The sequence below is a fragment of the Microtus oregoni genome, unplaced genomic scaffold, assembly GCF_018167655.1.
Source record: "Microtus oregoni isolate MIOR12 unplaced genomic scaffold, Mior012 000092F_000, whole genome shotgun sequence".
Lineage (NCBI taxonomy): Eukaryota > Metazoa > Chordata > Mammalia > Rodentia > Cricetidae > Microtus > Microtus oregoni.
In genome coordinates this window covers 597264-741442 of record NW_024544601.1, presented here as the reverse complement: position 1 = coordinate 741442, position 144179 = coordinate 597264, and the positions used below count along the sequence as shown (strand labels likewise).

Genomic DNA, 144179 nt, shown 5'->3' with positions numbered 1-144179 from the left:
AAAAATCTACAGGAGCAGGTACAGGGGAGCAACTGCTGAGGGAGTGGGTCAGAGCCAGAGACTACTGTGGGTCCAGGCATGAATCTGGGACCTTCGCAGGAGTAGACCTGAGCCAGGACCCCTGTGGGTCTGGGATAAGTCTGGGAACTCCAATGAACTAGGTAGGCCTGAGTCAGGACCTCTGTGAGTCTCGGTGTGAGTCTGGGACCTCTGAGGGAATGGGCCTGAGCCAGGACCTCTGTGGGTCCAGGCATTGGTCGGGGACCTCCGAAGGTGTAGGCAGGAACCAGAAACCTCTTTGGGTCTGGGCATGAGTCTGGTACCACTGAGGGAGTAGGCCTGAGCCAGGTCCTCACCCAAGTCTGAGATCTCCAAGGGAGAAGATCAGAGCCAGAGACCTTTACAGGAACAAGCCCAAGGCAAGGACCTCCTCAGGAGCAGATCCAGACCAGGGATATTTACAGAAACAGATCTGAGCCAAAAATATGCCTGCCAGAGTAGGCTTGAGACAACAAATTTCACATAAGCAGAGCAAACCTTGGGAGCTTTGAGGGACTTCCAGGAATGTGGAACAAACAATGGGGTAACTACAACCGTGGCACTGACTGTACCACAAGGAACAGCCATCTGAGCCTTGGATTCACTGGCACTTATAAGATTAATCACCAGAGTCACAGACAGCCCCAACCACACCAATTAGAGGAAAAGATGAATAGACAAGTGAAGGCGTAAGTCACAAACAATGCCACACCAATTCGGGGTTATGATTATTAGGGTGGTATTTATTTAAAGGGGAAAAAACTTACAGATCACTGTCCCAGGCAACAGCCCTCTACGCAACCAGGAAAGGAGTCTAGTCGCCAGCGGAGCAGGAAGTGAAGAGAGAGAGGAGAGGGAAGTGGCCGCTTTTTTAAAGGGAGAGAAACCACACCCCAATGGGCTGGTACCTCAGCGGTGATAGGCTGGAGGAGTGGGAGGACCTCCCGCAACACCTCCCCCTTTTGTTTAAATAAGAGAGTTCTAAACCTACTATGAAATTATATACAATAAGTACAAATATCCTATTCTAACTAGCTTAGGTCTTGTATAATAAATAACTTGGCCAAGTCATGAGAGAAAGTAACTACATTTATATAGTCTTCAACCCCATCAAAGATCTGAGAAGGGAAATAATGTTACCTGGGTAATTAGGAAGTTTAGTAAAACAACTTCCAAAACATGCAACAAATCACAGAGACAACTGGCTACCTGGGCAATCACCCAAAATCACGTTAGCAGCGTTGAAGCAACCAACTTTGGCTAAGGCCTAACATAACTGACATACCATTTTCAAAGGCAAGCAACTTTTCAAAACTATCTTAACCTGTCTTGGCAGGATATGACAGCCCTGTTTTATCCATTGATGCACGCTCTGTATCTTTGTCAGTCGTTGAGGTATGGGCATTTCTTTGCCCCAAGGCCAGTTCTGCCAAAAAGAAGGCTCCAGGTGGAGTGTCTTTGGTGCTCAACATTCTCTTGGGAATAGAGTGGTGTTGCCAGGAGCAATTGTGTCTCACTACCACAAAACTCTGAGTTAGATTAAAGGCCATTTTCTACAGCTCTTTGAAGAAGTTGAAGATTATCTATCTATACTGAGTATAATCTCTATATATCTAAAGAACCTGATTAGTCTATTATAAATGACAAAGTTAGATGACTATTAGTCTATATAATTCTCAATATCTATCTAACTTAAAGACTAAGACAATAAACGACTGTGAAACAAATGAGGACAATGACCTCCAAATATAAACAATGTACAAATATACATTGCAGTAGATAAATATATATCAATACACAATCATTATATAAGTATCTTAATCAGAGGTAGAAATGTACACTGCAATATGGTAAATATATACTATATATATATATATATCAATACAATATATGTCAATACATAAAAATGTTTTAAACAGAGGTAGAAACATACATGCGAACAATAGTCAATATAATTTAACTTTGTATCAATATACAAGAATCTATACCAATGTATTTGTCTAAAAACAGTAACTCACAATTACAAATCTATTATCCCATCATCCCACTTTTTTTTTTTCCAAAATGATCCCTGAGCGTATAAAATTCCTCCCCCAACCCTCAATCGTATACTAATTATAATCAACCCCTAAATGATGTCCCTAAACCCAAGGGCAAACTTTACTGGGAGAGGGGACGTCGTCCTCTAGAATTACTTCCAGCTGTCATGGGGGCGACGTTCTTTCTGGGGGATCCTGTGAAAGTAAAATGATGGTTAAATTTCCAGATCAATGTCTTTTAAAATTGCCAATAGTCTCTGAGTATTTTGTGCAGGTCTGGCCAAAATGTTGTATAAGATGTGCACCATTTCAGCTAACCAAGTTGGAACTGTCTTGTGCAGCTGGTACCAAAAGCAGGTCTTGTAGTAGCGCTATCAGTATCATGACGTCATATCAACCAGGTGGAGTTGTTGTTATGGGGCCCCATCTTCTTCCTGGAAACTTCAAATGTCACTTCAGCAAAAACTCATTGTTCATTGTGAAAAACTTAAACATTAATCATATAGACATATATATATATATATATATATATATATATATATACACATATACACATATACACATATATATGTATATACATATATATATATACATATATATATGTATATATACATATATACATATATATATACACATATATACACATATATACATATTCACTGAAAGGCATGATAGATATGTTCAATGAAAAGTATGATAGATATGAAGAAAAACAAAGATGTTTTCTAAACTCATATTTCTTTCTGTCCCATATCATGGCTCTTGACATGAGACAGAAACTCCAGAAACTCTGGGTTTTTCTCTTACTAACAGGCTTAGAATTGGAGAGGGACTGAGCCAGAGTCCAACTTCAAAACCAGTTTTATAAATTTAGAAATATGGTTTAATATTACTTACACAACCCATTCAGTTGTCTTGATATTTCCTATTGGGCAGGTATTTTTCCATCTGTCAGTATCCAAACATCCAGGGTCCCTTGAATTTCTCAAAGATGAGTGTTTTCCTGTGGAGATAAGAACAGAACCCTGCCCCCATTCTATATGTTTTTCTTACCACCTGTATGAATATCATCCTTGTGGATGAGTTGTCATTTCTCCTTTCCAAGAGGTTTCTCCTCTTCAAATCGAAACTTTATTAATTTTGATGGTATCCACAATTTGTCTTCTCCTGTGGAAACAAGAGCAAAACCCCTTCCCCAACGTAGCACATCTCCTGGCTTCCACTGAGAGGTCAGCACATCTTTGAAATAAATCGGTTGATTTAGTTCAGCAGATTTTTCCATTATCCAATGTCTTTCTGCTGCTGTCGTTCCTTTCTCATTAGCGTTAAGAAAATTCAAGGTTAATAAAGCATTATGTAATCTATTTCTGGGGGTATTTTCAGTCCCTTTCTGTTTGTTCAGCATATCCTTTATAGTACGATTTGATCTTTCTATAACTGCCTGACCTGTAGGATTATTTGGTATACCTGTAATGTGTTTTATATTATAATAATCAAAAAAGCATTTCATTTTCTTAGATACATATGCTGGACCATTATCTGTCTTTATTTGCGCAGGTATACCCATGATGGCCATAACTTCCAATAAATGTGTGATTACTGAATCAGCCTTTTCTGAGCTCAGGGCAGTAGCCCATTGAAAACCTGAATACGTGTCTATGGTGTGGTGTACATATTTTAATTTACCAAATTCCATAAAGTGGAACACATCCATCTGCCAGATTTCATTTCTCTTAGTACCCTTTGGGTTACCCCCTGCAGGCAACGGTGTTTGATTATAGAAAGAACAAATAGGACATCTCTTTATAATGTCCTTAGCTTGTTGCCAAGTAATGGAAAATTCTTTCTTTAGGCCTTTACTATTGACATGATGCTTCTTATGAAATTCCGAGGCCTGCAACACACTTCCAATCAATAATTGATCAATCTCAGCATTGCCTTGGGCTAGAGGACCAGGCAGACCTGTATGGGACCGGATGTGTGTTATGTACATCGGACAAAGCCTGTTCCTGATTATGTCTTGTACCTGGATAAACAATGAAGTCAACTCTGTGTCATCTGGTATAAATTCAGCGGTTTCAATATGCAAGATAACTCTTTCTGCATATTGTGAATCTGTAACTATATTAAGAGGTTCTTTAAAATCCCTTAGCACCATAAGAATGGCATATAATTCTGCCTTCTGGACAGAATTATAAGGGCTTTGTTCCACCTTACTCAATTCATCTGACTTGTAACCTGCTTTCCCTGATTTATTTGCATCAGTATAGAACGTACGGGCTCCAGTTATTGGAGCATCACATACAATTCTAGGAAGAATCCAAGAAGTTCTTTTTATGAGATTAAGTCTATCACTTTTGGGATAGTTGCTATTAATTTCTCCCAAAAAGTTAGCACAAGCTCTTTGCCACGGTTCATTGTCTTCCCATAACTTTTTTATTTCTTCAGTAGTAAAAGGCACTATAATTTCTGCTGGGTCTATACCTGCTAGTTGACCAAGTCTCAGCTTACCTTTTATAATTAATTCAGAGACTTTTTCCACATAAGTTTTTAATTTTTTACTTGGTTTATTAGGTATAAATATCCACTCTAAAATAATATCTTCCCTCTGCATTAGAATCCCTGTAGGAGAAATTCTGGAAGGCAATATGACTAGGATGCAGCTAAGATTTGGGTTCACCCTATCCACATGTGCCTCCTGTAATTTTTCCTCAATCATTGTCAGTTCCTTTTCTGCTTCAGCTGTCAGTTCTCTTGGACTATTCAAATCTTTATCACCATCTAAGGTTTTGTTTAAATGAACTATTAGATCAGGTGTTATCCCAACAGCTGGTCGTAGACTGGAAATGTCTCCTAACAATCTTTGGAAGTCATTAAGAGTCTTTAAGCGGTCTCTCCTATTTTGTGCCTTTTGCGTTTTAATTTTCTCTAACCCTATTCTGTAACCTAGGTAATTAATAGAATTTCCTCTTTGAATCTTTTCAGGGGCAATTTGTAATCCCCACCTAGGCAAGACTTTCTTTACTTCTTCAAACATCCTTTCTAAAGTATCTTTATTTGAATCAGATAACAAGATGTCATCCATGTAATGATAAATGATGGACTTGGGGAATTGTTTACGAATTATTTCCAATGGCTTACTTACAAAATATTGGCACAGTGTAGGACTATTGAGCATACCCTGTGGGAGGACAGTCCATTGATATCTCCTATTAGGCTGAGAATTATTATAAGTAGGCACTGTGAAGGCAAATTTTTCTCTATCCTTTTCTTGTAACGGTATAGTGAAAAAACAATCTTTCAAATCAATAACTATAAGAGGCCATCCTTTTGGTAACAGAGAAGGCAAAGGAATTCCAGATTGTAGTGGGCCCATAGGTTGAATTACTTTGTTGACAGCTCTTAGATCTGTCACCATTCTCCATTTACCAGATTTCTTTTTTACAACAAACACAGGAGAATTCCAAGGGCTGGTTGATTCTTCAATATGGTGAGCATCTAGTTGCTCTTGCACCAGCTGTTCCAATGCCTGTAGTTTATCTTCAGCTAGAGGCCATTGTTTGATCCATATTGGCTTCTCAGTTACCCATTTTAAAGGTAGGGCTGTTGGTACCTCTAAAGGTTTGGTATTTGCTGTATGTTCTTGTACAGCCTGAATGGCTGGTGACCTTTTTCCATAATACCTCATCATATCCTTCCCAGAATTATGAGTTCCTGGAAATACAGGAATGTTAATCTGGGTATCCCATTGCTGTAGCAGGTCACGGCCCCATAAATTTATGGCAATATTGGCTATATATGGCCTTAGTCTTCCTATTTGCCCTTCGGGCCCTATGCATTAAACCCATCTTGTGCTTTGTTTTACACGAGATAGGGTTCCAATTCCCAGGAACTGAACATCTACTTCTTGAAGAGGCCAATTCGGATGCCAAGATTCTGGGGTAATGATACTTACATCCGCACCTGTGTCTAATAAGCCTTCAATAAAAGTGCCATTTATACAGACTCTTAGCTTTGGTCTTTGATCATTAATAGAAGTCTGCCAAAATATACGTTTACTCTGTCCTATTGGGTTTTTTGACTCATCCTCCACACGTAATTCATCATTTAGACCAGTATTACTTTTTACAGCAGAAATTGGAGCTTTTAATTTTCTTGGTGAGGCACGTTCTCCACTGTGACTGGGAATGACTGGGCCACTGTTGGCTTGGGGGCCTGCGAGAGGCCCCCCAAGGAGTTTCCCGATGATATCGGATTGCCCCGTCTGTCTGTTGTTGACCTACATTCGTTGGACCAATGTCGGCCTTTACCACATCTCCTACATATACCTGAAGGCCGAGGTCTCCTATTTTTGTCATTCCCAGAAGAGACATTATTCCTAGAAATTCTTTGCCTGCAATCCCTTTGCAAATGTCCTAATTTACCACAATTAAAACACCTGGCAGTTTGATGTCTCCTCATTGCTTTGGAAATCGCTTCTCCTACCCAAGATTCATCATTATAGCTAAACGTCTCAACATTCATCGTATGCTGAATCCATTCATCCATAGGTGCTGATCTAGACTTTAAAGGCCCAATTATCTTTTTGCATTCTATGTTTGCATTCTCAAAAGCTAGAGATTCAAGAAGTATTCGTCTAGCTTCTGGGTCTGTTACCCCTATGTCCAGAGCCTTAATTAATCTTTGCAAAAAGTCAATAAAGGGTTCTCTCTGTCCCTGCCTAATTCTGGTATATGATTCAACCCTTTTTGCTGGATCTTGTATCCTATTCCAAGCATTTAAAGCTGCTTGGTGACATAGACACAGTACTTCATCGTCATAAAGAGCTTGGACCTGTGGATCAGCATATTCTCCTGCACCAAGAATTTGATCTTGGGAAACCTCAATACCTTTTGCTCTTCCTTGCTGTTCCATATGTTTGGATTCTTCTCTGAAATAAATTCCAAACATCAAGGAAGGTCCATTATCTAAAACTGCAGACACTAACTGATGGAAATCATGGGGAGTAGCTCTAGCATTAGAAGCCCAAGTCCTTATCATTTCCTTTACATATGCATTGTGCAATCCAAAATTAACAGCAGCTTGCTTAATTTCTTTCAGATCATTCATTGCTATTGGCGTCCATCTAGCTTCTCTGACTCCCTTTGAGCCTTTAGAAGTTGATGCTTTTTCAGAATTAAGTATAGGGTATGTCGCTAGAACCCTGGGTAAGCCAGTTCTAATAGCTGGTGGAGGCATTGTATCCTGTCCTTGTGCCTCCTTACTCTGTTCACCAGCTGCAATAATTTCCCCAATCTTTTCAAATCTTTTTATCATTGTCTCTCTTAAATCCTGAATCTCCTGACCTGTATATATTTCCAGTGATTTCACTAAGGTATCAATTTTTTGGTCCCCATTCTGCACCTGTGATTCCAAAAGCTTTAATTTTTTCCTTCAAAGATAACATGTCCTCCTTAAACTTTTCTTGTATATCATGTAGATTCCCATCTTGGAGGTACATTCTGTCTGTTACCTTATCAAAACTTTTTGATAAAGTCTGAAGGTCAAATTCAACAGCCTGAACCCTTTCAGGTAACTTTCTAATACCCTTGGATATGGAATCAATTTTGTCTGTCATAGTATCCACTTGTTCAGATAACCTCTGATTTTCAATTATTTTAATCCTGTCAATTAGTTGTTCATTATTAGTTCGTAAAGATTCTATCATTCTTAGGAGTGCCATATTCTTCTGTTCATTATTAGTTTGTAAAGATTCTATCGTTTTTAGGAGTGCCATATTCTTCTGTTCATTATTAGTACGTAAAGATTCAATCGTTCTTAGGAGTGCCATATTCTTCTGTTCATTATTAGTACGTAAAGATTCAATCGTTCTTAGGAGTGCCATATTCTTCCTTAATGATAGAATATGGAAAAGAAAACTGAGGCCTAGTAACAAGCAAATTAAGGTATCCCCATAATCATATAAACCTTGTATGATGTAATTCATTGTATTAGTAAATATAAGTTTACTAATCCATTGTATTAGTGAAAACAAAGCAGTAAAATTTGCGTTAGAAACGAAAACTGCCATATTACCTATTATCCAGCAGGTGGCGCTGTTGCAGAGTCGCGGTGAAAACATGGTCCTGTTTCAGTGCCTTAGTAGATGTTAAAAACTGGAAAATGCAAGTTTCTCAACAAAGTAAATGTAATTAAATCAATTCCTGAGACGGAACCAGAAACCCAGAATCCAGGGGTAGAGAAGAGCAATCTGGAAGCCGCTTATGCCTCCACGTGACAGAGTCACCCTGAGGGGTTGCAGCTTTCAGCAACCACGTGCTCTGGTTCGTGCCACTTAAGAGCTGTACTTGCAAGGGAGATTTAAAGATGACTCAGAAAAGAGCAAACCACGTGGGCAGAGACTATGCGGGCCTGTGGAGTTTAAATCCACGTGGGGAGTCCAAGGCCGCCGCTGCAAGGCACAGGCGGCGGCTGAGGAAGGGAGGGCTCCCGCCTAGCCAAACTCGCGGCTGCCAAGCTGGACTCGCGGCCGCCAAGCCGAACTCGTGGCTGTGAGCAGGGACAGGAGAGGTTCTGAAACCAAACGTTGGGTGCCAAAATGAAGGCGTAAGTCACAAACAATGCCACACCAATTCGGGGTTATGATTATTAGGGTGGTATTTATTTAAAGGGGAAAAAACTTACAGATCACTGTCCCAGGCAACAGCCCTCTACGCAACCAGGAAAGGAGTCTAGTCGCCGGTGGAGCAGGAAGTGAAGAGAGAGAGGAGAGGGAAGTGGCCGCTTTTTTAAAGGGAGAGAAACCACGCCCCAATGAGCTGGTACCTCAGCGGTGATAGGCTGGAGGAGTGGGAGGACCTCCCGCAACAGACAAGGTAAGAACAGATTCAACAGCACAAAGAGCAACAAGACACCAGTAATATCTAGAGACCCTACAAGAGCAATACTTGAACAAACAAATATAGATGAAGCAGAAGAAAATGACCTAAAAATAACTTCAGGAGAATGTTTGAGACTCTTAAAGAGGAAATAAGAAATTCCCCCAAAGAAACGGAGGGAAAGACAAACAAAAAATTGGAAGATATCAGCAAATCCCTTAAAGAAAACCAAGAAAAAGCAATCAAACATATGAAAGAAACAATTCAAGACTTGAAAACTGAAATAGAGACAATAAAGTAAACACAAGCTGAGGGAATTATAGGAACAGAAAACATGAGAAAAAGATCAGGAACCACAAATGCAAACATAAACAGCAGAATACAGGAGATGGAAGAGAGAATCTCAAGTGCTGAAGATACAATAGAGGAAATAGACTCACCAGTCAAAGATGTTACATTAAATGTAACAAAAGCTTAACACAAAATATCCATAAAACATGGGATGCCATGAAAAGGCCAAACCTAAGAATAATAGCTATAGAAGAAAGAGAAGTTCAACTCAAAAGCACAGAAAATTTATTTACCATAATCATAGAAGAAAAGTTTCCCAACCTAAAGAAAGATATGCCTATGAAGATACAAGAAGTTTACAGAACACCAAATAGGCTAGATCAAAAAAATAGTCCTCTCACCACATAATGATGAAAACACTAGTCGGCGTTCCCCGGAATGAGAATATTAATGAGGTATCCACCTCGGTTGAACTGGGGATTAAGAAATGTTTGATAATAAATGTGAGTAGATCTTCAGGGGAGAGAGAAGCCTGAGATGCCCTTCTGTGAAAAAAAAGAAAGAATATTAAGAGCTGCAAAGGAAACAGGCCAAGTAACATATAAAGCAGATGTATCAGAATTAAACCTGACTTCTCATTGGAGACAATGAAAGCCAGAACATCCTTGTCAAGTGTTATGCAGACATTAAGAGACAAAGGTTACAAGCCCTGACTACTATACCCAGCTAAACTTTCAATCACCATAGATAGACACAACAAGATGAGACTGGGAAGGGCAGGAGCAGGTGTGGTGGGTCCTCCCCAGGGCCAGCTGGCAATCTGCAGCCATATTCCTTGTTCTGTGAGCTCCCATGTGGTCCCTGCTACTCTCTGAACCTAAGCACAGTCCTCTGGATAACTTTGCTCTGTGGGCTGCACCTGTGCAGAGCATTGGGAACAGGGAGCTGTGTGTGGAAGCTTATGTTTTTGGTGCAGCCCTGGAAGGCAGGTTGCCTAACTTGGAAAGGCCTAGTTTCTCAAGTATCTTCTAGACATTCAGCAATTTGCATTTAATCTTAACTGTAATGTCCATTTACACTTAATTATGTGGTGGTTTTAAAAGGCATCTCATGTGTTGGGTAGCATTCCACATTTACCTGTAATGTAGAAGAATAGAATTGATAACTTACAGGAATTATTAATGCTTTGTAGATAGTAACTCCAACAAAATAGAATTTCGCTGAGGGAAGACTGTAATGATCTGTCCTGTCCCTTTAAGAGACAAGCCCTGTACACTCTCTCCACCATCCACTAAGGCGGAAAGATCTTTCTTCCTGCTTGCATCCTGTGTCTGTCTTCTTTTCAGTCTCTCCTCCTAAGAGGCAGCTTCTGCCTCTCTCCATTCTACCCACTTCTCCCCATCTCCCTTCTCTCTCTCTCCCTCTCTCTGTCTCTCTGTTTCTCTCTGCTCTTCCCCCTTCTCCCCTTACACACTCTCCCTTTCCCTTCCATAACCCATTAAATAAGTATCCAACCTCACTCTGCATGGTGTGCCTATCTATGTCTCTGTCTCTCGCCCCCCATGAGGCTCCCTGCCCGAAACCAGCCACATTTGGAGACCTACCGCATGTTCACATGGCATGCCCATCTGTTTGTTTCTTCTCGTGGCCTACTACAGCCACTTTGGAAACTGCACCATCTCTGCCAGGGACAGTAATAATGTAAAAAGAGGAATTTTCTCAAATAAATACCGAAGTTCATTGTTGTAACTTTTTTAAAAAGTAGTGGATGAAAAAAGATACCATGTGACAGAGCTCAGGTGGAGGTGCTTTTTATTGGGGGAAAATGAATGGGAAAGTTGGAGGGGAGAGGGGAGACCAGTCTCTGGAGTTAGGAGAGGTAAAAGAGAAGAGAGAGAGAGAGAAGGGGAGAGAGAAGGGGAGAGAGAGAGGGAAGGAAGGAGGGAAGAGGAAGGAGGGAGGGAGGGAAAGATGAAAGAAGGAAGGAAGGAAGGAAGGAAAAGGAAAGGAAAGGAAAGAAAAGAAAAGAAAAGAAAAAGAAAAGACAGTAGGTGGTCAAGGCCAACCTTTTAAAAAAGAACATAGCTAACATTCTGAGGAGGTGCTCTTAGTTGCTGCAGCTGAGGACTTACCCTGTCAGGAGGATCTCAAGTGCATGTCAGTGCAGATGTCTGAATTCATCCCTTACAAGTTTTGTTTTATATTCAGTATAACAGAGTTCAGCTAAGTTGACTATCATTTTGTAATAAGTACCATTTTGAACAGTTTCCAATAGCATGTTTCTCATTTTGTGTGAGATTTCATGAAAATCACCTTTAATATGCATTTTAAATAACTGTCTGTACAAAGACGTATAGACTTGTTCTACCAAGAGTTTCAAAATCCATCTGACATTTTTCCAGTTCCAAAGCTTCGTATTTTTAGTGTGTATCATAGCTTGTTACAGTATAGCCAAGTACCAAAATATTTATCAATTCTAAGATATACCATAATGCTCTTCTTTTATGATTTCATGATTGCCAGAATGGTACAGTTACAGGGTTATAAGAAGAAATCTATAGGCCTATATATTTAATGGCTATAGATGGAAATACTACTATATATTAGAAAACTAACTTCAGCAGTATTTTTTAAAAGATGATGCACAGTGATCAAGAGGGATTTATATGAGAGCTTCAAACAGGGTGCCATATGTGTAATTGTTTAAGTGTAAAAACACAAAGTACAAAATAATATGGACATATAACATTAAAATTATGATAAAATTTAGCATACTTTCGAGTTGAAAACTCTCAATAAATTTGAAGTAGAAAGAAGTGCTACAGTACAAAAAAAGACAATGTAAAACAAATAGAGCTATCATCAATACACTGAAAGCCACATATGAAACTATGGCTAAAATCATATTTAACCAACATAAGTTAAAAACCTTTCCTCTAAGATCCAGAAGAATGTAATGCTACCCACATTTACAACATGTCTTCAATATAGTATTGAAGGGACTGACTGAAACAATTAGGCAGATATAAAAGAAAGATATAAAAACATCCTAATGAAAAATAATGAAGTCAAACCCTGACTTTTTGCTAGTAGCACGATCTTATATAAAAATCTTAAGGGTTTCATCAAAACTACTAGAACTAATCATTAAATACAGTAAAGTAGCAGAATACAAGCTCAGCAGTAAAAAAATGAGTGGTATTTACATACTATATAATAAAATTTCTGAAAATATCAAGACAACAATCTCATTTGCAATAGTTTCACAAGTATTTAAAATATATATAACCACAAAGATGAAATATTTATATATTGAAAACTATATAAAATGTTCATAAATTAAGTTGAAGGAAGCAAAGGTACTATTGAAATATTCATATTTTCCTATGTAAGTCAATGGAATCACTATCAGCATATCAATGTTATTTTTTATAGACCAAGGAAAAAGTATTCTAATGTTCCAGACAACCACAAACATGCTGAGGAAGTCATGAGCAAAAACAACGAAGCTGAAAGCACCAATCACTACCACATTTTAAGCTGTAGCACAAGTCAATAGTATTTAAACATGTGACAGTGGCATGCAAAATGACTCACCAACAACTGGAACAGAAAAAGAGCATATGTAGCCAAGCGATTTTAGCAAAGGTGCCAAAAATGAAGTCTGCTTGTCCAAATGCACAATGAAATTGGGAATTATCTGGCACCATATACTAAAATAAATTCCACATGGATTAAAGATAAATAACCTGAAGCTGTAAAGCTACTAAGAAAAAACATTTGGAAAATTACATAATATTTGTCTAAGCAATGGTTTTCTTAGATTCTACTCTCAATAATAAAAAATACAAGTGCCATTATCCTTGGCTTCTCATCAGCCCTCATTGTCCACCATTGTTGTAGTAGGAGTGGTGGGCTGCGTCCCCGGCACCTGGCCGCCCACATGGCTAGGAGCTGTGTTGGGCTGCGTTCCCACCCAGCTCCGCATGGCTAGCTTTACCTGAAATAATTATACGGAAACTGTATTCTTTTAAACATCGCTTGGCCCATTATATCTAGCCTTTTCTCGGCTAACTCTCGCACCTGGACTAGCCCATTCTTATAATCTATGTAGCCCACGAGCTGGCTTAACAGGAATGATCTTAACCTGCATCTTCCTGGAGTGGGAGAATCATGGTGACTCCTGACTCAGCTTCTTTCTCCCAGCCTTCTGTTCTGTTTACTCCTCCCACCTATGTTTTAACCTATGAGGACCAAGCAGTTTCTTTATTGCTTAACCAATGAAATCAACAGATTGATATATGACACTCCCACATCACTTACCCTTTTTCTGTTTAAACAAAAAAAGGAAGGCTTTAACTTTAACATAGCAAAATTACATATAGCAAAACAGTTATCAAGCAAGAATTACAGTTACAATATTTATATCTATTTTATCTTTTATCATAACTAAGGAAAACTATAACTATCTATTCATTCTTCAACTCCATCAAAGACTCCAGAAGGATATAATACTACCTAAGTAAACAAGAAATAAGAAAACTCTAGAAATGACAGAGACATCTCACTGCCTGGACAGTCACCCAAAGTTCTTTTGTACCATTGGGGCATCCATCTTCAGCCTTCAGGCCCAAAATATCCAGCAGACATTTCCATGAAGCAGGACATTTCAAAGACAGTTCAGTCACTATCTGCTGTGTCCTGCAGAATGTCTCGCAGACTCTTTCATGAGTCATGAACCCTGAAAGACCATCTCACCTTTAAGCAAGTTCAGCAATCCTCTCTCTGCAGGTTCTCTGTGTCCATTTTATGCAACAGTCCAGGCAAGAGCAGTTTCTTGCCCAAATGGCTATCAAACTCCATAAGGATCCTCTTCGATGCCCATCTTCCTCTCGAAGTAGATTGGTGCCACCAGGAGCAGATATGTCTCATTGTCATGAAAAGTCCTAAGTTATTAAAATATTTTAAATGCCATATTCTGTAGCCTTTGAGAGATATGAAGAATGCCTATCTGAAATATATCTCTATATATCTAGAAAATCTAAGTAACATGACTACAAACTTTACTATTATCGATGATTATCCATTAGCAACCTCTATTTCCTATTATACATTTTAAAAATGAACTACACAATCACAACACCTTATTCAAGATCATAAATACATATACATATAACAATATTGACAGTAAAATCCATACCAATGCAAATTATTCATACCTATATCATATCCCCCTTTAAATGTAAAAGAACATTTATAAACAATATTTTGGGAACACGGGCGCAGTTTTTTCACTCCAAAATGCTTCCTGCTGAATGGGGGCGTCGTTAATTAGGTCTTTCATGGTATAACCTGTGTGCCAGGGTCATCTCAGTTGGCAGTTGAGTGATGTAATTTTTTTAGGGTGTTACAGCAACCTTTCAGGAGGGCGTGGTCTATCATACCAAATTGGAATAGAAGAAATCCGCAGGGTCTGGTCCTCTGTGAAAACAAAAGAAGACCCTTTCCAAAGCATCATATCCTTAGACCCAAATTTTAAAATCATAATACCCTTATATCCATTATGGTTTAACTTGGCAGCCCATGTAATGAAATGTCTCTCTGTACTTAGCTCCTTTACAGTCAAAAATTTTAAAGAAAACACAATGTACATAATCCAGACTCTCTGTGAATTTTCCATTTTTACATGGCTTGTTTTTCTTTATTTCTTTTAATCTCTTAACTATCTGTACTCTGTCTCTTTAAAGACTTTACCCTTTTTTTTAAAACCATTAACTTTATTCTCTATATTTTTTTTTCTTCTCTCTCTCAAGCCTACGTACATTCATCCAACAGTGTGGTCTTTTATGTCTGAATCTGTTTTATTGTGAATCTGTAACATTTTTTTACTATCCAGGAGCATTTCTTAAAATGTTAAGTAGTTCTTAAAAACTTAAGTTGCACCATGTAGGGGTAATACGGTACTGCCTGTTTACTGCCAAGTCTAAACCTTAACTGCGCTATTATTATGGTAATTACAGCAGTTCCTGCCTGAGGTTAGCACAGTTCAGCATGGAGCAGCCACTCCTGCCTCAGATCCATTTGGTGCCCCTGAGCTGAGCACAGTTCCAGGCACACAGCAGTCCACATTGCCATCAACCAAGCCGTAGCACATTACTCCAAATGCTCCATTCAAAAGCTCTGTCTCCACAGGATCCAGACAGAGATCACAATGGCGGCACAGCCCAGAAAGCCGGCATTTTAAAACAGCCAGTTTTTTCCTGCTGCTGAGTCAGGAAAATTTCAAAATGGAGGACATACCATTTTGTGCTAGCTCTGGGCCGCCAGGTAGGAGCAGCACTCAGCACTTTAATTCTGAGACTGAGCGTGCAGCACAGAAATTCTTTTCATCCAAGTTACAGCCAAATCTGACACGCAGAGCACTGCGCAGTCTGAAAACATGCCATGCCCTTCTGCCTGCCTAAGCCTGATTCAGCCGTCTGCTCAGGTGTAGGCGGGGAGCGCTGAGCCATCAGCCCAGTCTCAGAGTACTCTCCTTCCGATCCCAAGTGGGAACACAAACATCCAGTCCCATAAAATCCATTGAAATGCTTTAAAGCCAGAGTTTGCACTGGCAGCACAGCCCCAGGAAGCCGCGCTTTAAAATGACGCAGCCTTTTTTTCTGCTGCTGTTGCCGAATCAGGAAATCTCTCTACAGCACGCCACCAACAAACAGCAAAAATCTGTATTAAACTCTGTTTTCCTTATTTTTAAGCCTTCTCAGGTTTTTAAGTGGATTTAGTCCATCACGTCTGGGCGCCATCTGTTGTAATAAGGAGTGGCGGGGCTGCTTCCCGCCACCCGGCTAGCTTTATACCAGAAATAATTACTGAAGGCGTAAGTCACAAACAATGCCACACCAGTTTTGAATTATGATTAATAGGGTGGTATTCATTTAAAGGGGAAAAAACTTACAGATCACTGTCCCAGGCAACAGACCTCTTCGCAGGCGGAGCAGGAAGTGAAGAGAGAGAGGAGAAGGAAGTGGCCGCTTTTTTAAAGGGAGAGAGACCACGCCCCAATGGACTGGTATCTCAGCAGCTATAGGCTGGAGGAGCGGGAGGACCTCCCGCAACACCTCCCCCTTTTGTTTAAATAAGAGAGTTCTAAACCTACTATGAAATTATATACAATAAGTACAAATATCCTATTCTAACGAGCTTAGGTCTTGTATAATAAATAACTTGGCCAAGTTATGAGAGAAAGTAACTACATTTATATAGTCTTCAACCCCATCGAAGATCTGAGAAAGGAAATAATGTTACCTGGGTAATTAGGAAGTTCAGTAAAACAACTTCCAAAACATGCAACAAATCACAGAGACAACTAGCTACCTGGGCAATCACCCAAAGTCACGTTAGCAGCGTTGAAGTTCAGAGAGTCCGGTTTTATCCCATGCTTATTCAGTCACAGTCCAGCTGGCCTTCGTGAACTCCCAATAGATCAGTTCCACTGTCACAGTGAGTGGGTGCACCCCTCGCAGTCCTGACTTCCTTGCTCATGTTCTCCCTCCTTCTGCTCCTCATTTGGATCTTAGGAGCTCAGTCCGGATCCTACTGCATGAGCTGGCTTTGTGGGAGCCTAGCCTGTTTGAATGTTCACCTTCCTGGACATGGATAGAAGTGGGAGGACCTTGGACTTCCCGCAGGGCAGGGAATCTGGACTGCTCTTCAGTCTCGAGTGGGAGGGGGAATGGAGTGAGGAGAGGGGGAGAGGAGTGGGGAGAGGGGGGGTAGTGGGGGGAGGAGGAGAGGTGTGGAAGGAGGGGGAAGGAAATGGGAAATGGGGAGGAGGCGGAAATTTTTTTCAACAAATAAAAAAATAGATAAAAAATTTAAAAAAAAAAAGGTGTGACCAGCTCACAGCTTTCAGGCACTCTGGAGGTCATCAGTAATATGGCTAGTAATACACTAGTAGAGGCGTTTTCTTGGTCAGTTCCAATGTTCATATCATTGCTCTTTTGTTCTGAAATTAATTGGTATTTTGTTTTGTTTTGATTTGATATAGAGTTGTATAAGAAAAGCAGAACCCCATTGAAAAATCTATTTCAAGAATTTTTATTTAAATATATATCTTAACTTTTAAAAAAATAAAAAATATTAAAAAACAAGTATAATCACATTAACTAAAACTGTTTCTGCACAACAAAATAAACTAAAAAAATCAAGAGAGTTAAAGGACAACATATAAAGTAAGAAAAATATTGACATTCATCTGATAATGGGTTAGTATTCAAACTATATCAAGAACTCAACTTTATAGAAAGAAATCAAATGAACTAATTAAAAATTGGGCAAAGGATATGAGTAGACATTTCTCCCAAGAAGACACACAAATGACCAACCAATAAATGTTTGGGAAAAAAGGTCCACTATCACTAATCAATAGAAAAATGCAAATACAGAAAGAGATATAATTTCTTAATATTTTAGAAAACAAACAAAATCAGAAACTATAATTCATAAGCAAATGATCAATATGGTAAAAAATGTCCAACAAAGTATAAGACAAAAATTAATCTCCAAAAATACTCTTGAGTTTGTATTTGGGTTAGCCATCTATTTGCTGGGCATGAGGCCAGCCCTTAAGTGTGGTTTGTATACCATTGAAAAACAAGTTTTCCTTTGAGAGTGATTGACACTTGGAGATAGCTTCTGGGTTAAGGATGAGGCTCTGTCCACTCATTCTCTTAGCTCTGGGATCCCATCTCTCTTGGACATGTGCAGGCTCTGTGCATGCTGCTATGGTACATTGTTTCCTTGTTATCTTCCATCCCCATAGACTCTTACAATCTCTCTGTCTCCTCTTTCACAGGGTTCCCTGACCCCTATGGGGAGGGATGTGATGCAGATATCTTATTTAGGACTGAGTGTTCCAAGGTCTCTCACCATTAGAATTCAGTTATAGGTCTTTGTAGAGTTCTCATCTCCTGCAGGAGAAACTTCTTTGCTGATGACTGAGATACTGATCTTTGTGACTAGCAGAATATCATTAGGAGTCATTTTATTGCCATGTTCCTTTAGAAGAAAAATAGTATTTGATTTTCTCCTGGATGCATGGTCTATCTCAGGTTTTTGGCTGTCTATGCAATGCTGGGCATGGGTTCCATCTCATGGAGTGAAACAAACCTAATTACAGAGTGTTTGGTTACTTCTACTACATCAGTCCCATTATTGTACTATATGAACTACATGCCATGCAGGTAGTTCACTCTTGTTGGTCACAGGGTTGTTTGCTAGGATAGTGTTTACCTTTCTCCTCTGGGAGCCTGCAGAGGACCTTCCAGTACAATGAACATTAGTCAGTAGGCATGAAGGCTCTAGAGGGGCACCAACATGATTTCTGCATGTTCAATGAGATCTGTAGATGTAGTCTTCAGCAATAAAGCCATGGGGAAGATTAAATTGAGGGTAATCTCCAAAAATACTCTTGAGTTTGTATTTGGGTTAGCCATCTATTTGCTGGGCATGAGGCCAGCCCTTAAGTGTGGTTTGTATACCATTGAAAAACAAGTTTTCCTTTGAGAGTGATTGACACTTGGAGATAGCTTCTGGTAAGAGGTAGGTAAGGAGAGAGTATAGGGAGTGACATATAACACTAAGGGCCATTTTAGGGGTCATAATGAAACTTATTGCAGTAGAAATTTCTTAAAATATTTACACCTATGACAGAAATCTAAAAGGAATCACCACATAACAGGGAAATCAAAGCCTCAACAATCTATCTCTAGCCACACCAAGTGAAAGCTCGAGTACCAAAAATGGGTTATATAGGACTGGAGAGATGGCTCAGAGGTTAAGAGCAGTGTCTGCTCTTCCAGAGGTCCTGAGTTCAAGACCGAGCAACCACATGGTGGCTCACAACCACCTAGGAGATCTGGTGCCCTCTTCTGACCTGCAGGTGTACATGCAGACAGAACACTGTATATATAATAAAGAAAATCTTTTTTAAAAAATGGGTTTTATCTAATTAGGGTGTTGGACAAAGGGACTCCTTGGGCTATGGATTGCTCTCCATGGACAGATGGAGCACTTGAAGGGAAAGAAGTCTTTAGAAAAGACATTTCTGATGAAGTGCTGCTAATCTCACATTTAATGACAAAAGTCTGATGACTCCCCCCTTCATGTCAAAAAGAAAACAAAGATGTCTGTTCTTGACATTTTAATATTGTACTATTAGAACAAATGGTGTGACAAACTGGTTGCCAAATGCAAAAACAATGAAGTTGGAATCTTACCTCCACAGTAGATGACAATGAACTCAAAATGTAGTGAAGACTTAAATGTAAGGGTTTGAAAAAGTAAAACACTTTTTTAAACAGATAAATGTAAATCTCCATCACTCTGGGTTGGCAATATCTATTTAGATATGACAGCAAAAATAACAAATGAAATACTATTGTGTTGTATTATGTCACAAATGAGGTATTTTTGTATTTTTCTAAAATGAAGGTTTTAAGTTTCAAAGCATACTAACAAGAAACTGAAAGGACAAATCACACAATAAGATAAAGTATTTCTTTGTCATGTATCTTAGGAGAGATTTATATTTAGATATTTTACAACTCAACAATAAAAGACAACCAAATAAAAAATAGAAATTATCTGAATATTTATTTATCTAAAAAATAGTAATAAAGTGCTTGACATCACAAGGAAATGCAAATCATTACACAATGAGATAATACATCACACATAGTAGAATGGCAATGCTGAAAATCCAAGCAATACTTGTTGAGGACTTCTAAGAAAATGGTATTCTTATCTATTTGTGCCTATAAACTCTCACAACCATTTTGGAAAACACTGGTGGTTCCTCAAATAATTAATTATAGAACTACTATATGGCCAAACAATCCTTCCCTTAATATAGATCTAACAGGAATAAAAACATATCTAAATAAAATATGTACAAAATGTACACAAATATATACAGCAGCATTCTTCATATTGGTTCAATATAGAACAGCACAACTACCCATCAAAAGGTAAATAAATAAAAATATGGTTTGTCCACTGCCTTAGTCATATTTTCACTATAACACAAGTCAACTTAAAAAGAATATATAGTTTTGGAGGTTTCAACACATGATAAATTGGTTCCACTGCTTTGTACCCATGACGGCCAAATGCATCACTGTGTGTGTTCATCATGGTGGAAGACAATTTGTCCCATAGCTAGACATGAAATAAAGAAAAGGCAGGTACTGGAGTCATACTATCTCTTCTGAGTACATATACCCAAAGACATAAGATCCTACTTGGTTTCACTTCTTAAGGATAGATTTCAGATTAATGGATTATGGAATATTATGCTAAGGGACATAAACCAGACACAAAAAGACCAAAGAGACCAAAAGGTAGGGTCCAACTGCTGAGAAGGAAACTGGCTAAGAGCCCTTGTCTTAAATAAGATTTCTACTGCTTTGAGGAGACATGACCATGGTCTGTCCTATCACAGCAATACCTGTGTTCCTGGTAGCAGCATGTATATTACATAGGATTTCTATGGCTGTTAAGAGACACCATGACCACAGCAACTCTTATAAAGGAAATATTTGAGGTGGTAGCTTACAATTAAGAGGTTTAGTCCATCATCATCATCATGGAACAAAACATGGTAGCATTCAGACAGATATGGTGCTAGGGATGGAATTGAGAGTCCAACATCTTGATCCACAGGCAGCAGAAGGAGAATGCTACACTGGGCCTAGCTTTAGCATCTGAGACCTCAAAGCCTGGCCCCAGTGACATACTTCCTCCAACAAAGCCACACTTACTTTCACAAAGCAATATCTCCTAATAGTAACACTCCCAATGAGCCTATGGGAGCCATTTTCTTTCAAACCACCAAATTGCCCTGGCCCACACAGGCTAGCAGTTCCCATAGCCTATAACAGTCTCAGATTTGTTTAAAAGTCAGTAAGTTCAAAGTCTCTTCTGAGATAACTGTAATCCCCTGTAAAATCAAAGTGATACAGCAGAACACATAAAAAGGGGACATAGTGAGAAAATACTGGACCAAAGCAAAACTAAAAAACAGCTGAGCAAACTCCAAACTCTGCACGTCCATATCTGATGTCAAAACACTTTTCAGATCTCCAATTCTTTCAGCTTTGTTGACTGCAACACACTTCTTTCTCTTGGCCTGGTCCCCTTCCCCATTAGCAGCTTCCTTTAGCAGGTATCTCATGACTCTGGCATCTCCAGCACCTTGGGGTCTCCAAGGTAACCCAGGCTTCAACTTTATAACTTCACGCGGTGTCCTCTCTAGGTCTCCATGCACAGACACCCTGGACACATGCCTTGCCTCAGCAGCTTTCCTTAGTCATTAAGGGCGATTCCATAATGACCTTCTTCTACCCTTCATTTTAAAGCCAGTGAGCGCCACATGGCTGAAGCTGCCAAGTTCTTCTGCTTGCTGAGGGTGGAACATGGTCCACATGTTCAATTACATCTTCACCATCTTAAAGCGTTCAACAGTTTTTCTAATCCATATTCCTCCAAACAAAAATATGGTCTGTCCTGTCATCATGACTGGAAGCATGGAGGCATGCAGGCAGACATGTACCTGGAGAAGTAGCTGAAAGTTCTACATCTGGATCCACAGGCAGCAGAGAGAGACAGAATCACTAGGCCTGGCTTGAGACACTGAAACCTCAAAGCCTGTCCCCAGTGACCCACTTCCTTCAACAAAGCCACAGTTGCTCCAACAAAGCCACACCTCCTGATAGTGCCACTTCCTAAGGACCTATGGGGATCATTTTGTTTTCAAACCACCACAGTTAGGATTCCAATCTCAGGTGTGAGTTTTGGCTGTGACCTTAGAGAAACTATGGCCTATCTGCTGATTGCTGTCTCTAAAAACAGAATGAACATTCTCTTACATTGCCATTGAGTATAGATCTCTTTGAAAAAATCAATAGTAGCTTAATATACTTTAAATATTGAATCAAAATTATTGTTCTTTTACCATTTAGTCATTCTTTCTTTAAAAGCAGCTGTGCTGTTAACGTAAATATCTTGTTTCATATTCATGATTTATTATTATTTATGGTGTTGGATGTGTTTATTTGGTTTTTTGTTGTGTTTGATTTTGCTATAATTTATAGTTTTAATGAATCAAATAGCAACTCAAGAATGGATTTGATGATACACAATTTTATAAAAATATTAGGCTGGAGCTGGGCATTGGAGGTGCACACCTTTATTCCCACCACTCCGGAGGTAGAGGTAGGTGAACCTCTGTGAGCTCGAGGCAAGCCTGATCTACAAGAGCTAGTTCCAGGACAGGCTCCAAAGCTACAGAGAAACCCTGTCTCAAAAACAAAATGAAAACAAACAAACAAACAAAAACAGAGAAAAACAAAACAAAAAATATTAGGCCAGGTGGTGGTGGTGCATGCCCTTAATCCCAGCTCTTGGAAGTCAGAGGTAGCTGGATTTCAATGAGTTCAATGCCAGCCTGGTCTACAGAGCAAGTTCTAAAACAGACAGGAGTGTTACACAAAGAAACCCTATCTCAAAAAACCAAGAAGAAAAAATTTAAACTATTACTCCCGTATTTGTTAAAGAGACCAAGTCTTAATTCACAGATTAGAAATTGGTTATTTTTCTCCTAAGAACTTAAGATGTTCAACAAAGATATACCTTCTGATGAATAAATTTCATTCCCAGTTATTGTGGAACTATTCTTCCAAAACTCAGAGATTACAAGAAAGCTACAGATGATTGCAAAATCAACTTTTACACATCAGCGAAGAAATAATTATATATTAAATAATAAAGAAAACTAATTTTAAACATATGTAATGTCCTTAGAAAGCACTAATAGGAAAAGGAAATAATATTTTTGCTGTGAGGCCTTGAAATGGAAGATAGAATTGAAATCATGTCCTTCATGTCAGTTTCAAGAAATTTACATAGCGCTCAAGCTATAAACATGATTACCTTTCCATAGACTAAAGCAGAAAAGAGGGGGGAAACAACAAGAAAAAACCTGCCCAAATGAAAGATAGTGAAAGTCAGTAAAAATTAGGGAGAGACTAGATCAAAATGGCAGTCTAATGTGCTAGCACACATCCCCCTTCCAAGTTTTTCCAGTGAAAACGAAGGGATATTCATGTTCACTAAGAATTTCACGAGGGCATTAGTGGGGAGAAAAAGCAAGTTCCTGGAGGAATGCTCAGGACACTGAGGTGAAGGATAAGGTGGAGGGAGGAGAGGAGCATTGCCATGCTTCTCCTCTCTGCTTCCAAACAGGTTTGCTCAGGCCATGTGGGGGGGGGCGAAGCACGGGGAGGGGACAGTTGAGCTTAAGAGTCATTGATTCCAGCATTTCGGAGGTCCAAATACTGTTTCACATCTTCTGCCCCATTGCAGCTCTCCAGCCCTTCCCAACAACACCAGAGAATCCAGGAGAGCTCAGCACAGCAGAAGGCACCCACCCAGGTATCCAGCATTGCCCTCAGGCTCCTGGGGTGGGGTGAGGGCCGGTTAGGGACCAGATTCCTGGAGTGGAGGCATCTAACAAGGGGTGGGTGTGAGTAAGTTGGCCCTTTATCCACTCAGCTAACTGTCTCTTCCCTCTTCTCCAATGCAGCCATGGACCCAGGCACCAGCACCCAGTATTTCCAGACCACTGAGACCCAAGGGGAACCCACAGATGCAGCTGCTGGACATGAGTTCTGTGACAACTACACCAACAAAACTGCAGCCTTAACCAAGGAAAAACCGAAGCAGAAGAGGCAGAGGAGCAGATGTTTGTCTCTGGCCGAAAGGAACATCGTGGGCTGCAGGATTTCCCACAACTGGAAGGAAGAGGATGGTTCCATCACCCATTGGAGAGGAATAGTTCTGAATCAAGTGGCCATAAATCCATCTCTCTATCTGGTAAAATACGATGGGATCGCTTGTGTCTATGGATTAGAACTTCATCAAGATGAAAGAGTGTTGTCCCTTAAAGTGCTCTCTGATATAGTAAAATCATCCCCAGTCCCCGATCCCGACATTGCTGATACAATAATTGGCAAGGTGGTGGATCACATATTTGAGGGTGAGCATGGCTCCAAAGATCTCTGGAGGGGGATGGTTCTGGCAAAAGCGCCTCTACTTAATAACTTCTTTTATATTACCTATACAAATTATCCCATCTTATACATGTATGAGCTTCTGGATGATTACAAAGAGGGCGATCTCCGAATCCTGCCAATTTATAATGACATTCCTCCACTAGATGTGGGTCTTAAATTTGTGAATGGTCTCATAGGAAAAGAGGTTGAATATGCCAATGATGATGGCAGCAAAAGAATGGGCAAGTTCATTGGCAAAATAGAAGCCCTACCATCGGTGTATCTTATCAAATTTGATGATGATTTTCATATCTATGTCTATGATTTTGTGGAAAATATCTAATTGGCAAAGTTACACCACCACAACTGTTGAAATAAAGTTGTCATTTCTAGATGTTCAGAGGCTGCTGCTTTTAAGTGTGTGGGGAACTCGCCGGGGGTGTAAGTTTGTCCGGACAAATACACTTTTCCGTGGGTATGGCATGCTGTCTGTAAGCACTTTGCCTTGTGGAAAACACTGGGTGTGTTTGGTGGGTGGAGCAGGGAAGGAGGGAACAGCTGTCAGTTCAGCCTGTGAGACAAGGGAGCTAGTATCATCTAAAAATGGAATAAGACTTAGCAGGTCTGGTCCTTGGGGGGGGGGAGGAGAAGGAACTGGAGTTGGGCTGTGGAGGAGGGGACTGCCTAGGTAGAAGTGGAGGGGAGCCAGAGTGAGAGAGAGGCTCCCTGGGGGTGGGACAGAGGGAAGCAAGAAACATGGATTGGGAAGGGCAGGAGGGGTAACAGAGTGAAGCCTTCTGGCACCTTCTGGCTTTCAGAAAACCATAGGAACTCCTGTAGGAGAATACACACAGCAGGGACACAGGAAGGGTAGGAAAGGTCTGCTGTGCAGGGAGGTCCCTGAGGAGAGCCTCTGGGACTTCAGAGGTCAGGAGGATCCACCCAGAGGACATAATACACTTTAAGCTTAACTGGGAGGAGCATTCCAAGAATGGCCTAATGCATCCACCTTCTTCTTTCTGGCTGTTCATAGTGGCAATGGTCAGCTGTCGAGCAAAACACCTGTGTTAGATGATCACTGAATGGCCTTTCTAAGGGCCTACTGGGAGAATGGAAGCCAATGTCAAGTTTATATCTATTTATCAAGCTTGTGTGTTTTCAGAGAGTCTGACACAGCCTGAAGCCTAAGCAGCTAACAAGAGTTCACGGCTAGCTCTGGGCAAAGGGCAAGTGCTTTCTTTGGGAAAATGGATACTTGGTGAATCCAGGAATAGCAGTCCTGACACTGTTCTGCTGGCTGGAATAATCCTTGCCTTCCTGGAGGGATGGGGCATCTGATGGCTGTGCCTCATGTCTCCATGGTATAGAGAGAACTTGGCTGTCCATGCTCTGTCACAGCTGCCTGGAGCCACAGGTGGTTCCATTCAGTGCCCAGGCAAAGGGAAACTGCCCTTCCTTAGGCATCCCATTCTGGTAAGACTCCCTGAAAAGCCTTTAGCAACTGACACCTTCTAGGTATGTCCTTCCCAAACCAGATTCCCCTTCCTTTTTAAACTCACAGCTACCCCTGATGCAGATGTGTGCACCTCTCTTTTGCAAGAGGGTGGTATAACCTGGAAATGGGGGAAGGGCTGGGGATTGTGGCTTTGGCTAAGTAATTCCTTTGCTGGAAACTTCCCTTGAGAGGACTGGGCCCTGTGGGAAGAGGAATTGGGAATCCCAGGAAAGTGTCTCACAACTGTAGAGTTCAGGACATGGGTCTCTGTCCTCCTCTTCTGATCTCTGTTGTCATTCTCCAACCTTCCAAAGTCCCTCTGAGAACACTGTGTGTGCTCTGCCTCCTCCTTCCCCTGTTGTCTCCAAAGAGAACTGTGTTTCTGGTTCTTACTGTGGGGGACACACTTGGAGCAAGCAAGGATCTGCCAGACACTGAAAGAAGGTGCTAAACCTCATCGATGCTCACCACCGGGCAAGCGTTGACTTTATAGACAGTCTCAAGAATGTCACACGACAAGCACACCTCACAAGGGCAGCCTTAGTTGTCTTTCCTACATCATGTGGTTTTGTTCAGACAACACCAACAGGTCCTCTGGGGAGCACTTCCGCCAGTTTCCATGTTTTGTTGGTTGGTTGTGGTTCTGCTGTGTTCTGCATCCAGGTAGACTTGTGGTAAGTTCATACCATGTAAACGCCCTGAGATAGGACCCATCTCCCAACAGGGATACAAGGAAGGGTGGGTTGACCTCATTTTTACCTTGGAAAGGTTTTAGTTGGCCACGCCTTGGTAAAATCTGAGTCCATGTCCTGGAAGGAGGTTTATTTGCAGCTTTATGACTAGAAGCATGGATACTTGCCTGATTTCATATGATCAATCCTGTGGATTCTTCATTCATTTGTTTTATCTTCATCCCATAAACACTTTGGGTGGGCTATACCAGACAATGTTCGGGACACAGAGGTGAGGTCAGTGGATACAGCAGATGAATGGATTTTATCCTCATGGAAATTCCTTTGTAATGTGTCATATGTGTAGTTAGCCATGTAGTTCGTAAATCTAGAGAAATATTTTCATATTGATATGTGATTAAAAAAAAAGGACATACATAGGCCAGGATTGGGAAAATGAAGTTTGAAGATAATTTTTCATTTCCTCATTAAGGTTCTCTATCATCTTCAGAAAGTTATATTTAAGGACATTTTCTTTGCTTCTTCTGGGTTAGGATGTTCATGTCTTCTTTTTGTAGGACCACTAGGTTCAGGTGTTGCCATATTGTTCTTTAGGTTGTTAAATGTATTCTTGCATTGGTGCCTAACCATCTCTTCCTCCAATTGGTGCAGGTAGGGCCTGTGGCTTAGGTGTTCTCTCTTCCTCCTGTTGCAGACTGGACCCTGTATCTGGTAGTTGCTGATGAGGCACTGGGAGCTCCTCTCCAGGTGCAGTCATGGCCAAGGCTCCAGATGTCATAGGTGCAGTGGAGAATGGTTGCTCCGGAATCTCTGGGGTTTGGTGGTTGTGGTGGGGCATAGGATGTTTCTCAGTGGGTTAGGACCTGAAGAGGAGGGCCATCCAGATGGGAACACAGACACTCACCTCTTCAGGGGCAGCCAGGATCAAGGCTCTGGTGGTCTGAGATGCGGTGGGGGTTGGCTGTGGGTGTGGGGGCACTCCTTCCAGGTCCCTGGGGCCTAGCTTGGTTGGGGTGGGGCACGGGATGTGCCTCCTGGGCTACAGTCCAGAGACCTGCTGGGCCCTCCAGTCGTGAACACAGACACTCACCTCTTTAACCCAGATACTCACCTATCCAGGAGCAACCAGTGTCAAGGCTCTGGTGATCAGAGATGTGGTGGGGATCAGCTGTGGGTATGGGGAGAGTGTTCCCAGGTTTCTAGTGACCCAGGGGGCTAGACGGGTGGGGCTGGGGTGCAGGATATACATATACCTCTCAAGACTAGGGTCCCGAGAGCTGCACCTTGACATTATTTTATATTTCAGTAATGGACTTACTTTTTATACACACATTTCTAAAATTTAAAGAGTATTTATTTATTTATTTATTTAATGTGTATGTACATAAGTATGTACGAGTTTATGTGCACCAAATATGTGTGGGGGCTTGCGGAGTCTAGACTAAGGCTTTGAAATCCCCAGAGTTTGAGTTGCAAGAGGCTATGAACAGCCTTGTGGCCTAAACCTCTCGGAAAAGTGATGTGTTAAAAAAGATGGGTGACCATTTTGAACCAGAAACAAGAGAGGAGTAGATGAGGGACAGAGGGGAGGCAGAGGGAGAGAATAGGAGGACAGGAGGGTGGGGGAACTGCAGTTGGGATATAAAATAAATGAAAAAATTTAATTTAAAAGACACATGGTGACATTGTTCCCTACAAAAGCAGTCCAAGCCAGCCAATCCAACAGCCAATTAACATTGATGGAACCCATACCCAGGATCCTTGTCTTCTCTGGTGGGTAGGACTTTACTGAGTGCCTCAAAATTAAAAAAAAAAATAGATGCCAGTGTTCATCTAACATGAATAATTGATATATATACTTGTTCCTCTGGCTCAGAAATTCTGATTTTCCCATTTGTTTTTAGTAAATCAAGTTGTATTTGTCCCCTTTCCTCCTCACTTCTTCTCCTAATTGCTCCCTCCAGTTTCCCCTCCCAGATTCTCCAATCTGATCCCCTTTATAACAGTTTTCTGATTTGTTTTCTGAGCTGAGGCGCTATGGATTCCACGGCAGGAAGACAGCACAGGAGACTGAGGGCCGCGAGGTTCTCTCACGGATGCCCGTCATTAGAGTCTTAATCCTCCAGGACCAGTTTCACTGTTCCAGTAGAGAATGGTGTTTCTGAGGGCTGAGATGCAGGTACCAATTGGCTCCACTTAGCTGGGTTTCTGCTTCTTGTCCAGTTTGTCTCTGGGGCACCTCTGGAGATCGTGCCTGGCTCCATTCATCCCCTAGAGGGCAGAGCTGAGTCCCTGACCTTGTGCTGTGCATTGTCCTGAGCCTCTTTGTCTGCTGTTTGTGAGGTGACTGCAGAGAAGAATATGTCCAGCAGGGGTCGCGGTGCACACAGATGTTCGCTGGGAGCACAGCCTTGTCTGGGAAGGAGAGATAGACTCTGGGTTCTCAAAACACTGTTTTCCCGAGCATTCTAAGTACTCTTTGTTTTGAAAAGCAAAGATTAAAGGTGTTTTTTTTTAATCCATAACTAAGTAAATTTTGTTTAGGGGAAAAAAATTGGGAGATGGGTTTTGTTCTGCTGTTCAGGCTTGCCTCAGCCTCCTGAGCATGGGACTAGATACAGAAGCACACAAAAGAGCCTGGCTCCCAACAAGGTTTCACCTTTCCGGAAGCAAAACAATTTCTTACAACCTTTCATTTCCTCCTCTTGCAGCATTAACTGTAGAGATAATGCCATAGTGGGTGCACTACACAACTGCTTAAAAAATTGTGTGTGTGTGTGTGTGTGTGTGTGTGTGTGTCTGTCTGTCTGTCTGTCTGTCTGTCTGTCTGTCTGTATTGGGTGTCTGCATGTGAGTGCATGTGCCCCAGGAGTTCAGAGGGTATAGGTTCTCTGAAGACTGAGATAAAGTCAGTTGTGAGCCACCTGATGTGGTTACAGAGAGCTTAACTCTGGTCCTTTGGAAGAGTAGATGCCCTTGAGCACTGAGTCATCTCTCTATAAACACACAGGTTCTTAAACTCTGGCTTTTCACCCCACAGGGAACCTTACAAGTGAATGTGATTATCCTAATTCTTGTTAAACCCTACAACCGAAATGTCAAGGAATGGTACTGGGAGAGAGATGGCTTGGTGGAAAGTACCTGCCATGCAATGGTAAGGACTTGAGTTTTAATTCACAGAACCCATGTAAATGCTGGACACAGCAGAAGTATATGCACTCTCAGGGTTCCTATGGGGAGATGGCATGCAGAGACAGTAGAATCTCCAGAAATACCAGGGCCAAGGAGACTGATCTACAATGGAAAAAACAATAAAGAAAGGCTGTCTCAAAGAAGGTGAAGTGGAAAGACTGCCACCTGAGGTTGTCCACTCGCCGTGGCACACACACACAGTTACACATGGCCTCTATTCTCCCTGCCTGCCTCCCACACTGAGATCAGAAAAACCCCACTGCCTTCAACATACTAGAGAATTCCAAAGGCAGGAAACTTATGTCAGGATTTCAGAGACGTTTATGGGAGAAGGGAACTGGAACAGTGAGTCACAGGTTCCCTCCAAAGTCCTGCACTTCTGCTTTAGCTCTGCATCCTCACATGGTGCAGACAGAGCTCTCTGCTCTGTCCCCCATGAGGTCCCCAGTTCAGCTCTTCATTGACATGTCCTTGTGAACTCAGCCGAGTCATGTAGATTGTTACAGCTCCACCTGTGAATGGTGTGAGATGTGTGTGTGACACAACACACTCCACCCTGTCTTCTAGGTGGCATTAACAAAGCCCAGAACTGAGTGTGTCTTTTGTAAGAGCAGCAAAGAGAGTTGTATGTGCCATGTCAATAATGGACCTGGGCCCTAGTTCATGTTGTTCATATCTAAACCTTGGTTCTGATATTCCATGAACAAAAAAGAAGGGGCTCATAAAATTCCAAACAGCTGCTTTACTTGGAGAAATACAGACCTAAGATGCGATTATGCTTCAGAGATATCAGTGGGCATTGCTGTGCTCAGTAGAAGTAGAGGAAGGCTGACTGGATCCTGGCTTTAGAGGGAACTCTTGGTACATGGAAATGTGAATCTGGAATCTCACCTGTGCCATCAAAGTAGTGATGGATTCAATACTCCTCAACTCCTAAGGATTGAGAAGAAAGCAAACGATAAAGAAATCCCTCTATAACACTAATAAAATGTTTAAGAAAAGAGAAAAGAAAGGAAAAGGGATTAATTTAGTGAAAGATGATTTTGCTCCTCTTTTGGGGTTTTGATTTCTACCAGGATTGAATTATTTCAAAATCTCCTGTGTTTTTCAAACTTTGTTCAAAATAGATGTCTGAGGGAAACCAGCAGATTATTAACCAGTGTTAGCCAGATGTTGGGGAGCACATACTTCCATTATGCTTGGCACATAGGTCGCCTTGTGGGATTTGGGAAGGTGCATTTTCCACATCTTCTCTCTTCCTTCCTGCCCCCTCCCACTTCTTCCACCTCCTGATACATGTACATGGAATAGAAGAAGCCTTGTTGCTGTGGATGTGCGTGTGTCTGGCAGCCTTGAGCCCACCTGGGCACTTTTAGGAAAGTGAAAAAAAAAAAACCCTCTCCAGAAAAATAAGTGAGCAATGAAAAAGCAGTATGAGTATTTTATACAATCTAAGAGTTTTTGGTGGGGTGGTCATCTAAGTTTCTTGTTCTCATGACCCTGACCTGACATTAGGGATGAAAGTTGGCCAGGAGCCCTTTTTGGTAAATGGGGCAGAAATGACATCTTAAAGAGGAGTCTGTCCCCTGGAACTCAGCTGAGAGTAGAGTCCTTTTTCCCAACAGTGGAAGGAGTGTGCATTCCAGAAACTTTACTGAAGTCAACCCCAGCATCGCTAGCATGTTCAGGAAAGTTAGGATGCCTCTAACGGTGGAGCTGTGGGCTGTGGATTTGCTCTCCAACAGTGTCATGGGAAAGCAATACTTAAAACTCCAGAGCTGATTTCAGAAAAGAGGAGCAACAGAACATTCACAGTATTTTGCTCTTGAGAAATGTCTGGTGGTGGTTTTCCAAATTATTCTCTTTAGGCATAGTTAGTGCAACCACCTTGTTACTACTACATTCTTCTGAGATTAAAGGGAAGAATCACTGTCAAAGCCATTAATGTGTAGAGAGTGTGTGTCCACAGGCTGTCACAGGCAGTGACGTGCTATGGCATCAGGCGGTAGCATTTTCCGTGTTCTCTGTCAAATGGGCTGACACAGAAAAGCTGCTTTTCCCTGTTTGCAGAAGACAGTTGGCCAGGCTGCAGTAACAATGCAAGTGGAGGGGCATCACCAGGGACTCTGGACCTCTTCCCCTAAATGCAAGTGGAGGGGCATCACCAGGGACTCTGGACCTCTTCCCCTAAATGCAAGAGGAGGGGCATCACCAGGGACTCTGGACCTCTTCCCCTAAATGCAAGTGGAGGGGCATCACCAGGGACTCTGGACCTCTTCTCCTAAATGTTCCTTACTGCCCAAGCCTTAGCAGGCCTAGCATCATCTTGTCCCAGTGGAAATTTATTATGCAGACCCATAAACTTCCCGTTTTGTTCGTATCTGCATTTCATTTGGTCCCTCAGCTTTGTGTGCTGCTTCTTTTCCGTTGCTGGAATTGTTTCTGCTTTTAACTCAACTTATATCTGTGGAATCCTTCCTGCCTACCAGAAAATGAAAAATCATGCTTTTTGAGATTGTGTCTAGAATTTAAAGTAGAAAATGATTATGCAATCCAAATTTTCTTATTGCTTTAACATACACTCAAGATCAGAATATCTTGCCCTCTACGTGTAGATTGACTGTTGACTCCATGGGTTTTGACCAATACCAGCAAAGCCTTTTCCACTAGGCATGCTCAGAACGTTGGTGTGTGTATTTGTGCATGTGCACGTGTGTTCCTGTGAGGGTGTGTGCATGCAGGTGCCCGTAAGTGTCAGTTCCCGCCTGAGACAGAATTACATTCCTTGTTCTGTGTGAGGAGAAGGGTGGATAAAACAGTATAAAACAGCCCTCATTTTGTCTTAAGTAAGACTAATGTTAATTGTTCTCAGAACTGGACTTTTTTTTATTTAAATTTATTTATTTATTAAGGATTTCTGCCTCGTCCCCGCAACCGCTTCCCATTTCCCTCCCCCTCCCCCGATCAAGTCCCCCTCCCTCATCTGCTTGAAGAGCAATCAGGGTTCCCTGACCTGTGGGAAGCCCAAGGACTGCCCACCTCTATCCAGGTCTCGTAAGGTGAGCATCCAAACTGCCTAGACTAGCTGAACATAGCGGACAATGAGGAATACTGAGAATTCAAGAACAATTGCAGTGGGTTTTTGATCCTACTGCACGTACTGGTTTTGTGGGAGCCTAGGCAGTTTAGAACTGGACTTTTATAATTAAAAGTTTTTTTTCTTTTGGATTTAGTGAAGTATTGCCCGCGGAAACCAGTTTGGGATGATGAGAGATGTCAGACTTTTGTAAGATGTTCAGCCTGATTTAAAAACAAACCCTGAACCCTTTGAAAGAATAATAAAACAAATTATACGTGCAAAAAAAGTCAATCAATCAGCACCTAATCTGCTATATTGGAAGCCATGAGAACAGGATTATCTTCTCTGGAGGCAAATCTTTCATTAAGATTGTGAAAACTGCTTTCCTATTTTAGTGAAGAAAAATTGTATGTTTTCATTATAAATTCTATAAAGAGAACCATAGAAAATGTGTTTTTACTAATATCTGCATAAGATATTTCTGCTTTCTTATGTGAAAATATTTACGATATGATTTCTATAATTGATGGGGTATTCAATTCTGTGGTAGAATGTTATTTACACATAATATAATCTCTATGTATCTAAAGAACCTGATTAGTCTAACTATAAATATGACAAACATAAATGACTATAGATCTACAATTCTTAATACCTATCTAACTTAAAAACTAAGAAAATAAACAACTGTGCAATAAATGAGGACAATGACCTCCAAATGTAAACAATGTACACGTATACATTGCAATATGGTAAATATATATCAAAACATAAACAATATATAAGTATCTTAATCAGAGGTAGAAATGTACACTGCAATATGGTAAATATATATATATATATCAACACATAAAAAAATCTTTTAAACAGAGGTAGAAACATGCATGCATACAATATTTAATATAATTTAATTTTGTATCATATACAAAAATCTATGCCAATGTAATTATCTATAAACAATAACTCACAAATACCAATCTATTATCCCATCATCCAATTTTCCTTTTTTTTTTCAAAAATATCCATGAGCTTATAAAATTCCTACCCAAACCCTCAACCGTGTACTAATAATAATCAACCCCTAAATAATGTCCCGAAAACCAAGGAAAAATTTTACTGGGAGAGAGGACATCATCCTCTAGAATTACTACCAGCTGTAGCTTGCCGGCAGGAAGAAACAAGGGGCCCGCCCTCTATACAACATCTAATGTTGATGTACACATCATATAAACAAGGGTGGCTTTACTTAATTTCAACATACAATGATAGGATCCAATATAGAGTCCTCTCCCTCTTCTTGCACAGAGCTGACTGCTTCATGTATACAAACATGTATACTGGAAGAGGACTGCCCAAACCCTAGTGACCATTTAAAAGCCTGTCCTCAAGCTCTTGGTTGTGAAATACCTGATGATCTGCATCATACCTGGGCCCAGAGGAAATTCCCACTACTGGTTCCGACAACTTTTTCTGAATGCTTTTGTTCCTCTCAGCCACATGGCCCCTTCTTTCATGTCCTTTCAGATTCCATCACATTACAAGGTGATGGCTTTCTCTATGGCTCCACAAATGCCAAAGGACCTCTTTCACTTCCTGAACCAGAACATCATTCTGACAACAAAGGTCAAGGAGGAGACCACCTGCTGCCAAATCCTGCTAAAACTATGATGTCTACCAACATACAAGATGAAAACTTCCTCAATCTCAACAGCTCTACACTGGCAGGAATATTTGTCAACTTTTCTCCTGGCTAATACAACCCTACCACTTCAAAACCTAGGACCTTGCTCAAACACAAATCATGTCCACTTGCTTTTGCTTTGTTAAATACATAACAGCTTTCATGAATCAAGTTAGTTTCTAAAAAATCGACAAAAGTAATATTCTCACAAACAAATCTCTATGCTCAGAATAAAAGAAAGTATTTTAATTGGGGTTTCTATTGCTGTGTTTAAAAAAATCAAAACACCAAAGCAGCTTGGAGAGGAAAGGGTTTATTTCATCTTAAAGCTTGTAGTCTGTCATTCACGAAAGTCAGGGCAGAAACTTAAGGGAGGAACCTGGTGGTGGGAACTGATGAAGAGGTCGTTGAGGAGTGCAGCTTATCAGCTTGCTCTTCATCACGTGTTCAGTATGATTTCTTACAACATTCAGGACCAGTGCACAAGGGTAGCACTGCCCCTAGTATGCTGGACTCTCCTACATCAGTCATCAACTAATAGAAAGATCTACAGACATGCCTAAAGGCCAATCCCAAACAAATATTTTTTTCAACTAGGATTCCTTTTTCCAAAATGACCCTAGCTTGTGTCAAGTTGATATACAAGAAGCAATAATCAGGGGAACTTTTACAACTTTTGCAAACATTTTATACGTGCCAGTGGCTGATGCAGGGTCAGGGAAGAATGGGGGTTTCTCCTGCACAGCGCGTGCTGACTAGTAAACACAGCGAGAGGGGCTAACCCAGACTCCTTTCTAGTGGAGGAAGACTGGCGATACCTGCAGGAAGTGGATCTCTCTCTCTCTCTCTGTCTCTCTCTCTCACTCCCTTTCTCTCGCTCTGTGTCTCTCTCTTTCTCTCGCTCGCTCTCTCTCTGTCTCTCTCTGTCTCTCTCTCTCTGTCTCTCTCTCTCTGTCTCTGTCTCTGTCTCTCTCTCTCTCTCTCTCTCTCTCTCTCTCTCTCTCTCTCTGACTCTCTCTCTCTCGCTCGCTCTCTCTCTGTGTGTGTGCATGCAAGTGCATATAAAATAATCCGAAATTACAAAATAACAATGCCCACATTTCGACAAGAGAAGAGTAATGAACTTCAATACAGAAAATGAGTCATAGTATATGAGTTCTAAGATAAACTCAAGAAAACAGACAGCAACATGCATTATACGTATGCCTGGTTCAAGGAACTATGGATGATTAACATCATTGTCACACGGTAAGGATAAAAAACCGAGAGGCTCCTTACCACAGAGAAAGCATAATGCTGAGAGAGTTCAAGGCAGAAGGGCAATTGCACAGTCTGGCCCACACTAATGATTGTTTAGGGAGCGCATGACGCAGAGTTAGAGCAGTAGGAACAGAGTGTTTCAAAGCAAGCATGAAAAGAAATGTCAATAGGGCGCTCGGCATTCAGTAGAGTGTTCTGCAAACGGTGAGAGCAACGCCTACGATGTAGGACACAGAACAATTCTGATGTATTTGCGATGAGAACAAACAGCACTAACACAATTTTTTTACATGGTCAGAGCAAGGTTTGGAGAGCTGCAGAGATGACTCAGCAATGCAAAGTGCTTTCTGCCCTTTTAGAGGACTTGATGGGAACCCATCATTTTCACCAGACAGCTCCCAACCAGCTGAAAGCCCATCATCTCTGAGGACCCCAGGGCCATCTTCTGGCTTCTGTATGTCCTCACCTGACCCCACATGCAATTACACATGGCTTAAACATGTGCAGGCCAACAAACATATCGCTAAGAGAAAATTAAATGAGTCCAAAGAGAACAGAGAAGCAGGTTTGAGAGTGTGCTTGGCACACAGGAAGAACACTAACCCTTAATGCCTTACTGTGGGAAATATTCATTTCATTTATTATAACATTTATATTAAAGATTCCAGGGCTTTGCTTGTGATTGTGAATGACAGCTACATTCTTCTCATCATCAACTTCCTTTCTGTCTGAGGCTGAGGAAACGAGAGAAAGACAAGAAATGCCAATGAATTCGCACTGCTACTCACACAGTCTTCAACTCTTCCTCCTGCCATACCAAGGCTTCACATTCTCCTTCTGCCCCATAGCAGAGCCAGCATCCTAAGAAAACCCTCTGCTCAGATCACAGAGGCAGCCTCACTGGGCCTCTATACAGCCTACACATTGAGAGCTGACCTTGGGTTTGGGAGCCCAGATCATCCTGAGTAAAGACAATTCCTTTTATCCACAACATAATCCTATTATCCAGAGAAAGCTTCCATGTTGCACTTCAAAGGATTAGAATAATCACTGATTTGGGGGAACCAATCATCACAACATAGAATTAAAGTATGTTTTTAAGGGTGAGGGAGAGATGTTGAGGGTTCATGTATAGATGTAGTCATTATTCTTCATGGTTTCTGTCCTCTTAAAATGTTAGGAGAGCTTTCTGTTTTGCAACCTGTGGTTTGTGGTGCTCTCACGTCTCCTCTTGGGTCCTGATGTGGAGAAAGGTTGCCAAATGAGGGCTGGTTCAGGAAAGAAGTGTTCACCCCATTTCATCAGACAAGCAGAGAGCTGGTTCCAAGCTCATGGCCATAGGCCTTCTCTGTGCTGTCTGATAGCTCTTGCTCAGAGAGGATAACAGATTTAGAATAGCAGCAATACTGTTCAAAGGTCATTCCAGCTATGAGCTTCTGCCCCACCCCTACTATTATGTGTAGATTTGCCACCTCCTCCCACTAGAACATACTTCCATCCATATTTCATTTAGTGTGATATTGTGAAGGCAATGGTGTATAAATGACACCGAGTAGAACATGACATATTGCAGGTTATCCTGCTTTCCATCAGAAGTGCAGGCACCCCTGAGCCCTTCCTGAGCCATGTGGACCTGTCTCCTCCCCATGCTGCTTCCTTCCACATCCTTTACATATTAAGGGTATGTATCAGTTGTATTTCTACAGTGCTTTACAAGTTACAAAGCATCTTCTCATGCATTTTCTGTTTCTAAGGTTTTCCAGCATATATTGTTTATATTTGAGAGTTTCTTATAACACTTTCACATATGAATATAATGTATTTTATGTCATTCACTCCACATTATGCTGTCTTCACTGCCTCCCACTCATAATGATGCGCTTTTAGATCCCACTCATTTCTACTTTCTACTTTCCTGTTGGTTTCTTTAAGGGGAACCAATATTTTGATCAGGGTTTCTTAGGGGAGCCTAGGTGAAGGGTTATTTGTATTGTTTGCAGCTATCCAGTGGCTACAACACTAAAGAAAATCTTCCCCACTCCTTGGGTAAAGGGTCCTTAGAGAAGGATTAGACATTTTTGTCCCTTACCAAGAAACTATTAACTGCTATACGCTCCCTGAGAACAATAGAGCCTGTTGAGGCCCTCCCACCCAGACAAAGTGTGGAGTGATCTATAGGTCTTGTTTGTGCATCTTTAATGTGCATCCTCACATCTGAGGTATCATAGCCTTTCATTTCTACTAAATAAAGAGGACCCCAGAAGTGTGGAGTAATAAGGAGTGCAGTAAATGAATCATGTTTCCTGAACTGAAACTTCTGATTATATCCTTTTTCCAGTGTGAGATTCACAAAAAGTGAAAGTATTCACATAACTAGGGGTGTGAATCCAAGAAGATTTGGGGAAGAAAAGCAATAAAGGAATCCACAGGGTCTGTGAAGGGCAGAGATGCTATGAAATATAAATCTTTGCACATAAGCATGTGTGGAGAGTAAATAAAAGAACAAACAGAGGGGAGAAGACGCTGCTAGACCAGGATGGTGTGCAGAAATGATGTCAAGGAATAAGAAGGCATGACTGTGCAACACGGATGTAGGTACCAAAGAATGTGGTGCCAGGTACAGCATCACACCTTCCCCCACTGAGAGAATACTGCATGCGGTATTAGAAAAGGTGTCACTTTACCAATACTGCGGAGATCAAGAGGTTTCATGAGCTACTAGTGTCGAGGTAACTTTCACTCTTCTTGTTCATTCGTAGCATAGGGAAACCATGCACAATCTGCGGGAAAGAAGACACATGTGAGCTTAGAAGCACTCTATTCCTGTTGTTTCTAAATCAGGTTATTATTATTATTCTGCCTTCTACCCTGATATATTTTTATTTTAAATAAGATACTTTCCTTTTCATCAAATGAAGCATTTTGCTGTCCCAAAATGTATTGTTTTAAATTAACTTGCTAGAGTTATCATCCAAAAGGCTTACATTCACTATGATGTATTCATAAGAGCACATCATTATACTTTCTCACATTGCTCCTGCCGTTATCCTTTGCTGTGGCCTCCTCCCATTGTGTACTCCCTAAAATAGAGTTGATTCATTGTGTGAAAGACAATCTGAGATATTTATCTCACCTTTCATCTCATTACAGACACTGCTTCAGTCAACCCCCACCAATTTTGTTCTATATCAGTAAAATTTTAATGTGCTATGTAAAAAATTAATCAACACTAGAAATTGCATGGAACTCTGGGTGTATATTGAAACTTCTATCCATCTGCAAGAGTTGTGTAATTTGATTTTTTTCTGTTGAGAGGGAGAGCAAGAGAGAGAGAGAGCACGCGCAAAAGAACAAGAGCGAGGCGGAACAGAGATCTATGATGGTAAGTGAACAGGGAAATGCTGGGCTAAAGGATTCTCCTAAGCCAGGCTTAGTAGTGGATAACGCACACTACAGTGTTGTGCTACAGAGTCTCACTCCATGTGTAGTGTGTGTATGTCTTGTGTGTGTGTGTGTGTGTGTGTGTGTGTGTGTGTGTGTCTGTGTGTCTGTGTGTGTGTGTATACTCCTGTTTTAAGGGAAAAGGGTTGGGATGATGGCTGCAAATTCAAAGGGAGGTTGGTCTTTCTCAGTTCTCTGTGTCCACTAGAAAGAAGAAAAGTAGATCAATTAATTGAAATGTATTTCAAGACTGCTACTTGGCTGTGTGCAAAAGAATTGTGGCATGGAGAGTTATGATTTCTGATTCTGCCAGGCCAGACTCATGCCAGAGGATTGTGGAGTGTTTCAAAATCCATTAGTCTGATGCCTCCCAAAACTTTGGGAACATTTTTGATAATACACTTTGGGGGTCTCTGGGAGCTTGAAGATTGTAGCTTTATCACAGAGATTGTGGCAAAATTAGTTCCTCACACAGAGGGTATTTGGTGTTACCCTAGAATGAGAAAACCTCAGGACATTTGGTTGATATTGAAATTTCTTAAGCTAAGAAGAGTAGTGTTTCCCTCAGAAATAGGCAAACCTGGAAGTCTTTTAGACATCAGATGGTTATAGTTTTGGGGTTCCATGGCAGAATGCCAAGAAAAAATTTTACCTAAAAGTCCAATACTAAGGTTTGAGGATAACTGAAGCCACAAGAAAGGCAAAAGGCACTTGGATGGTCTATCCAGGTATAAAAGGAGGCAGTGCTTTTGTTTCTAGGCTGCCCAGTTCCAAATTAATCACACAGAAGCTTAATATTAGTTACAAACTGCTTGGCCTATTAGCTAAGGCTTCTTACTAACTACTTCTTACAACTTAAACTAACCCATCTATTTTTATCTGTGTGTTCCCACATGACTTGGGGCTTTACCTGTGGTCTTGTATATCTTCCTGCTCTATAGCACACTGGTTTCTGCCCAGACTCTCCCCTTTTCTTTTCTTGTATTTTCAGTTTAGCTTTTCTGCTTGGTTCCATCCTTCTTTGCTATAGGCCAAATCAGCTATTTTTAACCAATGAGAATAAAACATATTCACCTCATACAAAAGGGTTTTCCCACAGCATTTCCCCCTCATCTAAAACAGCTGTAGGACTGCTGAGATAATCCAGTTTCCCAGACTACCCCAGTCAAGACTGACAATTATCTAAAATTTTCTCTAGGTGCCTCAAAGATTGATGGCCATCTATCAACAGGAACTACTCTAGAGAACTATGCCCAAATTTCCAATTGATTGTTCACAAATGTTTGTTTTCATTTCAAGAGGGCTGGCTAGAAATTTGTATTGATCTTAGTCAATCCCTTTCTAAAAGTAGAAAGGGTGATTTGTGGATTAATATTCGGGTCTTCGATTCGATTCCATTGGTCAACGTCTCTGTTTCTATGCCAATACCAAGCTGTTTTCATTACTGTGGCTCTGTAATAGAGTTTGAAGTCAGGGATGGTAATGCTCCCGGAAGTTCCTTTATTGTATAGGATTGTTCTGACTATCCTAGATTTTTTGTTTTTCCATACAAATTTGATTATTTTTCTCTCAAGGTCTGTGAACAATTTTTGGGGGATTTTAATAGGGATTGCGTTGAATTTATAGATTTTCTTTGGTAAAACTGCCATTTTTACTATGTTGATCCTACCCATCCAAGAGCATGGGAGATCCTTCCATTTTCTGGCATCCTCTTCAATTTCTTTCTTCAAAGCCTTAAAGTACTTGTCAAATAGATCTTTCACTTCCTTGGTTAGTTTAAACCCAGAATACTTTATGCTATTTGTGGCTATCACAAAAGGAGAAGTTTCTCTGATTTCCCTCTCTGCTTTTCTATCCTTTGTGTATAGAAGGACTACTGATTTTTTTTTTAGTTGATCTTGTATCCTGCCACATCACTGAAGGTATTTATCAGCTGTAGGAGTACTTTGGAAGAGTTTTTGGGGTCACTGATGTACACAATCATATCATCTGCAAATAACAAAAGTTTGCTTTCGACAAGGGAGCTAAAAATATACAATGGAAGAAAGAAAGCATCTTTAACAAATGGTGCTGGCATAACTGGATGTCAACCTGTAGAAGAATGAAAATAGTTCCATATCGATCACCATGCACAAAACTCAAGTCCAAATGGATTAAAGACCTCAATACAAATCCAAACACACTGAACCTGATAGAAGAGAAGTGGGAAGTACTCTACAACACATAGGCACAGGAGACTACTTCCAATGTATAACCCCAGTAGCACAGACATTAAGGGCAACAGTGAATAAATGGGACCTACTGAAACTGAGAAGATTCTGTAAAGCAAAGGACACTGTCATTAAGACAAAAAGGCAACCTACTGACTGGGAGAAGATCTTCACCAACCCCGCATCAGACAAAGGTCTGATCTCCAAAATATATAAAGGACTCAATAAACTGGACATGAAAATTCTAATTAACACAATTAAAAAATGGGGTACTGAACTGAAAAGAAAATTCTCAGCAGACGAAGTTCAAATGGCCAAAAGACACTTAAGATCATGCTCAACCTCCTTAGCAATCAGGGAAATGAAAATCAAAACAACACTGAGATACCATCTTACACCTGTCAGAATGGCTAAAAACAAAAACACCAATAATAGCCTATGCTGGAGAGGATGTGCAGTAACAGGAACACTCATCCATTGCTGGTGGTAATGCAAACTTGTGCAACCACTCTGGAAATCAGTGTGACGGTTTCTCAGGAAATTGGGAATCAATCTCCCTCAGGATCCAGGAATACCATTTTTGGGAATATACCCAAGAGATGCCCAATCATACTACAAAAGCATTTGTTCAACTATGTTCATAGCAGCATTATTTGTAATAGCCAGAACCTGGAAACAACCTAGATGCCCCTCAATGGAAGAATGGATAAAGAAAGTGTGGACTATATACACATTAGAGTACTACTCAGCGGTAAAAAAACAATGATATCTTGGATTGTGCATGCAAATGGATGGAAATAGAAAACACTATCCTGAGTGAGGTAACCCAGACCCAAAAAGATGAATATGGTATGGACTCATTCATTAGTGGACTCTAGCCATAAACAAAGGACATTAAGCCTATAGTTCACAAGCCTAGAGAAGCCAAATAGCAAGGTGAACGCAAAGAAAAACATATATAGACCCTCCTGAAAATTGGAAGCAAACAAGACTGCAGGGCAAAAGTTGGGAACATAAGGGTGGGGGTAAAGGTGGGGGTGGCAGTGGGAGAAGGGGAGAGGGGAGAGAGGAAGAGAGAAGGGAAAAGGGAAAGACTGGAGAGTGCTTGGGGGAGTGAGAGGGTAGAGATGGAGGAAGGGCGGATATAGGAGCAGGGAAGAAGATATCCACATTAAGGGAGCCATTTTAGTGATGGCAAGAGACTTGGCTCAAGGGGGGATTCCAGGTATCCACGGGGATGTCTTCAGCTAGGTCCTTGGGCAGCAGAGTAGTGGGTGCCTGAACTGGCCTTGCCCTACCATCACACTGATTATTATCTCGAATATCACCATAGAACCTTCTTCCTGCAACGGATGGAGATAGAGACAGAGACCCTCATCAGAGCAACGAACTGAGCCCCCAAGGTCCAGTTGAAGAGCAGAAGGAGGAAGAAGATGAGCAAGGAAACCTGCACCGCGAGGGGTTTGTCCACCCACTGAGACAGTGTGCCTGTTCTAATGGGAGTTCAGCAAGGCCAGCTGGATTGGGACTGAATGAGCATGCAATCAAACACAGACTCTCTGAATGTGGCTGACAATGGGGGCTGACTGAGAAGCCATTGATAAAGTCACTGGGACTTGTTTCTACTGCATGTACTGGCTTTTTGGAACCCTAGTCTATTTGGATGCAAAGCTTCTAGGTCTGGATGTGGGGGGAGGGCCTTGGACATCCCACAGGGCAGGGTTCCCTGCCATCTCTTAATGAAGGAGGAGGAGGGAGGAGAACAGGACAGGAATGGGAGGAGGGGAGTAAGTGTAAATTTTTGGATGGAAAAATAAATAAATTTTAAAAAAGAAAGGGTGATGTGGTATGGAAATGGGGGAAAGAGTAGATAATTAAATATACCTTAATCTAAAGAGCAATTGTTAATCTCAAAATATTTTATATTGGCCTGGATTTTACTTCATGGAATAAATTTAAGACTAATTTTGTTAGTCTATATGTATATTTCTACTCTTTCTTAGGATATTGTGTTTATACAGCTCAATTAAAAATGTAATATATAATTAAATAGAAATTTGCAGACTTAGTCATCTGTAAGAATCAAACTTAAAGTCATATCAGTTAGTTTTTCTAGTTATAAAAATGATGGAACAAGGTCATTGGCTAATAAAGAAACTGCCTCGGCCCATTTGATAGGCCAGCCTTTAGGTGGGTGGAGTAACAAAACAGAATTCTGGGAGGAAGAGTAAGTGAGCTCAGACTCGATAGCTCTCCTCTCTGGGGCAGACGCGATGAAGCTCCGACCCAGGATGGACATAGGCTAGAATCTTCCTGGTAAGCGCACCTTGGTGCTACACACATTAATAGAAATGGGCCAGGCAGTGTTTAAATGAATACAATTTGTGTGTTGTTATTTTGGGTAAAGCTAGCCGGTAGCTGGGAGCTGGGTGGCAGGAATGCAGCCCGCAGCTCCTTCAACATACAAAGATACATATCAGATAGGTATTCTTCAAACATTTCAAAGACCTACAAAATATGGCATTTAAGAAGTTTTAGTAACATACTTTTCATGACAGTGAGACACATCTACTCTTGGCAGCACCAATGTATTCCAGTGAAGATGATGGACAACAAAGAAACTCTGTGTAGAGTCTGATCTCTTAGTGACAAAAGCTAACCATGTGTGCAAAGAAACTGACATTGCCTCAATTGCTGACAGTTACTCTCTAAACTGGACCAGGAGGACCCGTGAAAGGTGACTGCTGACCTTCACAGACAAGTCTGTCAGATATGCTAGGCCTATAGGCCAAAAATGGATGCCCCCATGTTACAGAGGAAGCGTGGGTGACTGCCCAGGCAGCCAGCTGTTTCTGTCATTTCTCACACGTTTTGGAAGTTGCTTGTTCGCACTTCCTGCTTACTCAGGTAATATTTCCTTCCCGGGCCTCCAATGGAGTTGAAGACGTTATAGCTACAATTATAGTTATTTTTTAGTTATGATAAAAAGAAGATTAGAAAAAAAACCCAGGATAGCCAAAACAATCCTATACAATAAAGGATTGTCTGGAGGCATTACCATCCCTGTCTTCAAACGCTATTACAGAGCTACAGTGATGAAAACAGTGTGGTACTGGCATAAAAACAGAGAAGTCGACCAATGGAACCGTATAGAAGACCCGAATTTTAACCCACAAACCTATGAACACCTCATTTTTGATAAAGGAGCCAAAAGTATACAATGGAAGAAAGAAAGCATCTTTAACAAATGGTGCTGGCATAACTGGATGTCAACCTGTAGAAGAATGAAAATAGACCCATATCTATCACCATGCACAAAACTCAAGTCCAAATGGATTAAAGACCTCACTATCAGTCAGAACACATTGAACCTGATAGAAGAGAAAGTGGGAAGTACCCTACAGGAGATGGGCACAGGAGATCGCTTCCTATGTGTAACCCCAACAGCACAGACTTTAAGGGCAACATTGAATAAATGGGACCTACTAAAACTGAGAAGCTTCTGTAAAGCAAAGGACACTGTCACCAAGACAAAAAGGCAACCTACTGACTGGGAGAAGATCTTCACCAACCCCGCAACAGACAAAGGTCTGATCTCCAAAATATATAGAGAACTCAGGAAACTAGACTTTAAAATGCTAATTAACCCAATTAAAAAATGGGGCACTGAACTGAACAGAGAATTCTCAGCAGAGGAAGTTCAAATGGCCAAAAGACACTTAAGGTCATGCTCAACCTCCTTAGCGATCAGGGAAATGCAAATCAAAACAACTTTGAGATATCATCTTACACCTGTCAGAATGGCTAAAATAAAAAACTCCAATGATAGCCTTTGCTGGAGAGGCTGTGGAAGAAGGGGTACCCTCATCCATTGCTGGTGGGAATGCAATCTTGTGCAACCACTTTGGAAATCGGTGTTTCGGTTTCTCAGGAAATTCGGGATCAACCTACCCCTGGACCCAGCAATACCACTCCTGGGAATATACCCAAGAGATGCCCGATCATATGACAAGAGCATTTGTTCAACTATGTTCATAGCAGTATTATTTGTAATAGCCAGAACCTGGAAACAACCTAGATGCCCTTCAAAGGTAGAATGGATAAAGAAAGTATGGAATATATACACACTAGAGTACTACGCTGCGGTAAAAAACAATGACTTCTCCAATTTTGCATGCAAATGGATGGAAATAGAAAACACTATCCTGAGTGAGGTAACCCAGACCCAAAAAGATGAACATGGGATGTACTCACTCATAATTGGTTTCTAGCCATAAACAAGGGTCACGGAGTCTACAATTGGTGATCCCAAAGAAGCTAAGTAAGAAGGTGAACCAAAGGAAAAACATATAGTTGTCCTCTTGGCTATGGGAAATAGACAAAATGGCCGGGGAGAAAATTGAGATCTTGGGGGTGCGGTGGGATGGTGGTAAGGGGAGATGGGGAGAGTAAAGGGAGAAGAGGAGAATGGGGGGAAATTGGGGAAAAGGGAGAATTGGGATAAAGGAAGGTTGGATAGGGGAGCACGGAAGCACAATTCTTAGTTAAGGGAGCCACCTTAGAGTTGGCAAGAGACTTGAACCTAGAGTGGCTCCCAGATGCCCAAGCCAAGGTCCCCAGTCAGTTCCTTGGGCAGCTGAGGATAGGGAACCTGAAATGACCCTATCCTATAGCAATACTGACGAATATCTTGCATATCATCATAGAACCTTCATCTAGTGATGGATGAAGATAGAGACAGAGACCCACACTGGAGCACTGGACTGAGCTCCCAAGGTCCAAATGAGGAGCAGAAGGAGAGAGAACATGAGCAAAGAAGTCGGGACCACGAGGGGTGCACCCACCCACTGAGACAGTGGAACTGATCTATTGGGAGCTCACCAAGGCCAGCTGGACTGTGACTGAAAAAGCATGGGATAAAACTGGACTCTCTGAGCATGGCGAACAATGAGGGCTGATGAGAAGCCAAGGACAATGGCACGGGGTTTTGAACCTACATAATGTGCTGGCTTTGTGGGAGCCTAGCCAGTTTGGATGTTCACCTTCCTAGAAATGGATGGAGAGGGGAGGACCTAGGACTTACCACAGGGCAGGGAACCCTGACTGCTCTTTGGACTGGAGAGGGATGGGGAGAGGAGTGGGGGGAGGGGGAGAAGGGTGGGAGGAGGGGGAGAAGGGTGGGAGGAGGGGGAGGGAAATGGGAGGCTGGGAGGAGGTGGAAACTTGTTTTTTTTTCTCCTTTTCTCAATAAAAAAATGGAAAAAAAAGAAGATTAGATATAAAAAATTAAACTCACAAAGACAGGATAATTAAATATTTTCTTTAATTTTGTCAAATACAAATAGACTAAATACAAATTACTAGGAACTGTGATTCCTAATTAATAGTATTTATTGTCTGTAATTTTCTATGTTAAAGTTGAAATCTTCCTTTTTAATTAGACAGAAAAGGGTAAGTGTTGTAGGATAACCCTTCTAAATGCTGTAAATATTTATTCTTCTCATTGTTTAATAGAGAAGCTATTTTGACCTATGGCAAGGCAGGATAGAGCCAGGTGAGAATTCCAAGCAGAGATATGGGAGAAGAAAGGTAAAGATAGAGAGATGCCAGCAGCTGCCCAAGAAACAACATGCCAAGAGACCAATAAAAGAGAGAGCCACATGGCAATATATAAATTAATAAATGAGTTAATTTAAATGTAAGAACTAGTTAGTAATAAGCCTGAACTGTCAGGATCTAGGTTAAATACTGCTGAAGTCCTAGCCATGGTGGGTTTGTATGTTCTAGGGTAGGGTCATGAGACTTAGAAAAGTTAGGTAGGAGGAACAGACCTAAGAAGGAATCACAGACACATAGGATAGTACTGAGAGGGAACTCCTGAATGCTGAATTCTGACTTCTGAGTCCGCCCATGCTTAATTTTCCATACACTATTATACGCCAATACAACAGGAAGAAGAACACAAAAGACTGCTTTAACGTGATACAAAGAACAACTGGAGCACGTACTTGCTTCAATACTTTGAGACATCAAGTCATTAATTCTTGAGAAATGCATTCTGTTGTTTAGGCAATGAGCCCACCCTAGACCAAGTATCCTAAAGGCAACCACTTTCTAGGTCAAACCTCCTAACTCCAAAGAAGGAGCAGAAGTGTGCTTGAATTCTCTGACATTTGGTCAGGATGGAGTGGATCTATCTGTATGGACCATCTTAATGTTCAAAACACCTAGTAACCACACCCTACATCAGGGCGTGTAGCCACACTTGTTGCAAACAACTTTGAGCAAGACAAAACTCTCTGACCTTCAGGCAAGGTGGAAATAGGCTCACAGTTTTGGGCCTCCACACTGAATTATTGGTCAAACAGTTTACAATTAATATTAAGCTTCTGAGTGATTTGGAAGTAGCTGTGGCACAGGACAAGGACAGCGAAACCTCCATTTATACACAGGCTGGTTGGAGATCTAACTGCTCAATTTTAACTTGTTATATATCTCAGAGTGCAGTGGCATTTCATTTATATTTTAATAAATAAAGTTTACCTTAAGATCAGAAAAATAAAACAGCTATACTGGCCAGCCTTACACATCAGACAATGGTGACACATACCTTTAATATCAGTAGCCACAATGACACACTTTTAATCCCAGGAACCATGCTAGTTTGCCATAGAATCCAGGGCTAGTGGTGCATGCCCTTAATCCCAGTACTAGACAGGATTATTAAACTGGGGTTGGGGAAAGAAAGCTTTCACACATAGTCACTTTCTGAGATTCCTGGGGGCAGGATTGCCATTTTGGACTGAGTTAGAGGGAAGAGCCAGTACCTGGCTCTTTCTCTTGTCTGAACTTCAGGTTGGACCCAAATTTCTGTCTCTGGGTTTTTACTAACTGTACTGCATCAGAGAGAACCTACCTCAGATAAGAAGGGATCAGGAAGTGTTTCTCCAGGAAGAAACCAAATGGCTTGATTCAACCAACTCTGAAGGATCAACCAACTAGAGTGCCCTTGAATTCTCAAGGAAAGTGGGTGAAGCAAGCAAGGTAAGAATGGGAAGTACTACCCCAGGGTTGTATTCCAAGAAGTACTTCACAAAGGAGAGGTGGTTCTTGAATGATCCTGCCTAAATTAGCATCTTTGATCTTCCTGACACTGGCTACCCCAGGATCTGTTGACCTGTTGAAATACACGTGCCTATGAACACCCAGCATTTCCCTTAAGTCTAGATTGCATTATTCCAACCGGGTGTGGAATTCTTCCTCTAAAGAGATGATCTGTGTGCTGACACTCCTCACCTCAATCCCTCACCTCAGTTTCTTTCTACTATAGCTCGTCTATCTTCCCATTTCTCTGTAATAATATCACAAATACTCAATACTTTATGAAGGTAATAATAGAATTTAGAATCACAGCATTGTGTGCCTTTTTCCTTAAAGATTTGAAAGATATTTACTGTTTGATTTCCAATCAATAGTAGGAAAGAATTGATCTGTAGTAGGAAAATCCATGCATTTGATTAGAATTTGTGTGTTCTCCACTTGATTTATAAGTAACTGTGGTAAGATATTTTCTGTTATGTTGGTAACATATGAAAGCAATGACCACCCACTCCAAGTCCCTAGGATTTACTTCTAGAGATCAGAACTCCCAACTTTGACTTTCACAGAGTGACAATGTCCAATTTTCTGAGAGAGACCCATTTGCCCCATAATTAATCTTTCTCTCCTTTTGATTTTACTTTAACAAGGGGATTACTTGTTTCCTTCTTATAAATTAATTTTAGGTTTAAATTGAGAGTTATGAGAGTCCTCATAATATCTTCATACACATGTCTGCTTGTCATGTTTGTGTGTAGAAGTGAGCTATCCATTATTGCTACATGTGCACACAAAGACTGGCATGGCACTGCCCTCCTATGTAGTTTCTCTATTTCATTTTCTCCCTCTGAACCTGTGGTTCACAGTTCAGGCTACCTTGAATACCAAGATTAGATGGGCTGTGTGTCCCCCTCCTTTCAGTTCTGAGGTTACAAGCATGTTGGGTCATGCCTGACTTTTACAACCATAATGAGGATACAAGCATAGTATCTGTGCTAGATCAGTAAACCTCATGTGCCACTATCTTACTTAGTGTTCTATTGCTGTGAAGAGACACCATGAACACAACAACTTCTATAAAGAAAAACATTTATTAGGGGTTGGCTTAAGTTTAGAGTCCATTATCATCATGGCAGGATCATAATGGTATGCAGGCAGAAATGGTGCTGATGTGGGAGTGTCATATATCAATCTGTTGATTTCATTGGTTAAGCAATAAAGAAACTGCTTGGCCCTCATAGGTTAAAACATAGGTGGGAGGATTAAACAGAACAGAATGCTGGGAGAGAGAAGCTGAGTCGGTGAGTCGCCATGATTCTCCCACTCCAGGCAGACGCAGGTTAAGATCATTCCTGGTAAGCCAGCTCTTGGGCTACACAGATTATAAGAAATGGGCTAGTCCAGGTGCGAGAGTTAGCCGATAAAAGGCTAGATATAATGGGCCAAGCAGTGTTTAAAAGAATACAGTTTCCATGTAATTATTTCGGGGCATAATCTAGAGCTAGCCATGTGGGCGGCCGGGTGCCAGGGATGCAGCCCCGCCGCTCCTACTACTACATGGTGCTGGGGAAGAAGCTACGAGTTCTGCATCTAAATCAGTGGGTAGCAGGAACAGACAGTGATACTGGGCCTGGCTTGGGTATTTGAAACACAAAATTCTACCCCCAGTTGTTGTGGGAGCTGCGGGTTGCATTCCACCACCCAGCTCCCGTCACCGGCTAGCTTTACCTGAAATAACAACACACAAATTGTATTCTTTTAAACACTGCTTGGCCCATTATATCTAGCCTCTTCTCGGCTAACTCTCGCACCTGGACTAGCCCATTTCTAATAAAGTGTGTAGCACCGAGGTGCGCTTACCGGGAAGATTCTAGCCTACATCAATCCTGGGTCGGAGCTTCATTGCATCTGCCCGGGAGAGGGGAGCATGGCATCTGAGCTCACTTCCTCTTCCTCCCAGCATTCTGTTCTGTTTACTCTACCCACCTATGTTCTAACCTATCAGGGCCAAGCAGTTTCTTTATTATTTAACCAATGACCTTCCTCCATCACCCAGTGACACATGTTCTCCACCAAAGCCACACTATTGCCACTATTCCCACCTGCACCCAAAATCTACCAAACTACCCCCATGCAGACTAAACAAATAGAGTATACATTCATCAACAAGCAACTTTGCCTACAAGGTCACACATATGATAAGCTTTACAATAACTATGAACAGTTTTTTGGCTTGGAAAGGACAAATGTAATCAGCAGAGGAAAAGGTGAAGCCTACATGTTATAGAAAGCAATTCTGACTACTCAGTATGAGCTGAAAGGAAGAACACATCATGCATTAGGGTTAACTGTTTTCTGTACTCAGGTTGCCTTCCCACTCTTCCAAGGTGGAGGATAACTTATGTCACTGTAAACCGAGAATCTACTTTTGTTTCCTGGCCACCCAGACCCGAAGAATCACACAAAAACTATATTAATTACAACACTGTTAACTCAATGGCTCAGGCATATTCCTAGCTAGTTCTTATATCTTAAAATAACCCACTCATATTAATCTCTGCATCACCACAATGCTGTGGCTTACTTGTAAGATTCTAGCATTTTTCTCCTTCAGCATCTATGTGGCATCTCCCAGACCCACCTTCTTTCCTCCTCTATCTCTGCTTAGATTTCCTGCCTTTTTATATTCTGCCATGCCATAGGCCAAAGTAGTTTCTTTATTAAGCAATGGTAATAAAACATATTCACAGCATACAGAGGGGAATCGCACATCATCTCCATGTTTCTGTCTAAATAAAAAGGAAGGTTTTAACTTTAACATTATAAAATTGCATATAACAAAATAGGAATCAAGCAAGAATTATAATTATAATATTTCTTTGTAAGTCTAAAGCTTCATATCTAATTTATCTTTTATCATAACTAAGGAAAACAACTATAACTATTGTCTTCAACCCCATCAAAGACCTCAGAAGGCTATAATACTACCTAAGTAAACAGGAAGTGCATTGCAAGCAACTTCTAAAACTCTAGAATTGACAGAGACATCTCACTGTCGAGAAAGTCATCCAAAGTTCTTCTGTCACATTGGGGCATCCATCTTCATCCTTCGGGTCCATAGTATGAAAGACTGTTTCTGTATCCTCAAGAATGACTGGAAGACTCTTTCAGGAAACAGGAACCCTGAAGAACTGTCTGCATCTTATTTGGCAAGTTCAGCAGTCATTTGGTGGGGGGTGCTGCTTGTTTAGTTCATACAGTATAACATCAAGCAGTCCGGGCAAGGTTAGCAAATTCAATAAGGAGCCTCTTTAATGCCCATCATCCTTTTGAAGTAGATTGGTTCTGCCACAATCAGATATATCTCACTGTTGAGAAAAGTCTAAGTTCTTTTTTTCTCTTTTTTTATTATTTTATAAATAATACCAATCAAAAATCTCACTTCCTCCCCTCCTCCCACTACCCTCATGCTCCCCTACACACTCCCCACCCCCTCCAGTCCTAAGAGAGGGCAAGGAACCCTGCCCTGTGGGAAGTCCAAGGCTGTAGTAAAGAGGATATGATATAGGACTTTTCATGGCAATGAGACACTCTGCTCCTGGCAGCACCAATCTACTTCAAGAAGAAGATGGGCATCGAAGAGGATCCTTATGGAGTTTGATAACCATTTGGGCAAGAAACTGTTCTTGCCTGGACTGTTGCATAAACTGGACAAAGAGAACCCTCAGAGAGAGGACTGCTGAACTTTCCTAAAGGTGAGATGGTCTTTCGAGGTTCCTGACTCATGAAAGAGTCTGCGAGACATTCTGCAGGATACAGCAGATAGTGACTGAACTGTCTTTGGAATTTCCTGCTTGATGAAAATGTCTGCTGGATACTTTGGGACTGAAGGCTGAAGATGGATGCCCCAACAGTACAAAAGAACTTTGCGTGACTGTCCAGGCAGCGAGATGTCTCTGTCATTTCTAGAGTTTTCTCATTTCTTGTTAGGTAGTATTATATCCTTCTGGAGTCTTTGATGGAGTTGAAGAATGAATAGATAGTTATAGTTTTCCTTAGTTATGATAAAAGATAAAATAGATATAAATATTGTAACTGTAATTCTTGCTTGATAACTTTTTGTTATATGTAATTTTACTATGTTAAAGTTAAAGCCTTTCTTTTTTGTTTAAACAGAAAAGGGGGAAGTGATGTGGGAGTGTCATATATCAATCTGTTGATTTCATTGGTTAAGCAATAAAGAAACTGCTAGGCCCATTTGATAGGCCCACCCTTAGGTGGGTGGAGTAAACAGAACAGAAGGCTGGGAGAAAGAAGCTGAGTCAGTGAGTCACCATGATTCTCACACTCCAGACAGACGGAGGTTAAGATCATTCCTGGTAAGCCAGCTCGTGGGCTACAGCAGATTATTAGAAATGGGCTAGTCCAGGTGCGAGAGCTAGCCTAGAAGAGGCTAGATAGAAATGGGCCAAGCAGTGTTTTAATGAATACAGTTTCTGTGTAATTATTTCGGGTAAAGCTAGCCCGGTGGCGGGACAAAGCCCACTGCTCCTATTTCAACAACCACCAGAATCAAATTTTTTTCTTTGGTTAAGTCATTAATAGTCAAAAATCCAAAGAAAACACAATAATACACATAATCAAGATTCTCTGTGTATATTATATCTTTACATGACTTTTTTCTCTATTACTTTTTAAGATTTATTTTATGACCTGTCTCTTTAAAGACTTTGTTTTATTTTTAATACTATTTCTTTCTATAACTGCCTATACCTATTTTCTATTTTTCTCAAGCCTACGTACATTTGTTAAAGACACTGTGACCCGTTCAGAGGTTTATTTCTGTCTGAATCTGTCTTTATTGTATATCCCTAATCCTTTTTTGATCACTGTTGTAAACTGTCAAGCAGGCATGCCTAGGACCGGAGCTTCTGCTTTGGCTGTTGGTTCCAGTCTGCTCGGCTTTCCAACATGGCAGAGGTAAACTTACCACCAGCTTTGGGAGTCATGTTTACCATCCAAACTCTGGGAAGCAGTTGGCCCACGCCAGCACCAAGTAACTTGCAGCAAGCATACTGCCCACAAACCTCGTTCAAGTGCCTGTAACAGGACCTCCCAAAAGAGACAGAGCCATTTGTGCTACCAGCACAAACCAAGAAGCTGTTTCTTAAAGGAGCCACAGAATTTTTGCTGCTCATGCTGAGTCAGGAAGCCTTCTCTTAAAGGAGCCACACATCTGCTCGCTTCCAACAAACAGAGCCTACCTTTAAGCTTTCTTAGGCTTTATGTGGATATTCTTACCAAACGTTTTGGCACCATTTGTAAGCAGTCCAGGCAAGAGCAGCAGAAGGGAGTCCCACATCATTGCACCTGTCCTCTCCCACCACCAAGAACAAAGCCCAAAGTTTACTGGGCCTATTTGGATTCTGATCACAGCACATTCACCCTTAGGTGCATTACTCCAGCCCATATACCAAGTGACTCAGAAAGCTGCTACCTTTGTGTGGGCCTGAAACAGGAAAGGCTCTTCAACAGGTCCATCTGCTGTGCAGGCTGCTTGAACATTTGGAACATAGGACCAAGCAAACCCCGTGAGACTGGAGGTGTCGGTGTCAGATAGAGATGCCTTTTGGATTTTGGCCAAGGCCCTATAGGTGAATCACAGAAGAGATCTTTGGGCTTTTGGAGCAAGGCTCTGCCATCATCTGCTGACAACTCTTCTTTATTTGAGAGACAGCTTTTGCCCTGCTAATGTACCTTAGTGGAAACTGAATGTTTGACAGTGGAAAACCAGACTACCATGTGACCTGAACTCATCATGTGCTGTTATCTGACCCACCAAGTTACAAAATAGGATGTGCACAGCAGCAGTCTATCATCAAATGGAAGTGGTACCTATGTGATCAGGACTGAGCAGGTCCTGAAAGCACAAGCAAGTTACACAAAGACACTGCCCAAATGCCTATAGTTTCTACTCCTGTTACAATGCTGCCTGTTGACAAGTATGCACCTACAATATCATGGGGTGTGTCCTATGACTGGTTGAGTGAGGGAAAGAAGACTGGGGTCTGATACATTGGTGGTTCTTCACTTGATGCAGGCACAACTTACAAGTGGACAGCTGCAGCATTGCAACCCCTTTCTGGGACAACACTAAAAGATACTGGTGAAGGGAAACCCTAACAGTAGGCAGAGCCTTGGGTGGTGTACATGGTCATACAGCTTGTTTGGAAGGAGAAATGGCCAGATGTACAGTTGTCCACTAATTCATGAGCTGTAGACAATGAGTTGTCTGGATGGTCAAGGATTTAGAAAATTAGCAAGAAAGACATCTGAGGAAGAAGTATGTGGAAAGATCTCTCTGAATGGGCAAAGGTTGGGAAGATAATTGGATCCCATGTAAATGCTTATCCAAAGGTGACTTCAGCTGAGCAGGAGTTCAGTAATCAAGTAGACAGGACAACCCATTCTGTGGACAGTCAGCCTCTGTCCCCAGCCATTCCTCTCATTGCCTGATGGGCCCATGAACAAAGTGGCTATGGTGGCAGAGATGATGCTTATGCATGGGCTAAACAACATGGATTTCTACTCACCGAGGCTAACCTGGTTACAGCTGCTGCTGATGCCAAATCTACTAACAGCAGAGACCCAGATATGACACCATTCCCTGGGGTGACAAGTCAGTGACTTGATGGCAGGTTGACCACATTGAACCACTTCTTCCATGGAAATGACAAAGCACTGTCCTTACTGGAGCAAATACTTATTCTGGTTATAGACATGCCTTTCTTGCACATATAGCTTCTGCTAAAACGACCATCTGTCGACTTACAGAATGCCTGATCAACCATTTGGCATTCCACACAGTGATCCTTCTGACCAAGGAACTCATTTCACAACAGAAAACTGTGACAATAGGCACACAATCATGGAATCCATTGACCTTACCATGTTCCCCACCATCCTGAGCAACTGGTCTGATAGAAAGATGGAGTGACCTTTTGAAGACACAGTTACAGTGCCAATAATGTGGCAGCAGCCTGGAGGCCTGGGGCAGGGATCTCAAGAATGTGGTATATGCTTTGAATCAACGTCTAATAGATGCCAAAGTTTCTCCCATAGCCTAGATCTGTAGTAGGAGCTGCAGGCCTCTTCCCACAGCCTAGCTCCCGCACGGCTAGCTTTACACCAGAAATAACAACACACAAATTGTATTCATTAAAACACTGCTTGGCCCATTAGCTCTAGCCCTTACTGGCTAATTCTGATATCCTGATCAACCCGTCTCTAATAAACTGTGTAGCACCGATCTTACTGGGAAAGATTCAGCATGTCTGACCTGGTGGCTTGCTTCATCACGTGCGTCTGCCCGGGAGAGGGGAGCATGGCCTCTGAGCTCACTTCCTCTTCCTCCCAGCATTCTGTTCTGTTTACTCCTCCCACCTATGTTTTAACCTATGAGGCCAAGCAGTTTCTTTATTACTTAACCAATGACCTTCCTCCATCATTTCCCCTTTTTATGTTTAAACAAAAAGGAAAGGCTTTAACTTTAACATAGCAAAATTACATATAACAAAACAGTTATCAAGTAAAAATTGTAATATTTACATCTATTTTATCTTTTTTAATAGCTAAGGAAAACTATAACTATCTATATATTCTTTAACTCTATCAAAGACTCCAGAAGGATATAATATTACCTAAGTAAATGAGAAGTAAGCAACTTACAAAACTCTAGAAATCACAGAGACATCTCGCTGCCTGGACAGTCACCCAAAGTTCCTCTGCACTGTTGGGGCATCTATCTTCGGCCTACAGTCCCATAGTTTCCAGCAGACATTTCCATGAAGCAGGAAATTTCAGAGTCAGTTCAGTCACTATCTGCTGTGTCCTGCAGAATGTCTCACAGACTCTTTCATAAATCAGGAACCCCGAAAGATCATCTCACATTTAGGCAAGTTCAGCAGTCCTCTTTCTGTGGGTTCTTTGTGTCCAGTTTATGCAACAGTCCAGGCAAGAGCAGTTTCTTGCCCAAATGGCTATCAAACTCCATAAAGTGCCTCTTCGATGCCCATCTTCTTCTTGAAGTAGATTGGTGCTGCCAGGAGCAGAGTATCTCATTGTCATGAAAAACCCTAAGTTATTAAAACATTTAAAATGCCATATTCTCTAGCCTTTGAAAGATATGAAGAATGCCTATCTGAAATATATCCATGCACATCTAGAAAATCTAACTAACATGACTACAAACTTGACTATTATAGATGATTATCTATTAACAACCTATATACATTACATTTTTAAGTGAACTATATAATCTCAATACCTTAATCAAGATCAGAAATACATATACATATAACAAAATTGACCTTAAATCTCTATCAATAAAGCAAAATCTATACTAATGCAAATTATTCATATCTATATCATATCCCCCTTTAAATGTAAAAGAACATTTATAAACAATATTTGGGAATATGGGAGCAGTTTTTGCTCTCCAAACTGCCTCCTGCTGAATGGGGGCGTCATTAATTAGGTCTTTTATGGTATTACCTGTGTGCTAGTTTCATCTCAGTTGGCAGATGAGTGAAGTAATTTTCTGAAGGTGTTCACAGCAACCCTTCAGGAGGGCGTGGTCCATCATACCATATTGGGATAGAAGAAATCCACAGACTCTCACCCTCTGTGAAAGCAAAATAAGAAACTCCTTTCCAAAGCATCATGTCCTTATATCCAAATTTCAAAGTCAAGACATTTTCAAAATATCTATGTTGGATTAGTTCAGCAGCATTTATAAACAAATATCTTTTAGCAGCTGTTGCTCTTTTCTCAGCATTCAAACAATTCAAACAGAGCATAATAGCATATAGTATCAAGATTCTCATTGTATTTTCCATCTTTGTGCAGCTTTATTTTAACCTCTATTTCATATATTTTTACTTTTATTTTATATTCTCTGTATATCTTTGTCCTGGAATAACTCTGTAGACAAGGCTGTCCTTGAACTCTCAGAGATCGGCCTGTCTCTGCCTCCCAGGCATTGGGATTAAAGCTGTACACTACTACACCTTGAAATCACAGAGATCTGTTTGTCACTGCCTTCTAGGCACTGGGATTAAAGGCGTATGCTACCACACCTTGAAGTCACAGAGGTCAATCTACCTCTGCCTCCTACGTGTTGGGATTAAAGGTGTGTACTACCACACCCAACTACTCTATTTCTTCCATTTTTTCTTTTAAGAACTTTAACTTTTAGCTTGCATATATTTTTAACACACTGTAAATCATTTAAACATATTCTTTGACTTTGAATCTTTCTTTTACTGTATATGTATCTTTTTTGACCACATGAGTCTTTAATTTACTGAGCAATATGGGTAGGATTAAAGCCGTGGCTTTGGCAGCTAGATCTAGACTGTTCCTTAGCTTTTCAGCCTCATGGCGGAAGTACTGGTTGTAGCCATGTTTACCACCACAACTCTATGGCGTTTTAAGGTCCCTGCCAGCAAGGAAACTGCAGCATTCTGCTCACAGACCACATTCAGTCAGAATACCTGCTTGCATCAGAATTTTCCCTGGCAGGATGGCCCAGAAAACCGGCAGTTTAAAACAGCACAACATTTTTCCTGCTACGGCTGAAAACAAACAAGCATTCAGTCAGCTTTTATCAACACCATTTAAGTGTTTTGTGAACGGACCTCTTAAGAGCTGCAGGGTTTTGCAGCTAAAGCTGAGTCTGGAAGCCTCTCTTAGATGAGTGCGCTTAGCAAGCAAAGCAGACCTGAGTAATTGCTTCTACCAAGAAAACATGCTTTATTCTTTCCCAAGCTTTCTCAGGCTTTCAGTGGATTCAGTTGTCCACACATCTGGGTGCCATTCTGTAGTAGGAGCTGCGGGCCTCTTCCCATAGCCTGGCTCCCGCACGGCTAGCTTTACACCAGAAATAACAACACACAAATTGTATTCATTAAAACACTGCTTGGCCCATTAGCTCTAGCCCTTACTGGATAATTCTGACATCCCGATCAACCCATCTCTAATAAACTGTGTAGCATCGGTCTTACTGGGAAAGATTCAGCATGTCTGTCCTGGTGGCTTGCTTCATCACGTGCGTCTGCCCGGGAGAGGGGAGCATGGCCTCTGAGCTCACTTCCTCTTCTTCCCAGCATTCTGTTCTGTTTACTTCTCCCACCTATGTTTTAACCTATGAGGCCAAGCAGTTTCTTTATTACTTAACCAATGACCTTCCTCCATCCTAGATCCATGGGTTCAGGAATCAAGGTGTGGCAAAGGGAATAGTTCCACTCACTATCACCCCTACAGACCAGTTAGGAAAATGTTTGCTGCCTGTTTCTGCAGTTTTAAGTTCTGTTGGCCTAGAAGTTTTGGTTCCATATGGGGAGCACTTCTGCCAGGAGCTACAATAAACATTCCATTGATCTGGAAGCTCAGACCCCCCCCCCGGGCACTTTGGGCTTCTGATGCCCTTAAAACAACAGGCTAAGAAAGGAATAACAGTGTTAGGAGGGGTGATTGATGCAGATTACCCTGGGAAAATTGAATTGCTTCTCCACAATGGAGGTAAGAAGGATTATGTCTGGAGTGCAGGAGATCCTTTAGGGCATCTCTTGGTGCTACCGTGTCCTGTCATTAAGGTCAATGGCAAACTAGAGTGGCCTCATCCAGGCAGGATGACAAATGGCACAGACCTTTCAAAACTGAAGGTATGGGTCACTCCTCCAGGAAAAGAGCCAAGGCCTACTGAGGTTCTTGCTGAGGGTGGAGAAATTACAGAATGGGTAGCATAGAAAGGCCTTTATAAATTCCAGCTAAGGTCATGTGACCAATTACAGAAATGAGGAATATAATTGACATGACTATTTTCTGTCGTATTTTGTTAAGAATGTGTTCTTACAGATAGTTGCAGGGTTTTTCTCAATGTCTTTATCATGTGATGTATCACCAATTAAGAGAATATCAATGGTTATCAATTTGTCACTGAAGAGACATTGCCACCTATTCTAAATTTATTATGCGTTTATGGCTGTAAGATAGATAGTTATCTAATGTTAGTTGTAATTATGACCTGGTTAAATACACAACACATTTGATATTATACATGAGATAACTCTACCATGTTGAGGCATTATTATGACCTGGTTATCATTTTCATTTGGAGACTAAACATGACATAAGGAGATATGATTAGGTGTCAGTTGAAGAGGGGTGGATTGTGATGGCTATTTTGGTTGTCAACCTGACTCCATCTCGAATTAACTAAAATCCCAAAATGGAGGGAACACATGGGAGGGAATTTTGCTTAATTTGATGTAGGAAGATCTACTTTTATTCCAGATCTAAGATGTAGGAAGATACACCTTTAATTCAGATCCTATGAGGTAGAAAGATACAGCTTTAATATGGGCCACATCTTCTCTGGAAGCTTATAAAAGGACATGGATGGAGAAAGCTTGCTCTCTTTGCCTGCTTTCTCTCCCCTAGCGTGCAACTACTATTCCCCATCTACTATTACAGCCTATGTCTTTGGTAATGTGTCATGACCTACTGTATATATGCTGCTTTTATTGGTCCATGAATAACACTGTTTTGGCCAATGAATTAGCAGAGTAAAGCCATGTGGGAAATCTGAACAGAGATATAGAGAGAAAGTAGGTGGAATGAAGGACGTGCCTGTAGCTGCTGAAGGAGGGAGACAACAGAAACTTACCAGTAAGCCACAGCATCATGATGATATACAGATTAACAGAAGTGGGTCAATTTAAGATAAAAGAGCTAGATAGGAATAAGCTGAGGTGTTGGTCAAACCATACTGTAATTACTATACTATTGTGTGATTACTTATATCTGGGTGACCAGAAATGTAAGTGCAGTCTCTGATTGCAAAATGGTGCCCAACATGGGGTGGCAAAATGGAAGCATATTAAAGAAGTCCACAATAGCCCAGAATGAAGTATAACAAAGGTTGATTTTGGGGGGGATAAAACTCACAGTAAGGATAAAGTTCCAGTTCATTGGTGTGTGCTGGAAGCTGGGACCTGAATCCAGCATTAAAGGGACCATACACACTTTTCATCTGTGCTTAGCGTATCTCACATCATACCCAAAATGGGCCAGTATCTAAAAGGCTATTGGCTGAAGGAGTTCCCACAACACTTTGGGATTTTAGTTGATACTACAGAGCAGCTGAGATATCCAGCCTCATGCACTGAACAAATACTGGATTCCAAGACCTTTTCTATAGGTAGGCAGTCATTGTTAGAATAGCTAGACCACCAGCCTGTAAGTTGCTCTAATAATGCCCTTTTCTATTTATTTAGAGAGATTTATTATGTAAGATCTGTTCCTGTAGAAAACCTTGACCAATACATTTCTACACAAATGAAAAGAAACCTAGCAACGTACAAGGAATGACCTAAATAAAGCATGTTTCCAGGACAACGATGCTTGTCTTTATATTCTGCTAGACTGACATTTGTGCAAGCACAAAAGATGTGCATGTAATTAGGGGTGCAGTTTAAGGTCAGTTTGAAGAAGAAAAGCAATGGATGGATCCGCAAGTCCTGTGAAAGGCATAAATTCTATGAAATATGAGGCCCCACACAGAAGCTTGTGCACTAGGTGGATGGTAAATTTATGACTAGAGGGGAGACAGTACTGTGCCATGATGGTGTGTGCTGATGAATTTTGGGGATGGAGAAGAAAGAAAAGAGACACAGTGATCTTTATCAGAGAATGTGGTGCCAGGTGTGGTATGACAGGGAGTGCTGGTGAGAAGACTCACATGGCATTGGGCAAGGGAGCACATGAACCAACTCTGCTTGCAACAGGAGTTGTTGCTGGTCACTAACCCTGGGCTACCATTCACTCAGCTTCCCCAGGTTTACTGGAGAGAGTCTATGTGCAATTAGCTGAGAGAAAACATTCCTGATGTTGGGAACACTACGCTTTAACTTTTTAATGTATATTTAAATCTATTCATGTGTAGTATGTATATACTTATGTCATATTCATGTGCACGCCTGGGGGAGGGCAGAGGATTTTGTCAGATTCCCTACAGCTGGAGCTACAGGTGTCAGTGAGCACTCCAATATGGATGCTGGGAACCGAACTCAGGTCCTCTGAAACAACAGCAAGTTCCATTAAATATCAAAAGGTCTCTCCAGACCCCTCTTTTCCCCCTGTTATTTCTTATTTGGCTTCTCGTTCTGAGACTGTCTCTTTCTATCTTGTGTAAAGGTCTAAGTGTCGTGACCATGGAGACCTGAGAGCATATGCGTGTGTCAACACACTCAGAAGTAAACCCTGATTAAATGGTGCAATCACGATATTGAGTACTTTCCCAGGGATCCGCTCACTGCATTTGATCTTCAGTTGTACTGTCACTGCCCTCCACCTCACCCTTAACCCTCTAAACCTCTGAACGTGCATCACAGGAAGCTCCCAGTTCGTAGAGTCAGTTGCTTCTGAGGGATCCTCTGGGCTGGCATTGAGGAGCAGGCAGTTCCCACGTAAAGACACCATCCTGAAGGAGACCACAGTGGCAGGGGTCAGCAGAGAAAGCCCTGTCATTTCCTGAAGGAGACCACAGTGGCAGGGGTCAGCAGAGAAAGCCCTGTCATTTCCTGAAGGAGACCACAGTGGCAGGGGTCAGCAGAGAAAGCCCTGTCATTTCCAGTCAGGGGTGACTATTTCACAGAGCAGAGACTTTCTGGTCTATCCTGCACGGAGAATGGTTGTCAGAATGCAAGTGTTGGGAGGCCTTGTGGGAGAATGCCCAGGGCAGGCGTGATGCTGAGCAGCTCTGAAGGGAAAGGTGCCCCAATAGCAGTGTTACAGCTCTGTTATGGGGGGGGGGGTCTCCACAATGTAAGTGTTACAGCTCTGAAGGGAAATTTTCCTGGCCATGAGGAGCCAAGGAATACCACAAAGTCACACTAACAACAAACCTCACAGATGAGATTTCCTGGCAGGGAGAAAAAACAGGAGGGTGGCTGCCTCTGGTCAGGTGAGAAGCAACAAGGAACTAAAGAGAAGGCAGCTTTTATATAGAGTATCTTGGAGTGTGGGGAGAGGGGTGGAGCTTTCTAGGGTAGCCTGGAATTGGTGGGATTTTTTGTGGCCTTAACTTGGGTCAAACTTAGTGACTGTGGGATTCTGTTGCTTGGCCCTGATCTGGGTTTGAGGTCAAATCAGGGTCAGAGAGTTTTTTCCTTGGCCCTGGTATCAGTGTCAATTCAAGGTCAGAGCGATTTTCCTTTGGTTCTGGTCTTGGAGTCAAGAGGGGGTTGAGGTATTCTTTCTTTGGCCCTTTTACCCTACACTGTGAGTGTGGTCTAATTGTTATAGTGCTTGCCTAGTATTGAGAAAACCCTGGAATGCATCCCAACCATAGCAATAAACTAGGATAGTGATACACACCAGAAATCAGCACCATACAGATGGAGGCAGGAATTTCAAATGTTGAATGTCACCCTCTGCTTTACAGGAAGATAGAGGCCCTCTGAGCCACTGTTTTATAAAAGAAAAGAAATACTTTCATGTTGAAAAAAAATGAATGTGGATCTCATGAATTTTTAAAATTGATGTTTAGATGTCAGATGATAGTGGCACAGGCCTTTACCCCCAGCACATGGGAGGAAGAGGTAGGCATATCTCTGTGAGTTCAAGGCCAGCCTGCTCTACAGAGTGAGTTCCAGGACACCTAGAGCTGTTATACAGAGGAACTCTGGTTCAAAAAACAAAACAAAAAAAATGATATCCAGAATTGTTAGGCTCTGAGAGAATCCCCTAAAGTAGACCAACAGCCATGTGTGCAATAAAAATATTTCTTTATTATTTTCAACATGAGGGTGGGTCTTGGTGACACCCAAGGAAGGCCACAAGCTTCTTTTAAGTGGAGTTAGGGGAATTTGAGAGAGGAAGAATTAATCTGGGGTTGATTGGTGGAGAAAAGATTAGTCTGGGAGCTGATAGGTGAAAGCTGATTGGTGGGAGGCCTAGTGGAGAGGTTATGTGGAAAAGGGAACACTCCTGCATTGCTGGTGGGAAAGCAAGCTGGTACAACTCCTTCAGATGTCAGTGTGGCGATTTCTCAACAAATTTGGAAACAACCTTCCTCAAGACCCAATAAAACCACTTTGGGTATATATCTAAAGGATGCTCCATCGTGCCACAAGGACATGTGCTCAACTATGTTCACAGCAGCTTTGTCATAGCCAGAACCTGGAAACAACCTAAATGCCCCTTGACCAAAAAATGGATAAGAAAAATGTGGTACATTTACACAATGGAGTACTACACAGCAGAAAAAAATAATGACAGCTTGAATTTTGCAGGAAAACCGATAGAGCTATAAAACATTATTTTGAGTGAGGTAACCCAGACACAGAAAGACAATTATCACATGTACTCACTCATAGGTGGTTTTTAAACATAAAGCAAAGAAAGCCAGCCTAAAAACCACAATTCCAGAGAAAATAGACAACAAAACAGACACACTAAGAGAGACTTACATAGATCTAATCTACATGGGAAGTAGAAAATAGAAAAAGACAAGATCTCCTGAGTAAATTGGGAACAGGGCAACCTTGGAGAGGATTGAAGGGGAAAGGGGAGAGGCAGGCAAGGGAGCAGAGAAAAATGTAGAGCTCAATAAATATCAATAAAAATGTATAAAAATATTTAAATGTCATATTCCCTAAAATTCTGAGTAGTTGAGGGCTGTTTATCAGGTACAGCTACAGTATAGAAAGCTGGCTCTGAGCTTGACTATACTGGCTCTTAACAGGTAAGATTTACATTAGTAAAAAGACAGAAAGAAGAAAATACTGCTTGCAATAGAAGCTTAACGGCAGAACTGACAATAGTAGACAACATCTTAATATATTTGAAATGAGGGTTGGATTAAATGTAAAGTATTTTTGTGAGAGACTTATAAGCACATACCATTTTAAAACATGAGACTTGTTTTTGTAGTATGAAGTGAGATGCAATGAACAGACAATTATAACATTTAACAGTAAACATAGGTACATTTACATTTTATGTATGAACACACACACAGAGTGAACAGGAATTGGGTTAAGTGGACGATTTGGTGGGCCCTACCAAAGGCATGCCATCGCACAAAACACACATACAACAGAGTCAACAGGAGGAATTTAGAGACAAAAACATAAGTAAACTGGGGGACCAGGAAGAGTATAAAGATGGCAGGATTTGGATACCTGCCCTGTCTCTCATTTAAGATGGTGGTGAAGTCACCTGACCTCAGTCAAAATGGCAGCAGTAGCATGTTGTATGGAAAAGTCACTCAGTTAAGATGGTGGTGAAGTCACTTAGCCTCAGTTAAGATGATGATAAAGTCACCTGACCTCAGTCAAAATGGCAGCGGTCACATGTTGTATGGAAAAGCCACAAATTTGAGCTGCAGGGAATTTAAGGTTAATAATAAGAGAGACGTAGAGGCATGATCTGTCCTGTGGCTGAGCCTCCATGCTACAAGCTGTTGTGCCCAGATTACAACCCCCAGATAGAGACCACCAGAGAGGCCCAGACTGTAATAAGCAAGGTTTAATCAGCATAATACAAACATGTTTGGAACTCATCTCCATGCCTATTACAGCGAGGTAGAGAGAGGAGTTGTATCTCTTCTGTGGGGTAAGCTTTAAAGGCATAACTACAAAGAGAATCTTTGAAGCTGCTTTAGCATGGGTACAAGCACTTTTGCTCCCTCCCATTCTGTTAAGTCAGCATTTTCCTTATTCTTAGAGCAAGGCCACTGTTCTTGAGTTAGGCCATCTTTATCAGCCTGTACCAGGTGGCTGGCTGGGCTGAGCTAAGTGATCTTGTGTTCGGAATCTCCCTGGTGGGAGAGGGGAAGACCACTATCTTCCTGGGAAAACATTCTGCTAGGAAATTTCTTCTCACCCCTTTGAGAATAAGGGGTGAGGGATCCACAAAGCTGCAGAGGGGAACAAAAGCTGGAATTGAAAAAGCCGCCTCATGAATCCGACCAATCTTGTTGGCAGCAGTAGTGGTGGCAGGGTCCATTTGCCTGTGTGTTGACAGTAGTTAGAAAGCTCCCATAAAAGGGGAGCTGGTAAACACAGCTGGAGTAAGGGTACAAGCTGAAGAAGAAAGACATTAAGGCCTGTGGTTACAAGGAAGACAGACATGGATTGCTTGCTACCCATAGCTAAAACTGTGAAAACTCACGAAATTGGCCACGAGGCGCACAGTGAGACAACTCTCGGCTGTGGGCAGGGTGTGAATCAGCATGTGACCATCACAAGACTGAAGATGGATGCCCCAGCATTGCAGAGGAAATTTGGGTGACTGTCCAGGCAGCCAGCTGTTTCTATCATCACGCATATTTTTTGGAAGTTACTTGCTTGCACTTCATGCCTAGTCAATTAACATTATTTCCTTTTTGGGCCTCTGAGGTAATCAAAGACTAGATAGTTATAGTTCTAGTTTTCCTTGTTCATCAAACACAGAAAAGCAACTCACTAAAGAGGTGTAATGTGTAAATGTTTGGGAGACATTAAAAGATAATTTGATAATGCAAATTAGAATAGAAAGTGGATTAGGTACAACCTTTTGGAATTCCCAAGATAGGATAGATATGGAATATTTTCTCTGAATTTGTCAAATGCAAATGGAATAGATATTGTTGATGTATTTTTGTCTGTATGTATTGTATATGGTTATTGTACTTATTGTATATGTTTTTCTTATATTAGTTATAGCCTTCTTTTTAGTTTAGACAAAATGGGAAATATAGTGGTATATTATTTTTGTTTTAATAAATAAAGCTTGCCCAAACATCAGAGGGCAAACCAGCCATGCTAGTCAGCCATTCAAGCCAGGCAGTGGTGGCACAGACCTTCAATCTGAGCAGCCATACTAGCTAGCCATAGAGGCCAGGCAGTGGTGGTGCATGTCTTTAATACCAGCACTGGAGAGTAATATAAGGTGAGATGAGACAGGAACTCACTCTCTTTTCAGTCTGAGGATTTCACAGAGATAAGAGCTGTCTAGTGGCTTGGCTGCTTTGCTTCTCTGATCTTTTATCTTAAACCCCAATACGTGTTCTGAGTTTTTATTATTTTTGCTACAATATAGTGCTCCTACCTCTGTGAAATGCATCAGATATAACTCTCACTCTACTTTAGGACCCACCATTGGCACAGTAAAACAAAATGTTCCTGTATTTAGTCAGTTACCAATTGAATACTGAAACCAACATTGCACACAAACATCAGTATAATGGTATACACATGTAACAAATAATGAAAAGGACATGTGCAATAAAAGTAAAATGAAGTAAGATATTGGGAAATTGAGAGATACGATTTGTTTGAAGCTTAGCACACGTGAGGTTGTTAAAGATGTTGACTTCGCCCAAATTTATCCACAGATTCAATGGAAAATCATTGAGAATACTAACAAGATGCTTGGTAGAAACTGAGAAGCTGATTCTAAAGTTCATATTTAAATTCAAAACATGTAGAATAGTCAAAGCAATATGAATCAGAAACATAGGGTGGAGCATGAAATAAAGCCCAACACATTAATCTAATACTTTAGGCACTAACACCATGTGGTCCCCGTAAAAAGATTAAATAGAGGTAGCATGAGACGGTGTTCACCTGTAATTCACAGCATTACAGAGGCAGATGCAAGGGGGTCAGCATCAATTTGAGGCCAACCTGGTCTGCATAGCAAATTTCAGGCCAGGCAGCCTCACATACAAGGACTCTTACTTTAAAACTCAAAACCAAAGAGCAGCGAGTGTGGTAGCTCCTTAATGAAATCTCAACGACTCAGGATCAATCCTCTTTGCTCAGCTTCAAAGGGGCAACTGACAAAGATCTGATAGAGTTTGAGAGTGTCACTCACTAGTAAATCAGTTCCCCAGAAAGCATAAGACCCTGATCTTGGCTTCTAAAACTCAAAAAAAGAACAAAATTTTAAAAAAGGAATAAAAACATTCCAAGAGCTTATTAAAGATACTCATATGACAAAATAAGCCCATGAAAACATGCTTAGCTTCATCACTGTCATTAGAGAAGCATACATAAAACACATTGATAAATCACCACATAGCTCTAAAATGACAAATATTCCAGTGATAAAGCAAGCATTCGTTGTTTGCTCGCATGTTTTGAGTAATGTTCATCAAGAAGGAGGGAATGGTAATTGCTCAGCTGGCTTTCTGCTTCTTCTCTCTGTCCAGGCCACATGCATGCAGGCCATGCAGTGGTGCAGCTCACAGTAGGCAGACTTCCCATATCTAGTAACTTCATCTGAATAATCCCTCGCAGACATGCTCAGGGACTGATTGAACGTAAAGGATCAGACATAGACAAGCCTAGAGTCTTGGATCCTAGATTATTCTAGATTCTGATATTCTGGCAATCTAGATGAACTCTCCCACAGACCATAGCAAGAATCAACATGTATCTTGAGAAGTTGGAAAATTCAATTATTGCTTCAAGGAATTTAAAATTGATGAAAATAATACACAGTGTGTTATAATGTGGCACTTGTGCCAGAGGATTGGAAGGCTGATGCAGAGATAACAGGGAGGCTGGAGAGACAGCTCAGTTAGTGAAAGGATTTCTGTTCAATGATGAAGACCTCATTATGGATTTCCAGGAGACACATGGAAAAAAAGCTGCCATGGTTGCAAACCTCTTTAATGCTAGCATGTAGGAAAGCTGTGGGAGAGAGGCTGATTCCCAGCATTCTTGGGCCAGCCAGTCCATGTAGGATGTGAGTGTAAGATTCAGTGAGAGACTCTGTCTCAACATATAAGAAAAACAGCCAAAGTAGGTCTCTGGTCTCCATATGCAGGTGAACATACATTCATGCACATATGCACACACATCAACATATCAATTGCACATGTGCAATATGGGAACATGTATTTCAAAAGATCAGCAGATTCTGGAGTAGTCAATGCCAGGGAAATCAAAGATGCTACTTATGGAGGAACCTTGAGTAACTACATGTGCTTTGCAAAGTACCTCCTGTCATGTAACTTTGTATTAGTACACACACATTTTCCCTCCATTGCAGCACCCACTTTCCTGAGCAATTGGAGGAGACTGACTGCTCTGGTTGGTCGATCCTTCAGCGGGGTAGCAAATCAAGGCACTTGGTCATGTTCTAGTAAAAATAAATACTCTCTCATCCTTTCAAGTCTAATGCGTGTTCTTTCTGAGGGACAATCTGAGCAACTTAAATGTGGGCATTTGGAAGGACCAGAGTCTCTATGGACCACATTCTTAGATGTAAGAGACTTCTCTATCACTACTTCTAATGTAAACAATACTTCTCTCATCTTCACATGCTTCAAAATCTTCCAGATGCCTTGAGATTTCTTCAATCAGAGGTAATTCCAAATAGCTTTTCTTAACTATCTGCTCTTGGGTAAAGCTACAATCTTCAGAGGAAGGGCTAGGCTATACCTGGCTTCTCCAGAGACCCCTTAATGTCAGTTTCCTCAAAACTTCCCAATGAATTAAGTTTGGAGAGCCCCAGATTCACACATATTAAGGCATCCACACTCCTCCACCTGAGTCCTATAGACTTGTAGACTCCATCTCTCCTCTTTCTGGCACTTTTTAAATTAGACCACTAACAGCCCAACAATTTACTAAACTTAGAAAAGTCACCCCCCTCCAGTGCAGGCAAGCCATCTATCCTGTACCTTAACACTGAAATCGAGGAGACCATTTCACCTGTGAGAATCACCACATCCACTTTGCCTAAGAACACATCTCAAAAATACACACATAGAGCAGGACACTATAGAATTACACTGTAGCCCAGGACTACTAAGAGCTTGGAGTAGGAGTAACCTTTCTGATCAAGGTTTTTCTGTCCGCTTCACATAATAGCTACACTATATCTCAGAGGAAAAGAATCAAGAACTATTGGGGGCACAGAGACACTTCTGCTCACACATAAGCACAGGGGAAAGTTGAAATGTTAAATGTGCTGTGATGTCTCTTTTTTAAAATAAAAAAATCAAAGACTTTATTGGATAACATTACACAAGATTCTTTAACATTTAACTCTGAGCAGACTGAAGGTGAGAACAAATGTGTCATTCAAGTCTACAAATGAAATAGGCCTGTGAGGATTTGAAATACAGACAAGGTAGCATGGAGAAGAGCTTAAATATTAAGCAACTAAAGCAATAAAAATGAAGTTGTAACATGGTAGGTCCAGATTTTAAGTACCACCAAGTGTTTGTTTGTTTGTTTTATAATCTAGTTTGTAATAAAATGCCTTTAAGGATGTGTCATGAGGGAAGAATATGTAGGTTAAAACCAGATCTCTCCAAGTGCTTTTGCCTTCTTAATATTACTTTTTGGTCAATTCCATCAGTCTACAAATAAAGATTTCTAAAGCGTAAAGGTTTCCTGATACAATCCATGCATATTTCACATGGCTTGGGAGACACATGGTTCCTGAGTGAGCATAAAAGTTACTGCTGGTGTTGGGGGTCTAAGACAAGACTGACCCCAGAGCCTGGAGCTGTGCTTCAAGTCTTCTCCACAGCTCCCTGCTGTTATAGTTCCTGAGCAAATGTGATAGGATGATGTCATGATGTAGATCCAAAGAGATCATTTGTAAAATGCAGTCAGAACTTGCCAGCACTTGCAGTGTGTTAGGATCTGAATTAAGCTCACTAGACCCCAGACTACCCGGTTTTTCTTCTTGAGTTATATAGCAAATCACAGTCGGGTATATTAAACAATCTAAAAATCCCACCCAGAGCAATAATCCTGAGCAATGGGCTGTTGGGTAATCTCACCCACACAGAAAGTGAACTCTAGAGCCAAGTGCTTGCTCATCTGTTGTGTTTCTTTGAATGAGTTTTTGGAGTTAGTTTCTTTTCTTTTGGCTTTTTTTTTCTTTTTGTGGTAAGTAATCAATATGGTGTTATCTTTCTGGTTTAAAAAATAAATTAGTATTGCCACTAAAAATCTTCAGTTTTATTATTAAAATTACAGCACCATCAAATATAAAATGCTTTAAAATGTAGTACTAAAAGGTCCATCTGATTTTCTCATGTGTTCTCAATTTTTTTGTTTGTTTGTTTGTTGGATTTTCGAGACAGGGTTTCTCTGTAGCTTTTGGAGCCTGTCCTGGAACTAGCTCTTGTAGACCAGGCTGGCCTCGAACTCACAGAGATCAGCCTGCCTCTGTCTCCCGGGTGCTGGGATTAAAGGCATGTATGTACGTAAGCAAAGACAAGGAAAATCTGTGGTCTTTATTAAGAATTCATTTTCCATGCACCAAACGTTTAGGCTGTTTTCAAGGATCTGTTTCTGCCACTTGTTCCTCAGGGCCAAATCTTCCCTGACACCTGCGAGAACTTCCTGCACTGAGAAGTAGGGGCTTCCTGCTGTGGAAAGAGGTCCAGATCAACACTGATGCTGTCACCCTTTCTGAACAACACACTCAGTAGGGGAGAGGCGATGATCAAAGCCTGTCCAGCTCAGGAGAATTATGAGCTAGTTCTTGGGAGTGTACGATTTCATTCCAAGGTCCACACTAGCCTATCCACTTGGGAGTCAAAATATGAAAAGGTAAGAATGTAGTTATGAAAATGTGCACAAAACGTTAAATACTAGTGGCAAATAAATACATCTTAAAATGCTCTAACGAGAAAACATATATTCAAGATAATACAGCCCTGTTTTATTAAAAGAAAGAGAAGATCCACATTTTATTTGTGGGTGGGACGGGGCACTTAGCCATCCTTTCAGCAGGATGTCAGATCATCTTCCTCTTGTTTCTACGGGCACCTGAAGGAAACAGCGGCCTTAGCACTTGTGACCATTGCTGTTTCACAGGAGCGCCATTTAAACACACCTCTGCTCACTTCGGAACTGAGAAACACAATCCTTGGAGAAAGCACAAAGGTTAAGTCTGCAAACCAAACCATCCCATGCCTGGTAGGCCTGTTCAAACCACTGTTCACATTCAAAAGAAGCTACTGTCAGTGGTTCTTCCGCATCACACTGAGTGCATCCTGCACGTGTTCACACCACTTTTCTTCTCACCTCATGCATAAGTTATTGCAGCAGTTTGTTTCTTTTATACATATAAAAATTCCCTAATACCTTTTCTTCCATTCAGTCTACTCTGCCAGTGCCCTGTACAGACGACTGGTTTAGCCACTGCTTTAACATTTCCTTCTTAGTGCAGCTTCAAACTCCCATCTTAGCCAGTCCTGACGCTCTTGCTCTGTCAAAGTGGCACACATCCAGGAAACCAGCAGTCTGTTAATGTCTTTGTGCTGCTGAGCGGTTGGAAGTACAGCGAGACTGTGGCTTAGGGGCCAGCTTGCCACTCGGAATTTACTCCAGTCCTGTCTTCAGAGAAGAGTCATTTTCTTCATTCCTGTACCTTTGTGGTTTTAAACGCACTCGAGGTGGGAGGGAACCTGAGCTAGGATTCTGATAGCGCCGTGTGAAATGGACTTTCGGGTGGCTGTTTTTTGGAAGTAGAGGTTTCACTCTGCTTCTTCTGAGCCTTTTCTTGGCAATTTTCAATACTTCCCGAGCTTTTGCGTGATCCATGTTCTTGCTCTGGAGCACTTTCTTGGTACTTAACTGAGCTTTTGACGTGTTTGCCTGAGCTGTGAGCAATACTGGAAACCCTCACCACAGCGTTTCTTCTCTGGCTTTCATTTTGGTTTTTCCCATCCACTTTATGGTCAGTTTTCAGTTTCCTGTTCACGGTAGCTACACTGTCATTTCTCCATTTTTTATCTTCATACCTAGAAGAGTCACTGCTACCTTTCCTAATTTCCTTTTCTGCAACAACACTGGTTTTACACTTATCACACAGGACTTGCCTGGGCTGTAGGTTAATCACATACATTATTGAAATGGGTTCTTCCCTGTACATTTTACATTTGAGTCGCTTAATTTTCTGAGGAGGTGGCTGAGGTATTAATTGGTTATATGTGTCCCTGAAAAACAAGGTGGGCGGATAAGGTGCTCCTTCGTGGAAGAGAGGAGGTGGCTTAGAAGTCCACAGGCGCTCAGGAGGAAGGACTGGAGGAAGGTTATCAGGAACAGCACAGTTCACTTCCTGATAGACTTCTATCCATTCTTGGAATGGGTTACTTTGGAGCTGCTTGGCGTTCGGTTTATCCTTACATTCCCTTTGGGAAATACTGTCACAGGGATCCCATGGGGCCCAAACTGCTCCACCAGAATGGCTGTATATTTTTCCCACCAAAAGTAGAGCTATTGCACCATGCGTTCATGGTCTCTTTTTAGACAGGTCCATGAAGACCCCGGAGAAGAGCACAGGAGGCAGTGCCGGGGCTGCCAGGGGCTCCGGAGTCTTTGCCTGGGCCTCAGGGCCACCGACCAGCTCCCCTGGAAAACACTGTGGTCTCCACCTCAGCAGCCAAGGCCTTCATTTTCTCACTGATCTCTCCCTCCTCTGACTCGGGATGCGGTGGCATCTGTGATGTCTCTTAAAAGAAAGAGATGTACAACCTTTTTATGCCCAGAAGACTCTGGGAATGGATCTGGTTTATGGTTCTGGTGCCATGTGTAAGACCAGGCCATACCTGGCTTCCCCAGACTCTTTTGTGTATCTCGCTCATGCTATCGTTTCTCTGTCAATCTTTTTGGAGGAGGTCACACGCACTTAGAAAAGTGTTTCAATATAATCGTGTCCTAAACACGAGATCAAGTTAAGTAACACCAGAAAACTTTTTCCAAATTTGTGCAGTGTTTGAATATGTTTAAAGTACACTGCCCAGGGTCAGACTCTCAAAGTTTGAACCAGCACTGGCTGATGAGTCCTGTTGAACCAGACTTCCTTCTTACCTCACTGCTGGCCATGGTGGTCACAGAGGACCTCCTCACACATAGAACACAGCAAAAGAAGTATATGCATAGATTAAAATTCTACTGTTTTACCAGAAATATGCACAATTTCTTATGTCAATTATATTTTTTATTTAGTTAAAAATACCAATCCAAATTCCCACTCTCTCCCATCCTCCCATTCCTTCCCCACACCTCCCTACCCCACCCCCCTCTAATCCTAAAATAGATTAAGGCACTTTGTTTTGTGGAAGGTCCAAGGCTTTCCCTACTACATCTAGGCTGAACAAGGTACACATCCAAAGAGAATAGGATCCCAAAAAGCCGGTACATGTAGTAAAGACAAATCCCAGTGCCGCTGTCAGTGGCCCCTCAGTCTGCTCCAACTGTCAACCATATTCAGAGGGACTAGTTTGGTCCTATGCTTGTGCTTCCCATCCAACTGAAGTTGGTGAGTTCCCATTAGCTTAGGTAAACTGTTTCAGTGGATGAAGTCTTTGTGGTCTTGACCTCTTTGCTCATATTCTCATTCCTTCTACTCTTCCACTGGACCTTAGAAGCTCAGTCCAGTGCTCTGATGTGGGTCTCTGCCTCTAGTGCCAACTGCTGTTGGACAAAGGTTCTGCAGTGATATTTAAGATAATCATCAGTCTGATTACCTGGCAAGGCCAGTTCAGGCACCCTCGCCTCTACTCCTTAGGGTCATAGCTGGGGTCATCCTTAGGAATTCATGGGAATTTTTTTAGAGCCAGGTTTCTTGCTAACCCAATAATGGCTCCCTCAATCAAAATATCCCTTTCCTTGCTCTCATATCTGTCCTTCCCCCATCTCGACTATCCCGTTCCCTCAAGTTCTCCTCAACCCCCCGCTTCTTCCCTCCTCTTTCCCTACTCCCCTTCCTTCTACACCCCATCCCGATGCTATCAAATTTTGTCAGGTGATCTAGTCTGTTTCCAATTTCCAGGTGGATCTACATATGTATTTCTTTGGGTTCACCTTATTACTCAGCTTTTCTAGGATCATAAACTATAGGCTCAATGTCCTCTGTTTATGGCTAATATCCACTTTTGAGTAAGGACATACCATATTCAGTTGTGCCTAGCTCTATTGCCTCTTTCCTGGCTGCCACCTTTCATCCTGCTATCTCTTCACCCTACTCCCCACATTCTGAGGGTCCCCCTCTTTGGAAATAATCTCACATCCTGTGTACAGATATGTGAATCAGATCCTACTAAATTCAGTTATGTCCAGACACACACACACACACACACACACACACACACACACACACACACACAGGGTATGGCCTCTTCAACATTCCTGACTGACATCAGAATGAATTCTAAATTCCTTGATTCCTATGGGTGATAAGTCCTGGAGACCGGCAACATGCCTCACATCTACAAGGGTCTCCAACTCCCATGAATACAAGGGGGAGAAAGACAAGTTTCTACCTTCCAAGGCTGGGTGACCTAGGAGTGCAAGTCCAGTCTGCTCCTCTAGTGACTCCAGCTGAGTATGTTCTCTCAAGACTATTGGTAATGTTTCTTTGTTCAGTGATAGAGATCAAAAGCAAGGCTTAAAACATAAAAGGGGGTCCTTTAATGATGATGTACACATCATCTAAACAAGGCTGGCTTTACTTTACTTCAACATACAATGGTATGATCCAAAATAGAGTCCGATCCCTCTTCTTACTTGCTCAGAGCTGACTGCTTCATGTCTACACCTTGCACATGTATACAAGAAGAGGACTGTCCCAAACCTAGTGATCATCCAGAAGCCTGTCCTCAAGCTCTTGGTTGTGAAATACCTGATGATCTGCGTCATACCTGGGCCCAGAGGAAATTCCCACTACTGGTTCCGACACTTTTTTCTGAATGCTTTTGTTCCTCTCAGCCACATGGCCCCTTCTCTCATGTCCTTTCAGATTCCATCACATTACAAGGTGATGGCTTTCTCTATGGTTCCACAAATGACAAAGGACCTCTTTCACTTCCTGAACCAAAACATCATTCTGACAACAAAGGTCAAGGAGAAGACCACCTGCTGCCAAATCCTGCTAAAACTATGATGTCTACCAACATACAAGCTGAAAACTTCCTCAATCTCAACAGCTCTACACTGGCAGTAACATTTATCAACTTTGCTCCTTGCTAAAACAATCCTACCACTTCAGAACCTAGGACCTTGCACAGAACACAATTCATGTCCACTTGCTTTTGCTTTGTTAAATACATAACAGCTTTCATGAATCAAGTCAGTTTCTAAAAAATCGCCAAAAGTAAAATTCTCACAAACAAATCTCTATGCTCAGAATAAAAGAAAGTGTTTTATTGGGGTTTTTATTGCTGTGTTTAAAAAAATCAAAACACCAAAGCAGCTTGGAGAGGAAAGGGTTTATTTCATCTTAAAGCTTGTAGTCTGTCATTCATGAAAGTCAGGGCAGAAACTTAAGGTAGGAACCTGGTGGTGGGAACTGATGAAGAGGTCGTTGAGGAGTGCAGCTTATCAGCTTGCTCTTGATCACATGCTCAGGGTGATTTCTTACAGCATTCAGGACCAGTGCACAAGGGTAGCACTGCCCCTAGTATGCTGGACTCTCCTACATCAGTCATCAATTAACAGAAAGATCTACAGACATGCCTAAAGGCCAATCCCAAACAGAAATATTTTTTCAACTAGGATTCCTTTTTCCAAAATGACCCTAGCTTGTGTCAAGTTGATATACAAGAAGCAATAACCAGGGGGACTTTTACAACTTTTGCAAATAGTTTTTATGTGCCAGTGGCTGATGCAGGGTCAGGGAAGAATAGCACGTGCTGACTAGTAAACACAGCAAGACGGGCCTAACGCAGATGCCTTTCTAGTGGAGGAAGACTGGCGATACCTGCAGAAAGTGGATCTCTCTCTCTCTCTCTCTCTCTCTCTCTCTCTCTCTCTCTCTCTCTCTCTCTCTCTCTCTCTCTCCCTTGCTCTCTCTCTCTCTTTTTCTCGCTCTGTCTCTCTCTCTGTCTCTCTCTTCTCTCTCTCTCTGTCTCTCTCTGTCTGTGTGTGTGTGTGTGCATGCAAGTGCATATAAAATAATCCGAAATTACAAAATAACAATGCCCACATTTCGACAAGAGAAGAGTAATGAACTTCAATACAGAAAATGAGTCATAGTATATGAGTTCTAAGATAAACTCAAGAAAACAGACAGCAACATGCATTATACGTATGCCTGGTTCAAGGAACTATGGATGATTAACATCATTGTCACACGGTAAGGATAAAAAACCGAGAGGCTCCTTACCACAGAGAAAGCATAATGCTGAGAGAGTTCAAGGCAGAAGGGCAATTGCACAGTCTGGCCCACACTAATGATTGTTTAGGGAGCGCATGACGCAGAGTTAGAGCAGTAGGAACAGAGTGTTTCAAAGCAAGCATGAAAAGAAATGTCAATAGGGCGCTCGGCATTCAGTAGAGTGTTCTGCAAACGGTGAGAGCAACGCCTACGATGTAGGACACAGAACAATTCTGATGTATTTGCGATGAGAACAAACAGCACTAACACAATTTTTTTACATGGTCAGAGCAAGGTTTGGAGAGCTGCAGAGATGACTCAGCAATGCAAAGTGCTTTCTGCCCTTTTAGAGGACTTGATGGGAACCCATCATTTTCACCAGACAGCTCCCAACCAGCTGAAAGCCCATCATCTCTGAGGACCCCAGGGCCATCTTCTGGCTTCTGTATGTCCTCACCTGACCCCACATGCAATTACACATGGCTTAAACATGTGCAGGCCAACAAACATATCGCTAAGAGAAAATTAAATGAGTCCAAAGAGAACAGAGAAGCAGGTTTGAGAGTGTGCTTGGCACACAGGAAGAACACTAACCCTTAATGCCTTACTGTGGGAAATATTCATTTCATTTATTATAACATTTATATTAAAGATTCCAGGGCTTTGCTTGTGATTGTGAATGACAGCTACATTCTTCTCATCATCAACTTCCTTTCTGTCTGAGGCTGAGGAAACGAGAGAAAGACAAGAAATGCCAATGAATTCGCACTGCTACTCACACAGTCTTCAACTCTTCCTCCTGCCATACCAAGGCTTCACATTCTCCTTCTGCCCCATAGCAGAGCCAGCATCCTAAGAAAACCCTCTGCTCAGATCACAGAGGCAGCCTCACTGGGCCTCTATACAGCCTACACATTGAGAGCTGACCTTGGGTTTGGGAGCCCAGATCATCCTGAGTAAAGACAATTCCTTTTATCCACAACATAATCCTATTATCCAGAGAAAGCTTCCATGTTGCACTTCAAAGGATTAGAATAATCACTGATTTGGGGGAACCAATCATCACAACATAGAATTAAAGTATGTTTTTAAGGGTGAGGGAGAGATGTTGAGGGTTCATGTATAGATGTAGTCATTATTCTTCATGGTTTCTGTCCTCTTAAAATGTTAGGAGAGCTTTCTGTTTTGCAACCTGTGGTTTGTGGTGCTCTCACGTCTCCTCTTGGGTCCTGATGTGGAGAAAGGTTGCCAAATGAGGGCTGGTTCAGGAAAGAAGTGTTCACCCCATTTCATCAGACAAGCAGAGAGCTGGTTCCAAGCTCATGGCCATAGGCCTTCTCTGTGCTGTCTGATAGCTCTTGCTCAGAGAGGATAACAGATTTAGAATAGCAGCAATACTGTTCAAAGGTCATTCCAGCTATGAGCTTCTGCCCCACCCCTACTATTATGTGTAGATTTGCCACCTCCTCCCACTAGAACATACTTCCATCCATATTTCATTTAGTGTGATATTGTGAAGGCAATGGTGTATAAATGACACCGAGTAGAACATGACATATTGCAGGTTATCCTGCTTTCCATCAGAAGTGCAGGCACCCCTGAGCCCTTCCTGAGCCATGTGGACCTGTCTCCTCCCCATGCTGCTTCCTTCCACATCCTTTACATATTAAGGGTATGTATCAGTTGTATTTCTACAGTGCTTTACAAGTTACAAAGCATCTTCTCATGCATTTTCTGTTTCTAAGGTTTTCCAGCATATATTGTTTATATTTGAGAGTTTCTTATAACACTTTCACATATGAATATAATGTATTTTATGTCATTCACTCCACATTATGCTGTCTTCACTGCCTCCCACTCATAATGATGCGCTTTTAGATCCCACTCATTTCTACTTTCTACTTTCCTGTTGGTTTCTTTAAGGGGAACCAATATTTTGATCAGGGTTTCTTAGGGGAGCCTAGGTGAAGGGTTATTTGTATTGTTTGCAGCTATCCAGTGGCTACAACACTAAAGAAAATCTTCCCCACTCCTTGGGTAAAGGGTCCTTAGAGAAGGATTAGACATTTTTGTCCCTTACCAAGAAACTATTAACTGCTATACGCTCCCTGAGAACAATAGAGCCTGTTGAGGCCCTCCCACCCAGACAAAGTGTGGAGTGATCTATAGGTCTTGTTTGTGCATCTTTAATGTGCATCCTCACATCTGAGGTATCATAGCCTTTCATTTCTACTAAATAAAGAGGACCCCAGAAGTGTGGAGTAATAAGGAGTGCAGTAAATGAATCATGTTTCCTGAACTGAAACTTCTGATTATATCCTTTTTCCAGTGTGAGATTCACAAAAAGTGAAAGTATTCACATAACTAGGGGTGTGAATCCAAGAAGATTTGGGGAAGAAAAGCAATAAAGGAATCCACAGGGTCTGTGAAGGGCAGAGATGCTATGAAATATAAATCTTTGCACATAAGCATGTGTGGAGAGTAAATAAAAGAACAAACAGAGGGGAGAAGACGCTGCTAGACCAGGATGGTGTGCAGAAATGATGTCAAGGAATAAGAAGGCATGACTGTGCAACACGGATGTAGGTACCAAAGAATGTGGTGCCAGGTACAGCATCACACCTTCCCCCACTGAGAGAATACTGCATGCGGTATTAGAAAAGGTGTCACTTTACCAATACTGCGGAGATCAAGAGGTTTCATGAGCTACTAGTGTCGAGGTAACTTTCACTCTTCTTGTTCATTCGTAGCATAGGGAAACCATGCACAATCTGCGGGAAAGAAGACACATGTGAGCTTAGAAGCACTCTATTCCTGTTGTTTCTAAATCAGGTTATTATTATTATTCTGCCTTCTACCCTGATATATTTTTATTTTAAATAAGATACTTTCCTTTTCATCAAATGAAGCATTTTGCTGTCCCAAAATGTATTGTTTTAAATTAACTTGCTAGAGTTATCATCCAAAAGGCTTACATTCACTATGATGTATTCATAAGAGCACATCATTATACTTTCTCACATTGCTCCTGCCGTTATCCTTTGCTGTGGCCTCCTCCCATTGTGTACTCCCTAAAATAGAGTTGATTCATTGTGTGAAAGACAATCTGAGATATTTATCTCACCTTTCATCTCATTACAGACACTGCTTCAGTCAACCCCCACCAATTTTGTTCTATATCAGTAAAATTTTAATGTGCTATGTAAAAAATTAATCAACACTAGAAATTGCATGGAACTCTGGGTGTATATTGAAACTTCTATCCATCTGCAAGAGTTGTGTAATTTGATTTTTTTCTGTTGAGAGGGAGAGCAAGAGAGAGAGAGAGCACGCGCAAAAGAACAAGAGCGAGGCGGAACAGAGATCTATGATGGTAAGTGAACAGGGAAATGCTGGGCTAAAGGATTCTCCTAAGCCAGGCTTAGTAGTGGATAACGCACACTACAGTGTTGTGCTACAGAGTCTCACTCCATGTGTAGTGTGTGTATGTCTTGTGTGTGTGTGTGTGTGTGTGTGTGTGTCTGTGTGTCTGTGTGTCTGTGTGTGTGTGTATACTCCTGTTTTAAGGGAAAAGGGTTGGGATGATGGCTGCAAATTCAAAGGGAGGTTGGTCTTTCTCAGTTCTCTGTGTCCACTAGAAAGAAGAAAAGTAGATCAATTAATTGAAATGTATTTCAAGACTGCTACTTGGCTGTGTGCAAAAGAATTGTGGCATGGAGAGTTATGATTTCTGATTCTGCCAGGCCAGACTCATGCCAGAGGATTGTGGAGTGTTTCAAAATCCATTAGTCTGATGCCTCCCAAAACTTTGGGAACATTTTTGATAATACACTTTGGGGGTCTCTGGGAGCTTGAAGATTGTAGCTTTATCACAGAGATTGTGGCAAAATTAGTTCCTCACACAGAGGGTATTTGGTGTTACCCTAGAATGAGAAAACCTCAGGACATTTGGTTGATATTGAAATTTCTTAAGCTAAGAAGAGTAGTGTTTCCCTCAGAAATAGGCAAACCTGGAAGTCTTTTAGACATCAGATGGTTATAGTTTTGGGGTTCCATGGCAGAATGCCAAGAAAAAATTTTACCTAAAAGTCCAATACTAAGGTTTGAGGATAACTGAAGCCACAAGAAAGGCAAAAGGCACTTGGATGGTCTATCCAGGTATAAAAGGAGGCAGTGCTTTTGTTTCTAGGCTGCCCAGTTCCAAATTAATCACACAGAAGCTTAATATTAGTTACAAACTGCTTGGCCTATTAGCTAAGGCTTCTTACTAACTACTTCTTACAACTTAAACTAACCCATCTATTTTTATCTGTGTGTTCCCACATGACTTGGGGCTTTACCTGTGGTCTTGTATATCTTCCTGCTCTATAGCACACTGGTTTCTGCCCAGACTCTCCCCTTTTCTTTTCTTGTATTTTCAGTTTAGCTTTTCTGCTTGGTTCCATCCTTCTTTGCTATAGGCCAAATCAGCTATTTTTAACCAATGAGAATAAAACATATTCACCTCATACAAAAGGGTTTTCCCACAGCATTTCCCCCTCATCTAAAACAGCTGTAGGACTGCTGAGATAATCCAGTTTCCCAGACTACCCCAGTCAAGACTGACAATTATCTAAAATTTTCTCTAGGTGCCTCAAAGATTGATGGCCATCTATCAACAGGAACTACTCTAGAGAACTATGCCCAAATTTCCAATTGATTGTTCACAAATGTTTGTTTTCATTTCAAGAGGGCTGGCTAGAAATTTGTATTGATCTTAGTCAATCCCTTTCTAAAAGTAGAAAGGGTGATTTGTGGATTAATATTCGGGTCTTCGATTCGATTCCATTGGTCAACGTCTCTGTTTCTATGCCAATACCAAGCTGTTTTCATTACTGTGGCTCTGTAATAGAGTTTGAAGTCAGGGATGGTAATGCTCCCGGAAGTTCCTTTATTGTATAGGATTGTTCTGACTATCCTAGATTTTTTGTTTTTCCATACAAATTTGATTATTTTTCTCTCAAGGTCTGTGAACAATTTTTGGGGGATTTTAATAGGGATTGCGTTGAATTTATAGATTTTCTTTGGTAAAACTGCCATTTTTACTATGTTGATCCTACCCATCCAAGAGCATGGGAGATCCTTCCATTTTCTGGCATCCTCTTCAATTTCTTTCTTCAAAGCCTTAAAGTACTTGTCAAATAGATCTTTCACTTCCTTGGTTAGTTTAAACCCAGAATACTTTATGCTATTTGTGGCTATCACAAAAGGAGAAGTTTCTCTGATTTCCCTCTCTGCTTTTCTATCCTTTGTGTATAGAAGGACTACTGATTTTTTTTTTAGTTGATCTTGTATCCTGCCACATCACTGAAGGTATTTATCAGCTGTAGGAGTACTTTGGAAGAGTTTTTGGGGTCACTGATGTACACAATCATATCATCTGCAAATAACAAAAGTTTGCTTTCGACAAGGGAGCTAAAAATATACAATGGAAGAAAGAAAGCATCTTTAACAAATGGTGCTGGCATAACTGGATGTCAACCTGTAGAAGAATGAAAATAGTTCCATATCGATCACCATGCACAAAACTCAAGTCCAAATGGATTAAAGACCTCAATACAAATCCAAACACACTGAACCTGATAGAAGAGAAGTGGGAAGTACTCTACAACACATAGGCACAGGAGACTACTTCCAATGTATAACCCCAGTAGCACAGACATTAAGGGCAACAGTGAATAAATGGGACCTACTGAAACTGAGAAGATTCTGTAAAGCAAAGGACACTGTCATTAAGACAAAAAGGCAACCTACTGACTGGGAGAAGATCTTCACCAACCCCGCATCAGACAAAGGTCTGATCTCCAAAATATATAAAGGACTCAATAAACTGGACATGAAAATTCTAATTAACACAATTAAAAAATGGGGTACTGAACTGAAAAGAAAATTCTCAGCAGACGAAGTTCAAATGGCCAAAAGACACTTAAGATCATGCTCAACCTCCTTAGCAATCAGGGAAATGAAAATCAAAACAACACTGAGATACCATCTTACACCTGTCAGAATGGCTAAAAACAAAAACACCAATAATAGCCTATGCTGGAGAGGATGTGCAGTAACAGGAACACTCATCCATTGCTGGTGGTAATGCAAACTTGTGCAACCACTCTGGAAATCAGTGTGACGGTTTCTCAGGAAATTGGGAATCAATCTCCCTCAGGATCCAGGAATACCATTTTTGGGAATATACCCAAGAGATGCCCAATCATACTACAAAAGCATTTGTTCAACTATGTTCATAGCAGCATTATTTGTAATAGCCAGAACCTGGAAACAACCTAGATGCCCCTCAATGGAAGAATGGATAAAGAAAGTGTGGACTATATACACATTAGAGTACTACTCAGCGGTAAAAAAACAATGATATCTTGGATTGTGCATGCAAATGGATGGAAATAGAAAACACTATCCTGAGTGAGGTAACCCAGACCCAAAAAGATGAATATGGTATGGACTCATTCATTAGTGGACTCTAGCCATAAACAAAGGACATTAAGCCTATAGTTCACAAGCCTAGAGAAGCCAAATAGCAAGGTGAACGCAAAGAAAAACATATATAGACCCTCCTGAAAATTGGAAGCAAACAAGACTGCAGGGCAAAAGTTGGGAACATAAGGGTGGGGGTAAAGGTGGGGGTGGCAGTAGGAGAAGGGGAGAGGGGAGAGAGGAAGAGAGAAGGGAAAAGGGAAAGACTGGAGAGTGCTTGGGGGAGTGAGAGGGTAGAGATGGAGGAAGGGCGGATATAGGAGCAGGGAAGAAGATATCCACATTAAGGGAGCCATTTTAGTGATGGCAAGAGACTTGGCTCAAGGGGGGATTCCAGGTATCCACGGGGGTGTCTTCAGCTAGGTCCTTGGGCAGCAGAGTAGTGGGTGCCTGAACTGGCCTTGCCCTACCATCACACTGATTATTATCTCGAATATCACCATAGAACCTTCTTCCTGCAACGGATGGAGATAGAGACAGAGACCCTCATCAGAGCAACGAACTGAGCCCCCAAGGTCCAGTTGAAGAGCAGAAGGAGGAAGAAGATGAGCAAGGAAACCTGGACCGCGAGGGGTTTGTCCACCCACTGAGACAGTGTGCCTGTTCTAATGGGAGTTCAGCAAGGCCAGCTGGACTGGGACTGAATGAGCATGCAATCAAACACAGACTCTCTGAATGTGGCTGACAATGGGGGCTGACTGAGAAGCCATTGATAAAGTCACTGGGACTTGTTTCTACTGCATGTACTGGCTTTTTGGAACCCTAGTCTATTTGGATGCAAAGCTTCTAGGTCTGGATGTGGGGGGAGGGCCTTGGACATCCCTCAGGGCAGGGTTCCCTGCCATCTCTTAATGAAGGAGGAGGAGGGAGGAGAACAGGACAGGAATGGGAGGAGGGGAGTAAGTGTAAATTTTTGGATGGAAAAATAAATAAATTTTAAAAAAGAAAGGGTGATGTGGTATGGAAATGGGGGAAAGAGTAGATAATTAAATATACCTTAATCTAAAGAGCAATTGTTAATCTCAAAATATTTTATATTGGCCTGGATTTTACTTCATGGAATAAATTTAAGACTAATTTTGTTAGTCTATATGTATATTTCTACTCTTTCTTAGGATATTGTGTTTATACAGCTCAATTAAAAATGTAATATATAATTAAATAGAAATTTGCAGACTTAGTCATCTGTAAGAATCAAACTTAAAGTCATATCAGTTAGTTTTTCTAGTTATAAAAATGATGGAACAAGGTCATTGGCTAATAAAGAAACTGCCTCGGCCCATTTGATAGGCCAGCCTTTAGGTGGGTGGAGTAACAGAACAGAATTCTGGGAGGAAGAGTAAGTGAGCTCAGACTCGATAGCTCTCCTCTCTGGGGCAGACGCGATGAAGCTCCGACCCAGGATGGACATAGGCTAGAATCTTCCTGGTAAGCGCACCTTGGTGCTACACACATTAATAGAAATGGGCCAGGCAGTGTTTAAATGAATACAATTTGTGTGTTGTTATTTTGGGTAAAGCTAGCCGGTAGCTGGGAGCTGGGTGGCAGGAATGCAGCCCGCAGCTCCTTCAACATACAAAGATACATTTCAGATAGGTATTCTTCAAACATTTCAAAGACCTACAAAATATGGCATTTAAGAAGTTTTAGTAACATACTTTTCATGACAGTGAGACACATCTACTCTTGGCAGCACCAATGTATTCCAGTGAAGATGATGGACAACAAAGAAACTCTGTGTAGAGTCTGATCTCTTAGTGACAAAAGCTAACCATGTGTGCAAAGAAACTGACATTGCCTCAATTGCTGACAGTTACTCTCTAAACTGGACCAGGAGGACCCGTGAAAGGTGACTGCTGACCTTCACAGACAAGTCTGTCAGATATGCTAGGCCTATAGGCCAAAGATGGATGCCCCCATGTTACAGAGGAAGCTTGGGTAACTGCCCAGGCAGCCAGCTGTTTCTGTCATTTCTCACACGTTTTGGAAGTTGCTTGTTTGCACTTCCTGCTTACTCAGGTAATATTTCCTTCCCGGGCCTCCAATGGAGTTGAAGACTTTATAGCTATAATTATAGTTATTTTTTAGTTATGATAAAAAGGAGATTAGATATAAAAAATTAAACTCACAAAGACAGGATAATTAAATATTTTCTTTAATTTTGTCAAATACAAATAGACTAAATACAAATTACTAGGAACTGTAATTCCTAATTAATAGCATTTATTGTCTGTAATTTTCTATGTTAAAGTTGAAATCTTCCTTTTTAATTAGACAGAAAAGGGTAAGTGTTGTAGGATAACCCTTCTAAATGCTGTAAATATTTATTCTTCTCATTGTTTAATAGAGAAGCTATTTTGACCTATGGCAAGGCAGGATAGAGCCAGGTGAGAATTCCAAGCAGAGATATGGGAGAAGAAAGGTAAAGATAGAGAGATGCCAGCAGCTGCCCAAGAAACAACATGCCAGGAGACCAATAAAAGAGAGAGCCACAAGACAATATATAAATTAATAAATGAGTTAATTTAAATGTAAGAACTAGTTAGTAATAAGCCTGAACTGTCAGGATCTAGGTTAAATACTGCTGAAGTCCTAGCCATGGTGGGTTTGTATGTTCTAGGGTAGGGTCATGAGACTTAGAAAAGTTAGGTAGGAGGAACAGACCTAAGAAGGAATCACAGACACATAGGATAGTACTGAGAGGGAAACTCCTGAATGCTGAATTCTGACTTCTGAGTCCGCCCATGCTTAATTTTCCATACACTATTATACGCCAATACAACAGGAAGAAGAACACAAAAGACTGCTTTAACGTGATACAAAGAACAACTGGAGCACGTACTTGCTTCAATACTTTGAGACATCAAGTCATTAATTCTTGAGAAATGCATTCTGTTGTTTAGGCAATGAGCCCACCCTAGACCAAGTATCCTAAAGGCAACCACTTTCTAGGTCAAACCTCCTAACTCCAAAGAAGGAGCAGAAGTGTGCTTGAATTCTCTGACATTTGGTCAGGATGGAGTGGATCTATCTGTATGGACCATCTTAATGTTCAAAACACCTAGTAACCACACCCTACATCAGGGCGTTTAGCCACACTTGTTGACAACAACTTTGAGCAAGACAAAACTCTCTGACCTTCAGGCAAGGTGGAAATAGGCTCATACTTTTGGGCCTCCACACTGAATTATTGGTCAAACAGTTTACAATTAATATTAAGCTTCTGAGTGATTTAGAAGTGGCTGTGGGACAGGACAAAGACAGCAAAATCTCCTTTTATATACAGGCTCTTGGAGATCTAACTGCTCAATTTTAACTTGTTATATATCTCAGAGTGTATTGGCATATCATTTGTATTTTAATAAATAAAGTTTACCTGAAGATCAGAAAAGTAAAACGGCCATACTGGCCAGCCTTACACACCAAGCAATGGTGACAACATACCTTCAATATCAGTAGCCACAATAACACACACTTTTAATCCCAGTAGCCATGCTAATTTGCCATAGAAACCAGGTTCTGGTGGTGCATGGCCTTAATCCCAGTACTACACAAGATTATAAAACGGTGGGCACAGGGAGACATCTCTCACACACAGTCTCATTCTGAGATTCCCGTAGGCAGGATTGTCATTTTGGATTGAGATAGAGCCAGTGGCTAGCTGTTTCACTTTTCTGAACTTCAATTGGATCCAAATTTCTGTCTCTGGGTTTTCATTAACTGTGTTACATCAGAGAGAACCTACCTCTTGTTTCCTGTACCCTGATTACATGAGTTTCTTGAAAGTACAAGACTTTAGGATAAGGGAAGTATCCAAAGAAAAGGTATCAGGATCTGCTCATATCTATCTGGGTGGAGTGTGATTGTCTGTGTTTAGGACATGGCACCGGACAATGTAGACTATAAACTGAAAGTGTTACATGTTTACTATTTGCCTATTATCCACAATACATAATACATGTCCACTCAGCCCTGACCCAAAGAAAGAAGCTTCTTACTCTTTAGCCAGGCATCTTGACTGAAAGACCTTCATAGACCCGCTCTGCCCACTCAGCTTCACTGCTATGGCTACGGCCATTATAAGAATCATTGATCAAGAATCCCATGGCCTGCTCCTTGCAAGTCATGAAAACCAGGATATTGACTAAGATTCATGGAAAGAATCAAACTGTTAGTCCCTCACCAGGCAGCATGAGCAGATGGATACACAGGGAGTTCTGGGATGTTTCCCCATTTAATAATACCCACAGGAACTAAGGCCTACAGGAGATAAAAGCCCAGGACACAGACTTGCACTGTGCTGGCTGATCTCTGCTTTCAGCCATGGACGGGATACAAAGGGTCAGGATGCTCAACAACTCCCTGGACATTTTCCCATGAAGAGAAGGAACATAGCGGAGGGGGACCAACTACAGGCTCAGAAGAAACCCCAGCATTAAAAGGGAATAGGGGACTCTCTGAACCCACAAATTCCTGCTACTTAGTTTAGGCCTGTCATTATGTAGTTTCTTTTCATAAACCCATTAGCACATTTATGCCATATGGCCAGGTTTGCCCACTCTTCCTCAGTGAAGTGTTGAGAAATATCCTGGAAGGCCTAGAGAAGAAAAACAGTAAATTCAGGCAGGCATTTTGTGGGACATTTGTGCCACTTTGTCTAGACTCACTTCTCTGTAACAGGATATCATTGGAATAAGTGGGAGCCATGAGCAACAACCTCTTCTCAAAAAAGTTATAGGTACTGGGTGGTGATGGCCTTAATCCTAGCACTAGGGAGGCAGAGGCAGGAAGGTCTCTGTGAGCTTGAGGCCAGCCTGGTCTACAGGGCAAGTTCCAGGACAGCCAGGGCTATATAGAGAAACCCTGTCTTGAAAAACCACACGAGAGAGGTATAGTTCTTCAATACTGGTTACCTGTTCTCCTCCCTCATATACAAGGGATTGAAACCCACCCAATTTGTGTGGCAATATGTCACCAAACTGATGTCTTTACAGATGCTGGAGAAAGACATTCTGAGTGTGTATATGTGTGTGGAGGGAGATCTGGAGACATCTGCTTGTCATAGGGAGCTTCAGTTCCTTGTCCCAAATACTAACATTTCCACTTTCTGAGAAACCTTACAAAGACTTTTGATCACTGAACTCACCCTGACCAATCCTCAGAATGTCTCACCTTACATGTCTTCTCTGGTTTACGAATGTCTTCCCCAGAGCTCTTGAAACAGGAGCTAACTGTCTTTGCATCACTGGGAACAGTGTGGCATTGATATTCACAACCTGACTGTCTCCAAGCACATGACATGTTAAGATCATGTTGATGAAGACAGCATGGAGGAATAGTTGCACCTAGCACCTGCAATCAGAGTGTGCTTTTCTTTGCCTTAGATTGCCTATTTCTGGGAGCCATCATGGTTGGGATGAGAGGGATTCCATCAGCTTACATAAATTGACTTTGATTCTTTGAGAATAGTCCAGCTCCTGTTCTGAGTAGGTTTTCCTGGAGTATGTCTTGAACTAAAGACAAAAGAGAAAAACGTTGGTTTCAGCAGGCACAAACACTACATACTTCTACCCACGTGTGGACAGTGAAAAGTGATTTCATTAAAAATAATACTCAAAGACTAGTCAGTGAGAACTTGGCAGTGGAGGGTTGAGTAGAGAAAGGTGAAATGTTAACCAAGTGCAGTAAGTAGAAATAATGTCTAGTTGTTTTGTTTACTCCTTGACTGCTTGATTGGTTGATTGGCTGGTTTTTATTTTTGTCAACTTGAAACAAATCCAAGTGTTCAGGAAAAAGAAAAATGAAGCTCAGAAAATGCCTTCAACGGATCGGCCTGTGGGCAGGTCTGTGAGACATCTTCTTTAATAGTAAGTGGTGTGACAGGGTCTATAGGAAGGTGGGCAGTGCCATTTGTGGGAAGGTGGTCCTGGGAGGTACAATGAATGTAACGAAACATGACCCTGGAGCTCAAGCCAGGAAGTAATATTCACATATGCCCTCTACTTCAGTTTCTCCTTACAGGATCCTGCCTTTTTAGTTTTTGCTGTAAGCTAAAATAAACATTTCCAAACTGAATGTTTGGCAGTTGACAACCAGACTACCCTGTGACCTGAACTCATCATGTGCTGTTATCTGACCCACCAAGTTACAAAATAGGATGTGCACAGCAGCAGTCTATCATCAAATGGAAGTGGTACCTATGTGATCAGGACTGAGCAGGTCCTGAAAGCACAAGCAAGTTACACAAAGACACTGCCCACATGCCTATAGTTTCTACTCCTGTTACAACGCTGCCTGTTGACAAGTATGCACCTACAACGTCTTGGGGTGTGTCCTATGACTGGTTGAGTGAGGGAAAGAAGACTGAGGCCTGGTTCACTGGTGGTTCTTCACTTGATGCAGGTACCACCTACAAGTGGACAGCTGCAGCATTGCAACCCTTTTCTGGGACAACACTAAAAGATACTGGTGAAGGGAAACCTTAACAGTAGGCAGAGCTTTGGGCGGTGCACATGGTCATACAGCTTGTTTGGAAGGAGAAATGGCCAGATGTACAGTTGTCCGCTAATTCATGAGCTGTAGACAATGAGTTGTTTGGATCGTCAAAAATTGGGAAAATTAGCAAGAAAGACATCTGAGGAAGAAGTATGTGGAGAGATCTCTCTTAATGGGTAAAGGTTGGAAAGATAATTGCATCCCATGTAAGTGCTCATCCAAAGGTGACTTCAGCTGAGCAGGAGTTCAGTAATCAAGTAGACAGGACAACCCATTCTGTGGACAGTCAGCCTCTATCCCCAGCCATTCCTCTCATTGCCTGATGGGCCCATGAACAAAGTGGCTATGGTGGCAGAGATGATGCTTATGCATGGGCTAAACAACATGGATTTCTACTCACCAAGGTTGACCTGGTTACAGCTGCTGCTGATGCCAAATCTACTAACAGCAGAGACCCAGATATGACACCATTCCCTGGGGTGACAAGTCAGTGACTTGATGGCAGGTTGACCACATTGAACCACTTCTTCCATGGAAATGACAAAGCACTGTCCTTACTGAAGCAAATACTTATTCTGGTTATAGACATGCCATTCTTGTACATATTGCTTCTGCTAAAACGACCATCTGTCAACTTACAGAATGCCTGATCAACCATTTGGCATTCCACACAGTGATCCTTCTGACCAAGGAACTCATTTCACAACAGAAAACTGTGACAATAGGCACACAGTCATGGAATCCATTGACCTTACCATGTTCCCCACCATCCTGTGTAGTAATAGGGGCGGCGGGGCTGCGTCCCCAGCACTCCGGCTGCCTGCTCGGCTAGCTTATGCCCCGAAATAATTACACGGACACTGTATTCTTTTAAACACTGCTTGGCCCTTTAGCCCTAGCCCTTACTGGCTAATTCTGTTATCCCGATCAATCCATCTCTAATAATCGGTGAGCACCGGTCTTACCGGGAAAGGTTCAGCATGTCTAACCTGGCGGCTTGCTTCATGGCGTGTGTCTGCCCGGGAGCGGGGCATGGCATCTCTCTCAGGCGTCTGCTCCCGAGAGGAGAGCTGTGGAGTCTGACCTCACGTCCTCTTCCTCCCAGCATTCTGTTCTGTTTATTCCACCCACCTATGTTCCAACCTATGAAATGGGCCAAGGCAGTTTCTTTATTATAATTAACCAATGACCTTCCTCCATCATTTCCCCTTTTTTCTGTTTAAACAAAAAACAAAAAAAAGGAAGGCTTTAACTTAACATAGCAAAATTACATATAACAAAACAGTTATCAAGTAAAAATTACAGTTACAGCCGGGTGGTGGTGGTGCACGCCTTTAATCCCAGCACTCGGGAGGCAGAGGCAGGCGGATCTCTGGGAGTTCGAGGCCAGCCTGGTCTACAAGAACTAGTCCCAGGATAGGCACCAAAGCTACAGAAAAACCCTGTCTCAAAAAACCAAAAAAAAAAAATTACAGTTACAATATTTATATCTATTTTATCTTTTTTTATAACAATGGAAAACTAGAACTATAACTATCTATCTATTCTTCAACAGCATCAAAGACTCCAGAAGGATATAATATTACCTAAGTAAACAAGAAGTCCAAAATTCTAGAAATGACAGAGACATCTCGCTGCCTGTACAGTCACCCAAAGTTCTTTTGTACCGTTGGGGCATCAACCTTCAGCCTTCAGGCCCATAGAATCCAGTAGACATTTCCATAAAGCAGGAAAATTCAAAGTCAGTTCAGTCACTATCTGCTGTGTCCTGCAGAATGTCTCGCAGACTCTTTCATGAATCAGGAACCCCGAAAGATCATCTCACCTTAGGCAAGTTCAGTAGTCCTCTCTCTGTGGGTTCTCTGTGTCCAGTTTATGCAATAGTCCAGGCAAGAGCAGTTTCTTGCCCAAATGGCTATCAAACTCCATAAGGTGCCTCTTCAATGCCCATCTTCCTCTTGAAGTAGATTGGTGCTTCCAGGAACAGAGTGTCTCATTGTCATGAAAAGTCCTCAGTTATTAAAACATTAAATGTCCTATTCTGTAATCTTTGAAAGACATGAAGAATGTCTATCTAAAATATATCTCTATATATCTCGAAAATCTAACTAACATGACTACAAGCTTTAACTATTATTGATGATTATCCATTAATAACCTACATTTCTTAATTATACAGTACATATTTAAATGAACTACACAATCACAATACCTTAATCAAAATCAGAAACACTTATATATATATATAACAAAATTGACCTTAAATCTCTATCAATAAAGCAAAATCTATACTAATGTAAATTATTCATATCTATATTATATCCCCCTTTAAATGTAAAAGGACGTTTATAAACCATATTTGGGAACATGGGCGCAGTTTTTTCTCTCCAAACTGCTTCCTGCTGAATGGGGGCATCGTTAATTAGGTCTTTCATGGTATAACCTGTGTGCTCAGTTGGCAGTTGAGCGAAGCAATTTTCTGAAGGTGTTCACACCAACCCTTCAGGAGGGCGTGGTCCATCATACCAAATCGGAATAGAAGAAATGAACAGCGTCTCATCCTCTGTGAAAACAGAATAAGAAACTCCTTTCCAAAGCATCATGTCCTTAGATCCAAATTTCAAATTCAAGGCATCAAAATATCTATGTTGGATTAGCTCAGCAGCATTTATAAATAAATATCTTTTAGCATCTGTTGCTCCTTCCTCAGCATTTAAATAATTTAAAGAGAGCATAATAGCATACAGTATCAAAAGTCTCTGTGTATTTTCCATCTTTGTGCAGCTTTGTTTTAACCTCTATTTTGTTTATTTTTACCTTTAACTCTTTGCTTTTTGAGACAGGTTCTCTGTATCTTTGACCTGAAGTAACTCTGTCGACCAGGCTGTCTTTGAACTCTCAGAGATCCGCCTGTCTCTGCCTCCCAGGCATTCGGGATTAAAGGTGTACACTACTACACCTTGAACTCACAGAGATCTGTTTGTCTCTGCCTTCTAGGCACTGGGATTAAAGGCGTGTGCTACCACACCTTGAAGTCACAGAGATCAATCTCCCTCTGCCTTCCAAGTGTTGGGATTAAAGGTGTGTACTACCACACACAACAACTCTCTTCCTTTTTTTTTGTTTTTTACTTTAAGAACTTCAACTTTTAGTCTGCATATATTTTTAACACACTGTAAACCATTTAAAAATTTTCTTTGTTTTTGAATCTCTCTTTACTGTATATCTCTCTTTTTCTGAACACATGAGTCTTTAATTTACCAAGCAATCTCAGTAGGATTAAAGGCGTGGCTTTGCTGGCTAGATGTAGCCCATTCCTTAGCTTTCCAGCCTCATGGCTGAGGTACTGACTGTAGCCACGTTTACTGCCGGAACTCTATGGCATTTCAAGGTCCCTGCCAGCAAGCGAGCTTCAGCAGCCTGTGCTTGCAAACTGCACAAACCGCCTGCATAATTGTCAGAGTTTGCCCTGGCAGGACAGCCCAGAAAGCCGGCATTTTTAAATGGCACAGCTTTTTTCCTGCTACGGCTGAAAACCGAAAAGCATGCGTTCAGCTTTTCGTCAACACCATTTAAGTGTTTTGTGGCAGGACCTCTTAATGAGCTGCTGGGTTTTGCAGCTAAAGCTGAGTCAGGAAGCCTCTCTTAGATGAGGCGCTTGCTTGCCTCTAGCAAGCAGAGTAGATCCGAGAAACTGTCACTATCAAGAAAACATTCTTTACTCTTTCCCAAGCTTTTCAGGCTTTCAGTGGATACAGTTGTCTGCACGTCTGAGCGCCAATCTGTAGTAATAGAGGCGGAGGGGCTGCGTCCCTAGCACCCCGGCTGCCTGCTCGGCTAGCTTATGCCCCGAAATAATTACATGGACACTGTATTCTTTTAAACACTGCTTGGCCCTTTAGCCCTAGCCCTTACTGGCTAATTCTGTTATCCCAATCAATCCATCTCTAATAATCGGTGAGCACCGGTCTTACCGGGAAAGGTTCAGCATGTCTAACCTGGCAGCTTGCTTCATGGCGTGTGTCTGCCCGGGAGCGGGGCATGGCATCTCTCTCAGGCGTCTGCTCCCGAGAGGAGAGCTGTGGAGTCTGACCTCACGTCCTCTTCCTCCCAGCGTTCTGTTCTGTTTACTCCACCCACCTATGTTCTAACCTATGAAATGGGACAAGGCAGTTTCTTTATTATAATTAACCAATGACCTTCCTCCATCAATCCTGAGCAACTGGTCTGATAGAAAGATGGAGTGGCCTTTTGAGGACACAATTACAGTGCCAATAAAGTGGCAGCAGCTTGGAGGCCTGGGGCAGGGTTCTCCAGAATGTGGTATATGCTTTGAATCAACATCTAATAGATGCCAAAGTTTCTCCCATAGCCTAGATCCATGGGTTCAGGAATCAATGTGTGGCAAAGGGAATAGTTCCACTCACTATCACCCCTACAGACCAGTTAGGAAAATGTTTGCTGCCTGTTTCTGCAGTTTTAAGTTCTGTTGGCCTAGAAGTTTTGGTTCCATATGGGGAGCACTTCTGCCAGGAGCTACAATAAACATTCCATTGATCTGGAAGCTCAGACCCCCCCCCCCGGGCACTTTGGGCTTCTGATGCCCTTAAAACAACAGGCTAAGAAAGGAATAACAGTGTTAGGAGGGGTGATTGATGCAGATTACCCTGGGAAAATTGAATTGCTTCTCCACAATGGAGGTAAGAAGGATTATGTCTGGAGTGCAGGAGATCCTTTAGGGCATCTCTTGGTGCTACCGTGTCCTGTCATTAAGGTCAATGGCAAACTAGAGTGGCCTCATCCAGGCAGGATGACAAATGGCACAGACCTTTCAAAACTGAAGGTATGGGTCACTCCTCCAGGAAAAGAGCCAAGGCCTACTGAGGTTCTTGCTGAGGGTGGAGAAATTACAGAATGGGTAGCATAGAAAGGCCTTTATAAATTCCAGCTAAGGTCATGTGACCAATTACAGAAATGAGGAATATAATTGACATGACTATTTTCTGTCGTATTTTGTTAAGAATGTGTTCTTACAGATAGTTGCAGGGTTTTTCTCAATGTCTTTATCATGTGATGTATCACCAATTAAGAGAATATCAATGGTTATCAATTTGTCACTGAAGAGACATTGCCACCTATTCTAAATTTATTATGCGTTTATGGCTGTAAGATAGATAGTTATCTAATGTTAGTTGTAATTATGACCTGGTTAAATACACAACACATTTGATATTATACATGAGATAACTCTACCATGTTGAGGCATTATTATGACCTGGTTATCATTTTCATTTGGAGACTAAACATGACATAAGGAGATATGATTAGGTGTCAGTTGAAGAGGGGTGGATTGTGATGGCTATTTTGGTTGTCAACCTGACTCCATCTCGAATTAACTAAAATCCCAAAATGGAGGGAACACATGGGAGGGAATTTTGCTTAATTTGATGTAGGAAGATCTACTTTTATTCCAGATCTAAGATGTAGGAAGATACACCTTTAATTCAGATCCTATGAGGTAGAAAGATACAGCTTTAATATGGGCCACATCTTCTCTGGAAGCTTATAAAAGGACATGGATGGAGAAAGCTTGCTCTCTTTGCCTGCTTTCTCTCCCCTAGCGTGCAACTACTATTCCCCATCTACTATTACAGCCTATGTCTTTGGTAATGTGTCATGACCTACTGTATATATGCTGCTTTTATTGGTCCATGAATAACACTGTTTTGGCCAATGAATTAGCAGAGTAAAGCCATGTGGGAAATCTGAACAGAGATATAGAGAGAAAGTAGGTGGAATGAAGGACGTGCCTGTAGCTGCTGAAGGAGGGAGACAACAGAAACTTACCAGTAAGCCACAGCATCATGATGATATACAGATTAACAGAAGTGGGTCAATTTAAGATAAAAGAGCTAGATAGGAATAAGCTGAGGTGTTGGTCAAACCATACTGTAATTACTATACTATTGTGTGATTACTTATATCTGGGTGACCAGAAATGTAAGTGCAGTCTCTGATTGCAAAATGGTGCCCAACATGGGGTGGCAAAATGGAAGCATATTAAAGAAGTCCACAATAGCCCAGAATGAAGTATAACAAAGGTTGATTTTGGGGGGGATAAAACTCACAGTAAGGATAAAGTTCCAGTTCATTGGTGTGTGCTGGAAGCTGGGACCTGAATCCAGCATTAAAGGGACCATACACACTTTTCATCTGTGCTTAGCGTATCTCACATCATACCCAAAATGGGCCAGTATCTAAAAGGCTATTGGCTGAAGGAGTTCCCACAACACTTTGGGATTTTAGTTGATACTACAGAGCAGCTGAGATATCCAGCCTCATGCACTGAACAAATACTGGATTCCAAGACCTTTTCTATAGGTAGGCAGTCATTGTTAGAATAGCTAGACCACCAGCCTGTAAGTTGCTCTAATAATGCCCTTTTCTATTTATTTAGAGAGATTTATTATGTAAGATCTGTTCCTGTAGAAAACCTTGACCAATACATTTCTACACAAATGAAAAGAAACCTAGCAACGTACAAGGAATGACCTAAATAAAGCATGTTTCCAGGACAACGATGCTTGTCTTTATATTCTGCTAGACTGACATTTGTGCAAGCACAAAAGATGTGCATGTAATTAGGGGTGCAGTTTAAGGTCAGTTTGAAGAAGAAAAGCAATGGATGGATCCGCAAGTCCTATGAAAGGCATAAATTCTATGAAATATGAGGCCCCACACAGAAGCTTGTGCACTAGGTGGATGGTAAATTTATGACTAGAGGGGAGACAGTACTGTGCCATGATGGTGTGTGCTGATGAATTTTGGGGATGGAGAAGAAAGAAAAGAGACACAGTGATCTTTATCAGAGAATGTGGTGCCAGGTGTGGTATGACAGGGAGTGCTGGTGAGAAGACTCACATGGCATTGGGCAAGGGAGCACATGAACCAACTCTGCTTGCAACAGGAGTTGTTGCTGGTCACTAACCCTGGGCTACCATTCACTCAGCTTCCCCAGGTTTACTGGAGAGAGTCTATGTGCAATTAGCTGAGAGAAAACATTCCTGATGTTGGGAACACTACGCTTTAACTTTTTAATGTATATTTAAATCTATTCATGTGTAGTATGTATATACTTATGTCATATTCATGTGCACGCCTGGGGGAGGGCAGAGGATTTTGTCAGATTCCCTACAGCTGGAGCTACAGGTGTCAGTGAGCACTCCAATATGGATGCTGGGAACCGAACTCAGGTCCTCTGAAACAACAGCAAGTTCCATTAAATATCAAAAGGTCTCTCCAGACCCCTCTTTTCCCCCTGTTATTTCTTATTTGGCTTCTCGTTCTGAGACTGTCTCTTTCTATCTTGTGTAAAGGTCTAAGTGTCGTGACCATGGAGACCTGAGAGCATATGCGTGTGTCAACACACTCAGAAGTAAACCCTGATTAAATGGTGCAATCACGATATTGAGTACTTTCCCAGGGATCCGCTCACTGCATTTGATCTTCAGTTGTACTGTCACTGCCCTCCACCTCACCCTTAACCCTCTAAACCTCTGAACGTGCATCACAGGAAGCTCCCAGTTCGTAGAGTCAGTTGCTTCTGAGGGATCCTCTGGGCTGGCATTGAGGAGCAGGCAGTTCCCACGTAAAGACACCATCCTGAAGGAGACCACAGTGGCAGGGGTCAGCAGAGAAAGCCCTGTCATTTCCTGAAGGAGACCACAGTGGCAGGGGTCAGCAGAGAAAGCCCTGTCATTTCCTGAAGGAGACCACAGTGGCAGGGGTCAGCAGAGAAAGCCCTGTCATTTCCAGTCAGGGGTGACTATTTCACAGAGCAGAGACTTTCTGGTCTATCCTGCACGGAGAATGGTTGTCAGAATGCAAGTGTTGGGAGGCCTTGTGGGAGAATGCCCAGGGCAGGCGTGATGCTGAGCAGCTCTGAAGGGAAAGGTGCCCCAATAGCAGTGTTACAGCTCTGTTATGGGGGGGGGGGGTCTCCACAATGTAAGTGTTACAGCTCTGAAGGGAAATTTTCCTGGCCATGAGGAGCCAAGGAATACCACAAAGTCACACTAACAACAAACCTCACAGATGAGATTTCCTGGCAGGGAGAAAAAACAGGAGGGTGGCTGCCTCTGGTCAGGTGAGAAGCAACAAGGAACTAAAGAGAAGGCAGCTTTTATATAGAGTATCTTGGAGTGTGGGGAGAGGGGTGGAGCTTTCTAGGGTAGCCTGGAATTGGTGGGATTTTTTGTGGCCTTAACTTGGGTCAAACTTAGTGACTGTGGGATTCTGTTGCTTGGCCCTGATCTGGGTTTGAGGTCAAATCAGGGTCAGAGAGTTTTTTCCTTGGCCCTGGTATCAGTGTCAATTCAAGGTCAGAGCGATTTTCCTTTGGTTCTGGTCTTGGAGTCAAGAGGGGGTTGAGGTATTCTTTCTTTGGCCCTTTTACCCTACACTGTGAGTGTGGTCTAATTGTTATAGTGCTTGCCTAGTATTGAGAAAACCCTGGAATGCATCCCAACCATAGCAATAAACTAGGATAGTGATACACACCAGAAATCAGCACCATACAGATGGAGGCAGGAATTTCAAATGTTGAATGTCACCCTCTGCTTTACAGGAAGATAGAGGCCCTCTGAGCCACTGTTTTATAAAAGAAAAGAAATACTTTCATGTTGAAAAAAAATGAATGTGGATCTCATGAATTTTTAAAATTGATGTTTAGATGTCAGATGATAGTGGCACAGGCCTTTACCCCCAGCACATGGGAGGAAGAGGTAGGCATATCTCTGTGAGTTCAAGGCCAGCCTGCTCTACAGAGTGAGTTCCAGGACACCTAGAGCTGTTATACAGAGGAACTCTGGTTCAAAAAACAAAACAAAAAAAATGATATCCAGAATTGTTAGGCTCTGAGAGAATCCCCTAAAGTAGACCAACAGCCATGTGTGCAATAAAAATATTTCTTTATTATTTTCAACATGAGGGTGGGTCTTGGTGACACCCAAGGAAGGCCACAAGCTTCTTTTAAGTGGAGTTAGGGGAATTTGAGAGAGGAAGAATTAATCTGGGGTTGATTGGTGGAGAAAAGATTAGTCTGGGAGCTGATAGGTGAAAGCTGATTGGTGGGAGGCCTAGTGGAGAGGTTATGTGGAAAAGGGAACACTCCTGCATTGCTAGTGGGAAAGCAAGCTGGTACAACTCCTTCAGATGTCAGTGTGGCGATTTCTCAACAAATTTGGAAACAACCTTCCTCAAGACCCAATAAAACCACTTTGGGTATATATCTAAAGGATGCTCCATCGTGCCACAAGGACATGTGCTCAACTATGTTCACAGCAGCTTTGTCATAGCCAGAACCTGGAAACAACCTAAATGCCCCTTGACCAAAAAATGGATAAGAAAAATGTGGTACATTTACACAATGGAGTACTACACAGCAGAAAAAAATAATGACAGCTTGAATTTTGCAGGAAAACCGATAGAGCTATAAAACATTATTTTGAGTGAGGTAACCCAGACACAGAAAGACAATTATCACATGTACTCACTCATAGGTGGTTTTTAAACATAAAGCAAAGAAAGCCAGCCTAAAAACCACAATTCCAGAGAAAATAGACAACAAAACAGACACACTAAGAGAGACTTACATAGATCTAATCTACATGGGAAGTAGAAAATAGAAAAAGACAAGATCTCCTGAGTAAATTGGGAACAGGGCAACCTTGGAGAGGATTGAAGGGGAAAGGGGAGAGGCAGGCAAGGGAGCAGAGAAAAATGTAGAGCTCAATAAATATCAATAAAAATGTATAAAAATATTTAAATGTCATATTCCCTAAAATTCTGAGTAGTTGAGGGCTGTTTATCAGGTACAGCTACAGTATAGAAAGCTGGCTCTGAGCTTGACTATACTGGCTCTTAACAGGTAAGATTTACATTAGTAAAAAGACAGAAAGAAGAAAATACTGCTTGCAATAGAAGCTTAACGGCAGAACTGACAATAGTAGACAACATCTTAATATATTTGAAATGAGGGTTGGATTAAATGTAAAGTATTTTTGTGAGAGACTTATAAGCACATACCATTTTAAAACATGAGACTTGTTTTTGTAGTATGAAGTGAGATGCAATGAACAGACAATTATAACATTTAACAGTAAACATAGGTACATTTACATTTTATGTATGAACACACACACAGAGTGAACAGGAATTGGGTTAAGTGGACGATTTGGTGGGCCCTACCAAAGGCATGCCATCGCACAAAACACACATACAACAGAGTCAACAGGAGGAATTTAGAGACAAAAACATAAGTAAACTGGGGGACCAGGAAGAGTATAAAGATGGCAGGATTTGGATACCTGCCCTGTCTCTCATTTAAGATGGTGGTGAAGTCACCTGACCTCAGTCAAAATGGCAGCAGTAGCATGTTGTATGGAAAAGTCACTCAGTTAAGATGGTGGTGAAGTCACTTAGCCTCAATTAAGATGATGATAAAGTCACCTGACCTCAGTCAAAATGGCAGCGGTCACATGTTGTATGGAAAAGCCACAAATTTGAGCTGCAGGGAATTTAAGGTTAATAATAAGAGAGACGTAGAGGCATGATCTGTCCTGTGGCTGAGCCTCCATGCTACAAGCTGTTGTGCCCAGATTACAACCCCCAGATAGAGACCACCAGAGAGGCCCAGACTGTAATAAGCAAGGTTTAATCAGCATAATACAAACATGTTTGGAACTCATCTCCATGCCTATTACAGCGAGGTAGAGAGAGGAGTTGTATCTCTTCTGTGGGGTAAGCTTTAAAGGCATAACTACAAAGAGAATCTTTGAAGCTGCTTTAGCATGGGTACAAGCACTTTTGCTCCCTCCCATTCTGTTAAGTCAGCATTTTCCTTATTCTTAGAGCAAGGCCACTGTTCTTGAGTTAGGCCATCTTTATCAGCCTGTACCAGGTGGCTGGCTGGGCTGAGCTAAGTGATCTTGTGTTCGGAATCTCCCTGGTGGGAGAGGGGAAGACCACTATCTTCCTGGGAAAACATTCTGCTAGGAAATTTCTTCTCACCCCTTTGAGAATAAGGGGTGAGGGATCCACAAAGCTGCAGAGGGGAACAAAAGCTGGAATTGAAAAAGCCGCCTCATGAATCCGACCAATCTTGTTGGCAGCAGTAGTGGTGGCAGGGTCCATTTGCCTGTGTGTTGACAGTAGTTAGAAAGCTCCCATAAAAGGGGAGCTGGTAAACACAGCTGGAGTAAGGGTACAAGCTGAAGAAGAAAGACATTAAGGCCTGTGGTTACAAGGAAGACAGACATGGATTGCTTGCTACCCATAGCTAAAACTGTGAAAACTCACGAAATTGGCCACGAGGCGCACAGTGAGACAACTCTCGGCTGTGGGCAGGGTGTGAATCAGCATGTGACCATCACAAGACTGAAGATGGATGCCCCAGCATTGCAGAGGAAATTTGGGTGACTGTCCAGGCAGCCAGCTGTTTCTATCATCACGCATATTTTTTGGAAGTTACTTGCTTGCACTTCATGCCTAGTCAATTAACATTATTTCCTTTTTGGGCCTCTGAGGTAATCAAAGACTAGATAGTTATAGTTCTAGTTTTCCTTGTTCATCAAACACAGAAAAGCAACTCACTAAAGAGGTGTAATGTGTAAATGTTTGGGAGACATTAAAAGATAATTTGATAATGCAAATTAGAATAGAAAGTGGATTAGGTACAACCTTTTGGAATTCCCAAGATAGGATAGATATGGAATATTTTCTCTGAATTTGTCAAATGCAAATGGAATAGATATTGTTGATGTATTTTTGTCTGTATGTATTGTATATGGTTATTGTACTTATTGTATATGTTTTTCTTATATTAGTTATAGCCTTCTTTTTAGTTTAGACAAAATGGGAAATATAGTGGTATATTATTTTTGTTTTAATAAATAAAGCTTGCCCAAACATCAGAGGGCAAACCAGCCATGCTAGTCAGCCATTCAAGCCAGGCAGTGGTGGCACAGACCTTCAATCTGAGCAGCCATACTAGCTAGCCATAGAGGCCAGGCAGTGGTGGTGCATGTCTTTAATACCAGCACTGGAGAGTAATATAAGGTGAGATGAGACAGGAACTCACTCTCTTTTCAGTCTGAGGATTTCACAGAGATAAGAGCTGTCTAGTGGCTTGGCTGCTTTGCTTCTCTGATCTTTTATCTTAAACCCCAATACGTGTTCTGAGTTTTTATTATTTTTGCTACAATATAGTGCTCCTACCTCTGTGAAATGCATCAGATATAACTCTCACTCTACTTTAGGACCCACCATTGGCACAGTAAAACAAAATGTTCCTGTATTTAGTCAGTTACCAATTGAATACTGAAACCAACATTGCACACAAACATCAGTATAATGGTATACACATGTAACAAATAATGAAAAGGACATGTGCAATAAAAGTAAAATGAAGTAAGATATTGGGAAATTGAGAGATACGATTTGTTTGAAGCTTAGCACACGTGAGGTTGTTAAAGATGTTGACTTCGCCCAAATTTATCCACAGATTCAATGGAAAATCATTGAGAATACTAACAAGATGCTTGGTAGAAACTGAGAAGCTGATTCTAAAGTTCATATTTAAATTCAAAACATGTAGAATAGTCAAAGCAATATGAATCAGAAACATAGGGTGGAGCATGAAATAAAGCCCAACACATTAATCTAATACTTTAGGCACTAACACCATGTGGTCCCCGTAAAAAGATTAAATAGAGGTAGCATGAGACGGTGTTCACCTGTAATTCACAGCATTACAGAGGCAGATGCAAGGGGGTCAGCATCAATTTGAGGCCAACCTGGTCTGCATAGCAAATTTCAGGCCAGGCAGCCTCACATACAAGGACTCTTACTTTAAAACTCAAAACCAAAGAGCAGCGAGTGTGGTAGCTCCTTAATGAAATCTCAACGACTCAGGATCAATCCTCTTTGCTCAGCTTCAAAGGGGCAACTGACAAAGATCTGATAGAGTTTGAGAGTGTCACTCACTAGTAAATCAGTTCCCCAGAAAGCATAAGACCCTGATCTTGGCTTCTAAAACTCAAAAAAAGAACAAAATTTTAAAAAAGGAATAAAAACATTCCAAGAGCTTATTAAAGATACTCATATGACAAAATAAGCCCATGAAAACATGCTTAGCTTCATCACTGTCATTAGAGAAGCATACATAAAACACATTGATAAATCACCACATAGCTCTAAAATGACAAATATTCCAGTGATAAAGCAAGCATTCGTTGTTTGCTCGCATGTTTTGAGTAATGTTCATCAAGAAGGAGGGAATGGTAATTGCTCAGCTGGCTTTCTGCTTCTTCTCTCTGTCCAGGCCACATGCATGCAGGCCATGCAGTGGTGCAGCTCACAGTAGGCAGACTTCCCATATCTAGTAACTTCATCTGAATAATCCCTCGCAGACATGCTCAGGGACTGATTGAACGTAAAGGATCAGACATAGACAAGCCTAGAGTCTTGGATCCTAGATTATTCTAGATTCTGATATTCTGGCAATCTAGATGAACTCTCCCACAGACCATAGCAAGAATCAACATGTATCTTGAGAAGTTGGAAAATTCAATTATTGCTTCAAGGAATTTAAAATTGATGAAAATAATACACAGTGTGTTATAATGTGGCACTTGTGCCAGAGGATTGGAAGGCTGATGCAGAGATAACAGGGAGGCTGGAGAGACAGCTCAGTTAGTGAAAGGATTTCTGTTCAATGATGAAGACCTCATTATGGATTTCCAGGAGACACATGGAAAAAAAGCTGCCATGGTTGCAAACCTCTTTAATGCTAGCATGTAGGAAAGCTGTGGGAGAGAGGCTGATTCCCAGCATTCTTGGGCCAGCCAGTCCATGTAGGATGTGAGTGTAAGATTCAGTGAGAGACTCTGTCTCAACATATAAGAAAAACAGCCAAAGTAGGTCTCTGGTCTCCATATGCAGGTGAACATACATTCATGCACATATGCACACACATCAACATATCAATTGCACATGTGCAATATGGGAACATGTATTTCAAAAGATCAGCAGATTCTGGAGTAGTCAATGCCAGGGAAATCAAAGATGCTACTTATGGAGGAACCTTGAGTAACTACATGTGCTTTGCAAAGTACCTCCTGTCATGTAACTTTGTATTAGTACACACACATTTTCCCTCCATTGCAGCACCCACTTTCCTGAGCAATTGGAGGAGACTGACTGCTCTGGTTGGTCGATCCTTCAGCGGGGTAGCAAATCAAGGCACTTGGTCATGTTCTAGTAAAAATAAATACTCTCTCATCCTTTCAAGTCTAATGCGTGTTCTTTCTGAGGGACAATCTGAGCAACTTAAATGTGGGCATTTGGAAGGACCAGAGTCTCTATGGACCACATTCTTAGATGTAAGAGACTTCTCTATCACTACTTCTAATGTAAACAATACTTCTCTCATCTTCACATGCTTCAAAATCTTCCAGATGCCTTGAGATTTCTTCAATCAGAGGTAATTCCAAATAGCTTTTCTTAACTACCTGCTCTTGGGTAAAGCTACAATCTTCAGAGGAAGGGCTAGGCTATACCTGGCTTCTCCAGAGACCCCTTAATGTCAGTTTCCTCAAAACTTCCCAATGAATTAAGTTTGGAGAGCCCCAGATTCACACATATTAAGGCATCCACACTCCTCCACCTGAGTCCTATAGACTTGTAGACTCCATCTCTCCTCTTTCTGGCACTTTTTAAATTAGACCACTAACAGCCCAACAATTTACTAAACTTAGAAAAGTCACCCCCCTCCAGTGCAGGCAAGCCATCTATCCTGTACCTTAACACTGAAATCGAGGAGACCATTTCACCTGTGAGAATCACCACATCCACTTTGCCTAAGAACACATCTCAAAAATACACACATAGAGCAGGACACTATAGAATTACACTGTAGCCCAGGACTACTAAGAGCTTGGAGTAGGAGTAACCTTTCTGATCAAGGTTTTTCTGTCCGCTTCACATAATAGCTACACTATATCTCAGAGGAAAAGAATCAAGAACTATTGGGGGCACAGAGACACTTCTGCTCACACATAAGCACAGGGGAAAGTTGAAATGTTAAATGTGCTGTGATGTCTCTTTTTTAAAATAAAAAAATCAAAGACTTTATTGGATAACATTACACAAGATTCTTTAACATTTAACTCTGAGCAGACTGAAGGTGAGAACAAATGTGTCATTCAAGTCTACAAATGAAATAGGCCTGTGAGGATTTGAAATACAGACAAGGTAGCATGGAGAAGAGCTTAAATATTAAGCAACTAAAGCAATAAAAATGAAGTTGTAACATGGTAGGTCCAGATTTTAAGTACCACCAAGTGTTTGTTTGTTTGTTTTATAATCTAGTTTGTAATAAAATGCCTTTAAGGATGTGTCATGAGGGAAGAATATGTAGGTTAAAACCAGATCTCTCCAAGTGCTTTTGCCTTCTTAATATTACTTTTTGGTCAATTCCATCAGTCTACAAATAAAGATTTCTAAAGCGTAAAGGTTTCCTGATACAATCCATGCATATTTCACATGGCTTGGGAGACACATGGTTCCTGAGTGAGCATAAAAGTTACTGCTGGTGTTGGGGGTCTAAGACAAGACTGACCCCAGAGCCTGGAGCTGTGCTTCAAGTCTTCTCCACAGCTCCCTGCTGTTATAGTTCCTGAGCAAATGTGATAGGATGATGTCATGATGTAGATCCAAAGAGATCATTTGTAAAATGCAGTCAGAACTTGCCAGCACTTGCAGTGTGTTAGGATCTGAATTAAGCTCACTAGACCCCAGACTACCCGGTTTTTCTTCTTGAGTTATATAGCAAATCACAGTCGGGTATATTAAACAATCTAAAAATCCCACCCAGAGCAATAATCCTGAGCAATGGGCTGTTGGGTAATCTCACCCACACAGAAAGTGAACTCTAGAGCCAAGTGCTTGCTCATCTGTTGTGTTTCTTTGAATGAGTTTTTGGAGTTAGTTTCTTTTCTTTTGGCTTTTTTTTTCTTTTTGTGGTAAGTAATCAATATGGTGTTATCTTTCTGGTTTAAAAAATAAATTAGTATTGCCACTAAAAATCTTCAGTTTTATTATTAAAATTACAGCACCATCAAATATAAAATGCTTTAAAATGTAGTACTAAAAGGTCCATCTGATTTTCTCATGTGTTCTCAATTTTTTTGTTTGTTTGTTTGTTGGATTTTCGAGACAGGGTTTCTCTGTAGCTTTTGGAGCCTGTCCTGGAACTAGCTCTTGTAGACCAGGCTGGCCTCGAACTCACAGAGATCAGCCTGCCTCTGTCTCCCGGGTGCTGGGATTAAAGGCATGTATGTACGTAAGCAAAGACAAGGAAAATCTGTGGTCTTTATTAAGAATTCATTTTCCATGCACCAAACGTTTAGGCTGTTTTCAAGGATCTGTTTCTGCCACTTGTTCCTCAGGGCCAAATCTTCCCTGACACCTGCGAGAACTTCCTGCACTGAGAAGTAGGGGCTTCCTGCTGTGGAAAGAGGTCCAGATCAACACTGATGCTGTCACCCTTTCTGAACAACACACTCAGTAGGGGAGAGGCGATGATCAAAGCCTGTCCAGCTCAGGAGAATTATGAGCTAGTTCTTGGGAGTGTACGATTTCATTCCAAGGTCCACACTAGCCTATCCACTTGGGAGTCAAAATATGAAAAGGTAAGAATGTAGTTATGAAAATGTGCACAAAACGTTAAATACTAGTGGCAAATAAATACATCTTAAAATGCTCTAACGAGAAAACATATATTCAAGATAATACAGCCCTGTTTTATTAAAAGAAAGAGAAGATCCACATTTTATTTGTGGGTGGGACGGGGCACTTAGCCATCCTTTCAGCAGGATGTCAGATCATCTTCCTCTTGTTTCTACGGGCACCTGAAGGAAACAGCGGCCTTAGCACTTGTGACCATTGCTGTTTCACAGGAGCGCCATTTAAACACACCTCTGCTCACTTCGGAACTGAGAAACACAATCCTTGGAGAAAGCACAAAGGTTAAGTCTGCAAACCAAACCATCCCATGCCTGGTAGGCCTGTTCAAACCACTGTTCACATTCAAAAGAAGCTACTGTCAGTGGTTCTTCCGCATCACACTGAGTGCATCCTGCACGTGTTCACACCACTTTTCTTCTCACCTCATGCATAAGTTATTGCAGCAGTTTGTTTCTTTTATACATATAAAAATTCCCTAATACCTTTTCTTCCATTCAGTCTACTCTGCCAGTGCCCTGTACAGACGACTGGTTTAGCCACTGCTTTAACATTTCCTTCTTAGTGCAGCTTCAAACTCCCATCTTAGCCAGTCCTGACGCTCTTGCTCTGTCAAAGTGGCACACATCCAGGAAACCAGCAGTCTGTTAATGTCTTTGTGCTGCTGAGCGGTTGGAAGTACAGCGAGACTGTGGCTTAGGGGCCAGCTTGCCACTCGGAATTTACTCCAGTCCTGTCTTCAGAGAAGAGTCATTTTCTTCATTCCTGTACCTTTGTGGTTTTAAACGCACTCGAGGTGGGAGGGAACCTGAGCTAGGATTCTGATAGCGCCGTGTGAAATGGACTTTCGGGTGGCTGTTTTTTGGAAGTAGAGGTTTCACTCTGCTTCTTCTGAGCCTTTTCTTGGCAATTTTCAATACTTCCCGAGCTTTTGCGTGATCCATGTTCTTGCTCTGGAGCACTTTCTTGGTACTTAACTGAGCTTTTGACGTGTTTGCCTGAGCTGTGAGCAATACTGGAAACCCTCACCACAGCGTTTCTTCTCTGGCTTTCATTTTGGTTTTTCCCATCCACTTTATGGTCAGTTTTCAGTTTCCTGTTCACGGTAGCTACACTGTCATTTCTCCATTTTTTATCTTCATACCTAGAAGAGTCACTGCTACCTTTCCTAATTTCCTTTTCTGCAACAACACTGGTTTTACACTTATCACACAGGACTTGCCTGGGCTGTAGGTTAATCACATACATTATTGAAATGGGTTCTTCCCTGTACATTTTACATTTGAGTCGCTTAATTTTCTGAGGAGGTGGCTGAGGTATTAATTGGTTATATGTGTCCCTGAAAAACAAGGTGGGCGGATAAGGTGCTCCTTCGTGGAAGAGAGGAGGTGGCTTAGAAGTCCACAGGCGCTCAGGAGGAAGGACTGGAGGAAGGTTATCAGGAACAGCACAGTTCACTTCCTGATAGACTTCTATCCATTCTTGGAATGGGTTACTTTGGAGCTGCTTGGCGTTCGGTTTATCCTTACATTCCCTTTGGGAAATACTGTCACAGGGATCCCATGGGGCCCAAACTGCTCCACCAGAATGGCTGTATATTTTTCCCACCAAAAGTAGAGCTATTGCACCATGCGTTCATGGTCTCTTTTTAGACAGGTCCATGAAGACCCCGGAGAAGAGCACAGGAGGCAGTGCCGGGGCTGCCAGGGGCTCCGGAGTCTTTGCCTGGGCCTCAGGGCCACCGACCAGCTCCCCTGGAAAACACTGTGGTCTCCACCTCAGCAGCCAAGGCCTTCATTTTCTCACTGATCTCTCCCTCCTCTGACTCGGGATGCGGTGGCATCTGTGATGTCTCTTAAAAGAAAGAGATGTACAACCTTTTTATGCCCAGAAGACTCTGGGAATGGATCTGGTTTATGGTTCTGGTGCCATGTGTAAGACCAGGCCATACCTGGCTTCCCCAGACTCTTTTGTGTATCTCGCTCATGCTATCGTTTCTCTGTCAATCTTTTTGGAGGAGGTCACACGCACTTAGAAAAGTGTTTCAATATAATCGTGTCCTAAACACGAGATCAAGTTAAGTAACACCAGAAAACTTTTTCCAAATTTGTGCAGTGTTTGAATATGTTTAAAGTACACTGCCCAGGGTCAGACTCTCAAAGTTTGAACCAGCACTGGCTGATGAGTCCTGTTGAACCAGACTTCCTTCTTACCTCACTGCTGGCCATGGTGGTCACAGAGGACCTCCTCACACATAGAACACAGCAAAAGAAGTATATGCATAGATTAAAATTCTACTGTTTTACCAGAAATATGCACAATTTCTTATGTCAATTATATTTTTTATTTAGTTAAAAATACCAATCCAAATTCCCACTCTCTCCCATCCTCCCATTCCTTCCCCACACCTCCCTACCCCACCCCCCTCTAATCCTAAAATAGATTAAGGCACTTTGTTTTGTGGAAGGTCCAAGGCTTTCCCTACTACATCTAGGCTGAACAAGGTACACATCCAAAGAGAATAGGATCCCAAAAAGCCGGTACATGTAGTAAAGACAAATCCCAGTGCCGCTGTCAGTGGCCCCTCAGTCTGCTCCAACTGTCAACCATATTCAGAGGGACTAGTTTGGTCCTATGCTTGTGCTTCCCATCCAACTGAAGTTGGTGAGTTCCCATTAGCTTAGGTAAACTGTTTCAGTGGATGAAGTCTTTGTGGTCTTGACCTCTTTGCTCATATTCTCATTCCTTCTACTCTTCCACTGGACCTTAGAAGCTCAGTCCAGTGCTCTGATGTGGGTCTCTGCCTCTAGTGCCAACTGCTGTTGGACAAAGGTTCTGCAGTGATATTTAAGATAATCATCAGTCTGATTACCTGGCAAGGCCAGTTCAGGCACCCTCGCCTCTACTCCTTAGGGTCATAGCTGGGGTCATCCTTAGGAATTCATGGGAATTTTTTTAGAGCCAGGTTTCTTGCTAACCCAATAATGGCTCCCTCAATCAAAATATCCCTTTCCTTGCTCTCATATCTGTCCTTCCCCCATCTCGACTATCCCGTTCCCTCAAGTTCTCCTCAACCCCCCGCTTCTTCCCTCCTCTTTCCCTACTCCCCTTCCTTCTACACCCCATCCCGATGCTATCAAATTTTGTCAGGTGATCTAGTCTGTTTCCAATTTCCAGGTGGATCTACATATGTATTTCTTTGGGTTCACCTTATTACTCAGCTTTTCTAGGATCATAAACTATAGGCTCAATGTCCTCTGTTTATGGCTAATATCCACTTTTGAGTAAGGACATACCATATTCAGTTGTGCCTAGCTCTATTGCCTCTTTCCTGGCTGCCACCTTTCATCCTGCTATCTCTTCACCCTACTCCCCACATTCTGAGGGTCCCCCTCTTTGGAAATAATCTCACATCCTGTGTACAGATATGTGAATCAGATCCTACTAAATTCAGTTATGTCCAGACACACACACACACACACACACACACACACACACACACACAGGGTATGGCCTCTTCAACATTCCTGACTGACATCAGAATGAATTCTAAATTCCTTGATTCCTATGGGTGATAAGTCCTGGAGACCGGCAACATGCCTCACATCTACAAGGGTCTCCAACTCCCATGAATACAAGGGGGAGAAAGACAAGTTTCTACCTTCCAAGGCTGGGTGACCTAGGAGTGCAAGTCCAGTCTGCTCCTCTAGTGACTCCAGCTGAGTATGTTCTCTCAAGACTATTGGTAATGTTTCTTTGTTCAGTGATAGAGATCAAAAGCAAGGCTTAAAACATAAAAGGGGGTCCTTTAATGATGATGTACACATCATCTAAACAAGGCTGGCTTTACTTTACTTCAACATACAATGGTATGATCCAAAATAGAGTCCGATCCCTCTTCTTACTTGCTCAGAGCTGACTGCTTCATGTCTACACCTTGCACATGTATACAAGAAGAGGACTGTCCCAAACCTAGTGATCATCCAGAAGCCTGTCCTCAAGCTCTTGGTTGTGAAATACCTGATGATCTGCGTCATACCTGGGCCCAGAGGAAATTCCCACTACTGGTTCCGACACTTTTTTCTGAATGCTTTTGTTCCTCTCAGCCACATGGCCCCTTCTCTCATGTCCTTTCAGATTCCATCACATTACAAGGTGATGGCTTTCTCTATGGTTCCACAAATGACAAAGGACCTCTTTCACTTCCTGAACCAAAACATCATTCTGACAACAAAGGTCAAGGAGAAGACCACCTGCTGCCAAATCCTGCTAAAACTATGATGTCTACCAACATACAAGCTGAAAACTTCCTCAATCTCAACAGCTCTACACTGGCAGTAACATTTATCAACTTTGCTCCTTGCTAAAACAATCCTACCACTTCAGAACCTAGGACCTTGCACAGAACACAATTCATGTCCACTTGCTTTTGCTTTGTTAAATACATAACAGCTTTCATGAATCAAGTCAGTTTCTAAAAAATCGCCAAAAGTAAAATTCTCACAAACAAATCTCTATGCTCAGAATAAAAGAAAGTGTTTTATTGGGGTTTTTATTGCTGTGTTTAAAAAAATCAAAACACCAAAGCAGCTTGGAGAGGAAAGGGTTTATTTCATCTTAAAGCTTGTAGTCTGTCATTCATGAAAGTCAGGGCAGAAACTTAAGGTAGGAACCTGGTGGTGGGAACTGATGAAGAGGTCGTTGAGGAGTGCAGCTTATCAGCTTGCTCTTGATCACATGCTCAGGGTGATTTCTTACAGCATTCAGGACCAGTGCACAAGGGTAGCACTGCCCCTAGTATGCTGGACTCTCCTACATCAGTCATCAATTAACAGAAAGATCTACAGACATGCCTAAAGGCCAATCCCAAACAGAAATATTTTTTCAACTAGGATTCCTTTTTCCAAAATGACCCTAGCTTGTGTCAAGTTGATATACAAGAAGCAATAACCAGGGGGACTTTTACAACTTTTGCAAATAGTTTTTATGTGCCAGTGGCTGATGCAGGGTCAGGGAAGAATAGCACGTGCTGACTAGTAAACACAGCAAGACGGGCCTAACGCAGATGCCTTTCTAGTGGAGGAAGACTGGCGATACCTGCAGAAAGTGGATCTCTCTCTCTCTCTCTCTCTCTCTCTCTCTCTCTCTCTCTCTCTCTCTCTCTCTCTCCCTTGCTCTCTCTCTCTCTTTTTCTCGCTCTGTCTCTCTCTCTGTCTCTCTCTTCTCTCTCTCTCTGTCTCTCTCTGTCTGTGTGTGTGTGTGTGCATGCAAGTGCATATAAAATAATCCGAAATTACAAAATAACAATGCCCACATTTCGACAAGAGAAGAGTAATGAACTTCAATACAGAAAATGAGTCATAGTATATGAGTTCTAAGATAAACTCAAGAAAACAGACAGCAACATGCATTATACGTATGCCTGGTTCAAGGAACTATGGATGATTAACATCATTGTCACACGGTAAGGATAAAAAACCGAGAGGCTCCTTACCACAGAGAAAGCATAATGCTGAGAGAGTTCAAGGCAGAAGGGCAATTGCACAGTCTGGCCCACACTAATGATTGTTTAGGGAGCGCATGACGCAGAGTTAGAGCAGTAGGAACAGAGTGTTTCAAAGCAAGCATGAAAAGAAATGTCAATAGGGCGCTCGGCATTCAGTAGAGTGTTCTGCAAACGGTGAGAGCAACGCCTACGATGTAGGACACAGAACAATTCTGATGTATTTGCGATGAGAACAAACAGCACTAACACAATTTTTTTACATGGTCAGAGCAAGGTTTGGAGAGCTGCAGAGATGACTCAGCAATGCAAAGTGCTTTCTGCCCTTTTAGAGGACTTGATGGGAACCCATCATTTTCACCAGACAGCTCCCAACCAGCTGAAAGCCCATCATCTCTGAGGACCCCAGGGCCATCTTCTGGCTTCTGTATGTCCTCACCTGACCCCACATGCAATTACACATGGCTTAAACATGTGCAGGCCAACAAACATATCGCTAAGAGAAAATTAAATGAGTCCAAAGAGAACAGAGAAGCAGGTTTGAGAGTGTGCTTGGCACACAGGAAGAACACTAACCCTTAATGCCTTACTGTGGGAAATATTCATTTCATTTATTATAACATTTATATTAAAGATTCCAGGGCTTTGCTTGTGATTGTGAATGACAGCTACATTCTTCTCATCATCAACTTCCTTTCTGTCTGAGGCTGAGGAAACGAGAGAAAGACAAGAAATGCCAATGAATTCGCACTGCTACTCACACAGTCTTCAACTCTTCCTCCTGCCATACCAAGGCTTCACATTCTCCTTCTGCCCCATAGCAGAGCCAGCATCCTAAGAAAACCCTCTGCTCAGATCACAGAGGCAGCCTCACTGGGCCTCTATACAGCCTACACATTGAGAGCTGACCTTGGGTTTGGGAGCCCAGATCATCCTGAGTAAAGACAATTCCTTTTATCCACAACATAATCCTATTATCCAGAGAAAGCTTCCATGTTGCACTTCAAAGGATTAGAATAATCACTGATTTGGGGGAACCAATCATCACAACATAGAATTAAAGTATGTTTTTAAGGGTGAGGGAGAGATGTTGAGGGTTCATGTATAGATGTAGTCATTATTCTTCATGGTTTCTGTCCTCTTAAAATGTTAGGAGAGCTTTCTGTTTTGCAACCTGTGGTTTGTGGTGCTCTCACGTCTCCTCTTGGGTCCTGATGTGGAGAAAGGTTGCCAAATGAGGGCTGGTTCAGGAAAGAAGTGTTCACCCCATTTCATCAGACAAGCAGAGAGCTGGTTCCAAGCTCATGGCCATAGGCCTTCTCTGTGCTGTCTGATAGCTCTTGCTCAGAGAGGATAACAGATTTAGAATAGCAGCAATACTGTTCAAAGGTCATTCCAGCTATGAGCTTCTGCCCCACCCCTACTATTATGTGTAGATTTGCCACCTCCTCCCACTAGAACATACTTCCATCCATATTTCATTTAGTGTGATATTGTGAAGGCAATGGTGTATAAATGACACCGAGTAGAACATGACATATTGCAGGTTATCCTGCTTTCCATCAGAAGTGCAGGCACCCCTGAGCCCTTCCTGAGCCATGTGGACCTGTCTCCTCCCCATGCTGCTTCCTTCCACATCCTTTACATATTAAGGGTATGTATCAGTTGTATTTCTACAGTGCTTTACAAGTTACAAAGCATCTTCTCATGCATTTTCTGTTTCTAAGGTTTTCCAGCATATATTGTTTATATTTGAGAGTTTCTTATAACACTTTCACATATGAATATAATGTATTTTATGTCATTCACTCCACATTATGCTGTCTTCACTGCCTCCCACTCATAATGATGCGCTTTTAGATCCCACTCATTTCTACTTTCTACTTTCCTGTTGGTTTCTTTAAGGGGAACCAATATTTTGATCAGGGTTTCTTAGGGGAGCCTAGGTGAAGGGTTATTTGTATTGTTTGCAGCTATCCAGTGGCTACAACACTAAAGAAAATCTTCCCCACTCCTTGGGTAAAGGGTCCTTAGAGAAGGATTAGACATTTTTGTCCCTTACCAAGAAACTATTAACTGCTATACGCTCCCTGAGAACAATAGAGCCTGTTGAGGCCCTCCCACCCAGACAAAGTGTGGAGTGATCTATAGGTCTTGTTTGTGCATCTTTAATGTGCATCCTCACATCTGAGGTATCATAGCCTTTCATTTCTACTAAATAAAGAGGACCCCAGAAGTGTGGAGTAATAAGGAGTGCAGTAAATGAATCATGTTTCCTGAACTGAAACTTCTGATTATATCCTTTTTCCAGTGTGAGATTCACAAAAAGTGAAAGTATTCACATAACTAGGGGTGTGAATCCAAGAAGATTTGGGGAAGAAAAGCAATAAAGGAATCCACAGGGTCTGTGAAGGGCAGAGATGCTATGAAATATAAATCTTTGCACATAAGCATGTGTGGAGAGTAAATAAAAGAACAAACAGAGGGGAGAAGACGCTGCTAGACCAGGATGGTGTGCAGAAATGATGTCAAGGAATAAGAAGGCATGACTGTGCAACACGGATGTAGGTACCAAAGAATGTGGTGCCAGGTACAGCATCACACCTTCCCCCACTGAGAGAATACTGCATGCGGTATTAGAAAAGGTGTCACTTTACCAATACTGCGGAGATCAAGAGGTTTCATGAGCTACTAGTGTCGAGGTAACTTTCACTCTTCTTGTTCATTCGTAGCATAGGGAAACCATGCACAATCTGCGGGAAAGAAGACACATGTGAGCTTAGAAGCACTCTATTCCTGTTGTTTCTAAATCAGGTTATTATTATTATTCTGCCTTCTACCCTGATATATTTTTATTTTAAATAAGATACTTTCCTTTTCATCAAATGAAGCATTTTGCTGTCCCAAAATGTATTGTTTTAAATTAACTTGCTAGAGTTATCATCCAAAAGGCTTACATTCACTATGATGTATTCATAAGAGCACATCATTATACTTTCTCACATTGCTCCTGCCGTTATCCTTTGCTGTGGCCTCCTCCCATTGTGTACTCCCTAAAATAGAGTTGATTCATTGTGTGAAAGACAATCTGAGATATTTATCTCACCTTTCATCTCATTACAGACACTGCTTCAGTCAACCCCCACCAATTTTGTTCTATATCAGTAAAATTTTAATGTGCTATGTAAAAAATTAATCAACACTAGAAATTGCATGGAACTCTGGGTGTATATTGAAACTTCTATCCATCTGCAAGAGTTGTGTAATTTGATTTTTTTCTGTTGAGAGGGAGAGCAAGAGAGAGAGAGAGCACGCGCAAAAGAACAAGAGCGAGGCGGAACAGAGATCTATGATGGTAAGTGAACAGGGAAATGCTGGGCTAAAGGATTCTCCTAAGCCAGGCTTAGTAGTGGATAACGCACACTACAGTGTTGTGCTACAGAGTCTCACTCCATGTGTAGTGTGTGTATGTCTTGTGTGTGTGTGTGTGTGTGTGTGTGTGTGTGTCTGTGTGTCTGTGTGTGTGTGTATACTCCTGTTTTAAGGGAAAAGGGTTGGGATGATGGCTGCAAATTCAAAGGGAGGTTGGTCTTTCTCAGTTCTCTGTGTCCACTAGAAAGAAGAAAAGTAGATCAATTAATTGAAATGTATTTCAAGACTGCTACTTGGCTGTGTGCAAAAGAATTGTGGCATGGAGAGTTATGATTTCTGATTCTGCCAGGCCAGACTCATGCCAGAGGATTGTGGAGTGTTTCAAAATCCATTAGTCTGATGCCTCCCAAAACTTTGGGAACATTTTTGATAATACACTTTGGGGGTCTCTGGGAGCTTGAAGATTGTAGCTTTATCACAGAGATTGTGGCAAAATTAGTTCCTCACACAGAGGGTATTTGGTGTTACCCTAGAATGAGAAAACCTCAGGACATTTGGTTGATATTGAAATTTCTTAAGCTAAGAAGAGTAGTGTTTCCCTCAGAAATAGGCAAACCTGGAAGTCTTTTAGACATCAGATGGTTATAGTTTTGGGGTTCCATGGCAGAATGCCAAGAAAAAATTTTACCTAAAAGTCCAATACTAAGGTTTGAGGATAACTGAAGCCACAAGAAAGGCAAAAGGCACTTGGATGGTCTATCCAGGTATAAAAGGAGGCAGTGCTTTTGTTTCTAGGCTGCCCAGTTCCAAATTAATCACACAGAAGCTTAATATTAGTTACAAACTGCTTGGCCTATTAGCTAAGGCTTCTTACTAACTACTTCTTACAACTTAAACTAACCCATCTATTTTTATCTGTGTGTTCCCACATGACTTGGGGCTTTACCTGTGGTCTTGTATATCTTCCTGCTCTATAGCACACTGGTTTCTGCCCAGACTCTCCCCTTTTCTTTTCTTGTATTTTCAGTTTAGCTTTTCTGCTTGGTTCCATCCTTCTTTGCTATAGGCCAAATCAGCTATTTTTAACCAATGAGAATAAAACATATTCACCTCATACAAAAGGGTTTTCCCACAGCATTTCCCCCTCATCTAAAACAGCTGTAGGACTGCTGAGATAATCCAGTTTCCCAGACTACCCCAGTCAAGACTGACAATTATCTAAAATTTTCTCTAGGTGCCTCAAAGATTGATGGCCATCTATCAACAGGAACTACTCTAGAGAACTATGCCCAAATTTCCAATTGATTGTTCACAAATGTTTGTTTTCATTTCAAGAGGGCTGGCTAGAAATTTGTATTGATCTTAGTCAATCCCTTTCTAAAAGTAGAAAGGGTGATTTGTGGATTAATATTCGGGTCTTCGATTCGATTCCATTGGTCAACGTCTCTGTTTCTATGCCAATACCAAGCTGTTTTCATTACTGTGGCTCTGTAATAGAGTTTGAAGTCAGGGATGGTAATGCTCCCGGAAGTTCCTTTATTGTATAGGATTGTTCTGACTATCCTAGATTTTTTGTTTTTCCATACAAATTTGATTATTTTTCTCTCAAGGTCTGTGAACAATTTTTGGGGGATTTTAATAGGGATTGCGTTGAATTTATAGATTTTCTTTGGTAAAACTGCCATTTTTACTATGTTGATCCTACCCATCCAAGAGCATGGGAGATCCTTCCATTTTCTGGCATCCTCTTCAATTTCTTTCTTCAAAGCCTTAAAGTACTTGTCAAATAGATCTTTCACTTCCTTGGTTAGTTTAAACCCAGAATACTTTATGCTATTTGTGGCTATCACAAAAGGAGAAGTTTCTCTGATTTCCCTCTCTGCTTTTCTATCCTTTGTGTATAGAAGGACTACTGATTTTTTTTTAGTTGATCTTGTATCCTGCCACATCACTGAAGGTATTTATCAGCTGTAGGAGTACTTTGGAAGAGTTTTTGGGGTCACTGATGTACACAATCATATCATCTGCAAATAACAAAAGTTTGCTTTCGACAAGGGAGCTAAAAATATACAATGGAAGAAAGAAAGCATCTTTAACAAATGGTGCTGGCATAACTGGATGTCAACCTGTAGAAGAATGAAAATAGTTCCATATCGATCACCATGCACAAAACTCAAGTCCAAATGGATTAAAGACCTCAATACAAATCCAAACACACTGAACCTGATAGAAGAGAAGTGGGAAGTACTCTACAACACATAGGCACAGGAGACTACTTCCAATGTATAACCCCAGTAGCACAGACATTAAGGGCAACAGTGAATAAATGGGACCTACTGAAACTGAGAAGATTCTGTAAAGCAAAGGACACTGTCATTAAGACAAAAAGGCAACCTACTGACTGGGAGAAGATCTTCACCAACCCCGCATCAGACAAAGGTCTGATCTCCAAAATATATAAAGGACTCAATAAACTGGACATGAAAATTCTAATTAACACAATTAAAAAATGGGGTACTGAACTGAAAAGAAAATTCTCAGCAGACGAAGTTCAAATGGCCAAAAGACACTTAAGATCATGCTCAACCTCCTTAGCAATCAGGGAAATGAAAATCAAAACAACACTGAGATACCATCTTTTTTTTTTTTTTTTTTTTTTTTTTTTATTTTAATTTACTGAGATACCATCTTACACCTGTCAGAATGGCTAAAAACAAAAACACCAATAATAGCCTATGCTGGAGAGGATGTGCAGTAACAGGAACACTCATCCATTGCTGGTGGTAATGCAAACTTGTGCAACCACTCTGGAAATCAGTGTGACGGTTTCTCAGGAAATTGGGAATCAATCTCCCTCAGGATCCAGGAATACCATTTTTGGGAATATACCCAAGAGATGCCCAATCATACTACAAAAGCATTTGTTCAACTATGTTCATAGCAGCATTATTTGTAATAGCCAGAACCTGGAAACAACCTAGATGCCCCTCAATGGAAGAATGGATAAAGAAAGTGTGGACTATATACACATTAGAGTACTACTCAGCGGTAAAAAAACAATGATATCTTGGATTTTGCATGCAAATGGATGGAAATAGAAAACACTATCCTGAGTGAGGTAACCCAGACCCAAAAAGATGAATATGGTATGGACTCATTCATTAGTGGACTCTAGCCATAAACAAAGGACATTAAGCCTATAGTTCACAAGCCTAGAGAAGCCAAATAGCAAGGTGAACGCAAAGAAAAACATATATAGACCCTCCTGAAAATTGGAAGCAAACAAGTCTGCAGGGCAAAAGTTGGGAACATAAGGGTGGGGGTAAAGGTGGGGGTGGCAGTAGGAGAAGGGGAGAGGGGAGAGAGGAAGAGAGAAGGGAAAAGGGAAAGACTGGAGAGTGCTTGGGGAAGTGAGAGGGTAGAGATGGAGGAAGGGCGGATATAGGAGCAGGGAAGAAGATATCCACATTAAGGGAGCCATTTTAGTGATGGCAAGAGACTTGGCTCAAGGGGGGATTCCAGGTATCCACGGGGGTGTCTTCAGCTAGGTCCTTGGGCAGCAGAGTAGTGGGTGCCTGAACTGGCCTTGCCCTACCATCACACTGATTATTATCTCGAATATCACCATAGAACCTTCTTCCTGCAACGGATGGAGATAGAGACAGAGACCCTCATCAGAGCAACGAACTGAGCCCCCAAGGTCCAGTTGAAGAGCAGAAGGAGGAAGAAGATGAGCAAGGAAACCTGGACCGCGAGGGGTTTGTCCACCCACTGAGACAGTGTGCCTGTTCTAATGGGAGTTCAGCAAGGCCAGCTGGACTGGGACTGAATGAGCATGCAATCAAACACAGACTCTCTGAATGTGGCTGACAATGGGGGCTGACTGAGAAGCCATTGATAAAGTCACTGGGACTTGTTTCTACTGCATGTACTGGCTTTTTGGAACCCTAGTCTATTTGGATGCAAAGCTTCTAGGTCTGGATGTGGGGGGAGGGCCTTGGACATCCCACAGGGCAGGGTTCCCTGCCATCTCTTAATGAAGGAGGAGGAGGGAGGAGAACAGGACAGGAATGGGAGGAGGGGAGTAAGTGTAAATTTTTGGATGGAAAAATAAATAAATTTTAAAAAAGAAAGGGTGATGTGGTATGGAAATGGGGGAAAGAGTAGATAATTAAATATACCTTAATCTAAAGAGCAATTGTTAATCTCAAAATATTTTATATTGGCCTGGATTTTACTTCATGGAATAAATTTAAGACTAATTTTGTTAGTCTATATGTATATTTCTACTCTTTCTTAGGATATTGTGTTTATACAGCTCAATTAAAAATGTAATATATAATTAAATAGAAATTTGCAGACTTAGTCATCTGTAAGAATCAAACTTAAAGTCATATCAGTTAGTTTTTCTAGTTATAAAAATGATGGAACAAGGTCATTGGCTAATAAAGAAACTGCCTCGGCCCATTTGATAGGCCAGCCTTTAGGTGGGTGGAGTAACAGAACAGAATTCTGGGAGGAAGAGTAAGTGAGCTCAGACTCGATAGCTCTCCTCTCTGGGGCAGACGCGATGAAGCTCCGACCCAGGATGGACATAGGCTAGAATCTTCCTGGTAAGCGCACCTTGGTGCTACACACATTAATAGAAATGGGCCAGGCAGTGTTTAAATGAATACAATTTGTGTGTTGTTATTTTGGGTAAAGCTAGCCGGTAGCTGGGAGCTGGGTGGCAGGAATGCAGCCCGCAGCTCCTTCAACATACAAAGATACATTTCAGATAGGTATTCTTCAAACATTTCAAAGACCTACAAAATATGGCATTTAAGAAGTTTTAGTAACATACTTTTCATGACAGTGAGACACATCTACTCTTGGCAGCACCAATGTATTCCAGTGAAGATGATGGACAACAAAGAAACTCTGTGTAGAGTCTGATCTCTTAGTGACAAAAGCTAACCATGTGTGCAAAGAAACTGACATTGCCTCAATTGCTGACAGTTACTCTCTAAACTGGACCAGGAGGACCCGTGAAAGGTGACTGCTGACCTTCACAGACAAGTCTGTCAGATATGCTAGGCCTATAGGCCAAAGATGGATGCCCCCATGTTACAGAGGAAGCTTGGGTAACTGCCCAGGCAGCCAGCTGTTTCTGTCATTTCTCACACGTTTTGGAAGTTGCTTGTTTGCACTTCCTGCTTACTCAGGTAATATTTCCTTCCCGGGCCTCCAATGGAGTTGAAGACTTTATAGCTATAATTATAGTTATTTTTTAGTTATGATAAAAAGGAGATTAGATATAAAAAATTAAACTCACAAAGACAGGATAATTAAATATTTTCTTTAATTTTGTCAAATACAAATAGACTAAATACAAATTACTAGGAACTGTAATTCCTAATTAATAGCATTTATTGTCTGTAATTTTCTATGTTAAAGTTGAAATCTTCCTTTTTAATTAGACAGAAAAGGGTAAGTGTTGTAGGATAACCCTTCTAAATGCTGTAAATATTTATTCTTCTCATTGTTTAATAGAGAAGCTATTTTGACCTATGGCAAGGCAGGATAGAGCCAGGTGAGAATTCCAAGCAGAGATATGGGAGAAGAAAGGTAAAGATAGAGAGATGCCAGCAGCTGCCCAAGAAACAACATGCCAGGAGACCAATAAAAGAGAGAGCCACAAGACAATATATAAATTAATAAATGAGTTAATTTAAATGTAAGAACTAGTTAGTAATAAGCCTGAACTGTCAGGATCTAGGTTAAATACTGCTGAAGTCCTAGCCATGGTGGGTTTGTATGTTCTAGGGTAGGGTCATGAGACTTAGAAAAGTTAGGTAGGAGGAACAGACCTAAGAAGGAATCACAGACACATAGGATAGTACTGAGAGGGAAACTCCTGAATGCTGAATTCTGACTTCTGAGTCCGCCCATGCTTAATTTTCCATACACTATTATACGCCAATACAACAGGAAGAAGAACACAAAAGACTGCTTTAACGTGATACAAAGAACAACTGGAGCACGTACTTGCTTCAATACTTTGAGACATCAAGTCATTAATTCTTGAGAAATGCATTCTGTTGTTTAGGCAATGAGCCCACCCTAGACCAAGTATCCTAAAGGCAACCACTTTCTAGGTCAAACCTCCTAACTCCAAAGAAGGAGCAGAAGTGTGCTTGAATTCTCTGACATTTGGTCAGGATGGAGTGGATCTATCTGTATGGACCATCTTAATGTTCAAAACACCTAGTAACCACACCCTACATCAGGGCGTTTAGCCACACTTGTTGACAACAACTTTGAGCAAGACAAAACTCTCTGACCTTCAGGCAAGGTGGAAATAGGCTCATACTTTTGGGCCTCCACACTGAATTATTGGTCAAACAGTTTACAATTAATATTAAGCTTCTGAGTGATTTAGAAGTGGCTGTGGGACAGGACAAAGACAGCAAAATCTCCTTTTATATACAGGCTCTTGGAGATCTAACTGCTCAATTTTAACTTGTTATATATCTCAGAGTGTATTGGCATATCATTTGTATTTTAATAAATAAAGTTTACCTGAAGATCAGAAAAGTAAAACGGCCATACTGGCCAGCCTTACACACCAAGCAATGGTGACAACATACCTTCAATATCAGTAGCCACAATAACACACACTTTTAATCCCAGTAGCCATGCTAATTTGCCATAGAAACCAGGTTCTGGTGGTGCATGGCCTTAATCCCAGTACTACACAAGATTATAAAACGGTGGGCACAGGGAGACATCTCTCACACACAGTCTCATTCTGAGATTCCCGTAGGCAGGATTGTCATTTTGGATTGAGATAGAGCCAGTGGCTAGCTGTTTCACTTTTCTGAACTTCAATTGGATCCAAATTTCTGTCTCTGGGTTTTCATTAACTGTGTTACATCAGAGAGAACCTACCTCTTGTTTCCTGTACCCTGATTACATGAGTTTCTTGAAAGTACAAGACTTTAGGATAAGGGAAGTATCCAAAGAAAAGGTATCAGGATCTGCTCATATCTATCTGGGTGGAGTGTGATTGTCTGTGTTTAGGACATGGCACCGGACAATGTAGACTATAAACTGAAAGTGTTACATGTTTACTATTTGCCTATTATCCACAATACATAATACATGTCCACTCAGCCCTGACCCAAAGAAAGAAGCTTCTTACTCTTTAGCCAGGCATCTTGACTGAAAGACCTTCATAGACCCGCTCTGCCCACTCAGCTTCACTGCTATGGCTACGGCCATTATAAGAATCATTGATCAAGAATCCCATGGCCTGCTCCTTGCAAGTCATGAAAACCAGGATATTGACTAAGATTCATGGAAAGAATCAAACTGTTAGTCCCTCACCAGGCAGCATGAGCAGATGGATACACAGGGAGTTCTGGGATGTTTCCCCATTTAATAATACCCACAGGAACTAAGGCCTACAGGAGATAAAAGCCCAGGACACAGACTTGCACTGTGCTGGCTGATCTCTGCTTTCAGCCATGGACGGGATACAAAGGGTCAGGATGCTCAACAACTCCCTGGACATTTTCCCATGAAGAGAAGGAACATAGCGGAGGGGGACCAACTACAGGCTCAGAAGAAACCCCAGCATTAAAAGGGAATAGGGGACTCTCTGAACCCACAAATTCCTGCTACTTAGTTTAGGCCTGTCATTATGTAGTTTCTTTTCATAAACCCATTAGCACATTTATGCCATATGGCCAGGTTTGCCCACTCTTCCTCAGTGAAGTGTTGAGAAATATCCTGGAAGGCCTAGAGAAGAAAAACAGTAAATTCAGGCAGGCATTTTGTGGGACATTTGTGCCACTTTGTCTAGACTCACTTCTCTGTAACAGGATATCATTGGAATAAGTGGGAGCCATGAGCAACAACCTCTTCTCAAAAAAGTTATAGGTACTGGGTGGTGATGGCCTTAATCCTAGCACTAGGGAGGCAGAGGCAGGAAGGTCTCTGTGAGCTTGAGGCCAGCCTGGTCTACAGGGCAAGTTCCAGGACAGCCAGGGCTATATAGAGAAACCCTGTCTTGAAAAACCACACGAGAGAGGTATAGTTCTTCAATACTGGTTACCTGTTCTCCTCCCTCATATACAAGGGATTGAAACCCACCCAATTTGTGTGGCAATATGTCACCAAACTGATGTCTTTACAGATGCTGGAGAAAGACATTCTGAGTGTGTATATGTGTGTGGAGGGAGATCTGGAGACATCTGCTTGTCATAGGGAGCTTCAGTTCCTTGTCCCAAATACTAACATTTCCACTTTCTGAGAAACCTTACAAAGACTTTTGATCACTGAACTCACCCTGACCAATCCTCAGAATGTCTCACCTTACATGTCTTCTCTGGTTTACGAATGTCTTCCCCAGAGCTCTTGAAACAGGAGCTAACTGTCTTTGCATCACTGGGAACAGTGTGGCATTGATATTCACAACCTGACTGTCTCCAAGCACATGACATGTTAAGATCATGTTGATGAAGACAGCATGGAGGAATAGTTGCACCTAGCACCTGCAATCAGAGTGTGCTTTTCTTTGCCTTAGATTGCCTATTTCTGGGAGCCATCATGGTTGGGATGAGAGGGATTCCATCAGCTTACATAAATTGACTTTGATTCTTTGAGAATAGTCCAGCTCCTGTTCTGAGTAGGTTTTCCTGGAGTATGTCTTGAACTAAAGACAAAAGAGAAAAACGTTGGTTTCAGCAGGCACAAACACTACATACTTCTACCCACGTGTGGACAGTGAAAAGTGATTTCATTAAAAATAATACTCAAAGACTAGTCAGTGAGAACTTGGCAGTGGAGGGTTGAGTAGAGAAAGGTGAAATGTTAACCAAGTGCAGTAAGTAGAAATAATGTCTAGTTGTTTTGTTTACTCCTTGACTGCTTGATTGGTTGATTGGCTGGTTTTTATTTTTGTCAACTTGAAACAAATCCAAGTGTTCAGGAAAAAGAAAAATGAAGCTCAGAAAATGCCTTCAACGGATCGGCCTGTGGGCAGGTCTGTGAGACATCTTCTTTAATAGTAAGTGGTGTGACAGGGTCTATAGGAAGGTGGGCAGTGCCATTTGTGGGAAGGTGGTCCTGGGAGGTACAATGAATGTAACGAAACATGACCCTGGAGCTCAAGCCAGGAAGTAATATTCACATATGCCCTCTACTTCAGTTTCTCCTTACAGGATCCTGCCTTTTTAGTTTTTGCTGTAAGCTAAAATAAACATTTCCAAACTGAATGTTTGGCAGTTGACAACCAGACTACCCTGTGACCTGAACTCATCATGTGCTGTTATCTGACCCACCAAGTTACAAAATAGGATGTGCACAGCAGCAGTCTATCATCAAATGGAAGTGGTACCTATGTGATCAGGACTGAGCAGGTCCTGAAAGCACAAGCAAGTTACACAAAGACACTGCCCACATGCCTATAGTTTCTACTCCTGTTACAACGCTGCCTGTTGACAAGTATGCACCTACAACGTCTTGGGGTGTGTCCTATGACTGGTTGAGTGAGGGAAAGAAGACTGAGGCCTGGTTCACTGGTGGTTCTTCACTTGATGCAGGTACCACCTACAAGTGGACAGCTGCAGCATTGCAACCCTTTTCTGGGACAACACTAAAAGATACTGGTGAAGGGAAACCTTAACAGTAGGCAGAGCTTTGGGCGGTGCACATGGTCATACAGCTTGTTTGGAAGGAGAAATGGCCAGATGTACAGTTGTCCGCTAATTCATGAGCTGTAGACAATGAGTTGTTTGGATCGTCAAAAATTGGGAAAATTAGCAAGAAAGACATCTGAGGAAGAAGTATGTGGAGAGATCTCTCTTAATGGGTAAAGGTTGGAAAGATAATTGCATCCCATGTAAGTGCTCATCCAAAGGTGACTTCAGCTGAGCAGGAGTTCAGTAATCAAGTAGACAGGACAACCCATTCTGTGGACAGTCAGCCTCTATCCCCAGCCATTCCTCTCATTGCCTGATGGGCCCATGAACAAAGTGGCTATGGTGGCAGAGATGATGCTTATGCATGGGCTAAACAACATGGATTTCTACTCACCAAGGTTGACCTGGTTACAGCTGCTGCTGATGCCAAATCTACTAACAGCAGAGACCCAGATATGACACCATTCCCTGGGGTGACAAGTCAGTGACTTGATGGCAGGTTGACCACATTGAACCACTTCTTCCATGGAAATGACAAAGCACTGTCCTTACTGAAGCAAATACTTATTCTGGTTATAGACATGCCATTCTTGTACATATTGCTTCTGCTAAAACGACCATCTGTCAACTTACAGAATGCCTGATCAACCATTTGGCATTCCACACAGTGATCCTTCTGACCAAGGAACTCATTTCACAACAGAAAACTGTGACAATAGGCACACAGTCATGGAATCCATTGACCTTACCATGTTCCCCACCATCCTGTGTAGTAATAGGGGCGGCGGGGCTGCGTCCCCAGCACTCCGGCTGCCTGCTCGGCTAGCTTATGCCCCGAAATAATTACACGGACACTGTATTCTTTTAAACACTGCTTGGCCCTTTAGCCCTAGCCCTTACTGGCTAATTCTGTTATCCCGATCAATCCATCTCTAATAATCGGTGAGCACCGGTCTTACCGGGAAAGGTTCAGCATGTCTAACCTGGCGGCTTGCTTCATGGCGTGTGTCTGCCCGGGAGCGGGGCATGGCATCTCTCTCAGGCGTCTGCTCCCGAGAGGAGAGCTGTGGAGTCTGACCTCACGTCCTCTTCCTCCCAGCATTCTGTTCTGTTTATTCCACCCACCTATGTTCCAACCTATGAAATGGGCCAAGGCAGTTTCTTTATTATAATTAACCAATGACCTTCCTCCATCATTTCCCCTTTTTTCTGTTTAAACAAAAAACAAAAAAAAAGGAAGGCTTTAACTTAACATAGCAAAATTACATATAACAAAACAGTTATCAAGTAAAAATTACAGTTACAGCCGGGTGGTGGTGGTGCACGCCTTTAATCCCAGCACTCGGGAGGCAGAGGCAGGCGGATCTCTGGGAGTTCGAGGCCAGCCTGGTCTACAAGAACTAGTCCCAGGATAGGCACCAAAGCTACAGAAAAACCCTGTCTCAAAAAACCAAAAAAAAAAATTACAGTTACAATATTTATATCTATTTTATCTTTTTTTATAACAATGGAAAACTAGAACTATAACTATCTATCTATTCTTCAACAGCATCAAAGACTCCAGAAGGATATAATATTACCTAAGTAAACAAGAAGTCCAAAATTCTAGAAATGACAGAGACATCTCGCTGCCTGTACAGTCACCCAAAGTTCTTTTGTACCGTTGGGGCATCAACCTTCAGCCTTCAGGCCCATAGAATCCAGTAGACATTTCCATAAAGCAGGAAAATTCAAAGTCAGTTCAGTCACTATCTGCTGTGTCCTGCAGAATGTCTCGCAGACTCTTTCATGAATCAGGAACCCCGAAAGATCATCTCACCTTAGGCAAGTTCAGTAGTCCTCTCTCTGTGGGTTCTCTGTGTCCAGTTTATGCAATAGTCCAGGCAAGAGCAGTTTCTTGCCCAAATGGCTATCAAACTCCATAAGGAGCCTCTTCAATGCCCATCTTCCTCTTGAAGTAGATTGGTGCTTCCAGGAACAGAGTGTCTCATTGTCATGAAAAGTCCTCAGTTATTAAAACATTAAATGTCCTATTCTGTAATCTTTGAAAGACATGAAGAATGTCTATCTAAAATATATCTCTATATATCTCGAAAATCTAACTAACATGACTACAAGCTTTAACTATTATTGATGATTATCCATTAATAACCTACATTTCTTAATTATACAGTACATATTTAAATGAACTACACAATCACAATACCTTAATCAAAATCAGAAACACTTATATATATATATAACAAAATTGACCTTAAATCTCTATCAATAAAGCAAAATCTATACTAATGTAAATTATTCATATCTATATTATATCCCCCTTTAAATGTAAAAGGACGTTTATAAACCATATTTGGGAACATGGGCGCAGTTTTTTCTCTCCAAACTGCTTCCTGCTGAATGGGGGCATCGTTAATTAGGTCTTTCATGGTATAACCTGTGTGCTCAGTTGGCAGTTGAGCGAAGCAATTTTCTGAAGGTGTTCACACCAACCCTTCAGGAGGGCGTGGTCCATCATACCAAATCGGAATAGAAGAAATGAACAGCGTCTCATCCTCTGTGAAAACAGAATAAGAAACTCCTTTCCAAAGCATCATGTCCTTAGATCCAAATTTCAAATTCAAGGCATCAAAATATCTATGTTGGATTAGCTCAGCAGCATTTATAAATAAATATCTTTTAGCATCTGTTGCTCCTTCCTCAGCATTTAAATAATTTAAAGAGAGCATAATAGCATACAGTATCAAAAGTCTCTGTGTATTTTCCATCTTTGTGCAGCTTTGTTTTAACCTCTATTTTGTTTATTTTTACCTTTAACTCTTTGCTTTTTGAGACAGGTTCTCTGTATCTTTGACCTGAAGTAACTCTGTCGACCAGGCTGTCTTTGAACTCTCAGAGATCCGCCTGTCTCTGCCTCCCAGGCATTCGGGATTAAAGGTGTACACTACTACACCTTGAACTCACAGAGATCTGTTTGTCTCTGCCTTCTAGGCACTGGGATTAAAGGCGTGTGCTACCACACCTTGAAGTCACAGAGATCAATCTCCCTCTGCCTTCCAAGTGTTGGGATTAAAGGTGTGTACTACCACACACAACAACTCTCTTCCTTTTTTTTTTGTTTTTTACTTTAAGAACTTCAACTTTTAGTCTGCATATATTTTTAACACACTGTAAACCATTTAAAAATTTTCTTTGTTTTTGAATCTCTCTTTACTGTATATCTCTCTTTTTCTGAACACATGAGTCTTTAATTTACCAAGCAATCTCAGTAGGATTAAAGGCGTGGCTTTGCTGGCTAGATGTAGCCCATTCCTTAGCTTTCCAGCCTCATGGCTGAGGTACTGACTGTAGCCACGTTTACTGCCGGAACTCTATGGCATTTCAAGGTCCCTGCCAGCAAGCGAGCTTCAGCAGCCTGTGCTTGCAAACTGCACGAACCGCCTGCATAATTGTCAGAGTTTGCCCTGGCAGGACAGCCCAGAAAGCCGGCATTTTTAAATGGCACAGCTTTTTTCCTGCTACGGCTGAAAACCGAAAAGCATGCGTTCAGCTTTTCGTCAACACCATTTAAGTGTTTTGTGGCAGGACCTCTTAATGAGCTGCTGGGTTTTGCAGCTAAAGCTGAGTCAGGAAGCCTCTCTTAGATGAGGCGCTTGCTTGCCTCTAGCAAGCAGAGTAGATCCGAGAAACTGTCACAATCAAGAAAACATTCTTTACTCTTTCCCAAGCTTTTCAGGCTTTCAGTGGATACAGTTGTCTGCACGTCTGAGCGCCAATCTGTAGTAATAGAGGCAGAGGGGCTGCGTCCCTAGCACCCCGGCTGCCTGCTCGGCTAGCTTATGCCCCGAAATAATTACATGGACACTGTATTCTTTTAAACACTGCTTGGCCCTTTAGCCCTAGCCCTTACTGGCTAATTCTGTTATCCCAATCAATCCATCTCTAATAATCGGTGAGCACCGGTCTTACCGGGAAAGGTTCAGCATGTCTAACCTGGCGGCTTGCTTCATGGCGTGTGTCTGCCCGGGAGCGGGGCATGGCATCTCTCTCAGGCGTCTGCTCCCGAGAGGAGAGCTGTGGAGTCTGACCTCACGTCCTCTTCCTCCCAGCGTTCTGTTCTGTTTACTCCACCCACCTATGTTCTAACCTATGAAATGGGACAAGGCAGTTTCTTTATTATAATTAACCAATGACCTTCCTCCATCAATCCTGAGCAACTGGTCTGATAGAAAGATGGAGTGGCCTTTTGAGGACACAATTACAGTGCCAATAAAGTGGCAGCAGCTTGGAGGCCTGGGGCAGGGTTCTCCAGAATGTGGTATATGCTTTGAATCAACATCTAATAGATGCCAAAGTTTCTCCCATAGCCTAGATCCATGGGTTCAGGAATCAATGTGTGGCAAAGGGAATAGTTCCACTCACTATCACCCCTACAGACCAGTTAGGAAAATGTTTGCTGCCTGTTTCTGCAGTTTTAAGTTCTGTTGGCCTAGAAGTTTTGGTTCCATATGGGGAGCACTTCTGCCAGGAGCTACAATAAACATTCCATTGATCTGGAAGCTCAGACCCCCCCCCCGGGCACTTTGGGCTTCTGATGCCCTTAAAACAACAGGCTAAGAAAGGAATAACAGTGTTAGGAGGGGTGATTGATGCAGATTACCCTGGGAAAATTGAATTGCTTCTCCACAATGGAGGTAAGAAGGATTATGTCTGGAGTGCAGGAGATCCTTTAGGGCATCTCTTGGTGCTACCGTGTCCTGTCATTAAGGTCAATGGCAAACTAGAGTGGCCTCATCCAGGCAGGATGACAAATGGCACAGACCTTTCAAAACTGAAGGTATGGGTCACTCCTCCAGGAAAAGAGCCAAGGCCTACTGAGGTTCTTGCTGAGGGTGGAGAAATTACAGAATGGGTAGCATAGAAAGGCCTTTATAAATTCCAGCTAAGGTCATGTGACCAATTACAGAAATGAGGAATATAATTGACATGACTATTTTCTGTCGTATTTTGTTAAGAATGTGTTCTTACAGATAGTTGCAGGGTTTTTCTCAATGTCTTTATCATGTGATGTATCACCAATTAAGAGAATATCAATGGTTATCAATTTGTCACTGAAGAGACATTGCCACCTATTCTAAATTTATTATGCGTTTATGGCTGTAAGATAGATAGTTATCTAATGTTAGTTGTAATTATGACCTGGTTAAATACACAACACATTTGATATTATACATGAGATAACTCTACCATGTTGAGGCATTATTATGACCTGGTTATCATTTTCATTTGGAGACTAAACATGACATAAGGAGATATGATTAGGTGTCAGTTGAAGAGGGGTGGATTGTGATGGCTATTTTGGTTGTCAACCTGACTCCATCTCGAATTAACTAAAATCCCAAAATGGAGGGAACACATGGGAGGGAATTTTGCTTAATTTGATGTAGGAAGATCTACTTTTATTCCAGATCTAAGATGTAGGAAGATACACCTTTAATTCAGATCCTATGAGGTAGAAAGATACAGCTTTAATATGGGCCACATCTTCTCTGGAAGCTTATAAAAGGACATGGATGGAGAAAGCTTGCTCTCTTTGCCTGCTTTCTCTCCCCTAGCGTGCAACTACTATTCCCCATCTACTATTACAGCCTATGTCTTTGGTAATGTGTCATGACCTACTGTATATATGCTGCTTTTATTGGTCCATGAATAACACTGTTTTGGCCAATGAATTAGCAGAGTAAAGCCATGTGGGAAATCTGAACAGAGATATAGAGAGAAAGTAGGTGGAATGAAGGACGTGCCTGTAGCTGCTGAAGGAGGGAGACAACAGAAACTTACCAGTAAGCCACAGCATCATGATGATATACAGATTAATAGAAATGGGTCAATTTAAGATAAAAGAGCTAGGTAGGAATAAGCTGAGGTGTTGGTCAAATCATATTGTAATTACTATAGTATTGTGTGATTATTTGGATCTGGGTGACCAGAAATGTTAAGTGTGGACTCTGATTACAAAATGGTGCCCAACATTGGGTGCATATTAAAGAGGTCAACCATAACCACGAATTGAGTATAACAAAGGTTTATTTTGGGGGGATAAAACTCACAGTAAGGATAGAGATCTGTGTTCCTTTGTGTGTACTGGAAGCTGGGAAATGAATCCAGCATAAAAGGGACCATATCCACTTTTCATCTGTGCTTAGCGTATCTCACATCATGCCCAAAATGGGCCAGTATCTAAAAGGCTATTGGCTGAAGGAGTTCCCACAACACTTTGAGATTTTAATTGATACTACAGAGCAGCTGAGATATGCAGCCTCATGCACTGAACAAATACTGGATTCCAAGACCTTTTCTATAGGTAGGCAGTCATAGTTGGAATAGCTAGACCACCAGCCTGTAAGTTGCTCTAATAATGCCCTTTTCTATTTATTTAGAGAGATTTATTATGTAAGATCTGTTCCTGTAGAAAACCTTGACCAATACATTTCTACACAAATGAAAAGAAACCTAGCAACGTACAAGGAATGACCTAAATAAAGCATGTTTCCAGGACAACGATGCTTGTCTTTATATTCTGCTAGACTGACATTTGTGCAAGCACAAAAGATGTGCATGTAATTAGGGGTGCAGTTTAAGGTCAGTTTGAAGAAGAAAAGCAATGGATGGATCCGCAAGTCCTGTGAAAGGCATAAATTCTATGAAATATGAGGCCCCACACAGAAGCTTGTGCACTAGGTGGATGGTAAATTTATGACTAGAGGGGAGACAGTACTGTGCCATGATGGTGTGTGCTGATGAATTTTGGGGATGGAGAAGAAAGAAAAGAGACACAGTGATCTTTATCAGAGAATGTGGTGCCAGGTGTGGTATGACAGGGAGTGCTGGTGAGAAGACTCACATGGCATTGGGCAAGGGAGTACATGTACCAACTCTGCTTGCAACAGGAGTTGTTGCTGGCTACTATTCACTCAGCTTCCCCAGGTTTACTGGAGAGAGTCTATGTGCAATTAGCTGAGAGAAAACATTCCTGATGTTGGGAACACTACGCTTTAACTTTTTAATGTATATTTAAATCTATTCATGTGTAGTATGTATATACTTATGTCATATTCATGTGCACGCCTGGGGGAGGGCAGAGGATTTTGTCAGATTCCCTACAGCTGGAGCTACAGGTGTCAGTGAGCACTCCAATATGGATGCTGGGAACCGAACTCAGGTCCTCTGAAACAACAGCAAGTTCCATTAAATATCAAAAGGTCTCTCCAGACCCCTCTTTTCCCCCTGTTATTTCTTATTTGGCTTCTCGTTCTGAGACTGTCTCTTTCTATCTTGTGTAAAGGTCTAAGTGTCGTGACCATGGAGACCTGAGAGCATATGCGTGTGTCAACACACTCAGAAGTAAACCCTGATTAAATGGTGCAATCACGATATTGAGTACTTTCCCAGGGATCCGCTCACTGCATTTGATCTTCAGTTGTACTGTCACTGCCCTCCACCTCACCCTTAACCCTCTAAACCTCTGAACGTGCATCACAGGAAGCTCCCAGTTCGTAGAGTCAGTTGCTTCTGAGGGATCCTCTGGGCTGGCATTAAGGAGCAGGCAGTTCCCACGTAAAGACACCATCCTGAAGGAGATCACAGTGGCAGGGGTCAGCAGAGAAAGCCCTGTCATTTCCTGAAGGAGACCACAGTGGCAGGGGTCAGCAGAAAAAGCCCTGTCATTTCCAGTCAGGGGTGACTATTTCACAGAGCAGAGACTTTCTGGTCTATCCTGCACGGATAGTGGTTCTCAGAATGCAAGTGTTGGGAAGCCGTGTGGGTGAATGCCCAGGGCAGGTGTGATGCTGAGCAGGCTGAGCTTCAGAAACCAATGAAGTCAGGAACACAGTTCAACAGTCTGGGCTACTGGTTAGAGAGACAGTGAAGCCACTGCTCAGGACAATAATTGATCACATTTGTTTGATCCTCGTTATTATTCCTCTAACCATAAGAATACGCTGACTGAGAAAACACATACCTGGTGGTGTCAGTCTGGCCAGGAGTACATGGTTGGGGAGCTCACGGGCCCATAGATGAACTTGGGATGATTATTTTGATAAACAGACACATATGGAGTTGTCCTCTACATGGATGTCTTTATACCCACAGATTAGTGTAGCTCTCACTGTTCATAGGAAGTTTCTTTGTGCAGTGGACGGTGGTTGATGCAGAAACCCACAAGTGGTCACAGTGCAGAAGAGCTGTATGTTTAGCCACACCAGAGGCACATGCTGTACTCAAGGCTCAGGGACTAGTGCAAAACAGAGGACAGAAAGACGGCAAGAGGCAGGAGACTGGGGGGATCCGAGGACGACTGTGTCTTCTAGTCGTGACAGGATGGTTGCACTTTTGAGCTCACCGCAGTGGAGTTTGTGTGCATAAGACCTGCACAGGATGACGTCAGTCAACATTAGACCATGGGGATCAAGAGACTCACAAGCCCTCCCAGCTAATGGAGGAGCTGCTGACAGTTTATGGCTTCTGGGGGAGGAAGAGTTGGTTTGCTTCAAGAGTGTGACTCCTGGCAGATTGACTATAGTCCATCGGATGGCTATACTCACGAGGTATACATATTTCTGTTCTTTGGGGTAATTTAATGAAGGAATTGAGTAAAGGGATCATCTGATAGGTGTGGATTTATGTTTCTGTGAAACTGCCCAACTATTTTACAATGTGGCTGTACTTTCTTTTTTCATTTTGTGGTAGCTTCTCACTATGTACCCTAGACTGGCTTAGAACTGACTTTGTAGACCAGCCTGACCTTGATCTTACAGGGGTTTCTTCTGTCTCTGCTTACTTAGTATTAGTATACAGGCAAGTGCACTCACATGCCCACTGCCCCATTATGGCTAATGCAGGTATTTACATACCGTCTAGGCACCTGCACTCACCAGTTCACTGCCCCACTCTGGCCTCCTCAAGCACCTGAACTCACATGTCAACTTTCCACTCAAGCTTCTGTATGCACCTGCATGCACATGCCCACTGCCCAAATCTGGTTTTGTAGGCACCTCCACTCACATGCTCACTGCCAACCATGAGTCTGCAAGAACCTATACTCACATGCCCATTCTCTGGTCTGTGTCTACACCTGAACTCTCATGGACACAGTCCCACTGGAGGCACTACATGTATGTGCCTCCATGCTTGAATTATTCACATTTTCCATCCTTCTTGAGATAGGGTGAAGTGGTCCCAGCCTTGAAGTCCTATTACTTTGTGCATGTGTATGTGTGTGTGTGTGTGTGTGTTTTATATGTTGATGAGTGTATATGTATGTGAAAGTGCACAGTGTCCATGAATGTCTATGCACCTGCATGTGCGGAGGAAAGGTTGATTGTGGAGTGTCTTCCTTGATTGCTCTTCACCTTATTTTTGATACAGGGTCTCTCACTGAACTGATCATTCTATACCGTCTATAGCGACTGGCCCGTGGGTCTCAGCAATAATGCCCACACTATACTAAGGGTAAAGAGGTATATGAGTATGCCCACTTCTTCATGTGGTCCTGGATACCCATACTCAGGTCCTCATGCTTGTGCAGGCGGCACTTTACTACCTGAGTCATCCCCTCCTCCACCCTAATGTTTCTGCATCAGTCTTCAAAGCTCCTGGGCCTAGAGCCACATTCAATCATCCCATGTTCTGGTTGTACGATTTCAAATTCCTTGAAGCAATGATTGTGTGTACCAACTCGTCCAGGTATCTGTTCATACCTAGTATGCCCTGTGTTAATCAAGACTGTAGACTTGATCTAGAAACACCTTTGGGGCATGCCAGTGAGGGACTATCTAGATTAGCTTAGTTGAAAGGGTAACACACATCCACTGTGGGTGGCTCCTTTCCTTATGCAATAGTCCTAAACTGAATACACACAGAGAAAGTAAGCTGGGCATTCATCCCTCTCTACTTCCAGACTGGGGAGAATATATCACTACCTGCTTCAAGCTCCTGTTACCATAATTTCTCTGCCGTGACAGAATGTACACAAAAACTGTGAAACAAATTTAAATCTTTCCTTCAATTCCTTTTGTCAGGTATTTTCTCACAGCCACAATCCAAGGAACTAATGGAAACAGTCACTTAATTATTTTCCATTTAAAGAGCTATGTGGTAATGTATTATGTTTAAATGTATATATATATATATATATACATATTTAATTATGGTGATGTTGTTGAGTATATTTTCATGTGCACATTTGTTATCCAAAGATCTTTGACTCAACTACTAAATTTTTCTCTTCTTTATTTTTCTGTTTTGTTTCTGAAGATCCAGGAATCAAACACTGGATGTTAGCCAGCTGGGGAATTGATCTACCAATGGTTTACGCTCCCAGACTTTATTGATTTGTTGGCTTGTGCATTTGGTGTCAGATCTAGATAACATTCTATTATCCACATATTAAGAAATTCACTTACTGCGCTTATTTCTGGAAGGTCTACACTCTTACATTTTACGATGTTGGTCTCCGAATCTGCTTTGTTTTTGGATCTAATGAGAGGCAGGATTCGAGCATGTCCAGTTGCCCACCAATAGCCATCTGCCACAGTGCCATTTACTTCACTAAACTGCCTCTTTCTCTTAAAATTGTTGCTTTTTGTTGCCACCTGATAAAATGATAAACACTTTTGCTGGAGATACTAAACTTTGGTCTCAGGTCATGGAAAAATTAAACTGATACTTACCAAAAAGCTTCCTCTCTAGTGGCTAGCTTTTATAGTACAGAATTTCTATGTACAGTTCAGGAGCAGGAAAAAGCCATCAACAGTCTTCGTCAGCTGTAAACCCTGTGAGCTACAATAATGACCATCATGGCAAGATATGCCCAAAGGTGCACAGGGGCATGGATGTTGTCTTAGTTAGAGTTTCTATCGCTGTGAAAAGACACCATGACAATAGCAACACTTACAAGGAAAACATTTAATTGTGGGGGCTCGCATACAGTTCAGAGGTTTAGTCCTTCATCAACATGACAGGGAGCATGGAGGCAGGCAGGCATGTGCTGGAAGAGTAACTGAGAGTCCTATTGATGGAGGAAGGTCATTGGTTAATAATAAAGAAATTGTTTGGCCTCAAAGATTAAAACATAGGTGGGAGGAGTAAACAGAACAAAATCCTCGGAGGAAGAGGAAGTGAGCTCAGATGCCGTGCAGCTCTCTTCAGGCCAGACACGATGAAGCAAGCCACCAGGTCAGACATGCTGAATCTTTCCTGGTAAGCGCACCTCGTGGTGCTAAATAGATTATTAGAAATAGGATAAGAGGCTGAAACTAATGGGCCAGGCAGTGTTTAAAAGAATACAATTTGTGTGTTGTTATTTCGGGGGTATAAGCTAGCCAGATGGCCAGGAGCCGGGCTGTGGGAAGAGGCCCACAGCTCCCACAACAGAATGGCGCCCAGACGTATGGACAACTGAATCCACTGAAAGCCTGAGAAGGCTTGGGAAAGAATAGAGTAAAGCATGTTTTCTTGGTAGCAGCAATTTCTTGGGTCTGCTCTGCTTGCTAGAGGCAAGCAAGCGCTCTCATCTAAGAGAGGCTTACTGACTCAGCTTTAGCTGCAAACCTTGCAGCTCTTTTAAGAGGTCCTGCCACGAAACACTTAAACGGTGTTGATGAAAAGCTGAACGTATGCTTTTCAGTTTTCAGCCGTAGCAGGAAAAAAGCTGTGCCATTTAAAAATGCCAGCTTTCTGGGCCGTCCCGCCAGGGCAAACTCTGATTGTTTGAGGCAGGAGGGCCGGCTACAGAGAGAGGACTTGAATGTTGTCTGTTACAGCTCGCTTGCTGGCAGGGACTGTGAAATGCCATAGAGTTGTGGTTATAAACATGGCTACAGCCTGTATCTCCTCCATGAGACTGGAAAGCTAAGGAATGGACTGGATCCAGCCGTCAAAGCCATGGCTTTAGTCCTACTAATATTGCATGGTAAATTAAAGACTCATGTGGTCAAAAAAGAGAGATATACAGTAAAAGAAAGATTCAAAGAAAAAAAGAAAACTTTTAAATGATTTACAGTGTGTTAAAAATATATGCAGGCTAAAAGTTAAAGTTCTTAAAGTAAAAATCAAAAAAAGGAAGAAAGAGAGTAGTTGGGTGTGGTAGTACAAACCTTTAATCCCAACACTTGGGAAGCAGAGGGAGATTGACCTCTGTGACTTTAAGGTGTGGTAGCACACGCCTTTAATCCGAATGCCTGGGCGGCAGAGACAGGCGTATCTCTGAGAGTTCAAGGACAGCCTGGTCCACAGAGTAATTCCAGTACAAAGATATACAGAGTACCTGTCTCAAAAAGCAAAAGTAAAAATAAATGAAATAGAGGTTAAAATAAAGATGGTTAAATAAAGATGGTTAAATAAAGATGGTTAAAATAAAGAGGTTAAACAAAGATGGAAAATACACAGAGAATTTTGATACTGTACACTATTATGCTCTGTTTGAATTGTTTGAATGCTGAGGAAGGAGCAACAGCTGCTAAAAGATATTTGCTTATAAATGCTGCTGAACTAATCCAACATATATATTTTGAAAATACCTTGACTTCAGAATTTGGGTCTAAGGATACGATACTTTGGAAAAGAGATTCTTCTTTTGTTTTCACAGACGATGAGACCCTGTGGATTGTTTCTATTCCAATATGGTATGACAGACCACGCCCTCCTGAAAAGTTGCTGTGAATACCTTCAAAAAATTACTTCACTCGACTGCTGACTGAGATGAACCTAGCACACAGGTTGTACCCTGAAATACCTGATTAACAGCGCCCCCATACAGCAGGAAGCAGTTTGGAGAGAAATAACTGCACCCATATTCCCAAATATTGTTTATAAATGTTCTTTTACATCTAAAGGGGGATATGATATAGGACTTTTCATGGCAATGAGACACTCTGCTCCTGGCAGCACCAATCTACTTCAAGAAGAAGATGGGCATCGAAGAGGCTCCTTATGGAGTTTGATAGCCATTTGGGCAAGAAACTGCTCTTGCCTGGACTATTGCATAAACTGGACACAGAGAACCCGCAGAGAGAGGACTACTGAACTTGCCTAAAGGTGAGATGATCTTTCGGGGTTCCTGATTCATGAAGGAGTCTGCAAGACATTCTGCAGGACACAGCAGATAGTGACTGAACGACTTTGAAATTTCATGCTTCATGGAAATGTCTCTGAATACTATGGGCCTGTAGGCCAAAGATGGATGCCCCAACGGTACAGAGAAACCTTGGGTGACTGTCCAGGCAGCAAGATGTCTCTGTCATTTCTAGAGTTTGAAAGTTGCTTATTTCTTGTTTACTTAGGTAATATTATGTCCTTCTGGAGTCTTTGATGGAGTTGAAGAATAGATAGTTATAGTTATAGTTTTCCTTAGTTATGATAAAGATAAAATAGATGTAAATATTGTAATTTTTACTTGATAACTGTTTTGTTATATGTAATTTTGCTATGTTAAAGTTAAAGCCTTTCCTTTTTGTTTAAACAGAAAAAGGGGAAATGATGGAGGAAGGTCATTGGTTAAGTAATAAGAAACTGCTTGGCCTCATAGATTAAAACATAGGTGGGAGGAGTAAACAGAACAAAATCCTCGGAGGAAGAGGAAGTGAGCTCAGACGCTGTGCAGCTCTCTTCAGGCCAGACACGATGAAGCAAGCCCACCAGGTCAGACATGCTGGATCTTTCCCGGTAAGCACACCTCGTGGTGCTACATAGATTATTAGAAATGGGTTAAGAGGCTGAAACTAATGGGCCAGGCAGTGTTTAAAAGAATACAATTTGTGTGTTGTTATTTCGGGGTATAAGCTAGCCAGATGGCCAGGAGCCGGGCTGTGGGAAGAGGCCCGCAGCTTGCCACAACATCCAATGTCTTACAGATATAAGGAAGGCAACTGAAACACTGGTCAATATCCTGAGCACAGGAAACCTCAAAGCCCCATGGTGACACACTTCCTCCAACAAGGCCATACCCGTTCCAAAAAAGCCACACCTCCTAATAGTGTCACTCCCTATGAGATTATGGGTGCCAATTACATTCAAACTACCACAGATATTATGGGGTAACCAACAGATTTCTGGTGGGAATTAAGGCTTCCATGGGAGGAATCACTTGTCTAGTATGGTAAATCTGGCCAAGAATGCAAGTCAGGGAGCTCCCAGGCCCCGGGAATGAGCTACTAGTGTTATTTTACTGAGTGAACACAGTATCAAATTACCCTGGAAATTCTCATCTCATTCTCCGTAGATCAGTATAGCTCTCAGACCCCATCAGAGATGTTTCTCTGTGTAGTGAAAAACAATGAATGCATTAAGTCACAACTGGTCAAGGAGCAGAGAAGTGGGAAGGGGAGAGGAGCCACAAATGGGACATCACATCCAATTGCCTCACCCCACGGCTACAAAAACATTAGCAAAGGAGAGACAAAACGTCTCTAAGATCCAAATATCAGAGAGTATCTTCCTAACATGACAGGGTCACTGTGCCCATGAATTTATAGCATCTATGGTTGTCTGTACAAGACCCAAGCAAGCCCAAGCCAGTCAATATTCTAGTGCAGGGGAGAGGGCCATTAAGTTCGTCCCCCTAACTGGCAAATAACGACAGTCAATGACTTCTGGAGAAGAGAGAAAGCCAGTTTTCTTTAAGGGGGTGGCCCCATTCTCCCATGGATAGTAGCATGCCCATGACTATATAGGCAGGACAATTTGGATTCAGTAGACTATTAAAAAAAACAAGAGGAAGTGGTGTTGGCAGAAAGTGTAAAGTTCAAGGACCAATCTGGAAAGATATAGGGAAAAGAGTAGGGGGGTGAATATTATTAAAATACATTATGTGCATATATGCAATTTTCAAAAACTTGATAAAGTTTTATATTTAATTTTTTTCTGCTAACCTATGTGGAGATATATGTCTGGGCTACATTCTTTTTCTTTATTTGCTTTTTATTTTTTTTTCTATTTTCTCAAACAACTTTAGTAATTACATTTTAAAACACTTTGTTGATTACCTACACTTATTCGTCAATTTCCTGACATAGCTAAAGAAATTTTATATTTGAAATCTTTTTTTTATTGAGAAAAGGGAAAAAAAAGTTTCCCCCTCCTCCCAGCCTCCCATTTCCCTCCCCCTCCTCCCACCCTTCTCCCCCTCCCCCCACTCCTCTCCCCATCCCTCTCCAGTCCAACGAGCAGTCAGGGTTCCCTGCCCTGTGGAAAGTCCAAGGTCCTCCCCCCTCCGTCCATATCTAGGAAGGTGAACATCCAAACTGGCTAGGCTCCCACAAAGCCAGAACATGAAGTAGGATCAAAACCCCGTGCCATTGTCCTTGGCTTCTCATCAGCCCTCATTGTTCGCCATGTTCAGAGAGTCCGGTTTTATCCCATGCTTTTTCAGTCATAGTCCAGCTGGCCTTAGTGAGCTACCAATAGATCAGCCCCACTATCTCAGTGGGTGGGTGCACCCCTCGTGGTCCTGACTTCCTTGCTCATCTTCTCCCTCCTTCCGCTCCTCATTGGGACCTTGGGAGCTCAGTCCAGTGCTCCAGTGTGGGTCTCTGTCTTTATCTCCATCCATCACCAGATGAAGGATCTATGGTGATATGCAAGATATTCGTCAGTATTGCTATTGGATAGGGTCGTTTCAGGTTCCCTTTCCTCATCTGCCCAAGGAACTAACTGGGGACCTCGGCTTGGGCTCCTGGGAGCCACTCTATGTTCAAGTCTCTTGCCAGCCCTAAGGTGGCTCCCTTAACTAAGAATTGTGCTTCCATGCTCCCCTATCCAACCTTCCTTTATCCCAATCATCCTGTTTCCCCAAGTTCCCCCCATTCTCCCCTTCTCACTTTTCTCTCCCCATCTTCCCTTACCCCCAACCCACCCCATCCCCAAGATCCCACTTTCCTCCCTGGCAATTTCGTCTACTTCCCATAGGCAAGAGGACAACTATATGTTTTTCCTTGGGTTCACCTTCTTATTTAGCTTCTTTGGGATCACCAATTGTAGACTCCGTGACCCTTGTTTATGGCTAGAAACCAATTATGAGTGAGTACATCCCATGTTCATCTTTTTGGGACTGGGTTACCTCACTCAGGATAGTGTTTTCTATTTCCATCCATTTGCATGCAAAATTCGAGAAGTCATTGTTTTTTACCGCAGCGTAGTACTCTAGCGTGTATATATTCCACACTTTCTTCATCCATTCTTCCATTGAAGGACATCTAGGTTGTTTCCAGGATCTGGCTATTACAAATAATACTGCTATGAACATAGTTGAACAAATGCTTTTGTCATATGATCGGGCATCTCTTGGGTATATTCCCAAGAGTGGTATGGCTGGGTCCATGGGTAGGTTGATCCCGAATTTCCTGAGAAACCGTCACACTGATTTTCAAAGTGGTTGCACAAGATTGCATTCCCACCAGCAATGGATGAGTGTACCCCTTCCTCCACAGAGGCGCTAAAAGTATACAATGGAAGAAAGAAAGCATCTTTAACAAATGGTGCTGGTACAACTGGATGTCAACCTGTAGAAGAATGAAAATAGACCCATATCTATCACCATGCACAAAACTCAAGTCCAAATGGATTAAAGACCTCAAAATCAGTCCGAACACACTGAACCTGATAGAAGAGAAAATGGGAAGTACCCTACAACAAATGGGCACAGGAGATCGCTTCCTAGGTATAACTCCAGCAGCACAGACATTAAGGGCAACATTGAATAAATGGGACCTACTTAAACTGAGAAGCTTCTGTAAAGCAAAGGACACTGTCACTAAGACAAAAAGGCAACCTAATGACTGGGAGAAGATCTTTATCAACCCCGCAACAGACAAAGGTCTGATCTCCAAAATATATAAAGAACTCAAGAAACTAGACTTTAAAATGCTAATTAACCCAATTAAAAAATGGGGCACTGAACTGAACAGAGAATTCTCAACAGAAGAAGTTCAAATGGCCAAAAGACACTTAAGGTCATGCTCAGCTTCCTTAGCAATCAGGGAAATGCAAATCTTTATTTGCTTTTTTTTCCTTAAAGGGATAGAGTCACACTGCTACTCACAGTGTCCTAAAATTCTGATTATCAAGCTATTCTCCCGCCTTCACTTCCTGAGTAGGTGGGATTCCATCTAGGAGCCATCACACCTGTCTTTTTTTGTATTTGATTTGTTTAAAATAAGAGTTCTTCTATGTAGACTTGGGGAGCGTGCGACTTCCTATGTAGATCAGGCTGGTCTTAAGTTAGTGTTGATTCTGATTGATCTCTACCAGGATCACCTGGTGTGAATGCCTGAAGCATTAGAATACATGAGTCAGGTTGTGTCTCATCCTCAATCCTTGTGCCTCTACTGTTGCTTTGACTATCCTGCATGTTTTGCATGTCAGTATGAACCTTACAATCAGTTTCTCAGTTTCATCAAACATCTTGCTAGTATTCTCATTGACATTACACTGGTACATGAACAAGTTTGTGGTAAATTTGCATTTTAACAATCTTTAGTGTGCTAACTATGGAATAATGTATGTCTCCATTTCTTTAAATCTCACTTCGTTTCTCTCAGTCCTACCTATTGTGATTTTGATTGTACATGTCATTTTTATCCTCACCTGTACTAGGAGGCTGCTTGTTCATTTTCCGGCTGTACAGACTCCCTAAAATAATCACACAGAAACTATATCATTTAAATCACTGCTTGGCCAATCACTTAAGCATATTTCTAGCTAACACTTACATCTTTGGCTAACCCATTTCTATTATTTTATATTTTACCATGAGGTTTGTGGCCTACCAGCAAGATTCCAGCTGGCAGCTCCTGTCTTTCCCCTCTAGCGGCTCCATGGCATCTCCCTGACTGGGGTCCTCTTTCTCCCATCATTAAGTTTAGTTTTCCCCGCCTAGCTCTGTTCTGCCCTGTTAATAGGCCCAAAGCAGTTTCATTACTAGTCAGTGGTAATCACAGCATACAGAGGGGAATCCCATGTCATTCACCTAAATAAGTCTTTGAGTGTATCATTGTATATTAATACTTAATTTTTAATTGCTTGAAAGTGGGATTAATTTTTCTATATTACTCATGTACCTTGTGTCAATGCTAGGGGTACTGGCTGAGTTTTAAAATTTTTATTATTTTTTAAGAGAATTTTGCACAATGGTTTTTGGTGATATTCATACCCTTTCCCCCAACTAATCCTAGATACCTCCCCTTTACAAATAATCCAACTTTGTGTCATTCAAAAAAAGCTCACCAAGGACTGACAAGATTGCTCAGTGGGTAAAGACACTTGCTGCCAAGTCTGATGATCTGAGTCCGACCCCTGGAATCTGCATGATGGAAAAAAAAAATTACTGACTCCTGAAAGTTGTCCTCTGACCTCCACACACGCACCATGACAAAGCCATGCACTCACACATACAAATAAATGTAAAATATAAAAATAAAAATTGGCTTTGTGGGAGCCTAGCCTGTTTGGATGCTCATCTTCCTGGACCTGGATGGAGTGGGGAGGACCTTGGACTTCCCACAGGGCTGGGAATCTAGACTGCTCTTCAGACTCAAGAGGGAGGGAGAATGGAGTAGGGGGAGGAGGAGAGGAGTGGGAGGAGGGGGAGGGAAATGGGAGGCAGGGAGGAAGCGGAAATTTTTTCAATAAAAAAATAAAATAAATAGTTCAACAAAAAATAAATAAATAAAAAATAAAAATAAATAAAATAAAATAAAAAACCTCAAGACCAATTTGTTCTGCCCAAATATTCCCCCTGGAGTGAGTTTGACTTCCCAGGGTCTATACTATCAGAGAAAACTGCCTCTCCTTCTTCCAGCCACCTATTGTTCCTGGACTAGCAGCAGGACATCATGCCCAATTATCCTTGATTATACAGAAGTCTTGTGCATGTCTTAACAACCTCTAGGAGACTGAATGCTTCATCTTATTTTGTCATTTTTGCTATTATCTCTTAGAAGCCTTTTCTTTTCTAATGAGGACCAGAAAGAATGGATGTGGATGAGAGGGGAGGTGGGGAAGAACCAGAAAGAGTAGAAGGAGGGGAAATTGCAATCAGGACATATTG

At 41.7% G+C, this 144179-nt stretch overlaps 1 protein-coding gene and 2 pseudogenes across 1 annotated transcript; 1 reads left to right on the top strand and 2 right to left on the bottom strand.

Annotated features, from left to right (window-relative positions):
* Positions 1 to 23890: 23890 nt before the first annotated feature.
* LOC121442553 (spindlin-2-like) lies at positions 23891 to 24700 on the top strand. The gene has a single exon (XM_041644130.1). The coding sequence runs from the start codon at positions 23891 to 23893 to the stop codon at positions 24698 to 24700; it is 810 nt and encodes a 269-aa protein (XP_041500064.1).
* Positions 24701 to 71835: 47135 nt separating this feature from the next.
* Positions 71836 to 101131, bottom strand: LOC121442552 (annotated as a pseudogene).
* A 6029-nt stretch (positions 101132 to 107160) lies between these two features.
* On the bottom strand, positions 107161 to 142742 carry LOC121442551 (annotated as a pseudogene).
* Positions 142743 to 144179: the final 1437 nt, after the last annotated feature.

Excerpts from the sequence above, each read along its gene's own strand:
- LOC121442553 (XM_041644130.1), top strand. The coding sequence starts at position 23,891 with ATGGACCCAGGCACCAGCACCCAGTATTTCCAGACCACTGAGACCCAA.